Source organism: Pholis gunnellus (genome assembly GCF_910591455.1).
Source record: "Pholis gunnellus genome assembly, chromosome: 21".
Lineage (NCBI taxonomy): Eukaryota > Metazoa > Chordata > Actinopteri > Perciformes > Pholidae > Pholis > Pholis gunnellus.
Window position 1 is genome coordinate 17,365,406 of NC_136548.1, and position 126,883 is coordinate 17,492,288.

Sequence of the window (126,883 nt, forward strand, 5' to 3'; positions counted from 1 at the left end):
ATTACATTGATCACTTGCAGCAATAGGAGGGATCTATACTATTTGAATTAATTGGTATAAGCTATATGCTGATCCATTCCACTTACTGAGTCAGATCAATAGTGCTAATGAGCCTGAGGTACGGTCAGATAAACCACTCAGGCACACATTCATGAGAACATTACAGAGCTCATATCCGTGATATCATCTGATGTATGCTGAATGAAGGATTTAATATGCTGTCAAATATTTGTTTTTGCTTTCTGCAAACATCCATGGATAATCTAGAGGTATGAGATGCTTCACCAGTTATTTATTTTTCTGATTATTGATCTTTTCTGCTTCCAGCAGTGGCCATCAGGAGACGCAGACAGAGAGCTGAAATCCAGCAGAGACGGTTTGAGTCGAGGTGATCGTTATCCCCTCAGAGAGCCGTTCACAGGATCGTTTTTCTACCCAGGCCCTGCAGCGGCAGCCTGTAGCCCGGGACTCCCAGCTCCCAGAAGCACATAGAGGCTTTGAGACCCTCCGGATCTCCCCTGGCAGACCCTCTTCTGACCCAGTGCGGCTGAAGCCCCTGGACGCCTACCCACAGTCACCATGGGAACCGTGCTGTCTTTGTCACCCAGCTACCGAAAGGCGGCGCTCTTCGAGGATGGGCCGGCCACCGTGGGCCACTACACGGCCGTCCAGAACAGCAAGAACGCCAAAGACAAGAACCTGAAGCGCCACTCGCTCATCAACGTGCTCCCGTGGAAGCGGATCGTAGCGGTGTCGGCCAAGAAGAAAGGCTCCAAGAAGGTGCAGCCCAACGGCAACTACCAGAACAATGTCACCCAGCTGAACAATGAAAACCTGAAGAAGTCGCAGTCGTGCGCCAACCTGTCCACCTTCGCCCAGGATCAGAGCACCCCGGCTCTCACCAAGGCCTCCAACAACACAGTGTCGTCCATCAAGAAGGCCCCTCTGACCAACTCCAATGTGGCCCCCGGGACCCCCAAGAGAGTGATCGTCCAGGCCTCCACCAGCGAGCTGCTGCGCTGCCTCGGGGAGTTCCTGTGCCGGCGTTGTTACCGGCTGAAACACCTATCACCCACCGACCCGGTGCTGTGGCTGCGCAGCGTGGACCGCTCCCTGCTGCTCCAGGGCTGGCAGGACCAGGGATTCATCACCCCGGCGAACGTGGTCTTTGTCTACATGCTGTGCCGGGACGTGGTCTCCTCCGAGGTGGCCACGGAGCACGAGCTGCAGGCCGTGCTCCTCACCTGCCTCTACCTGTCTTACTCCTACATGGGCAACGAGATCTCTTACCCTCTCAAGCCCTTCCTGGTGGAGAGCTCCAAGGAGACCTTCTGGGACCGCTGCCTGTCCATCATCAACCTGATGAGCGCGAAGATGCTCCAGATCAACTCCGACCCTCACTACTTCACTCAGGTGTTTGCCGACCTGAAGAACGAGAGCCAGAAGGAGGAGGAGAGGAGCCGCCTGCTCATTGGCCTGGACCGGTGAGGGGATGCTGGGGAAGGGGTGGGGGGGTGGAGGGGTGGAGGGGGGGGCGAGGGGGCAGGGGAGGGGGGGGGCATACTCCAGTCTGGCATTTTGATAAGTTTGAAAGGTTATCTGTGATGCTATTGATTCATTATCATCCAAACTGAAGTGGGACGAGGCCAATTAGGACGTTCTTGACATTTATAACCAGAGGGGGCAGGCTCGGTGATGGTCATAGTTTTAAAATGTTTAAGTTTGGGGGATAACATTTGTAATCATCACCTAAATACGGGGCCGTAGGGTTTAAAAAGCAGCCTCTTAAAGACGTGTAATATCATCAAGGCCAAATTCTATTTTCAAACGAGCAAAGGACGGGTTTCTGTAAACCTGAGAATGAAAGCGTTTTTCTGACAATGATATATAAACAACAAATGCCAGACTTGGGTAAATCCTTTGCTAATGAACAGATATATATCTATATGAAATACTGAAAAACACACACAAACAAAAAAACAATTCAGACAAAAAGACAGACATTAGAAGAGGAAGAACATCTACAGCAATGAATGTGGAGAGGACTAAGGCTGCGGCAGCCTACCGGTGACCTTCTGACTGTCTGACCATGTGATGTGCACTGCCTATACTGCAGGAGGGTGAGGGCCATCGCCTGACTGGCTTTCTTCATGCATTACGGATGAACAGGCGCCCCCCCCCCACACACCTCCCGGCTGCAACAAACTCTGGCTCTTTGGAACGCCATGTCCTCTCCGTTAACACGGATACCGCTGGACGTTTATTTTTGCTGCAATGCATATCTGAAAGAACAGCAGGGGCCATCGATGCTGGATCCATATTTTCGTGGGTTTTCTGTTTGTGGCTCTACAACAGGACTTCTACTGGACGGACAAGAGGCAAACACTGCATTGTGGGACTACAACAGCCAGAGGACGTATGATGAGTGGTCATACTGTGTGTGTTCAGAGAGACCTACTTATTTTCATCTAGACGAAAAAATAAAACAACAAGTTAATGGATGTTTTACTCCACCAGAGGCTCACACCGATGGCGGCTTATTTATTGCTTTTCTGGAACAAGTTTTCTTTGATTTCTTTCTTCTATTTCTTTTTTTTTACTTAGAAATGTAATGTTTTGCACGTGTGCCATGCAATTTTACAGCGTTTTCCGGGAGGGAAGGAACAACTGTTACTTTTCTTCTTTTTACTTGATTTGTAAACCAACTGCATCTGCATTAGAGAATGCTGTGAACAAAGTGACACTAGTTTATTTAGCTCTGCTTGCTAAAATAGGCTATTTGTTTACCAGGGGAATTCTTTTTGTACTTTTGTCGATTTTTGGAATGACGTTTGATTTTGTGCTTATGATTCAGCATAGATAATGTTTAAAACAGTGCCATATCGTTGATGAAAAATCCCACAGGTCTGAGAACACTCTGTACTGTTTGTCCAGCTGTTGAATGATGGGATGGATTTTCATCTTCTACTAACTAACTTACTGACACTTAATTTATTGCCATTTATGTATTTATTTAGGCACATTTAATGTAAATGAAAGGAGAGACTTTGAAAAGGGAAGGACACGAGGAGATGTAGGTGTGCTTATCTTTGGTGGGAATGAAGATTGATCTGGTTTATGCAAATGAATGTTGCAGGGATTTATCGATGAATACCTAATTTAAAAAAAAACTATGTTAAATCTGACCGTCACCAAAGTCACGTCATCGAGGACACCTTAACAGAACACATCATTGAGCTTATACTTAAGAAAACGCCCTTAAAAGACATCACAAAAGGCACCGACCCGACCTGCCGTCCCACATATCAGACAGAGAAAGATTATTTCAATGTTCAGCATCGCTGCAGATGATCCGTCAGCATCACCTCTGTGTAAATCAAATGCGAGGCGACGTCACACTCATCTAGAGGCTGCAGGAGACGAGGCAACCTTCACAGGAACAATCACACGTTCAATCATAGAAAACCACCTGACTCAAATGAGCTGCTGCAGTGTTCAACGGCAACCAAAGCGGAACGCATGCAGAGCAATTGCAGTTGTTCATGTTTCATGAGGGGATGAGTTTCTATCTACAGTATTTCCATCCAGAAATGTATGAGACATGCTTCTACTGGTTTTCACATCTCATTTCAATTATAGAGTGCTGCAGGAATGAGTCCTAAAAACCCAGAAATGAGCATTTTGCACTTACGGTTCCCTCATCTTGAAGTCAATGGGTTTTTGAATGTGTTTTTGATTAGATGCCTGAAATAAGGTCTGTAGTTAACACAAGCTGAAAAGATTTTAACGTTTGGCTCTACGACATAAAAATACGTCGGTAAATATCCCTCCCCTGCAGTTGCTCACGATCAGGCTGTAAGAAGGGGACGTAGTGGTTCTGACGTCACCCATCGGTTTGTGGACTGACGTTTTGAAGCCTTTCGTTCGGCATTTTGTCCGTCGCCATCTTGGTTTTTTGCAACCAGTGAACGGATGTGACCATATTTGGACTGCGGAGGAGGGACGTAGAAACGTCGTATATGTCTTTGGTAGAGACCTGTCAATATCACAGTAAGCCCCGCCCTAAAGCATCCTCTGCTTTATGGTCTGTTTGACTCTAAATGGACCATCATTTACTAAATGAACATCATGCTGTATTGAAGAAGACTTGAAACTAGAGATTGAGACCATAAACTCATGTTTACAATGTTTACCGAGGTAATAAATCAAGAGAGAAGTAGAGTCATTTTCTCATAGACTTCTATACAACCAGAGGAGTCGCCCCCTGGTGGTCACTAGAGAGAATGCAGCTTTAAGACACTTCGGCATTGGCGTCACTTTTCAGAACCGGAAGTTGCCGCCCGTTGCTAACAAGTGGCTACTAAACTAGACAACTAAACGTCATCAATAGAACACTAGTCCGCCTTTAGCTCAGTGGGGAAGTCATGAGACCGTGCTAACGTGCGTAAGGTTAGATTTTTACTTCTACTGATTGCATTTATGCTTCAAAAATCATAAAGTGACGTTCATTTGTGGAGATTATCTTGATGAACATAAATTAATGATTTTAAACGTAGCTACAGAGCGAATTTTCTGCAATAATCCCAAAATTGAAAAATCCCATCGGCTTTTTGCTATGGGAACCCGTGCGATGCTAACTTCCTGGTTGGCCTACGACAATACGTCATCCCTGCAGCACTCTGTAGACAAATAATGCACGCTCTCTTCCTTTAGCAGTGTTCTGAAAATCTGTCTCACAAGCATAACGGACTGGTCGTGCTAACAAAAGGCTTCTGTCACGTTTGTTGCTTCTCCGCTGCAGAGTTAGAGTGAATCTGAGAAAACGTGCAGCTCTGACGGTCACAACCTGTGGCCTCCTCTGCTGAGGGACTGTGGCTGCCCATGTGGAGTCAGATCAGTGAGAGCAAGTTCATTTGGAGTGTTTGTGCTGGCACAATAGCGGGGGACACACGCACTTTGGATCGGGCTTCTGCTCTGGCAGAACACAAAGCAGGGCATTGGGGTAAAGGGCATCAAGAAGAGACCCCGAATCTTCTTTCTCTCTGTCCACTTTCCCCCCTCGATTCACTTGAAATGTGCCATTTGTTTTTCCCCCACTTTGCATCATTGAGTAGTTGTTTGAGAAAATACTTTCAAATGCTTATGAAATATGAAAAAAGACTCAAGTGATAGTTAAAAGATTTCTGTCAAATTCTTTTCTGTATCTTGTTGCGTACTTTGTAGATAAAAAAAAACGAAACAGTGGCAAAGAACTTAAAAAAAGGGAAGCATTCGATGGCTGCATGTGTGTGTGTGTGTGTGAGAGAGAGTGAGAGTGAATGAGCGCGTTTTATTTGTACAGAAGATTGTGTGACATGTTTTCTTATGGACGTGGAGCATACACCGACCACGCTGGTACTGAACTAGGACTCGGAGGGAGGAGTGTCGATGCTGTTCAATAAAAATGTTCTTTTTTTTGAAAAAGACAAAAAAGCTGTTACTGTAATTGAAACTTTTTTTCAGTTAGTTTCTGCCTATTTTAATTTATTTTTGTACTGTGATGGAAAAATAAAATGCACTGATCGTTCACCACTTGTCTTTTTGTGCCTCCAGATGTAGCTGCACTCTGAACACTCAGGAACATCAATAGGTTCACTTTAAAGGCCTTGCTCAAGGGCATCTCAATCCAACATAATCTTCGAGTTGGTGGTTCGATCCCTACCATCACATGATCACATGTCACATTTACCCTCTCTATCTGTAGAGATAGGGAACAACTATGAACCACAGAAAAACCTTGAGGAGGGACACTACAAACAACAGGTACATTTTGAGAGTTTTCTTTCAGACAAGTGGAAATAAAACATTCAAAATTCACCTTTACACTGGAAATAACAGCAAAAGTGAGAGAAGGGACATTTTGTTTGCATTCATACTACTAACAGCTGGTGAATGTACCAACATTTATCGCATTACTTATCTCCATTTTCTGCAATCTGACAAAAATAATCCTTTCCATCTGCTCTGCTCGCTGGCTATCTGGTATATTGCTAACTTCTCCATCACAGCAGCTTACTAATAGCTCGAGTTGGTGAGAGGCCGGTCCCTGTGCTGTAGTTTGATAATTGTGATAATAAACATATCATCAATCTGTAATCCTACACGTGTGTTTACGTTCATCCTAAACAAAGGTTGTGGATGATCTTTAAAGAGGTCTATTCACAGTCTTTCCTGCTGAAGCATCTCCTGGTTGGGAATCATCTCTGTATCGCTGTATCTCCAAACGCACACACAGACAGATTAGTTTGGGTCAGTTCACTCTTTGCAAATCACTCTGTCCATTAACTCCCATTTATTTCACCACTGGGTCAGTCAGTGCCGTCTTACTTAGCCACTGCCCCGTGGGGGAAAAAACCCCAGTCATCCCAGTCATCCCACTCATCCCACTCATCGCAGCAGATAGTCATCCATCAACCAGCGGGTTATAAACCCCTGCTGAGGTCACCGGTGACGGCTGGCGCAGTGGGAAGCGGCATTGTCATGCCGACTGCAGGGGTTTTTAGCCGTTTCGACGTCTACAGCTGTTAGTGGGTGGATTAACGATGAGCTCTACTCGGCTATCTCCACGTCACACACTACAGAGTACGGCCGGCCTCGGGGAAACATTTGAGTCAACACAACATCAGTCCTGGCACCAAATCCAGACTAATGATTTCACAGTTTTATCTGATCACACAAGCTCAGAAAAGGACTAAAAGCAGCAGTTATTGATGCAAATACATTTATTAATAGAATGATTAATGAAATACGTTTCATCACGGAACATCATGGAATGCATGAACTGCATTTATACAGAATACATTTGCACAAAAACAGGTGTTACAACTGTGAAGTTCCCTTTAGACCTGGCCTGGATATTACAGGGTATTTACGGTAGGTAATCACAAATATGCAAAATATAAACCAAATATAAAATTAGGCACATACTGAATTAATGGTGTATACGTATAGATTTTGCGCTAAGCCACAGAGTATGGAATAAATTATACAAAATAAAATGTGTTACCCTTTGGCTAACATGGACGGGCTTGATAAAAGAGTTGTTGTGAAGAATAGAGGAAAATAAAAAAAGGAAAGAACACAATGGCACAAGACTTTCTTTTATGCACATTTATAAAGCAGTAATTAGGGAAAAGATTGTGATTTTTACATTTGCTGTAAAGCTGATAATCAATAAAATGGAAAAGTAAACTTCGCTGATTGGGTTTGAGCACAAAAAACAAAACATTAAAAGATAAAACTAATGATATTCCATATTCCATACTTATTATTTCTCATAGGTATTGTGTGTATCAAAGCCTGATCTATGTTCTCCCTCAGTCTTTTTTAGGTCTTCAGGAGGAACCAGTGAGCTCGCTGCTGAGCGCCACAGGCGGGTCAGAGAAGCTAGAAAGTGTCTCAACTTCACATACTTCTGTACTTACGCCTGCTATGTTGAATGCATACGTGCGTTCACACTGACAAGTGTGGCAAAAAATGCATTGCACTGCGAGTATCCCGATTGTGTTCTCATGAAGGGTCAAACAGTTGAGTGTGGACCGCTGGACACTAATCCCCCTAAAGGGCGGCCATCTTGCCTTCGTAGTGGAAGGGAGGGTTGCAGCAGCGGTTGCAGTTGCGCTGGTGAACACCGCACAAAACAAATACTCTTTACTGTTGTCGGATAGAAGACATCAGTATTGTTCATTGGGTTAATTTATCTGTCGTGATTTGGTACTGAAAACGGCTGCTAATTAGCTAGCTAGCTAGCTAGCTAGCTAGTTTACTTGCCGTAAATCGGTTTAGTTTATGGAAGTTAGCCCGCTACAACAGTCGCAACAGAAAACATAAAAAAGGACTGAATTGTATTTCTATGGAGACAGCACTACCCTGTCAAAGTATTTAGTGTACACAGTGTACTACATAGAACTGTACTAACGTAAGTATCTGAATTGCGACACAGCGTAGCATTGGTTTTGGTCTTTTCATTGGAATTTGTTGACAATCATTAAGATGTAGAACCACAGTATTGAGGTGAACATCTTCTTCGTTTTTTGTTGCTACGTGATGCTCCTATTGTTGGACTTGCTGTTCTGTTGCTGGTGTAGTTTACAGTTGTATTTCCACGCCTCCTGGGCACAGGACGCAAAGCAGGAAAATAACAACAACAAAAAATGGAAAAAAAACCTTCACTGCCCCGCAGGACGGTGCAGTGAGACAAACAGGGCGAGGAGAGAAGTGATCCGACAGGAGGAAGGAAAGTGGAAAAGGAGGGAGGGAGGGAGAGAAAGCATGGGAGTAGAGAAGAGGAGGAGGCCAAGCGAGGCTTTGTTCACCAACCCCCCCCTTCTTGCCTCGAGAAAAAGGAAAGAGAGAAGCGCTGAAGTGAGAAGTGACACGGAGTCCATCCTAATGATGAGCGGTGAATAGCAGAGCAGAGAGGAGAGGAGAAGCCCTGTGGGAGATTACCACGCTGAAGGATATGGAGAGCTGCAGCGTTATAATCCACACACACTCACACACACATCTCTGGCTCTGAGCTCCATAGAAAACCATCTATTAACGCTGCCAATGTCACTTCCTTAACATACACACACACACACTGCATGCACCAGTTTCCCCCAAACAACTCTTTTCTGCTTCAAAGCGACGGGACAAGGTCAGCCACCAAAAAAGCTGCGAGGTAGAATGGAGATGTGCTTCCTCAAAAGACAAGAGGGACATGCAAACTAATTAAGATAAACGACTCCTTCAGACATACACACAATCAGAGAACGCCGTGCTACTGTGGCTAAAGTGATTGCTAACAAGTTGAAGTAAAGTCGACTGAGTCTGCTTCTTCAACTAGGCCAAACACCGAGGGAGCTCCGATTGGTAACGCTGGTCTGTAGTCCTCAGTCAAGTGCTCTTTAAATCGGTCTTTGCACAGAGACGATAGTGACATGTCTCCGTGGGAAGAGATACGATGCAGCTCTTCGTCTCCTCATTCTTAGAATTTGTGACACTTACTGTCACGCCATCACGACCCCATTATCAAGCAGGTTCCAGTAGGAGCAGCAGAGTTCATTTCAGCATTAAACAAACAGACGCATCCATCTACACATGCATTCCCTCCAAATTAAAGACGCGATAATTAATTTGCTGTTCTGGAGCTTTCGACCATGTCACATGATCTTTATTAATAGATAAAGTAATTATTTCATAGACCGTATATAAGAAGTTGATGTAGCCGTCGTGACTTCACCCATTGGTTTAAGAATAAACTTTTAACCTCAGAATAACTGGGTTGGTTATTTGTCTTTAAAAGACAAAAGAAACAAAATGTTCTCAATCTGTGGATGGATATTAATAACAAACACACGGTGTGAAGCCAGAAATCTCCATCTTATGAGCTTCTGTGCTGCCACACATTTTTCTTTTTGCAAACTGCTGGATAAAGAACATATTGTAACGTGCCAACACTTAACTAAAGTGTTGGCACAAAAAACAAGAGTGAAAACTCTCAAAACATCTGACAGCTTGTGAGAGCAGTACAAAGCACATCTGAGCGCTGATGGCTTGATTGGTGTGATTTGGCTCGAGAACAGCGAAGGGAGTTTAGCGAGAGCAGATGAAAAATGAGTCCAGAAAAAGTCGTTACCATCATTCAACAGGAGGTAAACTGGGACGGCGGTCTGATTCCAAACGTTTAGCAGAGCTAAAAAGAGCTAATCAACACTCCCACACTCCTGCTCAGACACGCCTTCTCTCTAATGAAGGGGATATTTGTCAAATGGAAGTCCGACTACGAAGGATCACTACAAGTCATTAGGCTATTCACTCAACACAAAGAGGGCAAAACTGAGACGAGCTGGAGTTCTAGTGGGATTATACAGTACTGGCCAGCAACACTTTGCTGATAAACTGATACTTTAGGGAGAATATGAGCTCAAAATACATTTCTAAAAAAGAAACGCTTTGGTTACCGTCTTCATATTTGCCTTCTGTTATTCAGTTTTAGTTCTCTTTCTATACTAAATGCAGTATAAGTGCCGTCACATGAATTAAATTCTACCCTTTAATATACAAGCAGTAGTGGAATATTATAAAAAGCACACATATTGCAGTAGAGAGTACACAAAGCAGGATTTAAATTAATGGATCTTTGCACGTAGCAGGTTGCGATGTTCAGGATATGCTCAACACATCCCGCTCAACATCAATGGATTTAGAGTTTTGTGCCTCAGACACCGACTGAACCACTGAATCACAATGTCGCTGTTCTCATATGTGACTGTAAACACTGAACAAACTCAAAAGTGTACGCTGCGTTTCCTTTCATTTACCACATTAGGCAGGCAAGTCTTCAATCAAGGTCAATAACATTATTATTGCTTAGATTATATATCAGTCATACATACATAAATATCATCTTACTTCATGCTTCAGGGCTTCACTTTAGATGGGGCTCCTACACAGGGAGCTGCACGCACAATAAATTCCTGCAAAGCCTTTGGATTTGTTTCCTATTACGCAACATCAGTGGTTCAGAGAACAGTTGCCGCATAATCTCCCGTCACCTTGACTACCACCATATTGCATCTACCATAAAGTAAATATTGCACAAAGCAAATCATTTGAAATTTGGATTTTAAAAAGAAAGAACTCCACTTTGGTGCATTTAAACCTCCCGTCCCCACCAAAAAAAACCCTGTTCAGCTAACACAGCTTTGCATGTAGGCGTATCGTACACTTCCTGTTTATAGTAGCGTTGCATATAAATCTACAAAACAGGTCAAATTTGGCATGGCTTTGCATTTTTGAGGATTTAATTACCACAATCCTCCTACAGAGCTGCTATCTAACTCATCACATCGTCAGAAGTGACTCATCATCATCATTATCCCGGCCTGGTTTTGAAATCAGCTGTCACTGTTTTTTTTTTTTTCTTTCTATTTGGCTTGTTTTAGTTGCCAGGAACAGCCAGGATGTAACCAGACCGGCTCTTGGTGAAGTCTGGCTGCGACTGGTTGATCTTGGGCTCCACGATGACCGTGCACTTCCTGCCGCTCATGCTGCACCGGATGGGACTCGATACGTTCACCTGCAGCTTCCTCTTCTCACTGCAGACACGGAGGTGAGAGAGAGAGGGGACGTTACTGGCAGGTGTGAGGCGGCACATCGTGAAAGGCAAACATCAGGAAATGAACATTAACGCGTATAATAATAATAATAAACAGTTTATTCATATTACTGCCGCCCTAATGAGTACGTGTAAGCGGCTCGCCTCGGTGGCTTCACATTACATTCAGTCATAGTTTAATGCACAGGAATAAAATATGCAGATCCATTAGTGACCTGTGTGTGAGAGAGAGAGAGAGCTAAAGTATGAGAGGCTATTTAGGACATAAATCATTTTTGCTCTCATACAGCATCATACCCCCCCACACACACACACACAACTGTAAACACTTTGATATGCACAGTCATACTCACACACACACACACACACACACACACACAATTGCTTGAGGCCATAAATCACGCTTGATCAAACAAAAACACACAACTGTACTTTTGAATAAACTCAATCCTCACGCATATCACACCCACACACACACACACACACACACACACACACACACACACACACACACACACACACACACACACACACACACACACACACACACACACCCTTTACAGTAGTATTGTCAGACTGAGACTCAGAGTGATATTACATATAAAGTTACTGTACTAATCATAAGACAGTTTATCAGAGGCAAGTCAGAGGACACAGGAGTGTGTGTGTGCAGGATTATACTGCTGTATGTCCTAAAATCCTCCGTGTGCATGTTTCAGCCATAGACTGTAAATAAGAAGTGGGACACTTTATGGTCTGTTTGACTCTAAATGGACCATCATTTACTAAATGAACATCATGCTGTATTGAAGAAGAGTTGAAACTAGAGATTGAGACCATAAACTCATGTTTACGATGTTTACTGAGGTAATAAATCAAGAGAGAAGTAGAGTCATTTTCTCATAGACTTCTATACAACCAGAGGAGTCGCCCCCTGGTGGACATTAGAGAGAATGCAGCTTTTAAGACTCTTCAGCATCAGCTTCAGAGGTTGCCGCCTGGTTTCAGCACAGAAAAAATGAAGATGAATAACGAATAAGAAATCAAGCAGGAGGGGCTGCTGAAGTAATGATCCATATGGCGTTGACGGACTGGATCGGCTTTTAGTGCCTGTCACATCTAGTTAGACCCTTTTCTAGGCCGACGGGTGCTTTGCCTCGTTTGCAGGATCAACAGGATCGATGACGGAATCAAAGAGTGAGGAGGAAGAGGCAGAAATGGCTGCTGTTGAGAGAGAGAGAGAGAGAGCGAGAGAGCGAGAGAGAGAGAGGAACATGTAATGTGGATGTGATAATTGCTTTCTGGTGGAGAGAGTAAATGTAAAGGAGAGGAGGGGTTGGACATCCACATGCATCTCTTTCTGTGCAGTCAAGAGCTCGTCGTGACACACTTTCTCACTGACACAGTTACCGATGGCGGTCGCCCTTTGTGACCCGCGAACAAATCCACTAACTGCATAAACGCCGGCGCCGATTCTAAAACGAGACACAGACTCGTTGCGCAACAACAACAAGTCCTAAACAGCCCGCTCCCGCTGCCCACGACGCACTCCTCTGCAGACGCCTCTCTGTATATCTCGGGCTTATGCAGAGTGGAGAGGCTCAGGGGTAGCGCTGATGCTGGTTTCCATAGCAACCCCCCCCCCCCCCCCCCCCCCGCCCCTCTTATCTGTGGACTGAACTTCCCCCATCTGTCATGGCTGCCGGCCAGCCAATGGTTCTGTGTGTGTGTTTGTGATGTGATGCGTCTCTTTCTCTGAGCGTCTCCATCTCACAGTAACACCAGAGGGGATGCTGCGCTGTGCTCCCCGTGAAGGCCCAACGGTGTGAGGCTCACATTCACAGAAAAACACACACACACACACACACACACACCAGATCTTTGACACGTTTCTGATGCGTCGGAGCCGAAGCTTGCCTCTGAATAAACACTCTGGCATCCCTTTTTAAAAACCAAACCTGCTTCATCTCTGAGTAAAAAATAAACATGATTCGTTGAGTCTGAAGGTCATCGGCTGGCCTTTCCCATCAGGAGCTGTTCAGAGCCCCGAGGGCAGACTTAGTCCTCCACTGGATGGCCTCTACGACTGGAAAATCAATTCTTTCCTCCTCCCTATGGGGGTCCCTTTGTGTGTCTTTGCCCTTCATGCCAGGCTCACTTGCTCCCAAAAGTATCTCCTCTTTACTCTTAGGGATTGAGGATAAGAAGGGAGAAAAAGAGGTGAAAATAAAAGTTGAGGACAAAATGATGGAGGCTCAAGGAAGAGTTAAAGGGTGGCAAAAAGGGGAATAAAGAGGGTCTGTAGAAAAAGATGTATAAGAGAGAGAATATTGAGAACAAGGTAAGAGGCGCTGAAAGGTACCAGAGTGAAGGAAAGTGCTGCGAAATGAGAGCGGCGAGGAGGAGACGAGCCGGAATATGTTCAGGTGGAGGAGCCAGGATTACCGCCGGTCTGTGATGCCATCCTGTCCCACTTCTGATCCATCCCTCTAATAGTGTACCTGGCTCTCCCCCAAGCTCTCTGCTGCTGAATAATAAATGACCGCTGAAGGGGGGGGTGAGCCATAAAGACTCAGGACTTTCAGGAGGTGATCAAAGTTGGATCTTTCCTCACTTTTAGCTCTGATGACGGAGCCATTTTTGAAGTTATACCTCTAGAAGTTATAGCACTCTTGCTCTCATTCCTGCACTTACAAAATCCCTGAGTTGTGACTAAAGCTTGAAGACATCTAAAAACAGACCTACAGTATAATCTGACTTATATTCACACGTTGTTACGCCCACTGACTTTCCTCTGGTCTGTTTCTGGAAGAGAGACATTTTCTCTGCTGATGTCGTGTCGCTTATTCCTGAAACTAGGGGTCATTTCCCGATTTTGTGCCTCCTCGATTCCTTTCCTCGCCTCGCGTCTCAGTCCCGCCCGTGGAGATGCAAGCGGAGGAGGCGAGGAAGAGAGGAGTCGAGGCCACAGGCATCAGGTATCCTCCTTTGTGCTTCAAATAAGCATCAGCAGCACCTCAGTGTCCAACTCTCTCCATCGTGCGCATAATCCTATTAAAATGGATTATCAAGGAGACGAATGAAAGAGGCAAATATTTGCATCAGTGGAAAACGACAGAGATGGATTGTGAAAATAAGAGACCAGTGAATATGGTCGGGGCAGATTCTGTGACAAGAACACGCCCCAAATATACCGTCCAGTCCGAAGGAATGGACTACGGTTTTACAAAAAGACATCCAGCATGTGCACATGAAACAGATGTGCACACTAACACACACGGCAGGTGAGCCCATGCTGTCGATCTGTCAGAGACACAACTACAGTCTCCTCACATCAATATTTCAGTTGGTGAGACCACACTGAGATGAAGAAAGGAAACGCAAGGAGTGAAGGGAAAACATGCACACTGTGTACTGTGTGTGTGTGTGTGTGTGTGTGTGTGTGTGAAGGCTGGGCACCATGGGGCAGGACTGAGGGAGCTCACAGAACCACGCTGCCTCTATGATTGATGGATAACCAGGCTTTTCTTCAGACTCCTCGCGCACATTAAAGCAGCAGCTCCACATTTCTCCAGCCACAGCAGGATCAAAGACACTCATTAACAATATGGAGGTGGTTTATATGGAGGTGGTTTATTTAAAAGGATGGGTGTGCTACAAGAGACTGAAAGCATTATTACATCTTTACATGTTGTTCAATATTTGAATTATGTTTTTTTTAAGCATCTACTCTGGTTAAGATTATTTCGCAACACGTGGCTATCTCATGGTTAGGAAAAGGATCTTTACCGGCGTTTCACCGGTTACACTCGTCGTCGTCGTCTTCTTGCTTCTAGACAGTACGTTCTGAGAATAATGAAACTAACAGCGCGTTGAGCATCAACGCCTCTGTGCGTGCTCGTGGCTCACGCTACGGTGCCACGCGTGAGTGTAAACAAAGCTTAAGAGTCGACAGCCATGCTAAATGCTAACGTCAGCAAGCTAACATGCTAACTAGCACTAAACGTATACTGAGGCTGATGGGAAGTGGATTAGTGCAGCAGGTATTTGGTCATAAACGACAAGTTTCAAACATAAAGTTATGAACAGAATTTCGTGGCAAATGATCAAATAGTTGCACAGAGACATTTGAATCTTAAATCAAAATTGTCAACAACATGGTGGCACGGAAGGAAGGAAGGAACCATGAATGTCTGTACAAAGAAATTGAGCCAATCAATACAGCCGATGCTGCTAGTGTGGCAAAAAATAACTCAGTCATGTTTCAATATTTTAGTAGAGATAATTAAGTCCACGTTCCTCTCTTCCTTTTCATCCACCCACTTAACCACATACATTTTTTATTGAACACCAGACCATCATCCCTCTTCTTCCTCTCACTGTCACGCCTTCTCTGCGTCTCACATGGCCGCCTCACACGTCTCACGCGCGCTCCCGAGTGCAACGTTCCCACCGGAGAGGAAACGGAAAGACGACGCGGAGCGCAGACCTGCATCACGCTGGAACTAAACCCAAACGGGCTTTTTAAATGGGAGGAAACGTTATCATCCTGGTCGATCGCCGCAGAGAGAGAATGTGATAGGAGGCGGCTCCACCAGCCTGGATGGAGGAAACTGTACTGGCCTCATGTGCCCCACTTTAAAGTGTGAAAACTGCGTTAGAGGCTTTCTGAGTGCAGTTCTGTAATTAGCACCACCGCTCCCAAGTTTTGCTCGTGCTGCAACTGCAGATGTGGTGTATGAGAAGTAGAGAGGCATTTAAGATGCTGTTATTGTGGTTCAGCTCAGTGCTAAAAGAAGACTGGAGGGATATCTCCTATCTGCAGACATTATATTAAGTCTTAGATCATTTCTGCACGAGGTCTCCTCTCAAGGTACAACTTTTCACTCTCTCCTTTTTACCTTTCTTATAAATACTTTACTCATATTTTGTTATCTTCACATGTCAAATTTCACATCTTGGTTGACGTTAGGGTTTCGGTGTTTGCAGAGCTCGTCGTGGCGGCTGCAAGCTGCAGAGAGCAAAATGTTTAGAGGCATGGAAAGAAAACCTCCAAAGACCAGATCAAATGCAGCACCGAGAACCTTCTGCAGCAACCGTCTCGGGTGATTTCAGCAGGTTTTGGTGCGTCAAATCCACCATAAGGCGGCCTTTGCATGCAGTATTGACTAAGCTGAAAACGTGCAGCTCTCTCGGTTGTTATCTTTTCTTCCCCGCTACGGAGAAGAAGAGCCGTACTCTCAACGGGAGGGATTACTAAGTAGGTCATTTAAAGAACGGGGGAGAGAATGCACTGACAGCAAAAAATGGAATTGATTCAAACGTTTGTCGAAGGGAAAAGAGAGGAAGGAAAAGAGAGCGAGGTCAATCTTTAGTGGAGGGTTCAGAGGTCAGAGGCGGCTGGAAGCTGCTTCGGGCCTCTGCACGAGACAAAGAGGAGGAAGGTGAAGAGGAGCTACGAAATATACTGTAAACCGACGTGTTCAGCTCTCTGAAACATGCGAGAGAGCGTCCCATTCCACTGCACAGGATTAGGAGTCTCCAAGACTCCCATGAGGCTCCATTTGAAGCTGGATCAGTAAACACAAGCTCCACTTGTTAATATGCTAAGCTAGTACTTCTGCTTCTTTATGCACAGTAAGCAAGATCTGCTGACTATCAAGGGCCCCAGTGGGCCTGAGACGTCTTGAAGAAAATGCCTTTTGTGATCCTCAAGTGTGAAGGCATAAATATTTTACACATTTATTTCCCAGTTCTCTGGTTTTTCGGTTGAAATCCATCAAACTGAAAACAAACATTTTGGTACAGCAGCTGCTGTGTTATCTGATGGAAACTCAGTTTGTCTCTGAGTTTCATCTGCTCTCCACCCAGCATGCAAAGATATTACAGACTCTGAACAGAAGACGACTGATGTGAACAGTTGGCTAAATGGTCCGATCAGGCAAAGAAGGATTTAAATCCCTGAGCTGTAGATGGATGTGTGGACGTGTGTTTGAGTTGTGCATTCAGGTGATTGTGTGCACTGCATTTACATAAAGTTGAGGGACTTGCAAGAGACGAACACAAAGAATTGGTCAAAAATGAAGCAGCAGAGGCCCACTAATATGTTCACTCGACGTCTCCAGTGAAGCTCCAGAAACACTGAATCACATCCCATAATAACGCAGCTCGATAGCATCTCAACTGTTTGATTAGATCCACTTCAGATAATTAGGAAATGAGATTGCTTTAAGCAACTGCTGCACATACATCATATTTTCCTAAATGTAGCTCTAAAAGACGCCTTAAAGGACAGAATTTAGTCTAAATTATGAATAAAGTGAATCAGTGCTTAAACACCTTGAGAGGTTATGCAATCATGCAATGAAAATATTGGAGAAAAGGCCCCAAAAAAAATCTCCACTCAGCCCGGCGCCGTTTGTGGTCAAGACAAACCTCCTGTGGACACATAACTCCTTTCAACAGCCTCCAGGACAGCAGAAGACGGAGTGACCGCTGGGTGGGATGTCCACACAGCATCTGGAGCTACACTCTCCCTGTTCCCACGGGACAGCGGGTGAGTGAGGGCTATCAATAACAGCGACTCGTGCAAGCTGCTCCGAGGAGGCCCCGAGCTCACAGATGCTCTGGTTAAACAAAAGGACACACTTCTCACCTCTACGCCTCTCTGTTCAAAAGGATCAGCGGGAGATGAACCGCTAACCCGGAAATGTACAAAAAGCACAGGCCTCCGTCTCTGGGGGGGGGAACTGTATTTGCTCCCACAGATGGTGGAGGCTATCTCTCTCTCTGCAGAGCCACAATAGCCACACAGCTGGAGTGTTAAACAAGCGAGTCCACTGTGTGCTCGGGTCATCCCATTGTTGTCGTCTCTGACCAGTGAGCTCAGTCTTCCTCGCTGATCGTCTGTGTGTTTGGCCTTTCAGAAGGGACTCTCTCCGCCTTCTTCAAGGCTGAATGGACTTAAAAACACATCAGGTGAATCAATAAGCACACCGAGACACAACAGAAAGAAAAAGACAGGCCGCCTCAATTAGTTGCCCGTTACTGAAGGGAGACCGCTCACTTCTCAAGCGGCTACGCCTCCAATTCTGTTTATTAAAGGCGATCAATACGTCAATCAAAAGCTCATCTATTTGTCTTCTCCTGACAGGCTGCTGTTTTCTTTTCACTGGTGGGAAGGTCTGGAGGTCCAGCAGGGACGTGCACGTGTCTCTAGATAAACACAGAATTCACTGTCAATTAGTTCTACTTCATCCTGGAATCATACAAATAATAAACTTCGACTTTTCTTTCTTTTTTTGGGGGTTATATTTGACTATTTTCCTGAACAGTGAAAACAAATTGTTGCCATTGAATATGCGATACAGGGTTCCCCGATTTAATGATGTTTGACTGAAGCAGTCTTCTGTGTAGCAGTCCATCCTATAATTAAATATGGATCCCAGATCAGACGTGCGTTGACGGGTCTTGAATACATAATCCGCGGTGATTCTAATGGTATGTTTAACGTATGTCTCCTTGTTTCTTGTCTTTAATTTGTTGTCTTTGTTGATGTTACAAATGAATCTGCTTTCTCACTCGATCTGACAATAAAGCACCATCGTCATCATTTAGAGACTCACTGAATTAAAAGTCCTCGGCGTGTAAAATACACAAACTGTCCCTTTTAAGTCGATCTATAACGGTTTCTGGACTCCTTTGTGCTTTATCTGATGTAAACGTTTTACTATTTGTTGGATCAAAGCCACAGTCAAAGCATCTCTTTGTGCAAGCAGCGCCGGGTCAGAGTTGATTCTGCTCAGGGCTAGGGCGTCACATAAGGTCGGATAAAAAGCACAAATGAAGAGATGAAATGGAAGGATGTGGGGGAGAAAGCAAGGTGAGGTGGAGAGAAGGAGATGTAATATAGGAGATTAAATTATGGGAGTGAAGGGAGGACGCATGATGAAAAGATGTGAGGTGGCAGATTAATGGCATTCAATGACAGAAGACCAGATCTAGGGAGAGAGCAAAGGAAGAGAGGAGGTGAAGGAGGCCGAGGAGAGGAGGGGAGGAGAGAGTGTGCCGAGGCTGATCATAATTGGTGTGACAGTGGGAGACGGAGCGGCGCTGTTGCTGGGTGGAACATGTGTGTTTCGGGGGGGTCGGATTGTGGGGTAAACGTGGAGGTCGATGCAGTAAGATATCAAGGCTCCTACTGTACCAGCACTCAACCGATGCCGTTATCCAAAGGGACAGAAAAGATGGTGGACGACAGTGAGCCCATACATTATATACAGTGTGAGGAGAACTCCTACGGGAATACACAGCCAGCTACTCAGAGCCCAGCAGCAGATTAAATATAGCTCACACCAGCAGATGCACATGCATACAGTACATACAGTACATACAGTACCAACTATATGTACATAGGTTGAATCGGAATAAATAAAGGTACCATTTATAACTATTCACGCAAAATAAAGTTGAAAAGAAATCCTGATTGTTGGGAAAACGACGAGGGCCCTAATCTATGACATGAAAGCTGGCGGCGAATCTGAGCCGAGCTTTTCATTCACTTTGCACTCGCAATCTGTTCTTAACGAGCGTCTGATTTACTAAGACGGAGACTAATTACGCAATCAACGACTGCGACTGTGTTTCAATGCGTTTAGCATTTTGAGCGGGAGGCTACGAGGAAAAGTTCACAGTTGGGATTTGTCTGAGATCAAGAAGCTCAGTAATGAAATCATGAAGATCCTGAAATAGAAACGCTCATTAACGGCATTCCAAATATTGATAATACAACCGAGGCTGCAGTTGAACTTCAGAGGGAGAGCATTCTCCGTGCAAAACTGATCCTCGTAAAGAGCGAGAACTTCAAATCCAGCGACACTCGTATCTCCTCCCATTTGAAACGAGGCTGAATGAATCTCTCCTCGAGTGCAGAATCTGTCAGACGGTCAGAGCTAATTACAAGAGGGCAATTCTGTTCACATGTATCGTGAGATTCCGTGCGTTGTTGCGATGCCGGAGGATGTAATGATCTTTAGAGCGGTCTGCTGAGGAAGACGATACAACAGATCGATCAGCAGCTTTCTGGTAACGTTTGGTCTGTGAAATGTTAGAGAATAGATGTCTTGACGTTGCCGAATCCAAATATGCATCTTAAATTTAGGCCAGACACTACAGGCAAAAGACGTTTTTTCATGCACTCGTCAATTTTGAGAGACTTCTTTCAGACTAGAGGAAATAAAACATCCAAAATACACATTTAGATGTTTATTTAACTATTTTGTCTTTTTGCTTCTGTAGATTCACCAAAGGTTACCATTAGATAAGGCCTAATTTGCATATTTAAACATAACATTTAAGAAACCTTGTAATACAAATAATCCTCTTACTGTGAGTGATGAGCTGGTGAAGCTTCATGGTGATCTCTATGAGTTCATGTTTGACCCTCTTCACCTGTAGAGTCTCTAAATGTCTGTAATGAACTAAACGTCTCTTTAAAAGACGTTTTCTCTGAATGAGTTTGTTCTCAGACTCTGATGATAAATCTCCACTTCAGCAGCTCTTACACACACCAAACTTTACACGTTCATTCCTCTCTATGTGCTGAAGGTTCACACAGAGGGGCTTGTTCATCCAATGTTCAGATTTGTGTTACAGAAATGTATGAAAATTAGCACATATTTAATAAGATAATGCTAAATTTCAGCAAACTTGTAATGCAAAAACGAATTGTCTTAATGCCAGTAATCAACTGTGGAGGTTTCGTGGTGATATCTGTTCGTTAAAATTAAGCCTTTTATTCCACCCAGTCGTGTGTCAGTGTCTCTGTGCTTACGCTTCATAATGAAAACACAACGCGGTGCGATCGGCAGGTCAACACACTCTGAGGGGAAGGCAGTAGTGATGATTCGGGGCTGCAGAGGAGAAGTAGGTCAGACTTAGTCGCACATTCATACACAACCTCTGACACACTCTCACACATTCAAGTATTATCTCTAATGTGTACTTGCACACACACACTGGCCCCTCGCTATCCACCACTCCCCCCCGCTGGCCCACATAACAATGACTCTGAGCACCAGTCGCTTTATTATATCTGTGTGTGAGAGAGAACCGGTGAACTCTCGTTCCAATTTGACTTTGCAAACTGGAAGTTATAAAACGACGATGCCGATAGTTTATCCTGCGAGACGCTTTGGTGACTGAACACAAGAAAGAGAATTTTGTCATTTATTTTGTCAACCTTGTTGATGCCAAACAATCCTTTGATGCCGTACTTTGAGACATTTTCTACAAAAGAAGTTCTTCAAAGTAACATCATGTTGTGGCGGAGATTACAGTCGTCTCGGTTCTCCACCGGTTTCCATATCGAATGCTGCAAACACAAGAATGTACCGAGGACTGACGACCTGTTCTGGTTGTCTTTAGAGTAAAGATGAAATATGATTTTCTCTGACACACATTTCATCTCTTGTTCATCATCTTCCTCTCTCTCTCTCTCTCTCTCCCTCTCGCAGGTTTCCTCTTCGACACCATACGCTCTGTGTCTGTAGTCTGGGACGACAAGCGCCGCTATTATCTGTAGCCAGCGGCGTTATTAATGGATCGCATACTACGCATCAGACAAAACACCGATCCAACCGTTGCCATGGGAACTGCATCCGCAGCGCCCCCGAAAAGGAGGGAGGGAGCAAGAGAGAGAGAGAGGGAGGGAAGGGGAGGAGGAGGAGAAGTGGAATGTGGAGTGAAAAACAAGAGGGGGAGGGAGAAGCAGTGGGGAGGGTGATTAATGGAGAAAGAGGAAATAGAGAAGGAGGGATGGAGGGAAGGAGGAGGAGAGAGGAGAGAGGAGCCCACTTCTATCACTCGGAAATATTTGATTCAGCAGAAAAGGTGACCTTGGTGAGGAAGACAAAGCCTCTCTCTCTCTCTCTCTCTCTCTCTCTCTCTCTCTCTCTCTCTCTCTCTCTCTCTCTCTCTCTCTCTCTCTCTCTCTCTCTCTCTCTCTCTCTCTCTCTCTCACTCTCAGCTTTTACAGGTAATCCATTTCACACATTTATTTAACAGTTTGTTGCTGTTAAATATTAATTTCTCTCTGCAGGGAAAACAGTCAAACAACATCGTTCTCTCAAAAAGAAAAAGCACAGAAACGGACGCTCTCATTATAATTAAAGGACCGTACTCGTGTGTGTGTTTTGTACTTCACATCACAGGGAACCATTTGCCTCTGTGTTTAGAGATGTTGATGTATTTTTAACACATTTCCAGGCGGATCTGTGACGATATTCTCCTTTTTCTCAGCGGAACGGGTATCGGCCATGATGGGACCAAACCACATTAAATACATTTTCTTTGTTGCATTTCCTCCATCAGTTCCAATACACATTCAAAACGTTAAGGGGTAAAAAGAGAGCAGTTATAGGATCAGTACTCGGTATAATTTGAGGTATCTGAGTTGGTATCACAAGAGAAAACGCAGCTTAAAGAGCAACATTTTGGCCTGAACATGTTGGAACTCTTCACATTTTTTTACAAACACATCCAAACCCGACCAGTTCAAGGCTGTGAAGTACGACTCATTTTAAATATAGAGCTACGCATCTCTTCCTTCCATCTCACCTCACTATTCCCGACACACTCTCACTTTCTGTGTTTCCTCGTCTGATCTCAATCCACTCCTTTTTTTTTAGACCTCAACCTTAAAGCAGTCCGGCTTAGCCGCCCCCCAAATCCCTTCTGCAGCGTCAGGAGGAGACGGGGGGGCTAAACGTTCAGGTCTTCAGGGAAAAGGGAGGCAGGAGGCAAGGGCAGAAACAGAACATGACCACATCACTCCGACAGATCAATGAAGGCCTGTGCACCGCATGCTACTGCTGACTCATACTGTAAGAGAGGGGAGGAGGGAGGTGAAGGAGAGGGAGAGCGAGTGGGAGGGAGACAGGGAAGGACAAAGGCTGGTGGTGGAGGTTAGAGGAGAGTAAGAACGGATGAACGGACACTTGAAGACAGATATGAGCGAGGTAAACCTATAAATATCTGTCACAGAGACAGATGTGGACGGTTCAGATGTGGGGGAGGACGTCCTCATGCTCAAGAATATGAATCACCAAGGGATGCAACTAACTTTGATTCATTTCACTGTTTCCTAATCCAGTGGTTGCCAGCCTGACATTATTACAGTGTGATTAAAAAAAGAAGCAAAATGCTGTAAAAAGATTTGGTTGTTTCTTTTTCTAACTCTTGGTGGTTTAATATATGGCAACATGCCTGTAAGTCAGTAAACAATGTTGGATTGGTGCATCCCTAATTCCAGGCAGCCGTTGGTTTCCACATGGTCGCCCCATCTCAGGATGACTTGTAATAACCTTCAGGCTCTCTTAAGGACGGCGTTTACATTCGTCCAGGACGTTGGTTTAGAAATAACTGCCTTCCCAGCAGCCTCGGCTGTACTTTGTGTTTACTGCCACTGAACAAATGTTAGCATGCTAATACGCTAAACTAAGATGGTAAACGATACACCTGATAAACATCAGCATGTTGTCATTGTCACGGTGCAAATGTTAGCATGCTGACGTTAGCATTTTGCAGCCTCACAGAGCTGCTGACACGGCTGAAAGACGCTCTCCTGTTTCCTCTGAAAGACTTCATAGTTTTACTACTTCAGTATTCAGAGTGCAAAATCACACTTTGATTGCTCCGGCTCACCGTTAATCTTTTGTTTCGTCCATAAAATGTAAGAAAACAGCGTCCCAAAGTCCAATTCCCTCTTATTACTATTACTTCAATGTTTTACTGCTATGTGTGCTCCGTCACTGTTTATCTGTGCTCTGCTGCACGCCGGACGTCCCTCAGCGGGACAATAAAGAACTGAACTGACATCTTCAACCATCTAGAAACACAAAGATATTTCATTTAAAATGATATTAATCACAGAAAAACAACAAATAATTTGAAAAGCTGTAAAAGCTGATAAGCTGAATATTGAACCTCGAAACATTTTAGTAACGAATAAAATGCCAAGTGCACAAACTGTCATGTCAGCATTTCATGTTTACTTTTCTACCGTAAAATTGTGTTTAAACTTTTTATTTCGGTTTTAATACAGTTGCTTGTGATTTGTCAACATTTTACATTCAACTATAATTTTTTATTTTTTATAGAAAATCTTCTCAAAGTCAATATTTCAGTCCGGTATCAAAAAAGACCTGATACTGAAAGTCAGGTGTTGCATTGTAACTTGTGAAATGATGAACAAATGAATTCATTCCATCAACATTTTCTGTCCATCAATCAGTCAACCAGTCTGCTCCAACATGCACAGAGTGGACAGCAAGGGTTAATCAAATCCTGTCAATGACTCCCGACACACACACACACACACACACACACACACACACACACACACACACACACACACACACACACACACGCACACACACACACACACACACACACACACACATACACGATCAATCCACTGCTCAGGGGTTTTTTCATTAGTCACCGTGGACACTGACAGCAGTCGGCGGAGCTGTTGCTACAGAAACAATCCTCGGTGCTTTTTCTCAGAAACCTATTCCAGCCGCTTACACAACGCAGGAACAACAACGGCGTGAAGACAGAGGAGGTTATGTGAACCGGGGATTTACAGGAGTCGGTTACAGGGAAACTCAGTAATCAGGTCACGACTGACACAGAGCAGGAGAGAGAAAATGTCCCGAACAACAAGAACACACTTCGCACAACGTTAACACGATCTAAACACATTTAACGTCACTTTGACCCGATAAAAACATCCCACTTTCCTTCAGTAACGAGAACATTTCTGCATCAGAATGATGTTTTGTTGCTTTTTGAAGGAGCGAAATCTTGTAAACTGCAGCGCAACACCTGCGTGAATGAATAATTCAACACGGAGCTATTTTTACATTCACATCTCAGAGGGAAAGGTGTGAAGCAGAGTGGAAGTGTGTGATGGACAAATAGAAACGTTGGTGAGCTGAATGAGTAAAAACGCATTCACAGACTCATACAGCCACAAGACATTTGAAGATATTGGGCATTGGTCATCGTAGTGGTGAAATGAGCTGGAAGTATCTACCCTGATGAGCGGTGGTGGACTCCTCTTCATGCAGAGGAAAGGTGCTTCAACGCTTCCTTCTTTAGTGTAAAGAAACACTGGACCATCGTTTACAAAGCCATGGAGATAATGCCGTCCTACAAGCGGTCAATCCGTCAATAACATCCGCACCACAGACACGGGGCCCTGGAAAGGTCCGGTTCACGGGGCCCTCCCCAAAACTGCTTTACAAATGAGCGAATAGTTCGTTTAGATCAGGACGTTTATCAGGTCACGTGGCCGGCCGACGAGGGGATGTTTGTTGATGTGGGACAAAAAGTTCAACTAGAACAAGTAACTTTTGTCTTTGCCGTGAACAGAAGAAAGAACCTGAACCCGTCTGACCTCCACAGGTCAACAAACAGGACCCTGAAGCTCTAATGCAGGACTTACAGTTCTCTACGATGCATCAGCCAGACCCACAGCTTCTATGTACCTCCTGAAGTTCAAGAACATTTAGTTTCCTTTTGTGTGTGTGTGTGTATAAGTCAATGTGAGCCGAGGTGACACAGTCGTCCTCCCCTGGGATTAAACCACAGGATGAAAGTCATGCATGAAATCACCTCGTTCACACACATGGTGTTGCTGGAGCTACCGTTTTAGATTATGTTTTTTGGAGGGTTGTGAGAAGAAATATGAATTCAAGGAGTCTCACGTTTCCTGCTGATGTGCAGCTATAAACCATTTGTAAGCTGCTTGTACTGGTACTCGTTAACACTGGCTAAATATTGTGATACGACACAATTAACAGCGTGTGACAGCATCTGAACTTGAGCTGGAGGATCATTTGAACCTTTTTAAAACATACAAAGAAAGAGTGAAATGAGGAAAGACGAGCAGATTTACTGCAGTGAGACCAACGTCGTGTGAACTGATCTCAAGTTAAATAAAATGAACACGAGGAAGAGATTCTTCATCGTATCTAAACACATTCTGACTCTCAACTTGTCAAACACAAGCGCTCGTTCAGACTCGTACCCTTTTCAGGAGAGGAGATGTTTCATCATGAAACATTTAACTCAAGCGACCGGGCGTTTGGTTATAAAGACAACACGCCGACATGTAGGAAGAGTGCAGTAACAAGCATCAACAAGCAAATTAGAACAGATGAATATACTCATGACATCTGGGTACATTGGGAATAAAAGCTCGTCTTTATAATCCTATTTAAAAACAGGCAAACATTTTTGGTAATCAAGAGGAGAGGATTTCTTGTTTTTTCGCGTGACAGACTGAAGAGTGTTGGCTCTGCTATTCTGGCAGCAGACGGAGGGAGTGCTGCAGTCAATGCTGCGTAACGCGCATGTCACACACACACACACACACACACACACACACACACACACACACACACACACACACACACACACACACACACACACACACACACACACACACACACACACACACACACACACACAGAGAGACAGGGAGGGAAGGGGGGGGGGGCTCTGTCTCTTCTAAATATAGGCCTCAACAGCAGCACGGCCTTAAATATTTCATTGCCTCCTCTCCAGAAATGAAGAAGGAGGGGATCCAGGGGAGGAAAAGGGGGGAAGATTGAGAGAGAGAGATGAGGAAGTGGAGGGGGGGGTTCATGAGAGTGAGATCAGTACAAAAGAGGTAACAGTCAAAAATAGGAAGCAGAAAATAACGGCACAAAGGAGGGGAGCATGAAGGATGGAGGGAGAGAGGGAGGGAGGGAGGCTGAAGGCATGGGAATCTAATCCCCGCCTCCCTTTTATGCAAAATAAGAATGAGGTATTTCTGAATCTCTCCAGACAACTGGTGCGTGGCCGATAAGAAGGTTATCTTCTTATGCACGGGACGCCGGAATCTCTGCGTCGCTTCAGTTCGAAGCGACTTGCTAACGTATTGATAAGTTTCTGCATTTTTTTTGTTCTAAAAAAAAGAGAAGCAGCCTTGACACTATCTCAAACATTAAAACCAGTCCAGTCCTTAGCAAAAAAAAAAGAATTAAAAAAAAAAAAGATTAACGCCAAACAGATTTGGAAACTGTCTTAAACCTCCAGCATCCAGTCGCAGCTACGAGGAGAGGAGGGTTTACTCCCGGCGGCGGTGTCACTCTGCTTTGGCCTCGCTGTCACTTAGACGAGGATAAAGTGTTGCTTTTGTTGCTGCTGTAAGCTGCCCCCCCCCCACCTCCACCCCCCTCCCGTCTCCCCCCCTCGCTCGCTGCTGTGCATGTTGTGCACTGTGCAGCATGTTGAAGGAGAGATAAAGGTTAAAGCCACATCTGCAGGGAGCTGCAGCGGTGGGGACGCTGCACGCGGAAGATCACGCAGCGCGGACACACAAACGCCAGCGCGGCCGCGTGCAGATTGCTTCTCAGGAATTCCCCCCCCCCCCCCATGCATTCACACACACACACACACACATTTCAGCACATGCCGGCATGCTCTTTGTTCTGTCAGGGTTGTTTCGGTGATGGATGAGTCGGCAGCATGCGACGCACATGGGACGGTCATTACACGAGGCCCGGGCCTTTCTCAGCCAGACACCTATACAGAGAAAATGGGCTCCACAATGGAACAAGATACCATCACAGGATGGCGAGGACGGAGCACACCTAGACTACACACACACACACGAGGCTACACACACACACCGAGATAAGCAGACACATCTGTCTGCATGCACAAACACTGTCTCACACACACACACACACACACACACACACACACACACACACACACACACACACACACACACACACACACACACACACACACACACACACACACACACACACACACACACACACACACACACACAAATCAGTTCATGAGCCAGACTATTGTGGAGCAGTGGGTTCACTAATCAGTCATCTTGAAAGATGTTGTGATCTAGAATCATGCGTCATGAAAACAGATAATCACGGCAGCAGAAGAGATCTGAAAACAAATGACTTCTTGTTTTTTTACTCGCTGATCTGAATTCCCCACAATGTTTTGGTGGAACTCTTCCACGGCTCCATTAGTGGGATTACTTTACTACAAGATTGTTTGTTTATTTTGGATTTACAGAGTTCTGGTGTTGACATGTTTCTTGTTGAATGTGTTGATGTGGATTTGGGTTTTATGTTTGCTGCTCTTGGAGCTAAGAAATCGATATGGCAACGACGGTCAGAGACTGAAACATCCCTAAATAACTATTGGATGGACTACAGTGAAATGTTGTTCATGCTCCCCAGAGGATGCATCCTAATCACGTTGTCGTGATCCCCTGACTTTGCTTCTAACGCCACCGGTGACATTTGTTATTTTAAATGAAATATCTACTATTGGACAGATTGGTACAGATATTCATGATCCCCTGAGGATAAATAATACAAAATCAGGTCATTTCAATTTGTCCAATACTTTTTTAATGACTTTTTATGAGCAAAGACATGCAAAACTAATTATATTTCTCAGCTTCACCTTTCTGTTTAGTACCAATTAGATGCTAAGCTAAGATGGTGAGCATGAAGCCTCACATCGCTGGAGACTCATCCACATTAGAATTAATAGAGATTAGAGATGACAACAATAACATCTCGTGGGGAACAAAAATCCCAAAAGAATTACATTTTAAGAGATGTTGAGAATTGACTCAGCTCTTAAGACACTTCTGCACGGCCTTTAGTATTTAACGATGGTGCTTTCTGCTTGGTGCCACAACAACACAAGACATGAATCACCCTGTTATTAGGCCTGAATGAAATAATCACAGGATGAAGCGGTGAATGAAGCAGGTAGGAGGGGAATCTAGTTATCTTTACAGCTGGATTTAATGACAAATCAGTTCCAATCAGTCAAATAAAGTAGAAAGGACAAAAAGTTCAGGACTTACAGTTCTCTACGGTGCATCAGCCAGACCCACAGCTTCTATGTACCTCCTGAAGTTCATTTAGTTTCCTTTTGTGTGTGTGTGTGTATAAGTCAATGTGAGCCGAGGTGACACAGCCGTCCTCCCCTGGGATTAATCCACAGGATGAAAGTCATGCATGAAATCACCTCGTTCACACACATGGTTTTGCTGGAGCTACCGTTTTAGATTATGTTTTTTGGTTGTGAGAAGAAATATGAATTCAAGGAGTCTCACGTTTCCTGCTGATGTGCAGCTATAAACCACGTGTAAGCTGCTTGTACTGGTACTCGTTAACACTGGCTAAATATTGTGATACGACACAATTAACAGCGTGTGACAGCATCTGAACGTGAGCTGGAGGATCATTTGAACCTTTTTAAAAACGTACAAAGAAAGAGTGAAGTGAGGACAACAAGGACAATATTAACCTGATGGTGAGAGGAAAGACGAGCAGATTTACTGCAGTGAGACCAACGTCGTGTGAACAAAAGGAAGAGATTCTTCATCGTATCTTAACACATTACATTACACGTACAGCTTCCGCTTGTTGCATGCATACAGAGCCTTTCAAAACACTTTTCCAGCGTAGGTTAACTTAGTTTTTTAGATTTACCTCCACAACAAAACTACTTGGTAAGGTTTATGAAAAGCGACTGATGGCTTCAGGGACTTAGTCTATTTATGTTTTCTCTGCTTAGGAACAAAATGAATTCCGGCCTTCACAGGATCCTGTCCTGGAGAAATCGGCTGAGCTCAGCTGAAATGAATATTCGGGTTCAAGTGAGGACAGCTGACCGTGCACTCTATCCGCCCCATGATCCTGCTGCAACAGGTCACATCAGTCTTTTTTCACTTGTAAAGAAATGTCCTCGTTATTTTAGACTACATCTGGTTCTGTAACACTGCTGGAAGTTAAACTAAATGAAGAGCACTGGGTTTAAGCGGGGACAACATGCTCTTGCAATAAATAGAAAATATGATGAGGCCTCTATCCTCTCCTTCCTGTCAACCACAGTGAATTTAATCAGCAAACTACAGTCCATGTTTTAAAGCATTTTCAGACATTCAACACCATTTCAACGGTTGAAAATATCAAGGTACCTCAGCTTCTACCTCCGCTTGTTGCCCATCACTTACCTCTTGAAGTGGCTAAGTAGGGTGCCGACCAGCTCCCCGATGCGGCTCTCGTTGGCGGGCACCATGGCCTGCAGGCACACCACGAGATCCCTGCTGTCCTTGGTGTGGAACACAACCAGCTGGTCCTTCCCAGGGGACACGCTCACGCCCGTCACCTGGGACAGTGTGGAAGAGAGGGGACACACAATTAAACACAGATACACATGTACATAGGGTAGATAAACACAAATACACCACATACATGGACACACAGAGGCACATGCACATCGGGGAGTTTGAACCCAAAGGACGTGAATTGACTGGGGTCGCTGCACCAGGCTACTTCTACACGTTTAACTTTCACTGGAAGTAAAAGAAGGAGACCTGCTGTATTTGGAGTGCAGACTGTTAATAAGAAGTGGACGTAGTCGTCGTGACGTCACCTATTGGTTTGTTAAGTACAGTCTTGAAGCCGGGAGTTTGGCATTTTGGCCGTTGCCATCTTGGATTTTGGCTGACGTCATGTTGGCTGTCGTCTCTGGTAGAGACCTGTCAATCACCGTGTAGCCCCGCCCTAAAGCATACTCTGCTTTATGGTCTGTTTGACTCTAAATGGACCATCATTTACTAAATGAACATCATGCTGTATTGAAGAAGACTTGAAACTAGAGATTGAGACCATAAACTCATGTTTACAATGTTTACTGAGGTAATAAATCAAGAGAGAAGTAGAATCATTTTCTCATAGACTTCTATACAACCAGAGGAGTCGCCCCCTGGTGGACATTAGAGAGGATGCAGCTTTAAGACACTTCAGCATTGGCTTCACTTTTCAGAATTGGAGGTTGCCGCCTAATTTTGAGTATCAAGCAGATCGTTTGAGTGGGAGACCAAAAACCTTTTGATGTAAACATGTTCGTCAACTCAAAGAACATAAAAATCATTTACAGTACAAGAGCTTTCAGAACATCCAATCCAATGATGTTGTGATTAACTTGAAGCATTATATAATAACCTACTTTAGAATGAAGTTGTTTTTATTTTACATGCTACATCAAGGTTACATTGTGTGTAAAGAGCTTTTCACATTGAAACTGAGCCAAAGCAAACACTGTTCTGGTGTGCTCAGTATCTCGTTTCTGGGGTTTCTCCCACTCAAGGCCTAAATCAGCACTTGCAGTAATGATTCATTGATTAGCGTCCCAAAGGTCCAATCGAATTTTTCCACTCAGAGCCCCCAAACGTCACAACAACAGAGAGCCGCCAGGCTGAAAGGGGAATCCCAGTTTTGCGGTCAAACTGTTTTGCTTAACAGGCCTTCAAAGGAGACAACAGGAAGAAACCAATATATCCTCAGGTAAACACATCTCAGGAGGAAAAGGAGCTCATTAAAACCCTATTCCTTTGTTTTTTACACCATTATCTCTCTTCCTTTTAGCTTTCCTCCGTCTCCTTTGTCATTCCCTGCCTTTCGGTATACCAGCCATTTATTTCTCTCTTAATTTGTCTTTCCGAGCTGAACTGTGGCGCTGCGTGTTGAGGAAACAGCCACAGGGCAGCCAGTCAGGGGCATTAACATCCACTCACCGGACCGCAACGCCCAGACAAACTCTCCATCTGGTGCAGGACGGGCAGAGACAGGTTGCATCCGCCGGCTAAACAACAGAGCTAGCTTATTTAGCTCCAACATGACGCCTGTGACTGCGAAAAAACAAACACTTCACCGTAATCACCGTGAATTAAAGCCTAAAGCCATGCCTCTCTGTCTGGCAACCCACCCGCAGTTAATTACATGGAGCCGATTACATTTACATTTATATTAAAGGCCTAATTGATTGGAACGACGGTCGGTGTTCTAATGAGTTGGGTAATGATACATTCGGATTCATTTCCGTGTCTAATTTTTTTTTGGTGTCTTGATTCCCCAAATCAGTTTTACCCCGAGTATGAAATGTGTCGGAGGCATTTATCTGCCCAGCCATCTGTTCAGGTGCTCGTCTGGCAAATCTGAGAAAACCTGAGGAGGATGTTTTTCATTACTGCAGTCCAACTCATTTGTGTTGAAACCTAAAAGGCTCCTACACACTGAGATGATGGGGATCTTCCAGGCTTATATACGACATCAAATTAGACATGTTAGATTGTGCAATATATATTTCAACCAGGTCTTTATTTGTCTTATGGGATAGTAAACTGAATATCTTTTGGTTCTCGACTGCTCGTCGGACAAAACATGCACTTTGAAAATGTAAATCACCTTTGACTTCACGATATTGTGATGGACATTTTCACTATTTTCTTATAGTTCATGGACAAAATGACTCATCGAGAAAATAATCAGCAGCTTAGTTGAAGTCTTAATTACGGAAAAAATGTGAAACAAATGGTAACGAACACGTGTCACCATGTTCTGTAAACGAGTTTGAATGTATGATTGTGATTGAGGGATTGCCTCCACACGGCTCTCAACATGGCGACGGCTGAGCCAGCTGCTAGAAGCTAAAGGTGCTAACAGCGCTAATGGTACAAACTACGGCAACAGTGCTGACAGAGCTAACAATATTAGCCTGGGAGGGAGCTGCAGGGTGGGTGATACATTATCAGCGTTATCCGCCGTATGAGAGCAGTGCAGAGAAGCTGAAACTTCAAACTGAGCGCCGGTGGACTCGTCTTGCAGATTGATCTTGCATCAAATATTTGGATTACCAAATTAAAAACAGATTTTCACGTTTCTCTCATGACTTTAGTCGACAGCAGACATTCACACGCTGTAAAAGGGCCACGTGTTCTTTTCTTTCTATTACACGACTAAATATATCAGAGAAATGTGGGATTCTGATGCATCTCACAGCCGTGCTATGTTGTCTTTGTAAATCACACTGAGTGGCTGAAGGAGGACATTGCTAATTTACATATTTGTTTGAGGAGGACTACACCAAGTGTTGCATTTAGAAAAGCCGTGTTCCTAAACAGTATACACACACACACACACACACACACACGTGGGTGTATTTTGGTGAAAGCACTTGCGAGAGAACTACTTAACAATATGACCACAATGGTTTCGGTCGAGTGCTCTCTGGTGTGATCCCCTCTGCTCCGCAGTCATCATAAGGTCATAACATGTACGGCAGGTTCTCTCGGTGTATTCTTACAGGAACAAATTATCGGTTATATAACACATCCCCACAGTCCTGTAAAGATAGAAGGGGGGAATAAGCAGCGGGAGCAAAGTGTGATTAAATGAATATGATATAATGAGCGAGGCTGGTGTGAGGCTGTGCCAGAGATCATCCGCCTCTGAGATGAATTTATTAACACAATTATGCTTCATCACCTTCTAATCCTGATCTCGCGTAAGGTGTTTCGCATAATTTGAGACATTTTTCTTCTTCTTCTTCTACCTGCTGGTTAAGAATAGGCTGCACATGTAAACCATTCATCTATATAAACAAATACGGCCTCACTGCCGCTGTGGGAGGTGTTGAAAAAAAAAACAGACTGAAGAGATCAACGGGTGAAAAAAGAGCCAGAGCCGCAGTGATCACACACTAAAAAAAGACAGGAAAAGAGTGCACATACAGGATAGCAATGTGTGCATGTGCCTGAACGACACCAGACATCAGCTGATCTGCCCTGCCTCCCGGTATCCATGACAACGCTGTCTCCTGGGAAGTTGGCATGACAACAACGGGAGGAGAGAAGCGGAGGGGGGGGGGGGGCGAGAGCGCGAGAGTCAGAGCGCGAGAGAGAGACAGAGAGAGAGAGGGGTGAGGTGGAAAAGAAAAGGAAAGTAAAGATGGTGAGAAACAGGGAGACGAGTCACTGGTGCAGAACGGTTATTTCACCGGGATACGTTTAATTCAAGAAGACAGAGAGTCTAATGATCTCACTGTTGCAGCGCAGGCGTTAACTGGCGTATAAATCCTTTCGGCGGACAGTAGTCGGCTCTTTACTGTAGAACTAACCATCTGTCAGCGCTCAGGCTGCCCTGCAGGAGCAGCGGTAAACACACAGTATCGGGCGGCCGAGGGGACGCTGTGGTGTTAGCCTATCAGTGCTAATCAACAGCGAGCTAACTGCTCTCCCCTCCGTTTGACCTCCTCCGATCGATAGCGCCGCGTCTCAGCCTCCAGCACATCTCCATCTCCTCCTCACCCCTCTTCCTCTCTCCACGTGCTCCTCACTTTTTCACCTTGACCAATTCCCGCCCACTCAGATTGACATTTAAAAAGGCCGCAGGTGTGATGGATACAGCAGGTCAGCGGTTATAACCAGCGTTGTGATTGTGACTAAAAGGATGAATAACTTCTTGGGTTTGGCAACCAAATGCTGTTAAATGATGCACATTTTCTATATTTCTCTTATTGTCGACAAAAACCCATGAAAAGACCAAAAACAACAATAAAAAAAAAAATGGAATCTTCAATAGAAACCAATGGGACTCCCAAATATAGTTCAGTAATTTCCTTTAAAACATTAGGTGTTCTCGTGAGTATTTGTGGCAGCACGACAGTGTGTGTGTGTGTGTGTGTGTGTGTGATTGAGTCACAATAAACTAGTGTGTGTGTTCATGGTGATGAAGGAACAACAGTGAGGCTCACTGATGTGTTTTTAATGGAGCTCTGTGGCTCAGAGGAAGAAGAGATATCAGGCTTTGGGCCGACAGACTTGTTAGTATTAAAAATATTGAATATCACAAGTTATCCTTTAAGAATGCAACAAATTATGAATTGTTTTAGGTAAAAAAAACAGACACAAAATATTTGTTTCACGGTTAAAAAAACATGGCCAACGCCTGTGGTAGCAACCTGTCAATCACTGTGTAGCCCCGCCCTAAAGCATCCCCTGCTTTATGGTCTGTTTGACTCTAAATGGACCATAATGTACTAAATGAACATCATGCTCTATTGAAGAAGACTTGAAACTAGAGATTGAGACCATAAACTCATGTTAGGCAATGTTTACTGAGGGAATAAATCAAGAGAGAAGTAGAGTCATTTTCTCATAGACTTCTATACAACCAGAGGAGTCGCCCCCTGGTGGACAGTAGAGAGAATGCAGGTTTAAGACACTTCTGCATCGACTTCACTTTTCAGACCCGGAGGTTGCTGTCTGGTTATCGTGTCTGTGTACTCTGCTACTTATGTTGTATCACTGTCAATGTGTGAAAGCTGCAAACCATACTATGTGTCCTTCTACAACCCTGACGGCTCTCCATATGCCTGGTGTATGGGACTCGGCTCAGTGTGTGTGAGTGTGTGACTCTCTGAATGAACAATAACTAAAAATCATGCTGCTCTCTCTCTCTCTCTCGCTCTCTCTCTCTGCCACCATCTGTCTCAACTCCATCTCCCCATTTCACTTCCAGATGCAGCGCTACAGGCTTTGGGTGTCCATCTCTAAGCTCTCCTCTAATTCCCTCTCGTCACTCTGTCATGTTGAACACCGGGGCGTCTCGTCACAGTTGTCGCCGCACACACCACCAGCCTCATATCTCACTCATTTCACCAGACGATGGGGGAGTATAACGCATTACTCTTTCACTTCCTGTCTCATTCCCGCCTCACCTCCAAGGTCAGCGGGGCAAATAAACTGCGTGAGTGTTGTAGTAGAGAACAATAAGAGCGCTGGTTAAATCAGAAATATCATCAGTGGTTTGTTGAGGCATTCATTGAAATGCTGCTGTTCTCTTCTTTCTTTGTTTTCTTGAAGAGGAGATTTGGTCCTTTTGCCTTCAGCAGCATGAATACCTTTGTGAGGCTCGATTAGATTTTTAGGACTTCAAGAGAGAGAACATAGCGGCGCTTTTTAAAGGGCCGCTTGAGACTTGGTTTAGTCCAAATGTTTTTTACCCTTTTTTATTTTCATGCGATTCATTTGCACGTTAATATATTTGTTTCACATGGAATGTGAATATGAGGCGGCAAAAAATCTGCGTACGTTTCCTGAGCTTTCGTACTGCAGATAAAGGCATCAATCAACCTTTCACAATAAAGTCCAGAGACTGAGATTTTCGCTGGCAAGTAGTCGAAAAAAAGTCCTAGTATAGTATGTTAAAAAAGTCATAGTGTAGTATGTTAAAAAGGTTATAAATACAAAAGTCTTTATATGAGAAGATCGATACTCACATATGCCAGTTAAATATAAAACTCCAGCCAGGACACGGTTAGCTTAGCTTAGCATAAAGACTGGAAACAGGTGGAAACAGCTAGCCTGGTAACAACATCTGCCAACTGGACTACTCACTAGTTAACATGTTATATCCCGTTTGTTTATTAAAAAACAACTGAAGTGTAAAGACGATAAGCTGTGTTTTGTGCCGGACTATTTCTCGGTCGGACGCGGTGACGTCCTGTCGTCTTTGCTGTTGCCCGGCATGAAAACAAACCCTAAAAACTAAATCACAACTGCAGCCTCTCATTAATAAATGAATTACATTTGAGCGAGAAAATTGAAGAAAACAAGAGAAAAATAAATACATTCCAGCTTAAACGCAACAAATTCTGTCAGCGATTGTGACAAAAACAAGTCGCATGATCTCAACAAACACACACACACACACACACACACACACACACACACACACACACACACACACACACACACACACACACACACACACACACACACACACACACACACACACACACACACACACACACACACACGACAGATGCCATGGAAACAGCCTCATGTGCTGTGTGCATGTAGCAGCTTTAATGGGGCGATCACAGTGTGAATATGAATTAAAAGCAGCCAATTGTGGAGCTGAATGTGATTTTTGCATATTGACATGTTGCCACAGGATAACGGGTGAGATGTGGAAACCAGAGATAATGCAGCTGCTCTCACGTAAACCTCAGCTAGGAGTGCAAGAATATCACATAGTTTATGTCTCACTGTTGCATAGAAGGAACATTTATGTTCGAAAGGCTCCTGCTGGGCTGCAACTCATGATTATTTCAAAATCAAATAATCGTTTGGTCGAGAAAATGTCATAAAAGGTCAAGTTGTCTTGTCTGACAAACAGTCCAAAATCTAAAGAAATCCAATTAAAGATGCCATGAGAAAGAAAACATGAGCAAATCCTCACTTTTAAGAAGCTTAAGAAACCAAATATTTACTATTTCTGCTCATTAAATCACCTTAACGGTCAATTGATTATCTAAGAAGTCAATACGTTTTTCTGTCAATCCGTTAATCGTCTTATTGTTTTCAGAAAGCTTTTATGTGGGACTTTTTCTTATTAATAATAATTCCTATATTGGATATCATTTGTTCAACCACTTCCCTGAAACCTCTAATCTGAAATATATATTTAAACATTTTATGAGTCCGTGATTTTAAAAACAACAAGCAGCACTCTACTGTACATTTATAGAAATCTAAGCAAAGTCATAAGCCGTCAAAAGCCAAGTTTATTCATCTCATTCATGAGTAAATATTTTGACGTAGAACTGACAGAACAAGACTCTTGTGCTTCTTCGCAGCATTAACTTGAGCTCATCGGATTCACGGTTTCATTTTAAAGTGTCTAACACGTCATTTAAATCAGAAGCTGTTCTGCATAAACCCTTTTCATTCTAACCTGCTACACATTAAACAGTGTTTAGAAGAGCTCTCCTTCTATAAAGCCAAAGTATGAAACCTCTGCACCACAACGCTGTTTGAAACTGTGTCTAATGAGCGGCCTGTGTTTGTTAAAGGAATGGAGTGCTCCATACGTTGTAGAGGGGGATGCTCTTCATGGGTTTGTACTGCTTCAGGGGGTCCATCTTGTAGAGGTGGCGGTCAGTGATGAGCACGGCCCGGTCCTCCGCCTTGTGGAAACGGTTGATCTGGAAAAACACAACGCTCCTCATTACTCACCCTCGCAGGACAAGAGCCACGTCTCAACAGCCTGCAGGGAGACGGCGAGAAGAATCGCGAGCAGTCGGGTTGTGTTGTGTTTGTGCAGACGGATGCGTGTTGTGACTGTGTGTGCGCGTGTGGTTGGGAGCGGATGAACGCTCTAGAAGCCTCCTCCCTACCTTGCGCACGTTGCCGGAGAACAAAATCCTCATGAATTTGTCTTTCCGCTGCAGCTCGCTGGAAACCAGTGAGAACGAGGAGGCCATATCAGGGCTGTCTTGCTTCTGTCGGACACAAAGAAAAACACAGAAAAGCTGTTAAAACAATCCACCAACCTAAAGGAATTCATCTCCTAAACTAGATAAATATGCGTTGTTAAATGCTTGAAACTCTCCCGTCTGTACAGTACATATGAAGCTGGTTAGCTTAGCTTAGCACAATGACTGGAAACAGGGGGAAACAGCTAGCCTGGCTCCGTCGAAGCTCTCTGCTTATTAACACAGATTTAGTTTAATCTGTACAAAGAGTAAAATGTTAAAATGTGCCGTTTCACTCGGGGGTGGTGTGACAGACTATTTCTTGGCCGGGACTTCCTGGTTGCCTGGTAACTGGTCACAAGAAAGCGGTGAGGTCGTTATTCCCAAAGTGTCCAACTATTCCTTCACAAACTCCCTCCAAACACAAGCAGAAGTACAAGCAATTAACGGAAAAATTGGCCAAATGTTCGCACCTGAAATGAGACACATTAAAGTAATATATATCTCTAGTTTCTGCGTTCTGGCGTCTGCTTGCTCGTCTGACTACATCACTTAATGTCAGCTGAGACAGCTAATCATCAAATAATCATATTGTGTCAGAAGGTGGCGGGATGTCTGTGAACCTGTTTGAATTTCAATGTACGTAAATATTCTTTAACATTTGGAAACGAGAGGCAAAACCAAAACGTATCAGCCGATGCCGACAGCAACACTGACACGACTGCTCACACTAAAAACACACAAAGTACATTTTTCTCCTTTAAAACATATAAAGACACATTCATTCTTTTTTTTGTCACGAACGGCAATTCAATTAAAAAACGCTCACATTTGTTTAAGTGTAAAGTGACTCCAGTATGTTTTAGTGCCATTTTAAGCACATTTTGAGACTATATTATGAGAATAATGTGGTGAATCACAGTTGTTTTGGCTTATGATAAAAGTGCCATGAACGTTTCGTATCGTCCCATGTCTATATTACTGCTCCCCATCAGTACGGCCGTCCCACCGACTCACCAGGTAGTTTCCTTCCCAGGCTCTCTGCAGCCCCAAGTCGGCCCTCTGGCCCTTCAGGGCCTCCAGGCTGGCTACCTTGGCCCTCACCTGCAGGGCCTCCTCTGGAGAGAGGCCTTTGATCAGTGTCCATGCCCACCACCTGGAGGTAAACACACAAACACAAAGAGAGAGCTGAGAGCGGAGGAGGATCGACTGTCTCCACCGAGACCCTGATAGTTGGGTCAGCGGGGGCGATACAGCGGGACTGCATTGGACCCCAGCTGTACTGTACTTATTGGCCCCTTAACTCACACATCTCGACAGCACAACCTCATTCTCTGAGAAGGCTATTTCTCGTACGGCGCCCGGCTTCAAATAGAGAGAAGCAAACAAACAAGACGTCGGGGATGAAAGGCGGTGATGAGTCTTTGATGGAGGAAGAAAAATCAATGAGCCCAGTGTGAGCCCGAGGCAGAAGGAAACATGTGTTCAAGTTGCTTCAAACGGACTCATCTGGATGTAAAATAACACTCGAGGACATGCGTTGTCTCCAGCTGTTGGGGTCAGACACACTTTCAGTTCAGCCAATACAGGAGAGGGCTTTTCTTCAACAGACAGCAATTTAAAAACAGTTCATTTCTTTTAAAAGCTCATTTTCTGCCTCTGTTTTGAATGAGAATGGATACCAGTTGTATTTTAGCATTTAAAAGGTAGTTTTACTTTATTTTGGAACAGTTTGAAATAAAAGAGACATGACCACAAATCCACTGTGTAAAAGCAGCTTGTTATTTGTATCCATCACATAGATATCACAGTGAAAAGAGAAAGTCATGTTACCTGTTGTAGATGCTCCTGAGGGCCTCCTCGAACTTGCGCAGGACTTTGGGGGGCGTCGGCCACTTCACATGCCGGCCGTAATCCTTCATGGATCGGACGTTTTTGAAGCGGCGGTTGACCTCGCGGACGTACGATCTCACCTTGTAGCGTCGGTAGGCCTGCAGGATGACGAGGGCCGCTCTCATCCGCCGGTATCGCATTCTGGCTAAGGTGCCCCTCCACACCTGCAGACGTAACGTATGGAACCACAATCAGTGACGTATTACAGGAACACAACTGCTGCACGGCTCCTTGAAGGGTTCTTGAGGAATAAGTATGACACTGCACTGCCATAAAGCGGGTAAATAAGCCCGTAGTGTCTCCTTTTAGGCTGTCAAGTTATAGAAATGCTGGTTTCCGACATTACCCATGATGCACTGCAATATAACGGGACCCTACTTTGGCCCCATCTCTGCCAGTAATCACTGTGAGGACTCATAGAGACCTCCGCATACGATGACTTACACCGACCTTTGTCTTAAGCGGAGTTCCACTTTTAGCACCGGAGGAAGGAATGAAGGGATATTTCCAGCTGCTGCATCTACATTTTAATAATTCATTTGGTAGAATATCCACCGCTAACCCGGCTATTTTAAGTTTTTATGCACCGGTGGTAAAAAGCGGACTATAAAGAGCTATGACTGCACTAAACTGAAAATAAAAGTACAGAATAGAGCTATAAATACGGGTGCGTATTGCTGTAAAAGTTACTATATAAGTGTGTATTTCAATGTGTCATACTGCCTTTGTCTTAATTTGCAAATATGGAGAGAAAATGTTTTTTCATTACTCATCATTAGAATTCATTAAACATTGTTTATTTGTGATACATCAGTGCTCGTAATGTTTGAATAATAAGGACTCGGACTAAAAAAAGACTGTAACCAAACATAGGTTGAGTGGCTATCAGACCCTCTCAAACATGAATAATAGATGTGAGTGGGACCCCAGGGAGCCATAACTCCTGATCCGCCCACACTAAAATCACCACCATATGCTCTCCCCTTTTACTCTTTGCTCCCCCTTTATTACACACAACTCTTAACTTATTAACACATTTGTTTGGCGCTACATTGTACCACACTAATGCTACATAATCAGCAATAAGAGTTCATTTAATGTCATAAACCAAAAGGCAATACTGCACTGGAGGCTCAATGCAAAGTAATGCTGGAGATCATGAATATTTAATCTTTCACAGTGTGGGGGTGGAGAAGGGTTTTTATTTTTAACATTTGCATATTAAAAACTGTGGAGGAGGCGATTTTCACCTGACGAGACTGGAGCAGATTAATTCACGTCCTTTCAAGATGATAACACAGCATCCATATCGGCAGCAGGTTTCTGTGTTTAAGTTGTTCTTCGGCATTATGCTATAATGTGAACTGTGATCTACTTCAGAGCACTGAATCATCCACAGCATTCATTCTGAACAGGAAACGGCTTTCTGAAAGAAGCTGCATCACACTGAGATCAATGAGAGAAATCCCATCAGCCGTCTAATCACCGAGGCAGCCCGGTCACACCGTCTTTCTCAGAAAGGGAAAGCTTTAAAGCCCGAACGTTTATGTAACCATGTGTTGTGTTCAGTAATCTGAGATCAGCCCTTTTAGGATAGAAAGTTGAGAAATCTGTCCCCGGGATGTCAACTGATACAGACCAGCCTGATAAAGCCTCCCGGCATGGTTTCTGTGCACGAAACCTCCGATTCTTCAACATTGTTTTGTTAATTATTACAAGCTTAGAAATAACAACAAAAGACAGAAATGAAAAGTCCTTCATATGGACTTGTCTTATAGTCTTTGTAATAGAAATCTGAAGGATTATCCATCTTGGTAATGCTTTATATGAATGTCCCTGTAATACATGTTAGTTAATAGGTAATAAGGCCCTAAAAAGTCCTTATAAGACGCTTATTAACAATATGTGTTACTGAGGTGTTAATAACAATAATTATAGCATTATAAACACGTTTATTGTTAGATTATAAGAACCGAAAATAAATTGTTAACAGTTTAGACTGCTGAAGGAAGTCACTAAAAGAGTTTCTTATAATAGTTTAGCACAACAACACATTTATCAAGTTTAACTAATTTACCTTAATAAACCTTTTTTGTTGCTTTATTAAGATTAAAAACATACTTATTATGCATTTTATTACCAGTTAACTGGTTAATAAATCCTTTATTATACACCAATCAACAGTTTTTTAAAGATTATTACTGTAGTGCTACTATCACTTTCATATACTTCACAACGTTCATAAGCATCCTATAAGCACTCATGAAGGCCTTATTACCTATTCATTAACGCTTATTACAAGAACTTTAAATATAAAGCACTACCAAACTATTGAAAAACACATTTCATGACCAGAAACACAGCTCGTCTTACAGCTGAAAAAGGGTCTTTTTTTAAGCTCATGCTCCATTAAACCACCTGTTATGTTTTGCGTTGGTTCCTCTATAGAGAGAAAGAACAGGCTGTATTTACATCTAAACATTTCTTCATGTTTATGCAAAGCAACCAACATCTATTCAGGTACAAGAATAGCTCCTCTAATCCGGTGTTATTTTCAGGCTGAAATAATGTTTCTCTGGCAAAACGGCCGTTGACGAGAGGAGCAGCTACTCGTCACTAATCGACCCCGGGGATGATGCTCCCACATGCTCGGGGTGACAGCGGTGGGAGGAATGAATGGGTTTTACTTAGTTGTCTCTGTGACCAAGGTTAAGAAGTACTTTAATTTAAATTCAGAGTGTTACGGTAAATCAGGCAGAGCTTTCAGAGGAGGCATCGGGTCGAACGTGACGTCGACTGATGTTAATGCTCGACTGTGAGTTTCGTTAAATTGGTATTTTAAACTTTTAAAGTTAGTAAATAGAAATGATGTGGCAATATCCATCACCATAACAGAGAGATGTGTCATACATTATCTGGCTGTACAAATACACAGTATAATCCACAGTAATTGTGTTTACGTTGTGAATGTGACACCGTCGCTGTGCGATCAACAGCTGAAGTCATCGTGTTTACTTTCATTCACTGGGACAGAACGCAGCGGTTGGATTTGCATTATTTTGTATGATTTGTTTTTCCTTCAAGGTTATCTGCATCTCATGCCTCCAGTTCAACTTCTCCTCATAACAACAGGATATTTCGTGTACAGATTTGCGTTCAAGGGCGGGACTTTAAGAAGAAGGGTCAATTGTCTAAAGTGTTAAAGATTTGTCTGTTGCAGCCTTTGTCTCTACTATACGTTTGGTACGTGACGTGAACGTGTTTTCAATACAGCGTTAAACATTTCTATCTGAACCAGTGGACACCTCTAGAATGCACTTGTGTCAGTCTCAGTATATTCTCCCCCACACAGACACAGCATCCCACATGTGCTCACATAACACACAAAGCAGAAAAGAGGCCAAATCCCATTTCCAGTGAGAGCTCAGTTAAGATGCTGCTGCGATAACATCCACACGGTGCACGGGGCCGTTGCCAGATCCACAACTGTGTTTATCTGAGCAACAAATCACTAATTACGTCGTATGCGGCTGGAGCACAAAGCATCCATGAATCAGATAACAGCGGACATGAAGTGTCTCCGCTGTCTGTGGAGCCTTGGGAAGGTGTGTGACAGGTGGAAAGTGGCGAGGGGTTAGAATTACGACGGGGGCCATCCGGGCGACCACACAGGGCACAAACACAGCATCGACACATTTCCGAGGGGTGTTGGGGGGGGGGGGGGGGGGGGGGGTTTGCGGATAAATCAAGCCAATAACAAGGCCCCCGACGGTCTGCCCCCTTACTCTCCTGGCCAATAAAGCCATCTGATCATCCTTTTTAGAGACTCGTGCCATCCCGGAGCCCCGGCCCTCACCGCGCTCCGGAGCCCCCCCTGGATTTATGAGATCATCAAAAGCCAGATTGGGGGATCTTTTCTTTGCAACAAAGCGGGACAGATTGAAGGGGTTTTACTTGAGAGAAGAGGGGGGGAGACACACACTTATCACACGAGCCAGGACAACTGGTGCGAGCTGGAAGGTTTCGGTTGGGATGTTGAGCAGAACACAGAGCGGAGAGGAGGGGAACCCCCGTTACTGCCAAATGAATGTCTTTAATCCAAAAGCATTGGGACTGGAGGTCTAACAAAAGGCCATTAACTAAACTGCAGTGTTCGCAATAAAAAAAACAACAACAACCCTTTACGTTGTTGTCAGCTAGATGTGGGAAAAAAACAAACCAAATCCCGACATGGAGAGACAGATCGGCCGCTCTGCACCATCGACACACTTGACTGCTGCTGAGCGCCGGAGTTTCCACATCCTCTGGGGATATCGAGCCGGTTTTTCCGGTGACACGCTCGATGCACACGGACCGGGGCGGGGGGGAGGCGCGATCGAGAGCAAGCGGCGCAATTCTGGAGAGGCTGCAACGTGCTCTGAACACGGGGAGGCAGCGGGGCCGAGGCACAGGCCGGCGGTTATTATCATGAATCAATGGAGGCAAACACCAACACCACTAAACATCCTCAGTGCTTTGATCAGAACTCGCAGTAATACGTCAGGTTAGAGTCTTAGCTCCGGGGATAATACTCCAACGATGCTCAAAGTGATCCCGAACTGAACATACTAACACGAAGAGACAGTATTGACGATTGAATTGAGCGGCTCATCCATCATTGAGATGGGACCGGACGAAGCAGATTGGAAGAATATTGCCGATGGTCAGCAGTACGAGCTTAAAGTCACACACACACACACACACACACTATTCAAACGTGTTCGAAGGACACACAATAAAATCAGCTTCATGAGGAAGTAAAGCATATTATCCACCATGTGAACCAATGACAGCAGCAGCACAGGCCTCCACAGAACATCATGTTTATACTGTACGTGCTTTATAAAGATCTGCACAGCTGGTTTGTAGATTATCGTCAGCGCTGCACAATGATGCACGCGATGTTAAACTACATGATTTCATAAGCACGCAAGATTACTTCAGTACTTCATGTACTCAATACTAAATGACAATCTGCTGGTACGTCATCTCTTTTATGTACACTTGTTTTTGCTGTTTTGTTGTTATTTGTGTTTTTATTTGGTGCTCGTGTGAAACTTGTTTGCGCCGCCATCTTGGCCAGGAGCTCCACAGGGCACCTTTAACTGCTTACAATTTAGATTATCAGTTCATAGTTCATTTAGTAACAAACAAACCAATAAAATGAAAATTATAAATAAACTAAATAAATAAAGATATTTTTGAAAAGAAGTAGGTCAAAGTTAACACTTATGTTTATCACATAAATAATCATCTTAATATATAATAAACATGAAAACATGTGTCAACATGTTTTTTGTATTTTATTTCTCCACTTATTCATTTAACTCTTTAAAACATTATTTTCTATTATTTTGTGTCTTCTTTTATCATCCAGTCACTTCCGGTAAATATTTATGTGAGTTTTGTCTTTTGTTGAAGAATATTTTTTTCTTATTTTAACGTATTTTTAGGGCTCATTTGTAGCTTTCTTTTCTCCAGGACACAGTGGTGAGTGATGGTCAACACGTCCCGGTGGCCTCAGACGCTTTCTACGGATAAATACGATTAAAATAAAATAGATTTTGTGAGGACGTGCAGACGATCGTTAAAAGCAGTTTAAAAACAACAACCTGTGCACTCTGGCTGTGAGCCACACATCCGTTGCCATGGAGAAAGACCCACGGCTACAGCCTCTCAGAGTTCTTATACTTGCCAAAGCCGTCGTGTACTGCAGGATATTTTTAGGATTTTTAGTTTCCACATGGAAGCTTTCTCTTGAGAACAGAGGAAGCACACTCTTTCCTCTTTTCCTAATCCAGCAGTAAAACGTGAAAGCGTCCTCCTTTGATTTGCTGCGGTGTTCTCACGCCGTGGAGTGTTTTTATGGCGGCGATAGATCTGGATGATAACTTAAACACTTTGCAGGTTCAGAGGGGGGATCAGAGGATTAGAGATCATGTTTCTGCTGAGGTCTAGCAGGAGACGGATCAGTTCTGGACCGTTTAGCAGAGAGCGAGGCGGCGCTGGCCTCGCTCTGAGGAGCCCGCTGTTCACAGATATCCACTGCATGTCAGCCAGGTTTGAGTTATTACCGCACTATTCATTGCATCGAGACAACGAGTTATCCACCGGAAATAATAACAATTAAAAAACACACACAAAGTGAGACACTTTATCGTTTTAGGACATTTTCTTTTAGCCCCGAGTGGCGGCGACTGCCCAAGAGAAAACACTCAGGACGTCTCATAAACCAACTGCTACACGGAGACTATGTAAAGCTTTGGAAAGCAATTAAGGTGGCTGCTCAGAATACACAAGGGGGGGGGGGGGGGGGGGGTAGTCTCTGTTCTCGTCTTCGCCGCTGCTCTGACAAGCGCCGACAGTTATTATGATGTGGATGGCTGAGCCTGAATTTATGAAATATTCATCTTTACACAGCGGGAAGGTGGAGGGGGGGGGGGGGGCTATGTTTAATTTATGACATCTGGATTTATGTTGGATTCTGCTTCCAGCATCCATTTCTTAGAGTGGTGATGATTTAGATGGGTCCATGCAGGGTGGACGTATCAGCGTTGTTGTTGCAGGATCACACACATGGAGCTGCTCATGCACTCGGGCCTGATTGGAGAAACATCTCAGGTCGGGGGGGATTGAGTGGCTGTAGCACAACAAGAGTGGAGAGACGAGGCGAGTACTGCTTTTGGTTTACGCCTGAACACGACGTCATCACGGCTTCACAGGCCCCGCAAGTTTGTGTCTCTGAATTTTTGGAACCGCTCGGAGCTTTTCTGATAAAAGCACTTTTAACAAAGATGGCCGAATCGTATTTAACTGCTTTGGATTTAAGTAAATTTGCAGCCAAATCAAATTCTTTATAGGATATTCAACCTGTATTTCTTTAAAATGCATTTAATACGTGACGTTTTTCTTTACAGGGCTTGTATACTGACGATAAAGTAGTCCAGGAATATTTACAGTTAATTACAATCCCTTCTCTGAGCTGTGGAGGTTGGTTTATCTCATTTTGCTGGTTACACTCGTTGCCGGTAGACAACGGCAGGATTAATAAGGAGCCTCCTCTCCTCCTCCAATCCTTTCCTCCCGCTACTCCACCGTCCCTCCTCACAGGACGAGAGGTTTTGGTCATTTAAAATCGGGTAAAATGAGACAGTAGAACACAATGATCTCCCAATTTGGACAGGCAGCGGCACCACAAGGAGTGTGCACATTCACAGGGTGTGTTTCTTAGTTGCCTGATGGGGCACACTAAGTGCCATTATTATAAATCCGTGAGGCGAACGGAGGGATGAGACGTGTGTCTGAGCCTCAGTCACCGGCTGACGGACCGTCCTGGCACCGCCGTCCTGCCGGCTGGCATAAGGCTGCGTGGTGTGCCAGGTGCTGATAAGGGGGATTGCTTGGCGCGGCGGGTCGGACTCAGGCCGGGATGTTTGTGTTGGAGTGACAGCGTGATAGATACAGGAGTCAATGCTGCCGTCACAGCGTGTCTAGAGAGTGCACGCGGCACGAGGGAGCGTGCATGTGAAGCACATGCTGCGCGCCGGGCCTCAACGCCGACAGAGGGCGAGATTAAACACGCCTGCTGCGACACCTCGTGATGTTTGTTTTTTGGTTGGCGATTCCTCCGAGGGTTTCCCTTCGCTATCGAAGGCCTGCTTACCCTGGTAGATACAAGATAGGGCTCTCCTCAGGGAGAGCTGGAAGGAACACTCCGTGGGAAGAGCCAACAGAAGGTCGTACGGATCAATACAAAAGGTCGACCAATCAATCTGCTACAGGGGCTGATTTGGCTGGAAAAACCCTTTGAAGTCTGGGAGCTTGGAGATACTCCTTGAGAAAGGTGGACATGAAAGCACAACGTGTGGAGGAATCTGCAAACATGATTCTCATATAATGACAGGTTATGTATAGGCGTAAATCACATGGTTCCCCGGTGGAGTATATAACGCTTCAAGACGTTGTAGAGCTTCCTGCCTGTCGGTTCAAGTGTTTGCTCGGTGCATCTGAGATTTGACAGGCAAGCTGAGAACCACGTCCACCAACCGACGCCTCAAAGTAACCGCTCCGCTCTGCCCGTCTACCCGACACAACGCGATCACGTCGGGGAAACTCGCCGGAAAGGTGTCGTCACGCCACAGTCAAGCTGCGATCAATACTCAGATCAGATTTAAAGACGTGTCCGGCTGAAGGACAAACTGAAACACGAGCATCAAACAAAACTGCAAATGAGACACATCATGTGGCCACACCCAAGCCAACACAGGAAAAAGTCCTGGGAGTTAAAATACCATTAGGCCTACTCTTTGTATTAATTGTGGACTTTCAAGTGTTTTTAAATCATCTTTAAATTGGTAACAAATTAAATCAAAAACATAACATAACAAACGTAGATACTTCCATGTTCCATACTTATAAATCATAAATAATAGCTGTGTGAGCGACAACTTTCACCTGAGAGATAAAAGATTCCTGCGCTCACAATACAAAATGATATCAGCGCTTGTATTAACATTTGACTTTCTCTCGTCTCCGAGTTTATTCATATGCATGAATTTCTATGAGAACACTGAAAAAGATGTTGTTGATTTGGTTCACTGGTTTAGATTCAAGGCAAAAATCACGATTAAAGAAAGAAAGAAGCGTAATGAATTCAGTATTTCCCATGAGGTCAGAGGTTTCCTGTCGTGTCAGTATCAGAGTTCATAAGCCACCGTGAGGTCGGTCCGGCTCTCACCTTCTGGAGGAAGAGGACGATCCTCTGGACCATTTCCACCCGCTGCTCCTCCAGGCTGAAGAGCGTGCGTGGCGTGCGGATGAAGACCTTGGTTTTGCCGTAGGCCACGTCGTGGTCGAATCCACAACCCTGCAGGAGCCTCTTCACCGCTTCTGTGTCCGATGGCAAGTCGTGGTTCGGCCACGTGAACTCTGAGATCATCTTGTATCTGGAGGAGGAGAAACAAAAGACCAAATAAATGGATATTTAAAATGTAGCTTGGTGCAGGAAGGAGCACAACCATGACCTGGATGATTGTACATAAAGTACTTTTGGGGATCCCTTAACTTTTTAATGCAGCGCCATCATCTGGTCAAACTTCTGTCTGTCCAGAGAACCAATTTCCAACATTTCCATCAGCCTCAGCTGTGCTTTGTGTTTAGCGCTAATTTGCAAATGTTAGCACACGCTTACATGCTAACTAAGATGGTAAACACACCTGCTAATTATCAGCATGTTAGCATGCCGACGTTAGCATTTACCTCACAGAGCTGCTAGCCTGACTGCATACTCTTAATGTCGCTATTTCATTTTTTATTAAAACAAAATGAGCAACACAACTATCATCAGAGAGGAAGAAATCATTAAAATTTAAAACCCAGACTTATTTCTCAGCCTCTTAATAAAATAATTATTTGTTTGTGTCCTGTTTTATTAAATCCTCTTTCCTCAGATCATATTATATCTGAAGGACTTTGCTCCCAACATGGAGATCTTTTACATCAAAAGGGTGATTCATTATTGTGAGGTGCACCTGCAGCCTGAACTCAGGGAGAAAGGTGTCAAATTACGCTCTTAAGAGTCTTTTTAGTGCCATAAGTGGATTGAAATACACGACCTTATATTCTTTCTCTCAACCATCAACCCTTTGGTTTTTGTTAAAACAAAAATCACAGCATTGAGACTAATTTAAATTCTAAAATTATGAATTATAGAAAGCTTAATGGAGCTGACTTCCTGCGTTAGTGTGCGTTTAACAAAAGAAAGGTTTTGTAATATGTGTGAGTTGTTTAAACACTAAAAAGAAGGACGACTTTAAAAAAAGAGACTGCTGCTGTATTTACAAAACTAGTGACGCGTTGGAAACTAGCGACCACAGAAATAACGCTCGTGTGAAAATGACCGAGATTAAGACAAATTCTAGGTCAGCACTAATCGTCAAGTCTTCCAAGATCCAAAGATCCCAGTTCTTCTCCAACAGACATCATCTCACAGCCGACCCACCGACACAGACGTCAGTCCAAATGCATCACGAGCGCGGTTGGAGCGACAAGAGTTGGACGACTTGTTCGCATGTTGTGCAAAAGACTCATAACCTGATCCTCCGTTCACCACGGAGCTGCTCTCTGTGACGGCAGTGGGCAGATGTGACAGCTGGGGAATAAGAGCAAGGCTACAACAAGTGTGTGTGTGTGTGTGTAATATTAGAGTGTTGGTAAGCTTAATGTGCGATTGTGTTATGGACTTATGATTATTAATATGCTATTTGGATCAATATCTGGAGATTTAAGGGCTTGTAAGTATTGTCAGTAAGATAAATCATAAACCACTCTGTCAGGCTTAAGATCTCATCTGTTACACAATGCACATCGCATGTGTGTTTGTGTGTGTGTGTGTGTGTGAGTGAAGCTTTCTGGGTCTTTATCTGATTTCATGCAGCGACACCAGTGTCGTTGCATCGCTCCCGCTCGTCCTCCGCGGGGTTAACGTGGCGTTTGAGACTCTAAGGATCCACGTCTGACCATCACTAGTCTAGTCCAGCCCTGACCCGACGGACATCAGCTCAGACTCTCGGCTAATAAGTTGATATTTCAGAGTTACGTTCATACAGGAGAACTAGCGGACATATGTTTTAAACAGCCATATAAAAGCCTACATTTCACACAACTGGAAAAAAAAGTGTTTAATCAACATGTTTATGGTATAAATGATTCATATCGGTCCGACATATCAGACTTCAGTAGCTCTGAAATGTAGATGTTGGTCATTAACGGCACGCTTGCCGGCAAATTAGTGCTGATTGTTTTGTAAACAGACTTGTAATATCAGGTGCTTGAGCTCCTTTATGAATAAAACATGAGTTCAGGTCATCGACTAGCCGTTGTTTGCTGCTTCAAATTAAAAACAGGATCATTTCTGCAGCACATCAGAATGTTTTACAACAACATCTCCTTCTAGTTATTATAATCCATCCTGATTTTAATCAAGTTCAGAGGACACAAATATTATCATTGTAGGGAAATTAACAAAATGAGTTATTTTGTGCCGGCTGCTGGAAATGTAACTGATTAGCTGCAAGATTAGATGCGAGCTAATTAGTGTTCTACATCACATGTTTGCACCCGACAGTGAGGAACCGTGGTGTAAAACCCTTCATGTTAGACCAGATATTAAAGCTCGTCCCATGAGCAAAATATTTCAACTTCAAATCATCACCCTAGCATCATTTGAGGATAAAATGAATTATGAAATATGTCTAGAATTTGGGTAATTGTCGGCTTTGACATATATGATATATTGTTCACAAGGAGGAGGCATTCCCAAGAAGGAATACAAATGAACAGCAATGAATCAATGAAGAAAACAACATGAAATAACTCAAAACACCGAAGGGGAGCGAGATAAAAACTCACAGAAACAAGGTGTATCACGAGGCCAAAGGCGTGTAAAGTGTTTATTGAAGGATACCTCTGGAGGAAGCGAGGGTAGGTCTGCCTGTAGGCGAAGCCGGCACGCCGCACTCTGACGTTCTCCAGCAGCCCGAGGTACTCCACCTGGTGGCGGCAGCGCTCGTGCTCGAACAGCAGAGGGGACTTGACGTCGTTGGGCTTGATGCAGCGAACGTAGTAGGGTTCCTATAGGCGTGGGAGAGGGGGGGGGGGGGGCGCGTTAACAGCCACGTTAAGCTGAATTCAACATGCAAAGACGAAACGGCCGCTCACCTTGCAGGCCAAGTTCTCCACTAACAAGATCATGGAGTTCCTGAAGAGCGTCGCAGCCGTTAGAGGTCGTTTGGTGACCTCCGTGATGCTCAGTTTGCCCTCAGGCCACATCGCCTTCAGCACTGGGTTAGAGCTGGAAACATGACGGCAGAGTTTACAACACAAACAATCACAGCACACGTCAGTGTTGTTGGCCGTTGTGCGTTTGTTCAAATGTAAAAAAGCTCGACGACACTATGTTTAGTTATCTAGTAAAGTGACGCTTCACAATTAAAAACATGGTGTGATTTTTGCGGGGATCTATACCAAACAAAGATGAGTGAATTATGATGTGTAGACGTCTCTGCAGCACGAATATTTAACCTAAAATAGTATTATGACAATTTTTCACCTGTAACAAAGATTGTGTCTCCTGCAAATTGAAAAGATCTAATTGTGCAGCCCTTATTTGAGTGACTCCTACCTTCAACAATATGCATTTTAATGTAGACTTTGAATAAGAATAATGTTTCCATTAGATCCTTAAAACCCACGTTGAAACATTTTTGGCTGCTTTCCAAACGTTGTGCTTTTGACCCGAGTAACGAGTATCATCAATATCACATTAGGCAGGTCAGGAATCACCAGACCTCACGTTCATATTCAGCGGAGGAAACACACCGGAGGACTGGAAGCAGAGGAGGAGGATAAAAGCCAGCTCAGGGGAGATTAGCTGTACTAGTCCTGTGCTGTTCTGTCTGGAGGGGTGTCATGTAAAGTGCTGCAAGGAACACAGTGTGTGGAGGTGATTGAAGTGGTGTGTAGTACTCTGTGTGTGTGTGTGTGTGTTACCTGTTGTACAGCAGCCTCTTGAAATCCTGGAACAGAGTGTCTTTGTTCTTATCAATGAAACCCACCACTGAGTACCTGAGGAGAGGAGACAAGGAGGCGGGTAAATGTAAATAAACCAGAATCCCTTCGACCTGAGGCCACTTTATTATGTGCACCTTTCTATTACTGACCCCAGAACACCCAGAATCATCCGAGGCATTGATCCTACAAGGTGCTGGAAACATTCCTGATAGATTCTGCAGCGTGTTTACGTGATAGCATCACACAGTTGCTGCAGATTTAGCGGCTGCACATTCGTGCTGCGAGCCTCCCGTTCCACCGCGTCCTAAAAGTGCTTTATTCAGATTGAGATCGAGCGACTGTGAAGTCGCTGTCATGTTGGGAGCCTGAGAGGATGTGTGCTTTGTGATATGGCACGTTATCCAATACTCTGCGTTTAAACCATGCTCAGTTGCCCAGCAGCCTGAACCGCCGACAAAAGGCAGGATCAATCCTCTCTTCTCATTTCTCAGTTTGTACATCCTCTGTTCCTTTCCTCGCCTCCTCTCCTCACATCTTAGTACTTCTGGTTGTACAGACATCTGTGAGAAAAGTCTCCTTCAACACAGCATGATGTTCATTTAGTAAATGATGGTCCATTTAGAGTCAAACAGACCATAAAGCAGCGGATGCTTTAGGGGCGGGGCTACTGTGATTGACAGGTTGCTACCTCGGCGTTGTCCCGTCTGAGAGTTGTCCGTGTTTTTGTCTACAAATTTCCCTCTTGACCAGGTCTGCAAACTTTTTACACATTGAGTTGCTGCCACATGATTGGCTGGTGAGAGAACAGCATGAGCAAGCAGGTGTACCTAATAAAGTGGCCACTGGGTGTGTTAATTGTAGTTTAATGTAAATGTTATCTCAGCCCTATGTTAATATACACTTTACGTTAATGTGTGCTGTTGAGTGATGAGCTGCTATAAATAGCGCCGTGCTGTGAGGGGGGCGCTGCCTCCTGGTCTAAGTGGTTCAGGGATCAATCAAGCCCGAGTCCTCCCGTGGGTGGCAGACACTTAGCCCTCACACATGGGCTCAACACGTTTCCCTGAGAGCACTTTTTGGGGGCTTAGCGTGTGTGATTTATTCATTTGAATGGCACCCAAGTACTTCGGGGATTGGGAAGTGGTGCAGTCAGTTCAGGGGGGGCGTCGTGCAACGAAGGTGTCGGTTGAACGTTCGAGTGTGTGCATGCAAGTGTCCTTAACTGCGTATTCAAACGAGGGTTATTTTGGATGCGATTCAGTTCTTATTGCACTGCTGCAGACTACAGTGTGGACTCTCTGCACACGTCTGTGCACACAGAATCAATCAGCACCCAGGCGGAGTAGAATTCTCTTCATGTGGGAACTTGTTGGAAATCTTTGATGAAGATTAATCCACATTCATTTTGGGTTATTTGATGTTCTGCCTCCTTTTTTACAGAAAATGTTCAAATCCAACATGAAAGTGTCAAATGGAGCCGTGAGATGACTTGTGTTCAGCCAATGACAGCTCCTTCATTTCAACCAATTATAAACTAAAAACTGGAGACAAGATGAATGTTGCAGAGCAGTTGGAGTATCGACGATGTAACGTAACCGTCTGAGAGGTGCACTGAAATGTGTTTGTTCTATTTTACATTAACTGATCCAAGGCATTGTCTAAAGTACTGCAATATATTCAAATACAGCGCGTTAAATAGACAACGGAAACCAGGCAATGAAAATAACATTTGGTCAAAAAACAACCATCGAGTGTAATTTAGGAACCCTAAACTTCTATCTGCTCTTGAAGCAGCCAAAAGTAAAAGACTGTTCGGCTCTGACGCATGAATACGTAAACATGTCCAAATGTGGGAAAAGGAGCATGAATCACCGGCTGAAAAGCTTCTCCTGAATAAATAAAAGTTGAAGACACTCACACCACATCTCCTGCGTAGTGTCTGATGCGAAAGTCTCTGTCAAACTCCAAACTCTTGTCCGTCGGCGAGAGCTGCAGAGAGACAATGAAGACAATCATCTCAGAACAAAGTATTAAAAGAGCAAAGAGCACAATACTGTGTGTTTAAAGGAATACTTTGACCACAAAAGGAGCATTAATGTGTTCAAACTAAACAGTATCACTCATGTTGCATCACTGATGATTTAAAGAGTGTCGTGGGAAAAACCTCTTGGGAATTTGGGGTTCGATTGCTTTTGGGAAATGGTGCCCACATTAAGTCTCAAGAACAAATGTGTGTGAAGTATGAAGTCTGCAGTTCTACCCATTACTTAAACAATGTCAGAATTCAATTCCAAACATCATCAGCCCTTTTGTGATTACTCTATAGAGGTTAAGAATGACTTGCAAAACTGCAGAAGCAACAGACCGGATGCAGTGATGTGGAAAAACACCCAACACTGTCAGGAGGGATAAAGTCTCACAGAGGAGAGGAAGAGAGAGAGGAGAGAGAGAGAGAGGAAGAGAAGTGGAAGACGTAGTGAATAAAAGTCAAGAATGGGGGCAACAGAGACGGTGAGACAAGGACCGAGGAAGAGGAAGAGAGACCAATGTGGTGTGATGGAGAGAGAAGAAAGTGTGATACTGATGCGTGTATGTAGGCCAGTGAGCAGGAGGACAGAAGCATGAATGGAAACACAGAAAGGTTCGACACGGACTGGCAACCGCTCCTGATGAGCGCGATAAGGCTTCCTGTTTCCTCCACATCTGCAAAGCTGCTGTTTAGGAAGCGTTGTGCAGGGTGAAGTTGTGTGTGTGTGTGAGTGTGAGTGACACATGGGAGAGTGGTATCCCACGCTCTCATCATCAACAATCCCCAAAAGAGAGAGAAGTGATTAGCATGTAAGAGCAGAGGGCCAGGATTAAACATGACGATGTGTTGGACCTCTTCTGAAACGTCTTCCCCTCAGGAGTGGAGGCGGTTACAGCATCATAATAACCACCGTGGTCTTTAGAATGAGATGCTGAACAGTAACATTGGGTTAAATGTGCGGGTGTACACATACTATCGGCCGTGTAAACGTCCTCAGAGTGAAGTCAAAACGACGGTGTAGACAGACGGGAGGTGAGAGTGAAAAGCAAATAAAACTTTTACAGCCTCATCGCCTTCCACCTGCAGGCCGAGCCAACACAGTACGTCCCATTAGTGTCTTTGTGAAAATATTGACTGACTCATCGGAGTGCTCTCAGACACACACACACACACACACACACACACACACACACACACACACACACTCCCATATGAGAGGAGAACACAATCTAAAGCTCACGGAGAAACAGAGAGATTTACATCAGAGAGCTGAATGAATCCGTCGGCGTTGATTCAAAGCACACGGCGCTCCACGGTGGATCTGCGACAGTGAAATCACTAAACTATTTACCTTCCTGCCACTTCACAAGTCTACTGACGCATAGAAGTGCCTCCAGCAACAGTCTCTCAAGTTCTTCTTTATTGCCAGGAAATGTTATTAAAAAGGATTATTTAAAGTAGCCAGTTAGCAACACTTTAAATCCTTTTAATAAGGTCTCAATACTCAAGACCTTAAACTTCAAGCCCGTACGGAGTTTGAACCGTCTCAAGATTAGGAGACAATCTATTCTGGAAATCAAGAACACACATTTTCGGGAGATAAATACTTCGAACAGAGGAAACAAATAACCGAGTGCACACAAACAAACAAACAAACAAACAAACAAACAAACAAACACACACAGAGGGCAGAGAGAGAAACAGATGCACCATCAGACCGACAGCCTGCATCTGCTGGAAGCCACACGGCCCCTCATCAGTTACACTCCAACACACACACACACACACACACACACACACGCTCACACACACACACACACACACACACACACACACACACACACACACACACACACACACACACACACACACACACACACACACACACACACACACACTTCTTGGCAGCTTTATTATTAGCACCTCCTCTGTGTTTGGGACTCAGCCTAGTGTTAAGACCGAGGGTGTGATGGAGAAGGCTGTGTGTGTGTGTGTGTGTGTGTGTGTGTGTGTGTGTGTGTGTGTGTGTGTGTGTGTGTGTGTGTGAAAGAGAGAGGGAGGAGGGCACACGAATAGACACAGAACAAGGTCAGAATGAATGAGGAAAGGAGGAATATTAGGATGTGGAAGAGTGGAAGAGACACATTCAGAATAAATATAACGGACAGTGAGAATAAACATGTTCTGATATTTATGAAACATAGAGATATTATAACGAGATGTATTGGGCATATTGTTTTAGATGGAAGTTGTTTATGCCAGTAATGTTGCCAGTAGTATGGGTTGTTATTAAAGTCTTACTTTAAATTCATCGTTATTATTGTTATTGTGTAGAAAATTCTAAGAAAAATGAGAACGAAACAAACAACGTATGACCTATGAAGTAGCAAATATAGCGGATTAGCAAAAATTAAGTTTTGGTATTCTAATGAGAAATCTGTTGTTTACTTTTAGATGCAGTCAACACAGATTAAATCTGAGCAGGAGATTCAACGACTCTCCCTTTAAGAATAACTGTAGAATAACACGTAACCTCCAGCTGCTGTGGAAACGCTAGTGTTGCTAATTCAGGCCGTTAAACAGAGCGACTCTGCTGAGCAGCTTCAGGCGGATACGACGCCATGAATGTAAAGCAGGGACGGTGCTGAAAAACTGCTGAATCAGCACGCGTTCCCAGGACCATCAATCCCTACAAAATAAGATACCACGAGCGTGATTAGTTTTTCAGATTAATGGTCTCTCCTATCAAAAAAATATTAGATTACAGTGAAAAACAGCTGGGTTTGACATGTTCTACAAGCCCTAAAAAGGTGATTGTGAGTCCAAAAACAACATCTTAACATTTAAAGAAAGCAGGAACCGTCATCTTTCTTTAAAAATGTCTCTTCTGTCAATCCACTAATCCATGAGCCTGCACATCCCCTCCTCTCTCAGTCAAGATGGACGGACTGTATCGTAGAAACGACTGACAGCCAGAGAGTCAAACCAACAGATTCATGAAGGAGACAGAGAGAAGGGGGCAAGGGGACACGTGGAGAGAAAAGGAATTAGCTTGAACAGGAGCGACGGGAAGTTAATTTTATTAAATATAATGAAGACAAAAGGCAGGACGGAGGAGACGGGAACATTTCAATTAGAGGAAACTGCAGGAAAAATAAATATATAAATAAAGGAGGTAAACTGTGTGAACAGAAGGAGGAAGTGAGGTGAGAAGGCGAGAGACAGAAACTAACACGAACACGGTGGAACCGACCGTCTCAGGGAAACACTGTGACAGGAAGTGATGAGAAGAGGCTTCACTTCACCTTAAACTCTCACGATGGTGACGGGTCTTTGAGGTTTTGTTTGCAGATAAAACACGCAGATCACCGCAGCCACGTTTATGAAGAGTATCAACTATGTATTAAGATATCAACTCATCTAATTAGAATTGAAGTTTCAACATTTGTACGTAACTGAAGTCTAAAATAACGACGACTCGCAGATGTTTGATCACCTTTTGTTGGCCGAGGAGCAGAAACACGACCTGACGGATTAATATAATTAACTGATCGGGCACATTGAACAGCCGCAGCCTTCTGTCCTTCACTAGTCACTGCACAGACTGGACGTTCTGAATGTAGACAGAGAGGAGTCACCACTGAGCTGGAGGAGTCACAGAGGGATGAGTCCTCAACACCGGCTGCAGCGAACAGACAGATGAAATAGTTTGTTGTGTTTGGTCACGATGCTGGTGGGTCTTATTGTTCTGAACTCCAACTATCCACTCCTCTCCATCCCGTTTTGCCACCTGTGCCACTCCTGCTCTCTAACCCCCGAGCCCAAACAGCCATCTACAGTATGGAGGGCCAGGCCTCCCGACGAGCAGCGTCTGACTGTCTCCGGACCGGTCAGGGACTCACAGCGGGTCCCGTGGAGCTAATCCAGGCAGCAGATGAGGAGATGGCTCGCTCCCAAAGCACAGACTGGCAGCTGTCGGGGTATTAAATCACTGAGCAGCATCCTCACTGTGGACCACAGACTGTAGCCATCGAGACGTCACACATTGCTTTGTGGACTGACGTTTTCAAGCCTCGTCGCCATTTTGTTTTGTTCGCAAGTTACCATATTTGTGACGTAGAGACGTCGTAAACGTCTCTGGTAGCAGCAGCGACCTGTCAATCACAGTAAGCCCCGCCCCTAAAGCATCCCCTGCTTTATGGTCTGTTTGACTCTAAATGGACCATCAGTTACTAAATGAACATCATGTTGTATTGAAGAAGACTTGAAACTAGAGATTGAGACCATAAACTCATGTTTACAATGTTTACTGAGGTAATAAATCAAGAGAGAAGTAGAGTCATTTTCTCATAGACTTCTATACGACCAGAGGAGTCGCCCCCTGGTGGTCAGTAGAGAGAATGCAGCTTTAATACACTTCCTTCTGCATCGGCTTCACTCGACAGAACCGGAGGTAGCCGTCTGCTCTAGACTCACATTTCTATGATTATACATTAGGTTACACTCATCAGACTGCCTCGGTGCTGAACATCCACTTCTCTCTGTGACCTTGCTGCTGCCGCTGACCTTGTGCCTCCCTGCAGCTAACGAACAGAGCATCTCTGAGATTAGCATCATCAACACATGGCCCCTTGAAAGCCCTCACCACTTAGCGCAGACCCCCTACATGCATTAAATACATGCGGCAGCAGGCCGAGGACACACACACACACACACACACACACACACACACTCACACACTAACACCACATCCCATTAGTATGCTGCACCTGAACACGCCGAGTGCTGTGAGACGCTTGTGAAAGGTAAATCTAAAAAAAGGTGATGAAGGAAGTAGAGGCAGCTTCCAGGACGGCTGCTCCAAAAAAAAAAAAAAATACTACTGTGTCAGCATATCATTATAAAATGAAAAAATAAAAGAACATCTGAGAGGATCAAAGCAGCGTACAGTGAGATGAAGATAGTGTTGGGATGAAGGAGGGCAGGAGGTGAGGAAATAAAAACACGAGCTAAGAGGAGAATGCAGGAGCAGAAATGAAAGATTTTACAGCGAGGGCACATGTTGATGCGTCAGCTAAGTTTTTGATTAAAGGAAGAAATGCTGATGTGGTAGCTTATAATAAACAAATCCCATAAATTGAGTTATTCCTTCTTTTAAAACGTTCTGACTTCTCTATCCCCTCTCTGACACTTTTTCCTCTGACCACTAGAGGTCAGCAGAAACAACACGGACATACTGTGTGCTCCTGATGAAAACTGTCAAAACAAAAAACAAACAAACAAAGAGATAAAAGACGCTCTGTGGAGCAGATGGGGAACAAATCAGATTATAATCAGCACAAATATCATCATAACGCTCTATCATAACGAGATTTAATGCAGTGGATTTAATTCGTGCAGTAACCTAGAGCGCTGAGATGTGTTCGAGTGAGAGAAGGTCCTGTGACTTGGTGCAGTTTGGGATCATTTTTAATGATTATTTAATAGAATATATTCTTCATTATAAACATACACACTTTAATTGTAATTTTCTGTGACAGAAAAGGGACAAAAATGTTAATCAGCAGGTAAAAAAAAAATGCAAATCGTTTATTTTTGTTCTTAATAATTTGAGATGCTAATTTAGTTTTTCCTCAATCAGTTTAAAGCTAACCAAGCTAGCCGCTGCATTAGCTCTCTGAGGCTAATACAACATCTTCAGATGTTACTTTGCTGTTGGGCTAACTGCTAACCTTTACTATCGTAGACTTGGAACTCATTTGCTAATACTTCAGCGCTCCGGCTCTGTTGTTGCTTTATTAATACATTTTTACTAATTCAACACTTTTGACTCTTGTTTATAGATTTCTTTCCCTTTGTAATCAATATTCAATTTATCCAACACTGCCAGTAAGATGCCTTCAACCATTTGTGTGTAGTTTGCTGTACAGCTGTGCACCTACACACACAGTGGGTGCAGACGAATGTGCTTCATCATTTTTGGAAAACACAAAACAAGTCAATAAGAAAGATAACCAGCCAGATTTGGTTGTGGTGCAATGACCTAAAAATAGAATTAAACACAGTATGACTCAGTAGACGAGAGTAAAGCATTCATGAAACTAGTTCACTGTCAGCGTGATGAAAGTGAAGAGACTCACAAACACAACCTGATGAAAATAAAAGGAAAGTCACGTAATATTTAGACATCTCAGTAAACAAGTCCGTGGCTCCGGTGCATCAAAACTGTCTGATTAATTCATAACAAGGCTGAGAAGCCTGGAGGCCAGTGAAACAGAATTCATCATCACCAGACTGCAAAGCAACAGGACATGTTGAGAAGCTGAAGCCACAACAGAGAGCATCTGTCAGCGATGGAAGCTTTCTACCTTTCCTCCTCTGCTTCTGATCTGTTAGCAGCACCTTTAGAGGTTCAAACATGTGTGTGTGTGTGTGTGTGTGTGTGTGTGCGCGCTGAGCCATCGTCATTAACCCTCTGAACCCCAAAACCTGCGGGCGGGATTGTAAACGAAACAAATATATATATATATATATATAGTTTTCTTCAAACAATCACCAAAACTTCCAGAAGCTGTAACAACTGTTAATATCATCAGATGTTCATCTTTCCGACGCTCTTTGAACACATCATGCCCAACGAACGCTTCTGTCAGAAATTGTAACCAAAACAAATCTTAAATTTGTGATATTTCAACAAAATCATATAAAATCTCGCCCTGAATAAACGCTTTAAGTCGCTTTAACTAGATTCTGTAAAAAAACATGAAATTCTGAGCTCCTCAGAGACAAACAGAGAGGAGAGGCTGTACGTGTACATATAAATAGTTCAATGTACAGAGCATGTAACACTTTTGGGCACTTGAAAAAATGTTGGATGTATAAATTCCTTTTTTATGATTTACAGCATCATAACTGTGTTATACTGCACACAATACATGTTGGGAGTTCTCTCTGCTTCTAGCCATGATTGTGCCGTTTCCACAGAGGACTTAAATACTGCAGTAAAAAGCGAGGCCGCAGGGAGTAAAATGTGACAGGAGCAGAATCAACACCCCAAAGACTGCTCGTGGTTCAGACGTGTGGTGCTGTGCAGTGATGAACGAACGAGGAGGGTTAACAGCCGGGGACAAGGAGCGCCGAGTAAAGACTCTAAGAGTCTGAACCGCAGCACAGATCGTGTTACAGGAACATCTCCGAGAATAGATCTCTGACTCAGTCTCTTCCGATGCAGGAAATTCAATCCGTACACTGTGTTTGTTTCTGCGGTGAGAGACGGGCGTTGGCAGCACTCAAGACTCATTCTATGACCACTAAGACGGCAACTTGGCACAAAGAAAATCTCAACTCAAGGTCCAGTTTATAGGACTTGTTTCTGAGGCTTTCAACTACTGTACACCTCACGTCCTGCCTCAGAATCTGAATCGGCTTTATTGGCCAAGTGCTCCTGCACTGAGAAGGAATATCACTCGGTTTCTCTTTTGCACTTACACAGAAATACAAATAATAGTTCGGGACGAGGACAACAAAGCTGGACAAATAAAAGATAAAGAACGGACTGTTGTGTGCACAGGTAGGTGTACATATTATGTACATATATGTCAAAACACTGAATGGATGTACATGGACGGGATGATTATGTACAATAAACGTCTTTATGCTGTAAATACAGCCTGTAGGATTTATATCGACCTTGCAGAAAAGAATGTGCATTAAAAACGGAGCAACATCAGCTGTTTGAAGAACTTTTGAGAAAACTATCCGTCTTCCTCTCTGCTGAAACGCTCCGCTGCGTTACGCCACCTGGTGCTGGGCGGGTGGAGCACAGCGGGGTTATTGGAGCTGTTCTCCACTCAAACACAGCTGCCTGCTGCTGCTGGTAATGAGACGGAACAATGAGCCTCAATCGAACCAAACCCATTTCTCAGGAGACATGCTCATTTGATCCATCGTTAGTATAACAAAACATTGACGAGCGGAGCCTCAGAAAATGCAGGAATCTACCACTGATACAGCTGCTCCATCAGTCCTCATTCACTGTACTTCTATCCCTGCTTTCCATCAGTCCCGTCCTCTCCATTGATGTGCATATCTCACTTCCTCTCACATTTAATTCCAAGTCTCTCCCTGTGCACCTCCCCTCTCTCTCTCTCTGTCTCTCTCTCTGTTTGTTTTCTCAACCTTCACTCTTTTTCATCCCGGCAGACACACATGAAAGCTGAGAGGTTGAGCTCCGAGGCTGGAGAGCCTCGGAGGGTGTTTTAAGTCTGCAGAGCCGGAGATCACTTTGAACCCTCACAGCCAGAGCTCATTTGCATCTCGAACGTTGGTTAGGATGTTAGGATGTGTGTTTTGGGTCACACTGATATACAGAGAGAGTATCTTCTTGCTCTTTTTTTTATATTTGGCTGAAAGTAATTCCCACATCTGAAAAAGACTGCAAATATGATTATGACCACTAAGTGGTGCCGACAACAAAATGCCTAATGAGACGTGCAACAGTCAGTCTGCGACACGTTCTCATGTCCATATGGGACAATTACTCAACCTCAAAATGAATAACTCTGATATCAATCAATGGCTGCGGTCCAAAAGTCCCCAAAATGACCTCCTAACGTCTATTCCGAACCACTTTTCCTCTTTTAAACTCACGTTTTAAGGCTCAATTTTGTTTCTTTGCAGTTTATTGGAACACTGATTTATACTGAGTGAGCGTTCTGTGTGGCACATGTAATGTAACGCGATGTAACGTAAACCTTTGATTCATTTGATGAACTCTATTGATTCAATAACACTAACTACTTAAAAGTCACAAGCCAAGAACAATTCTTTACTGCAGTTGAATTTCGGGGGTGAATATTTCCAAGTTTGATTATGAATATTAGTTGATTTTATTAAAAGTTCAACGGAGATACCATGTAACTTCAATTAGCCAGGAGGAAGAGTTGATGTGTGAGTCTCCTATTACTTTAGAAGAAGTTAAAAGACGCCATAAATCATCGAAATGATGAAATCACCTCAGATTTTTATCTAAGATTGTTTATGAGTTACTGGCACCTGAGATATCGCGTTCACGAGAATGGGATGGAGGTGAGGTCTCTCTCTCTCTCTCTCTCTCTCTCTCATGAATTAGTTTAACCTCCTGCCTCCTGCTCTCACCACCACCCTGTCACAAACACAGCAGAGCACCAGCTCCGTACATTCCCATTGGCTAGCAGTGACATCACTTGTGCAAAGTGTTGAGTCAGACTCCTGATCTCTCTCTCTCTCTCTCCCTCTCTCTCTCCCTCCATCCCTCTGCCCTCTCTCTCTCTCTATCTATCATCACTCTCTCTCTCTCTCTCTCTCTCTCAGCTGCTGCCCCCTTGTGTCTGAGCAGAGACTTGCAGTCATTTAAAAAAAGAAATAACACAAAACAACAGCTGTGTTTTTACTTATCAGCTGTTCCCAACACACTCTTTTCCATGTTCAACATCTGCAGAGGAACTGAAACAAACTGACCCCAGATCAGAGTGACTTTCACCTTCTCCGAGTCATCCGATCCCAAACGTGGCGTGTTGAGTCGGACTGTAAGCCTTCCTGATTATTAAAGCTAACAGGATCATGTTCAGACACTAATGGTTACTTACTGCAGGGTGTAATCTGTCCTCTGCTGCTCTCAGGTTACTACGGCTCCATCACCACAATCTCACGTACAGCGCGATGTTTCTATGAAGGTTTACGGCTCATTTTATTGTTTCACTTGTTTCATTAAGTTTGCAAATCACAGCCAGGAAAGAAAGAAAGAAACTAAAATATACACTTCAGCTGTGAAAGAGAGATCAAACATTTTATGACTAAAGCTGCAACAAATGATGTATTATTATATTATAGATTACCGGATCGGTCTATAAAATGTCAGAAAACAGTGGAAACAATAACCTCCCTGAACTTGTGTCATCAGATGTTTAGTTTTGTCCAAAAGAAACCAAAAAAAAACATTCACTTTAAAACGTTAAAGACAAACACGAGCACACAATTATCACATTTGAGACGCAAGAATCATAAAAGTATTGAAATGTCTTGTGCTTCATTGATTATTAAAATAGTTCCGATTCATGTTGTAAATGATATGTGTTCAGTGTTCAGCATTTTGATCTTTGACCTCAGCCGAAGAGGCAGAAACTGTCCTCTCTGTTCATGTCTGACTCATGTTTCCTACCTTGCGGCTGGTGTAGTGGGCGTGTTTGGACAGCTTCACGTTGAGTCCTTGGAGGAAAACCTCATCGGTGACTTTGCCCACATTCATGCAGGCTTCGTCCAGCACGGAGAAGATGCCCTTATGCTGCTGCTCCACCAGGTCCACGATGATCTGGTTGTTGAAGTAATCGATCTGACGACAGAGGAGAGGAAGACGAGACGAGATAGAAAACAGTAGAATAAGTATAAATAAATAAACAATAGTGTAAGAAATAGAATGTGTATAAACAGAAGGCTACATACTATACTAGTAAATAAAAGTAATCATTCATCTTTGTGAATCTAGAAAGTCAAAGCTGTTACATTTGGACAGATTGAGAGACATTCAGCATCCGTCAGAACAATCTCTCTCACAGGACACGTTAGAAATGAGCAGAGATACTCTGGCACATGAAACAGAGCCAGGACCTCGTCCTCCTTACATGTTTCCAGGGGATTCCTTCCCGCTGATACTCCTCCTGCTCCTGCTTCAGCACCAGCTGGATGAAGAGCTGCTGCAGCTTTTCGTTACAGTAGTTGATGCAGAACTGTTCAAAGCTGCAGAAAGAGAGACCGAATGTTATAGATGCAGCTGTGTGTTAATCATCGCTGTGTGTTACAACCAATAAAATCATTTGTTAAAGAAATTGTAAAATGTATGAATTGATGTTCTTATCTTCTAAGATTCACAACTTTCAAAAATCGATTTTTTTTAATATAAATAAAAACATTTTAAAGATCCACACCTGTTGTTCTGGAAGATCTCAAACCCATAGATGTCCAGCACCCCGATGACGGTGTTCTTCCCGTGGACTCTGGCGTCGTAGTTTTTCACCTCGATGATGTCATTGATTCGTCCCACAATCCAGCAGAACAGCCGCTCGTACATCGCCTGCAGACGACAAACAGTTAAGTGTGCGTTAAAGTGTGGCGGACGCTCAAGGGGCCCAGAGCAGTCCGGAGCAGAGACGGGCCTCTAAAAGAGCAAAATGTCACAATACCAGTGAGTCAGACTTTAGGTCACAGCCCACACACAGTGCAGCTTCCTCCGCTGTCTCCTCTGTCTGGAGTCACAACACTGTGACTCATGCTTGTGTGTGAATCAGTGTGAATCGCAGTAAAGAAAACCATGACCAAGCACTAAGTGAAAGGTCACAAACCCTCCAGGCAACAGCAGGCCAATGTTTTTGTTTCTTCCTTTTATTGTGTGCAGCCCACTACAAAGACAGAACCAGCATCATGTCGTTTAACGTCCTCCCAACAGTAACCTTAGCGAGGGCGTCCCGTCCGTAGCCGGCCTCCTGCGCCGTGTGCTGCTTCTCGATGACGTCCCGGCCCGTGGCCACGGTGCGGTACAGCAGCGCCTTCTCCATGTTCTCCTCTTTGACGGACAGCAGCTCCCGGATCACCGACACCAGCTTCGTGCTCTCTATCAACGTCACGTCGCCGTCCACGCCGAACGTCAGGTTACCCTGGAAGAGAAGCCGGAGGGGACGGATTATGAGATAGGACTTCATTAAAGGAAGTGTTTGTGCCAGTTTAATTACAACAGAAGAATAGCAAAAAACAATAGAATAAATATATTAACATGTGTGAACAATAAAATAACAATTAAGTGTAAAGAAATAATACTGACACCATTGCGTAATAGAACACAATAGCAATAAGACTAAGGTAAATAAATGACGTAAATTTAAAAAATCAAGTAAAATAGAACATTTTAAATGTCTTATTTAAGGTTTCTTAGATAAGTTATAGCCATAAACTGCACATCTTTTAAATCAGAACAAGCACATTTCTCCAAATAGGAAGGATTATGATACCAATTAGTTTTTAAATCGGTAAAATACTAATTAGTTACTTTAGATCTCTTGCTAACGTAACCAAGAGTGTCTTTTATATAGTTAACAGCAGTTGAGCTGCAAAAATGAACTTAACAGAACTAACTCGACTAAAATAACAGATTTAAAACGTTGTCTCTATTTTCCCGATAATGAATAACGCATTACATAACTCTTCTTCATGAAACTTCCTCAGTTATAGACCTTTAAAATAAACCGTTACTGACTGAGATTACTTGTGAGCGTCTTTCTGCATTGGACTCGTTCTCCAGCAGGAAAAAGAAACAAAGAAGCAAACAATCATTTTTAAATCCGCACACTTTGCTGTCTTGGCGAGGACACCGCTCCGCTCTGCCAAGCCGGCGCTCGTTTGTCTGAAACCTATACTCAGTGTCTCCCATATTGGGACACAGCCGGTGTGAGGGAGGAGCAGGGATTTGGGTGTTATCGGGTATTACCAGATGTAGGATGGTGGCCAGGATCTTGTAAACAGTCTGAATCTCGTCCCCGGTGAAGCCGATCACTTTCATGGCGTCGGCTACGGCTTTGAAATCAGCGCCATCGTTGATGGAAGACTGGAGAGAGAAAGCAGGAACCGGGTCATCATCATTGCAATGTTTTGTTAGATTTTTCCACAGTTTGTCTTTAAGGAAAAATTTAGATTTCTGCGTATTTAAATGTGGAAAAACTACATTTTACACGAGTGTTTTGACCCGGGGGGGGGGGGTCACAGCCTTTTCTCTTCTCTTCCAGTCGATCCAGCCGGGATATCAGATCCCCACAGTTAATTCAATTACAAACCGGTGCTGAACTGCGAGTCCCACAGCGTACAAACCGCCGCCTCAGCTGTTTGGTCGCATTGTGTTCCATGACGTCAGGCTGTTTGTTGCTGTCAAGTGTTTTTTTTTTGTTCCTGCTCGTTAAGGTCATGCAGCGGCGCACAGCAGAGCTCCAAATGAAAAACACTCGGCAGAGATGACGATCTCCACATGAGACACTTTACACTCGTGATTCGTGAGGTTCGCTTCAGAGACGCGTACACTGGCGGCGAGGAAACGCACATCTGTAAGTCGTGTGCTTGATTGTATTTATCCCTCTGCAAACACACTAGAAGTCGCTCTCCCAGATGTTTATTTTGGGGTTTTCTTCCTCGGCTGCTCCTATTTGTTTGTCTGGGAGTAGAATTGTAAGAAGCACCTTGATTTGGCCTCCAACTTTGATGTAGTTGTAAGCAGTCGGGTCCTTCTGGATGTGAAGCGAGCGTAACAGGGAGTCCGGAGCTCCTCTGAGCAGCTGGAATCAAAAACATCACACGTTACTCACAACACCAGTACATTTCTTGTGTTTTTCAATTTACTACCAACTGTAATTTCTGTTGGATTACTCTCACATAATGCACACAGCCTTGTTCATGTTTGAATTTAATACGTCTTCACTTCCTGTACAAACGGTGACCTCACTCTCAGCTCACTACACTCCTGCATGGAGGAACAAAAGGCCTCTTGATGTGAAATTCTGCACGGATTCGTATTTCCTGCTCCCGAGTTCAGTCTTTCACATGCTCGAACTAAAATAAATGACTGTGCACACACACACACACACACACACACACACACACACACACACACATTTACCTGGTAGTATGAATGAAAGCTCCGCTCTCCTTCCTGTTGGAAAATAACTCTGGACTGTTGGAGGAAAAGCAAAGACAGCGTAACATCAGCGTCGTCTTAAAGCAACAACAAAGTGGGGGAGACGTGTCACTCTGCTGTCTGAAAGCAAAAGCTCTGCTATTACCACGGTCAGTGGTTCCCAATGTTTGTGGCGTGTGACGCGTGTTTTTGTGTCTAATGGGAAAAACTCTTTTTGAAATCGGTCCAGTATTGAAGGAGAACGACTGCAACTCCTCACCGTCAATGTAGCTCCTATAAGAGTGCTTGTTTTTGCCTCCGACAGGCTCAGAGTGTTATTATAAGGGTCAGAAAACATTATGGAAAGTCAGTGGCAAAAGAAAAAAAGCACTTTAAGTGGACGTACATGGCCGGTGAGGAGTTTCCCGTTTGGCGGCGTCTGTCTGCAGCGTTCTCCTCAAAACTGGACCAATTTCAAAGAACGGTTGAAAAATGCAGAAGTTACCCTTTAAGACACAAACTCTAATATAAACGTGAGACAAACCACAGCAGATAAACTAGTATCTGCACTTGCAGTACAAACTTTACTGTACTGAATCACTGACGTCTCCGTCACCACGTACGACCGCCCTTGGCTTCCTCTGAGGCTAGCCGACGCTCCGTTACCTTCTCCAGCAGGTAGTTGCTGATGTGGCCTCCGATGGGATCCCCCTTGAAGTCAAAGTTGATGTCCATGTACTTGCCGAAGCGGCTGGAGTTGTCGTTGCGGTTGGTCTTGGCGTTCCCGAAGGCCTCCAGGACACAGTTGGATTTAAGCAGCATGTTTTTCACCCTGAGGGAAGGCGGGACCAGATCACAGGTGAAGAGGTGAACCAGAAAATTGCTATTAGCAGATTGAAAGCCTGCTATGATACAAGTTATACTGTAATGGCTCTTGAATGAGTGAGTGTACATCTTGTACACAGTAGAGTCTACATGTTCAACTGTACCTGCAGCAGTTTGGATTTAAAGTTCACCTAAAAGCTCTTCATCTCTGACCTACATTGTGTTTACTTCAAAGCAAAGCTTTTCTTGTGCTTCGCTCTTAATATCTATCGATGTCAACACACTTGAATAGGACCATTCAGTATTATTTCTCCTGTGGTGTGTGTGTGTGTGTGTGGGGGGGGGACAGTCCCCACCCACTCGGTCCTCAGTCATCTGCTCTACAGCCTGAGCTGGGACTGTATCTCACTCTGATCTCAGAGACTACCGGCAGTATTAATCCCTGAAATATGACAATGACTTACTTCTAACTACAACAGCTGCCATAAGAGAATAAAGCTGACCTAGAAAATAATACAGAATGAGCCACGCAGGCCTCAGGCACCAGCAAAGATGTTTCCTGTGTGTGGAATCTTCACACACAGGAAGGATTTTTCACCTTCAAAATATGCCGTGTATCTGGGCTCATTTGGAGAAACAAAACACATCTCTGTTAAAGGTATGACTGCATGCGGGACTCCACAGAAGAACTCCTCCTTCTCTGATAACATTCTGCAGTTTCGTCACCAAAGCAGAGTTTGAGCAGCAGCTCACCTTTCGACCTCGGCCCTCTGATTGGGATTGGTGATAGCAGCGATGTATTGCATTATGTACTTGCTGGCTTCTGTCTTTCCTGCTCCACTTTCCCCTGCAAATAAAAACACAGTGCAAAGAGCTTTAAAAAATATGATTTCATATGTTTGGGTTATTTTGAGGCAGTTTGCTTTGATATTTTCTGTCGTCACTGTGGAGCCTCTGAACTCCACAACCATTTGAAACGCTTGTTTTCTTTTATAAGTCGCCAAAAATACAACATTTATCATTGACAAAAAAAGGTTTTACAATTTCTGACAGGCCTTGAACTAATCATGTTTGACAAACGCTTCCTTTGATCTTAAAACGATGATATCTCATCAAAATCACGTTTTTTTTTTTAAACGTTTGCGGTAATGAGACGAGACCGACAGTCACGTCACAGAAACTCTTAATTCAACTGAACTGCAGGCGGCTGCTCACGGAGCAGAGGAAGTGGTAAGCAGAGGTTGGAAAATTGTAAATAGTTCAATATGTACTGAATGTGGAGCCCTCGGTTTTCAATATTAGGAACACATGTGGACATTTTGAAAAATGTTGGAGGGAAAGATTCCTTTTTTTTGCAATTTTGGTAAAATAAATAATCAAACAATTCAACTTGCGTATTTATCTTTTTCATGATTTAAGGTGTTATAACCGTGTTACTCTGCACAAAAGACATACGGGAGTTCTCTCTACTTTTAACCACGATTGTTCTGTTTCCATTGCGGTGCAGGATTTAAATATTGCAGTGAAAAACACCCTGAAACTGTTTGGGGTTCAGAGGGTGAAGCCTCATTTGGGGTCTTTTAAAGGGGGATCAGTTCCCCCTCTGACCACTAGGTGGTGCTTCGTCCTCTGCATGGTTTCTCCACGCTGCCACACAGCTTGTGACCACATAATATGAGTTTTAGGAAAAATAAGGTGGATTTCTTTCATCAACTTGGCAGATGTTGAATCAATTAAGAAGTCTCTCTTCCTGATCTGTCAGGAGAGGGAACACCTGAGCTTAACAGGAAATATAGGATTATTACAGCAGGACTTTATATTATAATATAAGGAAATAGGACGAAAAGTGGTCAGAAAAAAGTAGGATTCCAAACTATTCTTCTTTTGAACTGTACGAGGGAGTCGGACATCTCTGTAGGACATCTCTGTGCTGTCTGTGCGGCCCATGCAGGGGGCTTTCCCGTGTTACCTGAGATGACGATACACGTGTCTTTGTTCCTCCTCTTCATGGCTTTGTAGGCAGCGTCGGCGATGGCGAACAGGTGCGGCGGCCTCTCGTACAGCTCGCGGCCCTTGTACTGCTCCACCACGTCGCGGCCGTAGATGTTCATGGCGCGGTAAGGGTTGACGGACACGACCACCTCTCCGATGTACGTGTAGATCCTCCCCTTCTCGAACCTGAGGACACATTTAGGAATACAGTCAAATATCAGATGTACTTTTATTCGTGTTTGTGTCATTTGTTTCCACACTGACTGCAGAAATACCATCACGTTTAAGGCGTGTGACTGTTGTAGTTTCTGTGTTCAAGCAGGTAAAAAAAAAAGGAATTTTATTTATAAGCATTTATATATAATAAACAACCCTGTTCAGGTTCAGTTCAATATACATTTATACAATCATACGATCACCCAGTGACGGTCTATCTGAGAAATTGACCAAATTTCTAATAAATGAGTGAGAATAAATAGATCTCTTTATTAGACCTCTTTATTTATTCATTAAATAACTAATTGACAAAATTGAAATAATTAAAAAATTGCAATTTATGTAAAAATCATCTCCATACAAATCAATATATTAATGTTATATATGTATTGGGAAGCTCCTGCCAATGAAATTCCTACAACCGTGTCGCTGAATGCAGACCGTCACTCAGCGTCACTCAGGGACTAAATAATGACTTTTATTAACACGTGTCACTTTTTATTTAATTTCACACTGGACTTGATAACAAGCCAAACATCAGCCATCATAAATGAGATTATCAGATATTCACATTGCTGAAAATGCAAACAAGCCAATACAATGAGCAGTCCAAGGGCATCATGTTCCACACCGTCACCGCTCTCAATAAGGAAGCCACCGTGTTGGACACCAGTGATGATTCTCTCCCCGTCCGCAGCTTCCTACTGTGTGTGAACAGTTTGTTTCAACATAAAGTCAGCTCCATAGAGAAATGCTTTTCCCGGTTTGGTTGTAGAAGAAGCTCGACAGGTCTGCTCTGATCCAACACCGTCTGAACTGGACTGAGCCAGACCCGATCCCCCTGAACGGGAACTAATCCCTGCAGCAGGTTTAAACATCTGGTGGAGAGAATGAAACCAGAGTGGAGGATGTCGGAGGTGCAGATTAATAATGCTCATTGTTTGGGAATGAGATCATCAATCACACCTGTCTGCATGTGTGCAGGTTGGTTTACGTGCACAATGATTATGTAAAGTAGGGCTGTGGGCAATATATCAATATTATATGGTCTTAGATTCTGGATATGGTAATACGCCATAAATGTTGTCTCTTCCTGGTTGTAAAGGCTGCATTGAAGAGAGGAGGTGAGGTCTGGTCTCTGAGATGGATCGCAGGCTGAGGGGAACGATTCTGCAGCGACGGAACATAATCCTGAGTTTGTCGTGCTTGTTTCTGTGTTTCACTGCAGAGAGATGCAATTTAAACACATGCAGAGGAGTTCAGGTTTTGTTTTTGGTTTGTTTATGTACTGAGGTTTGAACATGTTTGTGTCTTTATTCACCTTGTCCTTTTAAATCACTCTGTAATCTCTAATAAACGTCATTAATACTATCCTCTCCCTCCCTCCCTCCCTCAGGCCGCCTGCCTGACTTCCTTCCTCTCCAGTGAGGACCAGGATCCCAGCGTCTCTCACAGAAGAATGGCCTCTTTCTTCACAGCTGCCAAACCTTCGGCCGCCGCCTCGCAAACAAGGCCAGAAGCGTATTATTCCTAAACGGTCCTCACGGGCCCACGGGAAGCATTTGTGATTGTGGGTTTGAAGCCACTGCCAGATGAAATAAATCAAGCTTGTGTTTGTTTAAAGACTTGCCACATATTGAGATGTCATATCTTTAAATAAAAATGCTGACTCGCTGGTAGAACTACAAATAAAGCACAGAAGAAGAGTGATGATGAGGGCCTCGAGCATCAACCAAAACACCGAGGTCGAGGCTGTTAACGGACGACCGTGACACTCTTCTTGTTTATCAGCGTTCTCTAAACCTTTACTTCATACTCCATCTTATCTTCTCTAAACCTTTCAATGCTTCTTGTTAAAACATCGGACTACATATTAAATAAAATGCAGATACAGAGAGCTGTTAGCTTCAGCACCTTTGGTTTGTCACTACTTACAAAATCAAAGTACTCAAACAACAGTGAGGCCCAACAAAGCAGACAAACTAAGGTAAGAGTCACACCCTTGTTCTACGGTGTACTCGTAGCTAGAAACAACAAGGCGTTACACACACACCACTTATCACAGCAGCACAGGCTCTGATTAGCTCATCTCGTGTGCCAGTGTTCATACTGTATGTCAGCTGTGGACACAAACTGTCTGACGATGACACGAGAGGTTCATGTGTGCTGAACACGGCGGGACGACCGGAGCATGAAGAGGGAGCACAATAGGCTTCAGTGTACAATGATGTCACAGCAATCATAGATTTAAGCCTTTTTAACACAAATGATGTGCTATTATGCAGCTGTGGAAATTTGGAAATTTGAAAATTTGAACTTTTCTTTCATACTATTTCAGGCAGTTGGTTTAAACAAATCAAAAAAATGTAATCTCTGTAGCATGCATACAAAGATTCTTTAAAAAAAAAAGGAAAAGTACGCAGAATTTGAGAGCTAAAACTTGCAAACAGTTACAGGTTTGCAAGTGCAAACATTGACCAAGAATGTACTGTAAAAAAGTGTATGAATGACTTTTTACATGAGGTTACAAGTTAAAAAAAAAGCAAACCCACTTTAAAGTACAGAAAAAAAGATACAAAAAACTACCATCTGTCAGTGTCACATACAATCTGCAGAGAAAGAGCAGGTCCAGTATGATCCCTATGACCAGCTAAGCTAACATGCTAGCGCTTCCTCCACTAGCGCTGCAGAAAAAGACCCATTGTGCCCCCCCCCCCCCCCCCCCCCATCAGTCAGGAGGCTGCTGTGTGCCCGCTCCATTGTTCAGATGTCAATCGGAGGTCTTTGTCTGAGACACACACACACACACACACACACACACACACACACACACAGCGAGCTGCCCACTTGGAGACACACGTGTAGAGAAGCTTCTGGGGGATTGAGAACAATGGTTTACATGATGTGAGGGTTTTATCTCAAGTGCCAGCCGGGTATGCATCCAGAGAAGGAGACGGGCTCTGCTATGCAGGTATTTTACATAAACACAAAGACGGTGTTTTATGGAACCAACATGTGCACCAACATGAACAAAACATGGGTCATAAACTCCTGATAATATTTGTTACAGTGGAATTTAAATATTCCACTCATACCGAGAGATGTGAGGAGACATTTATCATTTAGAGTATCACTGTTACACAACGTTTAACCACCACGAGCTCCAAACCCACTGAACCAGTCTGAAGATGAAGAAGATCACGAGGTCCATGTTTTTAACACCGACTCAAAACACTCTCCTCAACACCATGACGGGTACAAACTCATATCTAAGAATGATCAACCACAGAGATATCAGTTATTGAAAGATTCTCCATCTGTATGACATGGCGTTTCAGATAAAACAATTACCTCATTCAAGCTTACGTCAAGAGAATATTTGTATAAATATGACCATTGAGAGTGTCAGGCTGTCATTGTGGGTTTTTATTTTCCCACACTGGACAAACAAACCCCCCCCCCCCCCCACACACACACACACACTCACACTCACACACACACACACACACACACACACCTCTGGGTTTATAAATAGCATCTACGGATCATGTTTGTGTCTATCGGCCTTCCATGGGGAGAAGAGAGGAGAAAAAAATCAATCAGTCGTAGCGTGTCGACTGAGATGCTGATCCATCTGTTCCACTCTCATTTAGGAGGATTTAAATGGACACACAGGACAGAGATTAGAGAACCTCACGGGTCATGGCAGTCTCCCAAAAATACTATGGATAGTTATATGGAATCACATCTAAATTTGGTAACGCTGTCACCCGTCCGTTTATGAATTTTCAGACTGAATTGGGCCGTTTGAAGGCGCAACAACAGAGCGACTCCCTGTGCATCATCCGTCAGCCCAGCTGTGAGGGGAAGGGAGTCTGAACTGGTCTGACCTGCAGCCGAGTGATCTCTTCCCAAGAAGGACCCCTCCCAAGAGCTGCCAGGAAATGAGGGGGAGACAGACAGACAGACAGACAGACAGCGATAGATACAGACAGACACAGACACAGATAGAGGAGCCAGAGCGACGAGAGAAAGGGAGGAACCCTTTTGTAAAAGTCTGTTTCTTTCTTTATTTCCATTTCTGTATCTCCTGATTTAAATATATACTGTATATATGTTTTTCTTTCTTTTCTCCATCTAATTAATAATCTTTTTTCTGTGTGTGTATACTGTACATATAAGTATGTATGTGTAAATATATTTAGATATATACTTACTTTTTGCCAAATTCTTATTACAAATATCGTTGCTATTGTTTGTATCATAAGCCGTGTTTTTGGAGGTCTTATGTAACGGACGGCTCACTTCAAAGCTTTGTCTTACGTAAGAACAAAGGGGGCAATGTGGCCAATGTTTTTCACTCTACCAAGGAGCTGTGTCTGCTTTAAAAATACCAGAGGAACCCTAATGCCAAACACACACACACACATTGATGCATGGATGTACACACACACACACACACAACACACTCCCTTCAGATGTGAATTACAGAGCACAGCCAAGCACAACCACTGTCTCCAGTCTTGTTTGGGTGGGTCTTTTTTTACGGTTAGCTTTGGGAGGAGCGCGAGCGATTTATGACATTTTCTCACCAACAATCTGCCCCGACCGAAAGAAATAAACTTCTGAGAAGAATTAAGAGGTAAACGTGACTAACGTAACGACGTGAGAACGCCACCCTCAACATCTCGAACACCTCAGACACACTGCTGTAATTATGACATTGTATTTAATTGTCTGCCTCTTAACACACACACAAGTGCTGCATCCATGCTGCGTCTTAAAAACGTTATCAGCCTGTGAGCTTCTGCTCGTAAAGGTAAATTCAAAGCAGAATTTCGTTGCTGCAGAGAAAGTTCATCCAGACTTAAACACACTTTGTCTGAAGCCATAAAAGTTGTGCGAATCTGATTTCTGATTCGTGTCCTTTATCGGTTCAGTACGGAGCAATCTGTGGCCCACACTGAGGCAGCACGCGTCGTCATCGTGGTGCGTGCGAGACCTTCGGGGTCATTGCCGGCATTATGAAGGGTCGGGAGATAATCTGTGTCTGTTCCACTTTTATCTCCGAGTTTATTTACCATCGCTGCTCCTGGTCGGTCTCACAGCAGCTTGCTGTGGGGCTTATCCTCACTGCTGCTGGGTAACGGACTTCTTGTCTTTCAAAGACTGGCAGAAAATATATACTGTATATTATTTATTTTTTTTATCAGAACAATTGACATTTTCGTATTCTTATCTTAACTTTCTCAGATAAGTTCTTCTTTATACTTCTTTAGTTATCTTCTTCATATAACGATGACCAGCGCTAACATTTGCGTCCTGCACCGTTCGTCTTATATTGAAGTCCTACTATCGGAGATCCATAAAAGTGAAATGAACATCATGCTGAAGAAGACTTGAAACTAGAGATTGAGACCATAAACTCATGTTTACAATGTTTACTGAGGTAATAAATCAAGAGAGAAGTAGTCATTTTCTCATAGACTTCTATACAACCAGAGGAGTCGCCCCCTGGTGGACACTAGAGAGAATGCAGGTTTAAGACACTTCATCATGGCTGCACTCGGCAGAACTGAAGGTTGCGTTAGGGAATTTTGAATTACATTATAATTTGAATTGCAGAGTAAAACGGGGTAATTTAAACATAATTATGTTGTGTAATTTATTTAAAGGGTTTTCAAACTCAACATTGCTTCAAAGTACTAAAATATACATATATAAGTGCAAACCTGAGTCAAAGTGAAAACACTTTAAAAGCAACATTTCAAAGTGTGTGATGTCCTGCATAGAAGTGGCAGCTCTTTGCTCCTCAGCAAAAGCATCAACGTCACTCTGATTCTGAGCAGCCAAACTGACTACAGGTGGTGAAAGACGCACGCAGCTCAGGGAGGAAATTAAGACGAAGGTCTTGCTGATTATCGGGTAAACTCTGCTGGTCATTGCGCGTCATGTGACGCCCCATTCATCAGCTCTCTGTGACAGCGACTGCTCCTCAGTGGCTGATGAAGATCTGCTGTAGGAACCGACGTTGAGGTTTAACGTCGTCTCGCTGTAGTTTTCATGTCGGGGGCCCCAGCAGACGTGAGTCAAGTGTTGCTCTGCTCCACCTCTCTCATGTAGTGAACAGTGGGACAGCGGTCTCCTTCACGGTCCACGGCCGTCAGACATCTGGGCTCTGCATTAGGGGGGATTTTCCGCTGCTTTGTAAAGCCTGCTTAGTGCTAAACAGCAGCCCGTCAACACATAACACATCCACCCTCCCTCAGGCCCACATCATTATCCTGCCAAAAGCAGAAAAGGTAGTTTCCCTGCTATGCAACACAGCTGGAGACACATTAAGACTTCTGGACGTGCTCACACTGAAGGTATTTAAAATCCTAAATCAAGAGTTTCACTGCAGACATGTTTCCCAATCTAAAAATAGATAGAAGGGGATTGGATGCACCTCATGGGTCTGGTTTGAAGACAAAACTATGTCCCACTTTCCTGCCCTCTAATGACGCCATGTCTGACTGAGAGTAAATGATATAATGTTATCTAATTAGGAGAGAGAGAGAGAGAGGGACAGAGGGAGAGAGAGAGACAGAGGGAGAGAGAGAGACAGAGAGAGAGAGAGAGAGGGAGAGAGAGAGACAGGCATCCCATCTGTCATCACAAGTCAACAATAAGCCAACACATGAGGATGTGCACGATGTGATACAAACACGTTCATCGTCAATCACCGCAACAAGCAAAACTATCTCCGTGCATTCTTAAGCCATCTTTACCTTGAAGCAGTTAAACTGACATATTGTATTACCCAACACGACATCTTTAAATTGTTGTAGGCGGCTCCACTGTTACCACTGTATCTGATGCAACTAAAGACTTTGTTTATCTTGTGGATGGAGGAGGAGGAGACGCTGCTGCTGCTGCCGGGAGCTGAGCTCTCCTCCTCCCTCCGGAGCTCCGGGTGCAGGTGAAGCCGGATCTGGGTCTGTCCACGGTGGACCAGGTCTCTGCTGGAGGATCTGGGTCTGTCCACGGTGGACCGGTCTCTGCTGGAGTCTGAGCTGAAGGAGTTTCTGGTGAACCTGCATGATTTCATCTGGTTTCATCAGAATCCGACCCGGTGGCCCCGATGACGAGCATCAAGAATAGCTCTATAGAACCAGACCATCTCCTCTCTGATGGTCTGGTTTAAATCACTGTAGCTTTACTTGTACTGTCTTTTAAAATAAGCAGAATCTACTGTTTTCAGATTACGTGCAATATGTGCTCGTTTTCTGAATTTGAGCCGGTTGAGCATGCTTCGTTTGTGCCGACAACCAGCACACTCACAGACGAAGCCATCAGGCCACGCTTGAATAGTGCTTAGCATGATCTCCTCCCATTCACATCATGCTACAGGATGTTCCCATGAGGCCACCGGGTCCGGATACTTACGGGAAATGGGAGCCGTGTGTAAACAGCCTGGCTGCAGATCAGGTGACCGACCCTCCTTTCTTTGCTGACTGAGATCGCAGCCATCCACCACACCCCTTTACACACACACACACACACACACACACACACACACACACACACACACACACACACACACACACACCGCCACCAAGCTGTCACTGAACCACGTATTTGCAGAGATGATTTAAATCTGATTAAATTTCCAAAAATTGAATAAAAGAACTTTCTGGTGAAATGAAGGGGGGGGGGGGGTTAGACAAAGCCTGATTCAGAACCTGTTTACGCTTTAACACACAAGTGATGTGAAAGTCAGAGACCTCGGCTCTGAAAAGGGATGACTGGATGGATTTGGAGGAAAGGAGAAAGTAAACCTAGATCCACAAGAAGCAGACGTTACTCAACACGCTATATCAGAGAGGCACTACGGTCTCTATCTGGGGTGAAAGAAGAGAACAAAAACAGACGGATGGACAAAGAATAACAGAATAGACAGGAGGGAAAACGGACAGGGATAGAAACAATGGGATTATTTACTCTGCAGGGTAAAGACATGTTTACCTGCAGTAATTAAAAGTACCAATGCAACGATGCAAACATACTCCTTAACAAGTAAAAGTCCTGCGTTTAAAAGTCTACTCATCTAAAAGTATTATTACGTAAAGTTTTAAAAGTGACAGATAAATAATCACGTAGCAGACTTGGAGGTGGAGCTAGTTTGAACTACTTGATGTATAGTTTAGTCCAGTGGTTCTCAAGCTAGGGGTCTAAGTAGAAGTGTTAAGAAGCATTAAATGGATATACTCAAGTAAGGTACAAGTACCTCACATTTGTCAATGTACTTGGCTACTTTCCACTAATGTCTGAGGGTAGTAAAGGTAAAACGTGTGCTTTGGATAGTGTCAGTAAATACTCCAGCCCAGCGTGTGTGTGTGTGTGTGTGTCACTGTGAAGTGAGGCACTGGCTGTGAAAGTGAGAACACTGTTCCCCCCCCGCAGCTCAGGGCTCAGCTCCAACAGGTGGACAAGAGAACAATGCAACACTGAAAGAAGCAGAGGATGACATCACAGACTCCATGGACACACAAACACACACAAAGACAACACCCGTACGCTCACACACACACACACACACACACACACACCATCGGCCATCTGAGTCACAAGCATCGTTAGGGATTCTCACACATGACGACATGCGAGCCGATTCCTGAAAAACTCGGAGCGCTCACCGCTTCAGTGAACGATGCTTGGATAAGAGATAAGAGTGTCGCATGAATGCATCATGTGCATGTCTGTGTGTGTGTGTGTGTGTGTGTGTGTGTGTGTGTGTGTGTGTGTGTGTGTGTGTGCCAGAGAACAAGGCTTCTGGGGGTAATGTTGCAGACAGAGGATGCTTGTTAAATCATGAGCCAGACAGCGTTAATGTGACGCATTAAACCCTCTAGTGAGACAGCAGCTACAGCAACAGTGAAGATTACTCTTCCAAGAATCCAAGAATCCCATTTGAATGGGATATTAGGATACTTGGGTATTAGGTTAAAAAGTATCGTTAAAGTGAAACAATACCTGAGTTTTGGTAATGACACCAGAACATGTTTTTTCAGAAATGCTTTAGTTTGAGGAGTATAAACATTTTATTTATATAGCTCAATGGCGATCTGACCAAAACACACTTTCATGGACACATTTGGGTCAGAAATACGGAGGTTTGGTAACCAGTCTCCTAAAGCCCCACATTTCATTCTAAGTGTAACTTAAAATATATGTAATAAAACGTACTATGAACACGTCAGACACACACATTACAGACTATAAGAGGAATAAAGTTAGACGACACAAAGGTAAGAAACTGTGACACAGAGGCAGGAGAAGCAGAACTTCTGCTCCCGACCCCGCCTGCCAACTCGGGCAGCGAGTCCACAAATGCGACGTCTCTGTGAGCCGCTCAACTTGTTCTAGAGCGGCTGAAGCTTCCCGAGCACAGCCCCTGTTTATGTAAGGATGGTAATGTGTTTCACATTACAGACGGTCGTATGGAAATTCTTGTGGCGAGACTGGCCTGTTCACTGGCGGGTTGCAGGGCAGCAGGCCTACCAGGCCTTTTCTCTCCAGTCAGTTCAGGGGAGACTCTTTTTTTATTCTTCATGATCAGCAAGAAACCTCCGGGGAGAGTCTGGGGGAACTGAAGTAACACTTGCAGAAAGAATTTTGACGACTAAGACATAAAGCGGCGTACTTTAGCAGCCCAGCTGGCCTATCGTCTCCCTCAGATGCTGGTCCTCCCCTCTGAAGCACAAAACCCACCGGCGGGATTGAAAAAGCATGTTTTCTTTTAACAAGCAGCAAAACGGCCCCGTTGATCACAGCCAGAAGCCGTAAAAAACAACATTACCGTCAGATTGTCATCTTTCCGACGGTCCTTCAACACGTCATGTGTGACGTCAGAAAACACTTTATTCTACAAGTCTCATTTAACATGTCGTTAACAGAAATGGGTGAAACTTTGACTGAACTGCAGGCTGCTGATGACGGTGCATTGAGGAGAGACAGGAGAGTTTGTAAGTAGACGTAGTAGACGTAGTAAATAGTTCCATATATACAGCACGTGGGGCCTTAATGGTTTTTTCCTACATTGGTAACATGTGCAGGCACTTGGAAAAATGTTGGATTTCTGTAAAACCTTCGTTTTTTATGATTTATGGTATTATAACTGTGTTATACTGCACAAAAGACATGTTTGAGTTCTCTCTACTTTCAGCCATGATGGTGCTGTTTCCAGAGAGGTGCAGGATTTAGATATTGCAGCGAATAACGAGGCCACAGAGATTACAATGAGCCCCGACACTGCTTCAGAGGGTTCCAAAGAGGAGAACGCCGTCTATCTGAGCGTTCATCTCTAAATATTTCTCTTCCAGTCACCGACCACCGCTAAAAAGGGAAAAAGAACTTTAATAAGCGGGTTGGGATTAAATATTCTTAGAGGCATTTGCTGCACAGTATCACCCGTTTTCCATCCATGCTGCAGGGTGAGGACGTCAGCCAGAACTGTGTGTTCTGCACGTGGACTTTGGTTTTTACTGCTGAGGACGGAATGAACAAAAGAAAGAGAGCAAACATGTGAGATCAAGCTGAGGAGAGCGCCCGGCTTAACATGCTTTGAGGCTGAATTCCAATACGGGCATTGTTATTATTACTATTATTATTTTAAGCTGTTTATATCTCTATCTAGCTTCACAATGGGGTCGATTATATAATGCTTATGTTTTAGCTTCAACATGCTATTTGGCCCGAGCCCTTCTACAAACATACCGCCATGTGACGTAAGGTTCTGCACGATGACCTTTACATCCTTATAGTCAGTGTTTTATCTCCAGTTATATTATGTCTCTAGTTTGTTGAAGCAGGGAGGAGTACCGGTGGATCAGAAAGTCACAACAACACAAACTAACTAACCGATCGAGGCAGCCATAGAACAGAAACTCCTGTGTTCTGCCAGGAAAGCAATGTTGATTCTTTTACTAATTAATTGTCTTTTTTTCACACAATATAACCAAAAAGAGTTATTACACTAGAAGTACCTCACACAAGCTCACTTCACTCAGAAACAGCAGCTAACAGCGACTCAGCTAGTGCTAGCCTTCACACTAAATACAACATTATCGATTAGCTTACTTTAGGAAGCTACGACATAAAGAAACATTTCAGTATCACCTGAGCTATCGCTGACAAGAAAGGCGGGCTTATGATTACTGAGCCGTATCTCACAGCAGCGAGATCAAAGTCTGCTCTACCTGAGCCACGTGGGTACTTTGAGCCCTCTGATTATTCTTCAGGCGAGAGAGTCGGGTTGTCCCTCTCTGCACCGCACCTCTACTACTCTCTGCTCCACCAGTTGTAACAGGAGAACCATTGTTCCTTACAACAGCAGGCGAGAATACTTTGCATGTAATTTCATGGTCAAATCCAGGAAACACCAGGAGTTCACGCTTTGATTGTGAGTTAAGCAACCACTTAAGAGCGTGCATCAATGCTACCTCAGCATTTACTCTGCACACAGGATTCCCAGCTCAGCCATGAAGAGGAGCTGCAGGAAGCAATGAAACGTGAGGAGCGAAGGCGAAGGGGAAATGCCAGCTTGCTCGGTCGGCCTGCTCCGTATTATTGGAGACTTCCTGTTCAAAGTCCTCTTGAACTCCCCCCATAGATGGGTTCAGAGGTCAAATCACTCGGAGCGGTTCATACAGTCGAACAAACAGCAGCGCTCAGAATATATTTATGTATTCAGCCGTGATAATATCCTGAAAATGATTATCCTCCGGCCCCGATAATAAAAACAGGAGGAGGGTTCGGTCCTGAGCTGAAATCAGCTTCTGGTTGAACATATTTGCAGCAGACAGGGCTGCATACCACATCTGGGCATCTGTGTTGTGTGCTACGCTGGCTATCAAACAGTGCACATATTTGTGCTGCCATTGTGTTTTTTGCTGTGGGATATAAACCCCACCCGCCACGCACTCCAACATGATTAAAACAAACATCCCGTCCTGTGAAGCTCAAGACTTCTTCTCGACCAAGTTTCATTCATCTGGAATTTCAGACACTCATTTGGTGGAAGCATTGAAGAAATCCTTCTGTAATTATTTGGGGAAACACATGGCGGGAATGTTTTTTTTTTCCTGAATTCCAAAGGGACCGACAAAACAACGCCTTATAAAGACATTCAGCTGCCCGGCTCACTCCGGTGCCATCAGACAGCACACAGAGCCCTCGCTCACCACCGTCAGGTTGAAACAGCTTCCTGTAAACTCCACGTTGTCTATAGTTACATTTATTCAGATCTAGAGAAGCCCTCGTGCATCCATCCTCCCGGAGAGAGACACTGAATCGCTGTTATTTGCAGCTAATGATGGGACGATATATATTCATCGTGATATCGTGGATTGCAATGAAAACGCTCACAATAATAATAAATAGAGCATGATTTAAATAATCTTATTTATTCTTATTCATGCAGGAGGACCTAATGATTCATGATTACCTTCTTTAAGACTGTTGGTTTGTTTTTCACCCAAAAAGAACAGAATATGAGGGAAAGTTTCTTAAAATATGTCGGTGATTATCGGGATAATTATGCGTGAACCACATTTATTTTGTCCAGGATAATGGTGACATGAAGTGTTCATATCGTCTCATGCCTATTTGCAGCTTTGTCTGATTTGCAGCATCCCTGTGTGCATGCAAAACGTGTATTCTGATACCATAAATCTTATATGCCGACTGGTCGATTCGGGCAAATTCCCAAAGCCGCTACAGGAATTTAGCTTGAACTTTTATCCTTCCAGACATCTCTAGAACAGAGACTGGGCATCTGCTGGGCTCTATTTTGGGACTGGGAGGCTCTCTGGGACCGGACCACGCAGCTCCACCTCAGAGTCAAAACACAAGTTAATGTCGGGGGGGGGGCACTTCTACTGCCTACCACAACTCAACGTGGCGTGCTCCTAATGGCACAAGAAGAAATGCTCGTCAAACTCAGCAGCGGGAGAGTCGCTCCATGAGGCCTGCAGTGACGGAGCACACAGAGTGCTTCATCTGCTCTTCCACAACTTGTAAATAAAAGTCAAAAACATTCATTTTGTTAAGTATTTTTTAAAACCGAGCTTTTAGTGTGCAGCCATTTCCCACAATGCAAGTGTGGCATAAAATACACCCAGGAGAGGTGTGCAGACGTGCTCTTGGCCCTGCAGGCTTTGAGATAACTGTTCCAGGACAAATGGAGACCATTAGAGGCCTCTTGGCCTCTGGTTCCCTCCTTCAAGTGGTCCACTCCCACCCGGGCAACACACACGCCCTCGGACTAGACGGGAAAACAGCAAAAAAAGAAAAAAGGAAGCGCTCCTGAGCGGTCACACCCTCTACAAATAACAATCTGCACACGCCACCTCCGGGACCGTCTGGAGGGAAAACAAGCGGGGAGAGGAGGGCCGGTGCTGTCTGGCTGCTCTCTGGACTTCTCGTCGGGCTGCTGGAGCTTCTGTTCACATCACAGAAACTCATCTTATTCAAGAGGTTTGGATACAAAAACACAGCTGACCAGAACGTCTGAAACCTCCAGGAAACAACCTGACATGTTAAGCTTCACATTTCTACGGTTAAAGACCGTTTTCCTCAATTAATCGATTCATTGTTTGGTCTAGAAAACATCAGAAAACAGTGAAAAATGGCTTTTACTATTTATTTGTATCTTGTTTAGTCCAACAAACGATCTAACACCCAGAGATGTTAAAGTTACTGCTGTAAGAAAAGGTAAAGCAGCATATCATTGAAGAAGATGGAAACATTGGCATGTATGGACTCTTATCTATCATGAAAGACTCAACAAAGTTCTGCAAGAACTTCTCCTCCACAACCCTTCCTGCTGTGACGATACCTTATTAACTTTGTAAACAGAATGTGCACACAGGCTGCCCTCACCGAGATGTTCTACATTCACAAGCATGAATTAAACCTCAAACACACCACGATAAACGTGCTGAACCCAAATTAAAGTAAGAGAGATTTTGGAAATGCTGACACAAAGTGTCTAGAGGCAGGAGGAACCAAGGGCAAAGAAACTACCAGCATGCATCACACTCGCTGATAACAAGCAGACGAAAAAAACCCTGATGGTAGAAAAGGAAACAGAAACATTTTGGTGTGGAGGACATTCCCTCGTGTTCGTATAAAGGAGGTCCTAGCTCGCTCTTCTTGGCCATAGAAGGGAAAACATGCATCCTTCAAACCCTCCAAATATGTATCCCACAGGTCATGATGAAGGTTTGATTAACCGTTTCTTATACAACAGTGTGTGTGTGCAGCCTGCATGAGCCGACGAGACACTGAAAATGAATACGAACAAGAACTACGTGCACGATCACATCATCAGACCTTCATGTAGATTAATATAAGACTCTTTACTTCTGCACATAAACAGTCTATGTGCACCGTTTCATACATGATGCTTCGGTCTTATTATGTGTAGAGCCGTAACGATACATCAGTCTGGATCGACACATTGATTCAACGATCAACGATCCAATACCATCGGTGCAAAGAGACGACATCGATACGCATCATCATCTGCAAGATACACCTTTGTGTCACCATTAACACAAGCCCAGGAACAAATCCGTCAAATCATATTCAAGTTGCTTTTTGTGACTTTATATAAATATAAACGAGCAAAAGATATCGTCTCATATCGATCTCAGGCCCCGGAATAGAGTCGAAATCAGACTTTGTGACATCAGCAAACAATCAATGATGTACCTTTAAATGATGCTTATAGCTTTTCGTATTTTACTGGGTTATTTATAGCTCGTTATCGGTTTCCTATCACGGTTTATTGTTGTGTGGCAACTTGAGAATTTATCCCTCTAGGAATCAATAACTTCTTATCTTATAGATTATTAACAAAAGCATAATTGTAACCTAGAAAAATAAAAGGTAATGATTAATTCAATAGTAAATCTTCCAAGCCCTCTACTTCTCAAACTTGAAACAAATCTAAATTAAACAAACATTCCAGAATATTCAAACAATAAGTTCAACTCCCACAAAGCAACAGCAGCTCAGCTCCTGAGAAGTATTTGGCTTTTAGAAAACATAATTCAGGGACATATTTTCATTTTCTATGCACATATGTCCTCAAATGCTTTGATGGGACAATTTCAGACCATTTTCCTGTTAAACTTGGACAATATCTCACCTTTAACCGTGTTAATATTACAGCACAACTTGTTCTAAAGTCAGATACTGCTCTATCATCTGCTGTGCTGTCAAAGACCCACTAGGGTATGAAGGCAGAGGAGTTTCCTCCAGTAGAAACCCACACAACCCTCCACTGCACCATCACTGTCCACCACCACCTCACGCGCTCTCCATGACATCACGGATCAGACACTCTCACCACAGACGTCAGAGGTGAGGACGATCTGAACGTATGAACCACAACTGCTCGGTTCATTCACAAAAAAACAACATGCTGACACGAGCCACTAACAACACAGCTGATAGAAACCGGCCTGCACGAGAATCGGTCTGCAGGACAGTGTGTGTGTGTGTGTGTGTGTGTGTGTGTGTGTGTGTGTGTGCGTGCATGCGTGCAGGTAGGTGTTTGGTTGTAGGTGTAGGTGTGTGTGCAAGTTGGGTGGAGTCAGAATGTTTCCAAACTGAAATACCGGTTTGATCGAAAGCTGTGACCACATGAATGCGGTGGCATCGCTCCAGCAGCGGTACTACTGAGAGGCTGCAGGTGCGGACAATGACAACGTCCCGCTGGGGTTGTTCCGCAAGTTGTGCTCGTTCACGTATCGATGTCCAACAACGCACGTGAAAACACTCGTGTAGCACCTGTTACAACCGGACACACATCCAGATAAAGTGATGCTAGGAAATACACAAAGTTCACCCTCAGAACCGAGTGTGTGTGTGTGCGTGTGTGTGTGTGTGTGTGTGTGTTTTCTCTCGTTAATCTCCGGAGCATGCGTGGATTTACAAAAAGCTGAATGGCCGCTTACCTGAGTTTGAGGTTCGTCATGAACTCCTCCATAGACACGTTGTCCAAAAGCACAAAATCCGCTTTCCCATACTCCAGGCTCTCGTGCTCTGCCATGCTGATACCTGTTTGTTGTTGTTGTTGTTGTTGTTGTTGTTTTTAAGCTTGTGGAGTTGTGAAGTTTTAACAACAAGTTGCTTTGCAGTACCGACCAAAGGTGAGCATTGGCGGGCTCCTGTGCACGCCTCCTCTCCTCAGTGGACACGTTCTCATCCGTCAAACTGGAACTTCAGTTTGATTACGCTCGAAATGTTTTGTTGTTTTTATTCCGTGTGGCTTTAAATAGTGAATTTCCCCCCCTAACGAGTCCGGCTTTTCTATATTTGAAGTCGTGAAGTATCCCAGAATATCCTCATCTCCGTCCAAAGTTTCCTCTTTACGCAAAAAAGAAAAAAGTAACCTTCCCGTTACATCGTGCGCGAGAGCTCCGTCCGTTTTCCTGGAGTTTCTCTCTCTCCGTCGTCCCCCCGGGCCGACACCTCCACCAATCGGATTGAAGCCGCCTCTTCGTAGCCCCGCCCCCCGCCCCGCGGTGGTGAGCGGTGCTGGTCGGACTGGTCAAATACTTCTGGAGACCACAGCTCCATATTTCGGTGATGACGGGGCCTCCTCTAAGTTGTAAAACAGTCGCAGGGAGAACACGTACCGACTTGTGTGATGCCCTCTGCTACCATAAAAGGAAGAATTACAGCTCATCACAATTATTCTCAATGGGATATGAATGAGAGGAATATGGTTCATATTTGAGAGTGTGCAGCTTTTGTCGATTCAACCTGCTGACTGTGAACCGTTATCGACCGACCGATCAGGTCTGAGTCGGTTCCTCTGGTCTGTGGTGGCTCTGAATGAGGCCTCCTGTCTGAAAAAAGCTCCTGGGCGAGAAGCTGAACACCAAGAACTGACTGCTGCGTCCAGGTCTCCACCAGCATCAGTACACTGGTGCTAGTGCGCCACCTGGTGGTTAACACAGGGAGGTGCCTGTAGATAGATAGATGGATAGATAGATAGATAGATGGATGGATGGATAGATGGATAGATGGATAGATGATGGATGGATGGATGGATGGATCATGGACATACGACCATGCCAGTTTAAGAAAAGAAAGACCCACAATTCATCATCACATAACAGTAAATAGAGAAGAATCTCATCATTTGAAGCATGTGATTGAGTCCACAGAGGACAGAGTGCTGCAGCACATACAGAATATTCTATTATACGTAAAGATGGTTGTTTCTCCCTCTGGCCTATTTTCTGACGGTGTAACTGCATCTGTGATTGAATATAATTTGACATTCAAAGCTGATGTGCTGATGGAGACAGACTGGAGGACCTGAGTCAGAGCATTCTGCTGAAGTGTTGTTTGTTCACACCTGAGGCTCTCCATCTCCTGCAAAGCAGCAGAGTCAGCACTTTGTTTCTTTTAGCTTAGATTTGAAATGGTGCAAATTCTTGCAGATTTATAATATTTAAGGATTAATATACACATGTTGCAGCTCATGTTGAGTCCAGAGCAGACAGAGACAGGACTTTTGTATTTCTGGAAAGGCACAAGGAGGAGACCAAATGGACTGTTTTTAAGACAGAAAAGATTAAATTAATTTGGTACCTATAGTTTTAAAACAACATTAAGACCATTACGAAGGGAAAATATAATTTAAAGGTTGAAGGAACAAATTAAATGGAAAATTAGAATGTTTGGTCGGAGGTGATGTGTGTGAAGGCCGGATGTGCCTCATAAAAATAATAATAACACAATAATCCTTTTCATATCATCCGTAACTCAATTTTGCATGTATGGTTCAGTTATGGCAACTATTTATATCATCGATTAATCTGACAATTATTCTCTCTGTTAATCTATAATCTTTGGTCTATAAAACGTCAGAAAAACACAGATTTTAGTACAAAAGGCAATTTAATAAAGTCCAAATTGATGTCTTCAAATGGAACAGACCAAAAAATGGTTTCTGGACACAAAGACAAAGAAAAGCAACACATTTCAGAAGCTGGAGTCAGAGAAAGTTTGATATAATTCCTGAAATTTAACCAGAAACGATGGACTAAGATACGTTTTCTGCCTATTGAGTAATCACTTATTAAAGTGATGAATAAAGGTAGAGTATATCACATCACATTTAACGCAGTCAAACTGCACAAAAAGCTTGAGCTCAGCCTGAAAACACGTCTGTCACACGGCTTTGTAAGTAATTGCCTTTAATATAATGAATGTTCTATTCTCTTTATATGCTCAGTGTGACAAAAGCTCAGCACAGTTCTGTCAGTGCAGAGCAACATCTGGGGAAGGGAAAGAAACCCAAACTTTAGTTGCATAATGTATGAATCTTAAGCTCCGTCTGCCTTCAGGCTTCGTAACATCGGAGAGCAAAGCTCGTGTACGCACAGACTCGCCGCCAACTGCACAAGATGAAGAAGTCACAAACGCAGCCTCAGCTAAGACAACCATCTGGGGACAACAACGGCGGCTCAATGGTGATGTGAAAATGGTTTCTCACTTACTTATTGTATAATCACATTAGAGTGCTTCAGGAACAGCAGCATTTTATCTGAGGAACGTACAAATGGCTGATTTTACCGCACGAATTACAGCAGAAGAGTTCACATCGTCACTGTCATGAGAAAAACAAATGTAGATGTATTATTTAGAACATCATATGAGATAATGATAAAAAAAGACTAAAATTATTACTGTAATACAAAAAAAAAGAATTATAAAGGACTATAAGGTGCTAAATATGAAAGGAACACGTTGTATTTAATTCACATAAATAGTTATGTTTGCTGATTCTTTGGATTTAATGTCTAACATGACCGATGAATTGTGGTGTGAGTTAATGAATTGCACAGAAAAGGTGAAAAGCATTTAAGAGCAAAAAGCAGTTTTACTGCTTAACCCATGAAAAGTTGCTCTAATGTTGCCCGCGTCAAAAGAACTCCCATTTAATTATTTATAAGATTTATTTACACCTTCACTGAATGAAGTCTTTTAACCAACTTAAATCCTGATCATAACCACCAAATATTCATTCATTTTCACATTTTTAACCCTGTAAATGTCAGTCAGTTTACATCATGCCTATTACACAGTGTATTAAACAGTGCAGTGACCCATAATACAGCAGCGATGGACCCCAGTGGACCCCAGTGGACACCAGGAAAACAGCATGTTTTTTGTCCTGCAATCTGGTGGGAAAACTACAATATTGAAGCCAGGGTGTCCGTATTTTGACAACAGAGTTTATTATATACTTATTATAGGAGTGGAGGTTTAACTTCCAAAATAAAAAAACTCACACCTTTGCTAAAATATGTGCCAAATGCATTAACACAACAACCGAAAGTATTGAGAGATTTGAGTTATTAATTCTGGTTAATTCTTCTTTTCTTAGCAACAGGGTTTGTGTGTTTGTTAACTTATTGTCGGTGAAGTTTGATGTATTTGTGATTTCTGATCTTGGTTTTGTATTTATTATTAAAGGCTGCAACTCGTGCTGAACAGAATCTGCTCTCAACATGTAAAGTGCAGAGTAAATCACTTAAATATAACCTTACATAAGAGACACATTCATTAATTCATTGCTCCCCTCGTGTTTTACAGCAGTTCCACACCACGGTGCAGATACATGATGTTCCTGTCGCTGTACTGCAGCAGTCCCTGTTGCTATGGAGAGTCTATCAGCCTGTTGTTTGTATGAGATGAGCAGGAGGCCACTGTTGCATTCTTTCCACTGCTCCGTGTAGCTGCGGTGGCCTGGAGGTAAACATCCTGGTGCTCTGGCCGCATATAGATCAGCTGCTGCTGCTGCTGCTGTTGGCCGGTCGGCCTGTAAAATGAGCCGGATCGAACATTTCTCAACAACAAAGAGGGCATCCCATAAGATCTGTCAGACTGCTCAGTGAAAACTACTGGTAAATTGTTATGAATATAAATATTACAGCAAGACAATAACTTGCCACCTGCTTTTTCTCTCTTCTTTTAAAAACAAATGAGATTTATTTTCTACCCAATTTGCATTTTATTTTGTTTATTTCATTAAACTTACACTTTTATTTAGAACATTAACAAATATCTTGTTTTATTTTGGTTGACTTCTAACTTTTCTGTCTTCAAATAAAAAAAAATACTATATATGTATCTATATTATATTAACTTATATATTATATCATATACAGTCAAATTTAAAGACAGAAAGAGGTGATTTGCTTTAAAAGATAAAAATACATTTAAGTTCAAGCCAGACGCAGTATTTTGATCCTTTGAAGTTCAGGTTTATCAGTTTGCAGTGCGAGTGATGTCATTGCTCAGTGGAGGAAGAAGTATTCTGAAACTTTACTTAATTTAAAGTTTTAACAAAGCAAAACCACAAGGACAAACTGTACTCAAACGTTCCCTCAAAGTACGTGAAGTTTGCGTAAAACACACGCGCACACACACACGTTATTTTTCACTCCTGCCATGACTAACACATGACACACTAACCTCCATCTATTTTCATACAGTGTAAAGAAGCTTATTATCTATTAGTAGAACTCCCTTTAGGCTCACATTCCCAAACAACCAGAAGACCGTGACCCGTCCGTTTCCCCACCATGACCTCTGCCTCACTGGGCTCTGGGCTCTGGGTTTTAGAAGCGTGATCCAGCTCGTCACTCTTCGTTCTGGAAAACTTCTACCGACATAAATCTTTCCGTGGCGGTAAGATGTCTTTTTTTGTGCCTGAGGGTCTGGAGCTGGAATGGCTGCAGGGTCGAGTTGCCGAACTTGATCTCACCGCCCGATCCAGAACAGATCCAGTGACACGGAAAAAAACAAACCACGTTTAGTTTCCCTCTTTACGTCCCACACTGAAAAGACAACACCGCGGGGATCCTCCACCGATAGAATCAATCGCCTGTTCCCACTCACTCACACACACACCAGGATAAAATAGCACAAGAGAAGCATTTTGTACTTAAGTTGTTCTTTATTATGTGGACTGTATTCACACTATGTACAATCTTTTCAGTCACGTAGCTATAAAAATAACCTTTAAACTTATTGTATGACTTAAGATACATTTAATACAAAAGAAATCTGTGCATTTTCAACACATGTGGACCCGGGAACGTCTTTCTCCTCGTATGGCACAGTGTAAAAAGACATTCTGACAAACATGGCACACACTGCCTCCTGGGGTTTTAGTAACACTGGCCTCTATTGAACTCGGCTTAAACCTCACAAGCAGAAGTGTGGCAGATCCTCTGGTGGCTGGCTCTAAAAGCCTGTATATCACAGATCACATGGGTCCTATAGCTGCTCTATCAATCCACTCTCAGTCTCCGTAATGAATGCACAGAAGAAGAGTGGATTACATTCATCCCGGTCCAGAAAACAACTGACGCTAAGATAACGCCGTATCTTATCAGTCAACGCCAAATACTGTGATTTAAAGTCGGAGATATCAAAAGCACAACAACAGATCAATGTAAAAGTCGTACATTTGTTCACATCTACGGATCCAACAGTATTACAGTACTAGTATTATTTCAGATGCTTCAGTATTTCTATGAAATGAGCCTTTGGGTGAAGTTGCTACTATAAGGCTCGGGTGACCTTTCCTACAGGATGAGGTTCAATACCTCCATACGTGGCTGCTCAAACATCTTCAGCATGCGTCTTAAAACTGGAATATTTTAAACCTTCCTCTGCATCGGTCCTCTCATACTCACACTTTTTTTTTTTTAGCCTCAACACCAAACCTATAACCTGCTCCGTCTCTACCTGCACATGACGCAACACTGGAGCTGCATCTCTCAAAGTCCTATCGGTTAGCAGCTGTTTTCCTATTTTCCGATGACAACCGGGACTAAAAGCAACATGAAGATTGCTAAAACCTGACTAAAAAGATCTGGAGATGACCTCTCATTAGAAACAAAAGGTCCGGTGCACACATCTGCCCCTGACAGACGACGACGTGGGAATATGAAGACAGAAACTGTGACGACTTCGTGGTGTGTAGGCTCGAAGCACCGGCCACTTTCACTTGGGAACCTTATAGATGCTCAGATCTAGAGGCTCTTTGCTGGGAATGCACCAGTCGTCGGCCTCTTGGCTCACTTTGTAGTTCTTCAGAGCGGTTTTGTTGTACACCGGCAGCCTCTCGATGGAGTCTGTGGACAGCGCCTGGGGGGGGGGGACAGGAGGGACGACTTGTAATTACAAATATCCTGTCATACCTGGCTCCACAGGTCTGCAGAGTCGTTGCCACAAGGCAGTCCTTCTCTCTACCGTCAAACTCTTTTGACTGTCTCGTCACAGTTTCGTGCACGATCACCACGTCTGGCTCACCTTCAGGTAGATGACGGCGTCTGTGCCGTGGCCCTCCATGGAGTAGAGCTGCAGGTCCCCCTGGAAGTACTGAGCGTAGAGACGGGAGATGGGCAGACCGTAGCCGAAGCCAGCCTGTTCAGAGAGAGAGCGGGGGGGGAATTAAGGGTTTAAGGAGGCTTTGTTCTCAGTCACACTGCGAGCAGCAGCGCTCCTCCATCGAACAAGTATGCTTTGTGTGACGTGGATCCTCAACGATGAGGATTTCAACTTTTAAATAGTAAGAGAGTCTAAATAAAAGGCTGAATGAGCATTTTGGTGCTTGGAGGCTGTATTGAAATGACACAAAAATGCCATATGGTGCAAAATATGAGCTCTAAATATAGAAAATGTTTTTCAATAAATATAGGAGTGAGAACGAGTAGTTAACACCCCACCGCCTGCATCTCTACGTACCAGTGGAGGCCGTGTGCGCTCTCCTATCTGTGGAGCCGGAGCAGTGGAGAACATGTAGCTGAAGAGGTTCTCGATCCTCCGGAAGGGGACACCGCCGCCTTTGTCGCTCACCTGCAGATGGGGGGGGGGGGGGGGGGGGGGGGGGGGAGAATGACGTGAGGTCCTTGAACAGCGCTGAGCCATAAAGAGGTGGAGGCGCCTGTCCTGAACACATGGCCTCAACTCAACGGTGAAAGCTAAGTGGCCCTCTGACCGTTTAATGCACATATCGTCATGGTGAACGTGCAAATGGTCTACTGGTAGAGGAGGTACATAAAAAAAAAAAAAAAAAGAGGATTGCAAACAAAGTCAATGCCGGCTTTATCGCTGTCATTTTAATACTAGAAAACCAAAACCCTGAGCTGAAAGATAACAGAAAGGGCTGAGCTCAGAGGAAGTGGAAGAAGATTCTTCACTTTTCACATGAAATTGAATCTATTGTGGACATAAAAATGTTGTATTTTGATATAGTTCTTATTGTGTGGTTCATCACTGACTTTATGAATGAGTCATAACAAGCGGGAACACGTCCCGGTAACAACATGGGCATTAACACGAGCTAGGATCGCCCGTGCAGTTAATCTCATCAGAGCTCAGTAGCTCTGTTTTCCGATCAGCACCGTGATTAACGGAGGGTGAAGTCGTTACGTAACGGGTTTAGAGAAGCATTCTGGTGGCAACAACAAAAAGAGGTGACTCCCTTAGCTCTGAAAGCAAAGGCATTGTGTTCAATAGGGCCGGTAAAAGAATTCATTTAATACTAAACTGATTTGAACAGTGTAAAAGATTAACTTAGCGAGAGCTTTTTCGTCTTAAGGGCTTCGTTACACTCGTTAAAAACCTGCCGGTTCACACAGAGCTTACAAACATAAAAACACGCCCACAGACAGTTTAAAAACTCCAATTCACCGGCTATTAATAAGTGTGTGAACATTACAGGGGGAGGGGGGGGCTCCTGGGAGAACGGAGTCCCTCTTTGTTCTTCACGCTTTCACCAAAATATCCAAAAGTTTTATTTGTCTATTTCAAGAAGCTGTACTTTGAACTTGCAGCCCACCTTGATTGACATGTCCTCGTCTCCCAGAGACACCATGACCTGGATGGGTGGGAGGGTGTTGCTGTTGTCGTGAGTCTCAATTGTGGCCCTCATGGCGTTCTACAAAAAAAAAGGAACATATAGCATAATAACAGACATCTTAAAGTAGTTTTAACTGTATTGTTTTCATTGTAATATCATTCATTAGTCTGTAATTAAAATGAACAGGACGTGTCGCACCTTGAAGAGCTCAAACAGCATGTGGTAGAGGTGAGAGGGAACGTACACGATGCTCATGGGAAGGTTCTTCTTCTTCTCGCCTGCACAAAAAGACAAACGGCTTCTTAATTCATTCCGCTTTATTTAAAATGCATTATCGGTGGCAATTATTCTGCTAAGCTCTGCTTTTACTGTCTGAGAGGGTCTGCGCGTCAACATTGTCTGATGCAGTCAGCCGGGCTCATTTCGCCTTTTTACTTGAGCTTCAAAGCTATAATTAGAGGCCTCTCAGGTCCATCTGGCTGAACGCTAATTCACAAACAAACACTCATGCTGTGTGTACACACAGAGGACTCGGCTCCATTTGTCCTTTCTTTAAATCTCTTGAACGAACGACGAGGACTTTTGCCCTTTGGGGCGTCGGCATTAAGAGTGAAATCGGGTTTGTACTTAAACCCGACAGATTAAATGAATGTAAGCTTACTGCACATCTCCTGGAGAATCAGATCAGGGGAGCGGAGGTAGTACTGGTCACACAGCATCTTGGCACTGTGGAAAGCATCTGACCAAAAACAATAAAAAAAAGGGGATAAAAGTCAGAAATTATGATCACAATACCAAAAAAAAAACTGTTCAACGTCAATGTTTAAGTAGTAATCAATAGAATGAAAAGCTTAGAAAGACACATCATTGTAGCTCATCAAAGCTATTGTTCTTTAGAAGTCAGATTATATTCGACACAGCTCATCTCATAATTCATATTTACCCTGGACGACGTCTCCGATTTCACACTGGGGGTCAATGCTCCCAATGATGTTTGGATGGACCGGGTTGAGGGTTCCATCAAAAACAAGAGCTGAAGAGAACAAAAGAACCAAGTTAAGTACAGAAAGCACAAAGTGTGGCATCTGTAATTATCAACCGTAAACAACAACATCAGTAAAAATGTTCGATGCCAAGATCATACTTTTCTTTATGAGGAATAGACACTTTATTCTACAAAACAATTTTTCTATATGACAAAATAAGCCAATCTTGCGTTCCACCTTATGGTACTTTGGTACCCAGAAAGTATTGAAGTATGTTGATACCCAGACCAGTAACACGAATAACACAACAAGTACTTAACTAATATCAAAAGTGCAAAGAAAACATAGAAGCCAAAACACGCCGTAAACAAATATCATATATATTCGGCAGTTAAAGGGCCAGCGTGTCGGAAAAACACGAATGTCCCTCTCTAGAGCCAGTGTTTGGTTTGTCCTTTCTGGGCTACCGTAGAAACATGGCGGCCGTCTCTGTGAAGAGGACCTGCTCCGTATGCAGGTATCACAACGATTCAGGTAACTATACGCTAAAGAAAACATACTTATTAATATTACGGTCCATTTCTGCCAATAGATCCCTTTAAATGACACACACTGTACCTTTAAAATGTTGTAATACATTCATTTGGTGGATTAAATTTGAGATCTGGGGTTTAGTGTCTTACACAAGGACACTTTGACGGGACATCTATCTAAAGTGTTCACTAAAGAAAGAAGGAGAAACATAAATGTTGCATGTTTATCTATAAATATGATGAAGCCTGACTCGACCCAAACAAAAACAACCCTCGTGAAAATCTATAATGGATGTGACAATACATTAAAAAAAGATTATTTCAAAGTGGAGAGACGTGTTTTTCCCTCTGGGTGTCGAGAGAGTGACAGCGAGCAGAGGGAGTAAAATAATAATGTCACACAGCCTGGTGTGAAAATATTCACTACAGACAACGCAAGAAGAGTAAAAACTAACTTTTGACTAAATCAGATAGAGGCTTTACGTGTTTGGAACGTTTTTAGAGCTCATATTTGATCGCATACAGGCAATCAAAAGAAACGCAAATGATGGAATGTTCCTCACTGTGCTGGTTGATGAGCATGCGGATGGAGATGCGGCTCATGTAGAAGCGGTCCAGGAAGTACTGGATGTTCTGGTTGGTCACTAGGTCCTGAGGGAAGGTCTCTTTGTATTCGATGATACCTTCGGCCATAGTCGGCACGACATCGTTGTGCCGGTTTCTGATGGTCACTAAGGCGTCAACAAACCTGGGCAGTGCAGGAGGACAAATGAATAAGCATCAAAATTGTATTTTCCCAATAATGTGACATGGAAAAAAAGCAACTTCAACAACTTCAGGCTTCATTTAAAGCTACTTAGAGGAACTTTCATTTTGTGTTGATTTTGGCGGCCCCTGTGGACAGAAGTGGTAGTGTTTCCGAGCACCAGAGTCCCTTTAGAAAACCTCATTTTACTGCAGCAGGGTCCGACAGACTGCACCTCTCAGTCCTGGTCCTGGTTCTCCCGTGCCTTACTTTTGTAGGTCACATAGAGGCAGCAGTATTAAACTGAGACCGTTTCATAACCAGTTAAAAGTTCCTCACAGTAACTTCAAATATAAAAAGGTTGAGCCGTTTTGAGATTGTCGAACAAAATGAGGAACTCACTCTCCCAGGACTTTGAAGTCATCAGGATTCTTGTCTAGGAATTCAAGGATCTCCATTAAACTCTGGATGTACCTGACATATGAAAAAACACAAATAAAGATGTTCACACACAAACACATTTGTTGTAAAATGCAAGACAAACAGTTGAGTGAGTCCTGCAGGAGGTTTACTGGTGAAAGTTCCTGGTTTAAAACATGCGTTTTTCAAATATTTGCAGGGGTGTTTGTTGTAGTTCATTCGTCACCAAGCAAAGAAAAGCAGCTCCTGAAAACAAGATCACGTGACAGAAGAGGAGAAACTAGGGTAAAGTTCACAGCTGAGAGCCTTTCCCCTTCAGAGGGCGAGTTGGAAACCGTTCTACTACATGAACATAAAGAGAGTCAACAGCTGTAAGGGGGGGGGGGGGGGAATCTGGTTTCAAACACGTTTTAATGAGTTACTGAGAGAGACTCAGTCGGCTCTTTTGTTTTGGCACAATGTGCCACAGTGGAGACGTTACGCAACTTCACATCACAACAACACAGAAACCCACCGCCCCGGCTCACGTACCAGCTCTGCACTATCTGCACAGACGGGGTGGTGAGCAGCCTGCTGGGCAGCAGGTTGATTTCCTTCATGATGTTGGAGAGTCTCACTGGGAGCTCCTGTCTCAGGAAGACAAAGGACGTCTTCTCACAGGCGTTGATGGAACCTGAGTCAGCACAGAGAGAGAAACAATAAGTCAACATGTCTTAAATGTGAAGTTGTTCTGCTTTTTCTACAACTTAAATTATAGAAAATTTAACATATTTGGGTTTTTAGAAATACTTTTCAGAGTTTCCAACCAACTTGGAAACTCTAAAAAAGACATTTTATACACTAACGAAGAAAAATTGGGTATGAATCAACAGTGAATGTGATAATAAGTTGCAGCCCAACTTTATCAATATTAAAACATGGAGCACTCTTGATTTTGAACGGATGGTTTTGGCAAAACAAACAATTTGGGCACTGAAATATTATGCATTTTTATATTATCTGACATTTCGACCACACGACTATTTGATTAATTAAAAAAATAACTTCTAGATGGTGAAAATAACCCTACAAATTATTATTGTTATTAAATATTGGATATAAGCATTTTGCTCGGCAAATAATACTGGATTCCTCTGCACAATTTGCACGATATTTCATTTGCAATCTGCTGAGAGACTTTATTATACGAACGTATCAGTGTGTTGATTATTAGAAGGAGCAACTGTTTTTGTCACAGGGCCCAAACAGTGCAGAGATATGATGCAACACTCTGCACTGTGAGCACTATGCAGAGCAGACGGTGACTCCACTAACATGCACCGTGGGAGAATCCCGTCTGCACATCGCTCCCCGAGAATACTTCCGAGCCCATCCGATCGCGGATCAATACTCACCGAAATCGAGGAATTGCTTCATGGAGAGCGGTGAGGGGGAGAATTTGGAGAAATGCTCGATGTGTTTGGGCACGCTGGCCAAAGCGGCGTTTTTCATGATGAACCTAACGAACTTCATTTCTGCAGCTGTGGAGGAGTCCTGTGTCCTCAAAGGTCCGATGCTAAGCTAGGAATCCCCGGTACTGACGGCCGGGGACGAGAGGGGCGACCGAGGAAGAGCTTCAGCCAATAGGGAGGCCGGCATTTTTGTTATTTACGTTCCGGGCTGGCCAATGGGACGTCCCTGGAGGGCGGGGCTAGTGAAGTTTCGACGCTCACCAGAGGCAGCTTCTCCTTCGAAGACATAAATAGGTGATTAACTAATCAGTCGTCGAACAAAGAACCACGTGACTGAGCGGAATGGGGCTCACAGTCGTCGGTCCGGTTCATCACAGAGGTGTTGAGCTCATCAGAGCTCCGTGCAGGGCAGAGAAGAAGTTCTTTATTTCAGTACAATTCACAAATTGTCAATAAGAGACAGCAAAATGCATACATTCAAACTAACAGAGAGAATAAGGAAAGATAGACAGAAATAAAAGCATTAAAAAAAGATAGAAAGAAAGAGAAAGAGCTTTATGGTTTATTTAATTGGACCAATGGAAACCTGTATAAATGTATGTGACTACAGTGTCTACATACTTTGACCCATACACTATCCCACGATCAGGTTTTAAGTGGGTCAAACAGACTGCTTTACCTGTTTTATTGTTATTATTATTATATTATTGAATTCATGAAAGCACACACAAAGAGGCCAATTCAATAAAGTGGTGATCAGGAGTCACTTTTCACAAACGGAAGCTGAGGAGGTGCTGCAGCTTGAAGTTCGAGGGGATTTCCTTCCACCTCCATCGTCAATGTGACGACCACACAGTCGGATGCTCTCGGCTCCTTGTTTACGTCCTCCTCTCCTGCTGGGCAGACGTTCACCCTCCGGGGAAGCGATTGGCTGGAGGCTTGCCACCCATGGTTTTGAACAGGAATGCCTTTGTCAGGGAAAACAGTGTCCTGATCAAATCTCCCATTACATAAGCGACAGTCTGGATTGTCCTCTATAAAGCCAGTCTGTCCCGCCTCTCCATCTAAACACTCACCCCTTGTACTCGCATGTGGGAGGCAATAACAACCTGAAAGTAATATTATGGAATAACACGGATCACTTCAGCTTCGCCAGCTCACAGCAGATAATAACGCTGATCCCTGCTAGATAATATCCAAACAGGTATTAGTCATATTCTCTTTAAATGTCAGCTGTTTGGCTTTCTAGTAGTTGTTCTACTATATTAGCTACAACTGTTTGAGGGTTTTTTCATATATCAGCATCTTCTGCCTCCAGGTGTTTTTTATTCTTTATGTTTTGTTTGCAGTAATGTCCGGATTTAACCTCAGAGTTCGCAGCGGAACATGTCACTTGTCACGTAGCACTTTTGAATCTGCCAGTCACAGCAAAATATCGTCGTCCTTCAGGCAGACGTGTCCCTTGAAAGAGAGCACGGGAGGACAAAATGTGTCCGTCAACTAGAGAGAGCTGCTGCAGGTTGAAGGAAAAGGCCTGAGTCAGCAGTAGATATGTTACCTGTGGAGATTTATTTGAGTTCGAAAACAGGGAAATCGAGGGCAGTAATGTAAAAAAGAAACGTGGCTTATTTAGGAAAGTTCATTTCATATTTGCTAAGTAGGCCATGTTTGTCACTAATTAGAAGGAGTTGTACTGGCTGCATTTCAAACAATTATGTTTTTCAATATCCTTATTCATTTATTAAACTATTGGACAGCTATAGATACAAGTTACTTTGCAGATGAAAAACGTAAAACATACGACGAGCCCTTAATGACGCATCATTTTAGATTCAAAAGCTAGTTCCACCTCGACAAACAACATCAAAATACTCCTTCACTGACACACAAATGCACCAGTAACAGCAACAACAATCTGATAGAAACAGTATCAGTTAAGGTGACGGATCCACATTAAATCATTTCTTCAATATCAACACCAGTCACATCCATTAAATAACGCTGGGCTGCCGCTGATCCCAACAATCCCTGGCCTCATTTGACGTCTTTCAGCATTGAGGAATACAGATTTTAAATGTGGGGAAAAGAGAGCACTGTTAGAGTTTCAAGTACCGGGAGAGAAACGGGCTGATTGATACATTCAGATAAAAGTCCCAAGGGTCCGTTTTCAGGGTTCCATAATGAGCAATTTAGCTTTTAATACTTGAAGCACATTTTGCTGAAACCACTGGGTAGGTTTATTCCCGTCATTATGGCTTTAATTACCGCTAAGAGTGGCAGCACATACTTTTTTTTGATGAACCCTACGACAGATCTGAACTCTTTCCGGCCTATAAGTTTGATTTGATTCAGTTGGAGCCTGAAGCTGCCGGCTGCCCTTGTTCAAAACTGGCCCTGGAGACTCATCAAGAGGGGAGTGCTTAACTGGTCGGGGGTGGGGTGAGGTCGGTGGGGTGAGGTGGGGGGAGTTGTTAGGCTGCACCCGGTACTTTTCCGCTCTCCATCAGCCGACATTCCTGCCAGCAGTCAGCTGCTATTCCCCCTCTGTCAACAAACAGCCGGGCATATCCGGGGAGAATGTTTTGGGCATTCGGTCGGTGCCGTGCCGGTTGAAGAGTCTGCGACTGGACAACAACAACTCCAGTGGACAGTTCCCTGCACAGGGTGCAACTTCTTCATGACAAAAGATTTCCTCTGATTAAAGGTTGAATCACATCCAATCCTTAATTTGTCTGGTCGGCGTAATTACAACGTTCCCAGAGTGTTTAGTTCCTATTCATGAAACAACTGATAATAGCAGCGCTGCATCAATGTGAATCAGAGAAGACGTTCCTCTAATCAAGCATATGAATTGAGCTTTCAGAGGGTCATTGTTATCATTTTGAAAAGGAACTGCTGACTGAGAACGATGAAATAAAGGAAAGTAAAGCAAAGGCTGGGTTTTATCAATCTTTCAAAGGTCGCGGAGCAAAGAACTAAATGTTAACAAATGTGTTGTGCTGTTGGTTGGCAGACAATTTCACAAAACACAACATTTAATACAACCCAATAACATTTCAGAACACACGCTTCACAAAACATGAATGGACTGTTTTAAGTTGACGTTAAGGCTTAACTTAGTAAATGTTGAAAGATGGTCGTCTTGGTTAAATATTGATAAAAGTAAACGTGACAGAAGGTGCTGTACGTACTGTACGTTGGAGCAATCGTTCCCTAAACTGAACCAAAGAGCTTCTGCTGACAAAACCCAACGACACGCTGGACAAACGACGCATATTCAGCTCTTCCTTTTGCCAGAGATGCCCTCGGTGCACCTCCTTCAAAACAACATTTCTAAGAGAACGTCAAAAGAGAGTCATTGAGGTCGTCGCGGTGACGTGAACGATTTGACATCGGGATGAATAATGAATCAAAGGTGAAAGAACATCTGAAAGAACATCTGAAAGAACGCGTGTCAGTAGATGTGTGAAGCGTTTAACAGAGGGCATGCTTCTGATATTTATCTTTTAGATTTGATTTCCAGTGGAACTAAACGTCCACACTGTAACAAAACATTGAGGACCTGAAAATAAAACTATTGTTTATTTGAATTTAAGATGCTCCTGCAACTGTGGCATCGCACTGTAGCATGCAACCCACCATGTTTTAACAAGTCAGTGACATGAATAACAAATGACTTAATTATAACCTCTCGTGACCTTTGACCCAGAAACAACGAATGGAAATGTTGAAACTTAAATAGAATTTCTTTGTTTGGGAATTGAAGAGTTTTTCTTAAAGAGGACTTGTAGAATGATTATTATTCTTTTACTGATGGGCTGGTTCTTTGCTTAATTTCTTTTAAAGTAGACACACAAAATGTTCCATAGAGGATGAATGGCGACGTCTTCTCTCTGCCCGCTGGATTGGTTTCAATCCGCTGTGAGAGAGAATGAATAAACTGCAGGGAAAAAAAATGAATGAATCATTAGATTCATCACAACATAAAAATGAGGGTACGTTATATAAGAAACACCTACAAGCATGTTATTTATGTGATGATGTATGGCCCCCGGATACAAATGATGGAAGCAGATCACTAGAATACCCCTAATGTTGATCTGGAAGCTTCGCTCATCTTCTCTGTTTAACGCCGTGAGACGTCTCGGGAAGAAATAAAAGCCATTTAAACAATTCCATAGTTTAAAAAGCATTTCCTCATATAAGTGCAAATCCACGTCTTGATGCTCTGACAAACAAACATATTTCAGTACAGATAAATATCTATTTATTTATGTTTAATTTCATAAAATACGTCATTGGTAGTCGGTTAAAAACAGCACTGTTGCATCAATAACATTGAACTGTTTTTTCCCTTTTAGCCTCCAGCTGAACATAAAGAGGCCTTTCAGCAATCACTTTATTGACATGGGGACGAGGTGTTAACGTTGGTACAACCTTTTGCCCGGTTAACATAAGTGCATACACACATAAACATAATAAGGTAGAGTGTGGGCACATTTATCCCTGTCAGTTAATCGTATTGGTCACTATGTTGTTCTGAGATAAAGCTTTATTGATCTGCTGTTACAGCTGAGACAGACTGAAAGGTAAGAAAACAGAAAAGACTAAACTTAACTAAAAGAAGTGATTGAAGCTATATACATATCAGTGTTTGCTCTCCTGTCCTGTTGGAGTCACATACAGACCTGCAGAAGCATGAAACCTGATAACTGTGTCATCATCTGGCTCCCAGATGACGACGCAGCTATCAGTATAAGAGAAGAGTTGTGAAATGATGTGATGAGAACCATCTCCCAAAGGTCAAGCATGTGGTTATCCATCATCACGGAAACTTTTGTTCCTGATTTCAGTATAAACTGAGTTTCTTTCAGAGGCAGCTTTATGGAGCTGCACATTCCTGAAGAGCATCACGTGATTCACTTCATTCAGTAAAGTCCTGTGCACTTTATATCTCCTGTGAGATTATAGGAGCTGAGCAACACCGTGATGAGTTATAACATAACTCATATTATCCCCTTGTTCATCAGGCTCTGGTTTAGTTCATCTTGGTTGAAATAATCTTTCATGTCATCTAAGCAGTGAGAATAAAGGTCGTATGGGGACGTGGAATATGTGGAAGAAACGGCTCCGGGGTCACTGCGTTATGACGTAACATGTCCAGACTGCAGAGGACTGTAAACTGTAAGTGTACTTGTATGCTGTACGTGTGTATTCAGGGAAACTGCTCAGCTGGGTCACAAAGTACAACAATAACAGATATTTACACCATATGGCCAAAAGTATGTAGACACCCAATGCATGTGAGCTTTTAAAGTGAACAAATATAATTAAATCTATGCATGAACACAAACGTCAAATACAGTTTTGCTTCACTTTAAGCAAACAATGACCACTTAAAGTAACTCACAATGCATTATAATAGTGATTACATTATCAAAAGATTATAAAGTATTACAACTATAGGAATTACAATACACTATGATCCTTGCAAAAAAACTATTGTTATAAAGCATAATGCATATTTTGAGTGCCTTTTTATAATTATAAAGTGCTATAAGGTCATGTTGACGCATGCAAATTATGGTTATAATTCATTAGAGACAAATAATATAAAACAACAAAGAAATCATCCAGCTGGGACACACAGCATGTAACACATCATTTTCAATGTTCTAAAAAAAGATCAGTCATATCCCTCACAACGCTAGAAGTAAAGGTGAAAGTGTGAGCATCAAAAGCAAATCAAAGAGTTAGTTAATTAAATATCTAATGAAGGCATATCAGTGACACAGTATCTCATCAGTGGCTCTGGCTTTGTGCACCACAGAAGTGGGGCATTAACCCAAATTAGGGTCAAGGACAGAAGAGACACAGGAGTCCAGCACAGACCATTTTAAACGGTGTCTCCCTCACACTTCATGCGGTTTGCCAATTTCAGACACTACAGACACTTTTTTCCTCACAGTCTGTAAAACAGAAGGTGTGAAGTGTTCATGTATGGAGGATAGGGCCACTGGTGGAGCCATGCGGCTTTAAATGTAAGCTGTTGGACTGTTTGCGTTTTGCCTGTGCCATGCATCCTTGTTCCCTCTCCTGTTAGCCGTTTGAGGACTCTCTGGGGTTTGGCTCCTATAATTTGAATTTTCAGAGGGGGGGGGGGGGGGCACAGATATCTAATTCTGAATACCACATTCAGGAGTTTTTTTCCGTTGCCATTGGCTCTGCCTCTTCACATGCGGGGTGAGTCAAGCAGGAGACATAGATGTTCTCGTTAAAAAGGAGAGACTGACGCTCGTATTCCCGCGACATCATCATCCCACACTAGTGAGGGCTCCACGGTGTGCGGTGTGATGCTCAGTCCTGCACGGTAGCAGCTACGGAAGGCGCGCTTATCCCCGCCACAGGAGCGCAGGTAACCGGACCAGCAGCCTGCTTCTTCTTTTTTTTTTTTACCGAGCACCGGACACGCCGGGAAACAGAGCGCCTTTTCTTTTTGGAGGGGGGGAGGGGGGTGTTGCTCTTCCCCAGCCTCCTACACTCCCGAGCGATGGCATTTACGGATCGATCAACGGGAGCGCGTGAGTTATCCCTCTTTATACACAACCTCCCGTGCAGTGTCTTTCATGTGACGGACATGATGCGTGCTGGAGACAACAGAGCAGACTGGATGTCACAGCCAGGGTTTAGTCATCGCCACCCGGCAGCCTCGTTTTGACACGAGGAATGTAAAAGATGAAATAATGAAAAATCATCTTGCTGTGTTAATTTATCGCACGCACAATTTGTTTGCAGCGGCCACAGCTGATGCGTACATCTCCTTAAAGGAGCCGCGCGGCGCTTTGGCGCTTTGGCAACATCAGCATCACACGCACACACACACACGCACGCACGCACACACACAGAGCGATGCTGCCACGGCCGCGGGCAGCCTTCAACTTCAGCTCAGAGCTGGTGGAAGGCGGTCAGCGAGAAGTAGCCCACATCTGCTGGCTGGTTGTTCTCTGGCCTTGTTTTTCATCAATGCATGTTATCCATGAGAAAAGGAAGAAACTGGAGAGACATGCTTAATAAAATGTATCGCAGCCAAAAACAAATCAGGTTATGTCCACACTGTAATTATTTGTATGTATATATATATATATATATAGCCTATTTATTCTTCAGCCTATTTATTCTTCAGTGAAACTTGGTTGTTATCTCATTTCTCCTGTGAAACAATAGGTTAACAGAGGAAAAGGAAAGGAGGTGCTCACAGGGCTGGTGGAACATTTTGTCTTGGAAATACAAACACTGTTAACACGCTAAATATAGACTCGTACAACGCTCATCTTTTCTCCTTATGCTAAAAAAGCTTGCATGCACATGTAGATGTCCTGCATATCTGAATGATGATGTTTGAGATGATTGTGTACGGTAGAGTTGACAGCTCTCAGCCTTTATAACGACATCACAGCTGAACTAACTCCCTCGGATTATCATTTCAGACCCTGTGAGAATGTTTAGGAACGTTAAGGCCAGTGGTTGTTTTTTATTCTGCAACTGTATCTATATTTATCTAAAACAAAACAAAAAATGAAGGTAAAAGACCCTTCTGTCCTGGAAATACAAACACTATCTTCACAACAGGCTTTAGAGGAATGCATGAGGAGCAAGAGATGCAATGCTTGCTCCTATAATAAGAAACTTGGACTTAACTACTGGACATCTGCATGATAATGTTTTAAATTATTATTTATGGTAAAAGACTCTGTACAGGCATCGCAGCTTAATTTACGTAAATCATCCCCTCCAAATATCATATCAATGTGATGATACCAAAATGAGTATGAGGGGGCATGTGAAATCTCTACCAAATGTCATGGCAGTCTATCCAAAAGTTGTCGAGGCATTTAAAATCAAACATGTCAACCTCATGGTGGCGCTACAGGGACAGTTAAGGGATTCTATCTTCATACAACGGTTCGTATTATATCTTAATTAAAGATTTTGCTCATTTTTCGTGCGTTCTCCTACGAATGTCCAGCAACTCGTGTTGACAATGACAACGCTAGTTACAACTATACAGTCTTTTCATAATAAACCTCCATCTTCACAGGAAACTACGTGGTTAGGTTTAGGAAAAGATCGTGTTTTGAGTTCAAATAACTACGGCAGCAACAAAACTCAAGTACCAAAGTTTTAAGATAACATTTGGGTTAAAATAACTACTTAAGTACGGACGTTATGCTGCAAATAAGTAAAGTTGGACTTCTGGTTTAATGCGGGACACAATAACAGTATCCCTGGTGAAAGTTTGGTGTTTATTGGTATTTCTGTGCAGAATTTCATAGCAATCCATTAACGTGGCTAAAAGCCATAATAATAATAAAAAAAGTATTTCTGTCTTTGAACTGTATCAGATTATACTGTGACGAATCCTGCTTTTATCACAAACACAGGGTTTGTGGCATGCAGAGGCTTGAAGGAGGCCTGGTTTTGTCCTCTAAGGAAGCCTGGAGTGGATCACAAGCGGACAGCGACGTGGTGCTGAAATGCAGCCCGGTTTCTCCTCGCTGGTCTCTTAGAGAAACATGGAGGGCTGATAACTTCTGGCCATGAAAGAGGAGCACTGACTACTTACTCATGCTGTTGGCATTCAGATCCCTGAATCACACACTCATACAGGCCTGATGATAATCAGCTCCAAGCCAACGTCTGTCAGTCACTGCAGTGGCCTTAAAGAGGGTTCAGCCTACAATAAGAACTCAGAGCCTGATATTAACGCTCCTCACTTCACTTGATTCCCACCGCTTCATTTTAAGCATTCAGCCCCTCCCTTCTTGTCAGTTCCTATGGCATCGTGTCCAAAGGAGCTAATTTAAGGGAGTGAATCATGGCTTTACCTGCTAATCACCAATCGCACAGCCGATGTACGGCTCCACAGTCCCTCATGGGTCTGCGCTTGCTTTTCTGCATTTTCGCCCTCGTTAATCTTGTTTTTTATTCTTTCTCCCGCACTTTTAAATTGGATCCCAGCGAGCTCCTCCATGCTTGGAGCTGTTGTATAATGTGCTTTGTTATCTGCTGATGAGTGTTGCTGATGCAGTTTTTTTTGGAACATGATGCAGTGTGAAGTGAGGTTATGAGTATGTGAATTTATTCTCAGGAGGAAATGGCCTTTCGGTGGGATTTAGTTTGAAAAGGTATTAGATTACTACCGAGGACTCTGTCCAATACATCATACCTCATATTTGTGTCTGATGGTATCAGGACACTTTACAGGAGACCGCAGGTTGTGTTCGGCTTCGTTATCACGGATGCTTCATAATCGGAGACACAGCCGTCATTTAATTAGAGTGTTCTTTGGAGCTGCTTTGTTCCAGCTGACCTTGAGGAGCGATGTTCTGAAACAACTCCTGCAAAGTGTCCAAAGAGGGTGCGCTTGTGTGTACATACCTTCATGTTCAGGGTGGGGGGGTGTGTGTTGTGTATTGACGCAATCAGACTGAAGACATTGGCACCTTCGATTGAATAGACGACCTTTTTCTTTCTCTGTTGAATGAATGAACTCGCAGAAGCAAATGAATCACAGCTGAAACGGCTGCCGTTAGAGCGACTTGTTCGACGTTGTGGATAATGCTGCTGAATCTGGAAAATCAAACATGGATCTTATTTAACAGAACAACATTGCACAGTAGAGACTAGAGATAATTTGACCAAAAGCCTTTCAACCCTTATTCAAAAAGGAGGCATTTGCAAAGTGTTGCCTCAGCATCGCAAAGCAGCCGATTATTGGGCTCAGAAAGTGGAACACTTTGCATTTCTTTCTGCAAATTGCACATTCAATTCTGTCAAGCGTGTAAATATAAATCTGTTTTTCAGTTTTTACCATTCACTGTATTTCACCTAAAATCTGCCATCAACACAATGTCATCATAGCTTTAAATATAACAGTAAATGTCAATACCGGTGTATTGCGATGCTTCTAGTCTGGACGAGCACTCTGTTGATTCCCTCTGTTGACGAGCACTCTGTTGAATCTGAACGTCCTCTTTGACAGAATCAGAGCCGCCAACTTGTTGAGAGCGACATGATGTAACAACATCGCTGTATTCATCTGCTTTCATTAAAAAGGTCCTTTTAGAGGCAGCTCTGACATAATAATGCACTGAAACATCCCCAAAAAGATTGAAGCCAATCAACCGAACAAAGGACAGACCATAATACCAATCTATCAGATGTGTCGCTTTCTTTCAGAAAAAGGGTGAAAAGGATTCTGCCAAAGCAAAGAGGCTGGATTTTTAATGTATTTTGGTATTTGGTGAAAGCTCCGGCTTTTCAGCTCTATGAATGAAGAGCTGCTCGACTTAAGGGTTGTGTTTTTCAAACTGCCCTTCAAAGTAGGATTTGATTTGAAATACCACGAAAAACGTGTGTTTCCTGTCTCGGCTGAGTTTACTGCTCATCAGCTGCATTGTCTGCTTCCTTGCTCGATTGGTGGTAAAGGGATAGTTCGGATGTTTTGAAAGGGGCTGTATGAGGGACTCATCCATAGTCACAGTGTTACCGGCAGTTTGCCACCGATAAGAAAGACCTTAAAACAAATCGATATCTGTTTATGTGCACTCTATATTTAGAATATATTCACTACTTTATCTTGCTCTCACGCAGACCTTTCCGGCGGGAAACTGAACTGAAAGTGAAACTTGACACTGGTTCCCTCGACAAAAAGCCAACCGGATTATTGCAGAAAATAGTCTCTGTGGCAAACAAACATTTATGATAATTAGAGTGTTTGTTTGTCAAGATAATCTTCACAAATGAACCACTTTTTATGATTTCAGAACTCAACAGAGGGGTGTTTACTGACAACACGTTCAAATCTCTTCAGCTTGTGTTAACCACAGATCTTAACTCAGACATCTAACCAAAAACACATTGACTTCGAGATAAGGGAACAGGAAGTGCAAACATGCTGACTCATTTTCGGGTTTCAGGATTCCTGCAGGACTCGTATGACTAATGACTGTGAGGCTCCTCCTCGGGAAATGAAGTTCTGTGTGTTTGAACAAAGTTTGTGACGACTAACCCGCCGACAGGCTGCTTGTTAAGCTTGTTGTGATGCTACAGGCCATCTTTTATCCCTGGAAAAATGTAATAACTTTTACCCCGAAACAAGCTTAAGATCATTTAGAATACACTTTACAGTTAATATTGTGCTCTGAAGTTGCATTAATAACTCTGCGGCTACATGATGCTGTAGTTCCCACGGAGAGCACCAGAGAGCCGGGCTCAGACATGAGAATATGAGGTCATTTATCTCACTCTGCAGGCTCTTCACCGGTAGGCAGCATATATTACACCAGATACACACACACACACACACTGAGGAAGTGTCCTGCTTAGAAACAGTGCTGACATAATTCACATCGTGCTAATTTATGCAAAACCTATTCCATTTCCCTCTAATGTCTCTGCTACTTTTTCACACTAATTTTCAATGTTTCCTGCTCTGCTCTCTCTGGGACTCTACACGATTACGCTATGATTAGGTTCATGTCCATAAATATGGACTTTTATCTCAGCAACACACTTACGCTATGATTGCATTCATATACATAAATATGGACTTTTATGTAAGCCTCTTGCAGACCGAATCACTAAATGAAGAGGGCGAGCAGAGGCCCTGCCGGCTGATGGAATATTCATAGACGGCTTTCAAGGGTCGCTGGGGGTAAAAGATGGGGGACGGGGGGGACGGGGGGGACGGTAAGAACAAAGACCTGCTGTGATCCTGTTCTTATTGTTTATGAGATTGCAACTAATCAGATGTTTTGTTTCATAAGTCGATGCTGCAGGTTTCTGTGAAATTATAATTTTTAAATCATCATTCTGGGCGACAATAAGGAAGTAATGACCAATTCCAGAAGATGCTAACCAGGCACGACTGTCGACTGTGTTATTTAATTGCTAAACGGCAAGTGCTGAAATCCAATTAACCATCATTTGTCCTCCGGCTCGCCAGCATAAAAACAGAGACAAGAGTCTCCTTTTGAAGTGTGCTTGATAAAAGTGAGTTAATCTCACCTAATTTTTTCAATCCCCCAAATAACAGAAGCAAACAGCAGCCAAAGTCTAGCCAGTGACAGACAGCCAGCTGTTGGAGCACGGAGGTAAAGTCCATCCAGATGGACTAATCTGCTTCAGTGCAAAACGCTGCCCGGCCGGTTACACCTGAAGGACGTTTCTGTGCCAAATCAAAGCTTTAGATATTTCCAGGAAACAAATCCTTTTCCATCACCTACAGGAGGCAATGACAAGCATGTAGTGCAAAGTTAAAATTGCTGAGAACACGGCGGCAAGAAGAAGTCCGACGTAGCCCAAAAAAAAACACATGCAGTCAGAAAACCTGAGGTTAACATTATAACAAATATGCAGGTTAAACGAAGGGGAAATTATACCCAATTGTGTGCAGTTTTCCTGTAAAACTATTAATTATTATAACTTAAATTATAACTTTTACATGCACACTAATGGATTTATTGCCATTTAAGACATGTATGCTGATACAGGCTAAGTCCTGTCTACGGTCAGCTCTGTGTGTTGTACAGTAGAAACAAAACAACCGCCAACAGTTTGCAGAGATTCATGCCCAAAAAGGAAAGCATGCATTTCTGGTCGGAAGGAGAAACACTCTTACTTTTAAATATAATGAAAGCCTTGAATATAAACAGGTTTTTGGATATGCACAAATATCACAACGGCTGACCTCTACAAGGAGGAGGTGGAAGGAATGAGAGAGGGAGGCTGGAAGACCGGCACGCTGCGTTCATTGGAGAACGTTGATATTAGTGGAATATTTCGTGGGAATATCGTTGTTTTTAGGCAAAAAGCAGAATATTATGTGCACCTAAACTTAGTCATTGCTGACACTTTCAGTTTTACCTCCACCTGCATGTTTGCAAAGTACACGAGAGAGACTGACCTAAAACAAATTGTGATTTTTCAAAGGGTTACAGTTTTTACAATATTATCAGAACTAATGGAAATGATGACTAGAGCTACAGAAATAAGAACCAAGTTGATAAAGACCAGACTTTCCTCTAAAGCGGATCTTTGGGATAAATACAAATTCTAACCTGATCAAAATGATGCATTTGTGGGCATTGAAATAAATCACTTTACTTCGAAGTGCATTCAGAAAGAAAGCGCAGTGTCTGTATTGATTCAACCCAAACTGCCAATGCTCAAACTGCACAGGCGTTAGCTGTAAGCTAACTAGCAATAGACGTGATGTGGTGAATACTGTGTTCAAACTTTGGGGAAAAAAATCTTTAAAAGATAGAAAGTACTGCAACTTTAAATAACGAGTTATAAAAGGTTGACGCATTGCCTTCGTATGCAATCAGACCAGGCTTTCATTTCTGCCTGAACACACGGTGACATGCTCATTCTTCATCACCCGGCCTTGCCTCTACTCAGGTTGTCTTTTTTTTTTTTTTTTTACATAACCGTGTTGTAATATCTGTGGGCCAAGGCAGTGGCCACTGATTCTTTCTTTTCTCTTGCTTCTGAGAAAAGTCATGGGCGGCCCACCTGCACCAAGGCTCTCTTCTCTCCATCAGAGTTCTGGCTTCAGATGAGTCACTCTCTGTCTCTCTCTGTCTCTCTCTCTCTCTCTCTGTCTCTCTCTCTCTCTGTCTCTCTCTCTCTCTCTCTCTCTCTCTCTCTCTCTCTCTCTCTCTCTCTCTCTCTCTCTCTCTCAGGGAAGAAAGCCTCACCTCTTCCCAAACTCTGCTTTGTGGCTCTCAGAAGCAACAAACTCACACCTCCCACTGGCCTGTCCCGGCTTGTTTTTACCCCACCGACTGCACCAAACACCACCGCCGCCTTTTCGCACAGCAGGATCGCGATGACATGTTTTGGTTTTGTGTGTGAACATTGTGCGACAACTGCTCGGGGTGACATAACCCAGCTATATAGTTGCTTTTGTTGTTGGAGGGACACCTGGTTGCTTAGGAGACTGAAGGATTGTGATGTAACTGCAGTGTAATGTGACCACTCACTCTCTCGGCCCACGCGAGGCTCTGTGCCCGACCGTGGAGGCATAATGTGGAGTAAAAGGCATCGTACGTCTCTCTCTGTGTGTGTGTGTGTGTGTGTGTGTGTGTGTGTGTGTGTGTGTGTGTGTGTGTGTGTGTGTGTGTGTGTGTGTGTGTGTGTGTGTGTGTCTATGTGTGTGTCTATGTGTGAGAAACAAGGGCTCTAAAGTACCCACAGAGAGTTGTAGTAAAAAGAGAGGGAAATCGCCTCTAGAAAGGACCTCGTGTGTGTGAAACACTGGAGATATTCTGGTTCCAGAAAGAAGTAGAAAGTCCGTTTTGTCTTCATGCCCGCTGGGGATTCACACGATTCTTTTTGTGTCTCAGAAAAACCAGGTTACCCACTTGCTTGTCACTCGACTGCCTGAAACTCCCTCTGGTGCACCTAAAGATATCTACTCACAGTCTGAAATGCCCCGACGGTGTTTTTGTGAGAAAATGTTTGTTATTTTAATGCCTGAACATAAATCCTCAGCAGGTGGATATGGTAAAAAATTAAATAACAAATATCAGCATTGAACTTCCCCAGTTGATTATTGACATTAAGACAATTACATTTTCCGAAATGTTATGATTAAATATGCAAATGAGGCATTATGTAATGGTTACTTTTGGATGTTTGGATGTTTTCATTCCACTAGTCTGAAACAAGACATGATATGGATGCAAAATATACCAAAATCTCAGAATCCACACATGCACTAAAAACAATGTTTTTGCCTGTCGTCTCTCCTCATAAAGAAGATACATGCACAAAGAATGAGGCATATTAACAACACTGTTAAAGCTTTCCTGCCTGGAATCAGACCTTACAATTAAACTGCCGTCAAATTGACTCAAAGGCCACACAGAATCATTTCATGTGTGAGATAATCACAGTGTTTGCAGCAGGGCCTGGGCACAGCACATAGATTTCCAACAAATATGTAGCTGAACTACAGCTGGCGCCAGAGAGAGAGCAAGACTGAGAGGAGGCAGCGAGTAGTAGTTTGTATTCTGTGTGCTGTAGTTTGCAGAGCAGAGGAGAGGTGGACTTCCTTCAGTGACTAAAGAGGACCAGCTGCTTTGTATTCACAACCTCCTGGTCTTTAATGGTGTGTTTTTGTCGGACAAACACTGAGGACTCGCTTGTCGCTGGCAGACAAACAGGAAGAAAACTGCTTGTTAGTTTGCAAGTGCAGGTGAGGAGGACATATATCAAGGTTATCTTTGACTTCAGCAATGTTTAAAGGTGCCATGTGGGATTTGCGACCAAGTCCCTGTTTAGTTTGTATATTATCTTCTAATACTAGCCTGCCCAGGAGGACACATTTGTGCACACGTGTGTGACATGATACACATTTCAGCTAGCCCTGTCGCCAGGAAGAAATGACGGAATTGTACGTATCTGCAAACCACGGATGCGTTGAATGTGAAGGTTTTTACATACGCTACGTTAGGCTACGTTGTTAGGCTACGTTGTTGGGCTACGTTGTTGGGCTACGTTGTTACGCTACGTTGTTAGGCTACGTTGTTAGGCTACGTTGTTAGGCTACGTTGTTGCGCTACGTTGTTGCGCTACGTTGTTACGCTACGTTGTTGGGCTACGTTGTTACGCTATGTGTTATGCTACGTTGTTGGGCTACGTTGTTGGGCTACGTTGTCCAACGTTTAGCAAACTATGCCTTTTAACCAGTTTCACACTATTCCACTGACCGATCGTGGTAGCCACGCCAAGAAATGTAGCAACAGGTGCGGCTGGCCAGATGGAACATTCAAGATTAACAAAAACTTCCACGTTAATGTCATGAAAATGTGAAAATGTAGACTTGAAAAACTTGGTGAGTCCAGACTTGATAGACTTTTCTGTCTCAATAAAACAATATCACATCTATTCAGGTTCCAAGAATGTGTACAAGCACTTTGTGTGCCCTGCAGAAAAGCCTTTGTAGTGTTGCTGCTTGTGTGGGCTGCTGTCCGTGGTGCTGAAAGCCAATAACCAGATGAACTGCACACAAAGGAGGCAGACAATCATTCCCTGTGCAAATCAATACAATGATATCGATAAATCACCAGGATACATCTCCATACTCTCCTCATCATTGTGTCTCATGTAGCACTCCCCCGATCCGTTCACGTATCACCTTTTATTGTGTGGTTGATGTTACGTTCAAAGACCTCTTCTCAACACGTCCCCGTGCATCTTGTATTTCACGCCAGACGATTCAAAGATAGAGAGGTGTTACATGTGTGCAGACGCTTACTATGTTCTGACAAAGAACAAGCCGGGAGCCTTTTTCCTCTGTGTGGTGGATGAAAGGTGTTCCTCCCGTTAATGGTGAGGTCTATACGTGTGAAGTGTGCGGAGACAGGTGAACTGGAACATATGGGGCTCAATGCCCTGACAAGTCTGTTGTTGTGGCTTGCGTCTGTGTTGTAATAATTGGCTGTGGAACACATCCCTTCTACATGTTCCTATTAACAGAACGCCTGTGAAACCTCTCATTCATCCCTCCTTCTCTTTCCTCCCCTCATCCTCCCCTTCTCTCTCGCTCTTCTATCTTTGTTCGGCCTGTCAGCTGTGCTGTAATCTACTGTAGTTCTTTGCTTTATCCTCAACAAGTGTTGCATCTCTCTCTCTCTCTCTCTCTCTCTCTCTCTCTCTCTCTCTCTCTCTCTCTCTCTCTCTCTCTCTCTCTCTCTCTCTCTCTCTCTCTCTCTCTCTCTCTCTCTCTCTCTCTCTCTCTCTCTCTCCTAAAATATATAGCATCCATTTCAGAATAATATCCATTATATGATTGAATTATAGTTATTGATGCATATATACACCACTTTAATGTTGCAACTGCAACATTCCTTTTACTGTGTATACTGCCAGGTAGCTTGTGAGTTTCATTTCACTTTAACCATCATACTATATCACAATGTGTGTGTTGTGTTAATATTCTGAATCCACAAAGTAACTAAAGGTGTGTGTTTGTGTGTGTGTGAGGACAGGGTAAGAGGACAGCGGCCTTCAGTGGCTGAGCGGTAGTGTCCTTTGCCAAGGACACTGACTGCATTAAAGAGCGCGCACACACACACACACACACACACACACACACACACACACACACACACACACACACACACACACACACACACACACACACACACACACACACACACACACACACACACACACACAGAGGTCACACGTGTTGTTTATTTAACGACACCTGGATGAGCCGAGATACAGCCTTTGTGTACAGACGATGTCGCACATCGGAAAGCACACACGCTTTGCCCCCACAATGCAATGCTCACGTTGATCATATATTCCTTCTGATCCAAGCCAGTGCTCTCGTCCCCCCCCCCCCCCCCCCATTCACACATCATCTCGTCTCTGGACTCGTCCAACAAGAAGCAGCAGCAGCAGCATTAATTAATCAGCACACACAGATTGTCATATCAGCACTGGGAGCCAATTAAACACTTCTCTCTTAAGCAGGTTCTCATAGATCTTCATTCTTATAATAATAGAGGCCAGACTTGGAGTTACCCTCAGTTTATTGCAGCTTCATGCACAGTATATAAAATAATTCTTATTGGAGGAGATTTGAATTTGTTATATAAAGATTGAGATAAAGATGAATTGTTTGTAATGTGTTTTTTTAAATATTTTGACTGTGCGTGTTTCTACACACTCTATATTTATTAATTGTCATTTCATGCATCTTTGGTACCATTATTTTGGTCATTCATAGCCGTGTGTGTGTGTGTGTGCCAACCCTGTATGTCTGACTATCAGTCCTGTAGTCAGTGCATGACAGCAGAACAGACACTTTGGAGGAGGATGTGATGTTCTGTGAAGCACGCAGGCCTTTAGATGCCGGGGGAACAAGACAAGAGTGAGAGCCGAGTACGAGTCGGGGCCACTGGCGCTGGAATGATTCGAGCTGCTCCTGCTGTCAAGGTCTCCGGCTGGCATTAATGTATGAATTTACTGTGAGGCGGGGGGGCTCACCGAAGTGTGTGAGTGTGAGTGTGTGTGTGTGTGTGTGTGTGTGTGTGTGTGATGGGATCTGATTGATACCACTTTCCCCGTTAAGGTTGTGAAGTCATGGCACGCTGTAACGCTTTGCATTACATCTTCGTCCTCACCACCTGATCCTCCATCGCAGCAGGTTATGAAAACCTAGAACCACAGTGCCCTGAGATTAATAATCAGCAACCACTGATAAATAAACCATAAGACTCATCACGTCCCACAGAGGGTCGGAGCCTCCCCTTTGCTCAGAAGGCTACATATTGCATCACAAAGCTTCAGCTCTCCATTATGGCAGCAGTATTTTCATTATTGACGTGTTTTTCACATGAATCAATTCATTGTGTAGTCTTTGAAATGTCCGGAGCCCGAAAGAAGACGTCATTAAAGACCTTGTTCTGTTGAACCAACAATGAAAAAGTTATTCAGTTCTAAAGATTTAAAAAACATAAAAGCAAAGCAGGAAAAACTTCATATTTAAGAAGCTGCAACTCGACGTCTCTTTAACAAAGTAAGTCTTTGGTTCAAAAGTGTTTTTGGGGGTATTTAGCTCAACCTCTCTTTTCACTTGCAAAAAAACAAGATGGCGACGGCAAAAAAAATCGTAGTCCACAAAACAACAACACCGTGACCACGTCCACTTTTTATATACAGTCTATTGTCACTGCTAACTCCTGATACGGCTCTTTAGCTGCTAAATGATCCACTGCGTCCACCGGGTCTACAGTTGTACGGCTGAGTCAGGCCGGTCTCATTCAGCATTCCTAGCAACACAAAAATACAGATATGTAATTCAAATGTCTCTTGCATGTTATCCACGTAATCTTGTCCAACAAACATTGATCTTTCAGCCAGGAGACTAGAGTTCATTCCTCCTGTGAAACGAGATGTTTTTGTCATGTAACTTGTGTACTTCAGTAACGGCACTTCTGTGGTTATTTTAACCCAAACGATGATCTTTTCCTAAACCTCACTAAGTAGTTTTGTTGCCTAAACCTGACTGAGTTTCCTGTCAAAATGGAAGTTTATTTAAATAAGACTGCTCAAATGTAACGAGTAACTTTTTTGTAGGATATCACAGAAACCGTTGTTTGAGGATACGTTGAGCTGAGCGCTCTCACGATGTGCGTCTCTTGTGTCCTGAGCGGCCATCTTTCACGCCGTCCTGCTGGCGTACAAACTGTGCATTGTGAGAAAGCACCTCACTCTCTTTCGTGATGCCCTTTTGAACAGCTGAGACCAAATTACAGGCTTAGTTTCTCTGGGGAAACACAGTAGTGCTCGTGAGTCATCCAACTCCCTCACCCTGTCAGCATGTACGTGTGTGGTGCATGTACTCCGCGTGTGTTCGGGACCACTTATGTGGCCGCGGTTAATTATAGAGGCTAAGTGAGGCTGGTAGGAGGAGGGTGGGCTTCTTATCTGGTCCTCTCTGTCCTGTTCTCGCTGCTCTTTGCCTCTGGGCTGCAGCTTAGCTCGACTTTGACTCAGATGTCAGAGGGAGGGAATCCAAGTATAGTAGTTGTAGTAATAATGAGGAGAATAATGTCTTTTGTGGGGAAAGTTCTCATTCAAAGTCAAGATAGAGTTGTTTTTTGTCTCCCTCCGCTCAGCGGGGCTGTGATGAACTTTGCTGTAGAATACCAAGAAAGATGAACGACAGGGAGAAAGATGAAGGGAAGAGAGGGTGAGAAAAGGCAGGGAAGGGATTGACGGTTCGATACAGCTCTGGTGGAAAGAAACGTGAGGAAGGAAGACAGAAAACGGAGAAGGGGCGACAAAAAAAAATACAGCAACACAGCTCATTGTCTCCATTCTGCCCCTGCCATCAATCTCCTGAACGGAAGCTGCCTTACTGTCACACACACACACACACACACACACACACACACACACACACACACACACACACACACACACACACACACACACACACACACACAATGTCCGCCTGCCTACACGGCTGATTTCCCGATTGATGAATCATGCCGCGGTATGGCGCGGTGCAGCGAGGCATTTGTTAGAGGTGGTGTTTTTCTCCTGTACTGACAAGCATTGTATAGTGTGTGTGTGTGTGTGTGTGTGTGGTTATGGACAGCAGTGGCACGTGGCTGCTGGGCTGAGCTGTGTGTATAGTACAGTATGTGTTTTAAAAGAGTACACGGTGTCTTCTACCTAACCGAGTCTGAGCGCCTCACAGCAACAACAGCTTCATGAAGCTTGAGAGACGAAACAAATAGGATTAAAATAGGATTATTTATAACATGTTTTGGTAGCACTTCCATGTCTATAACTCATTATAAAACCAGTTATAATGAGTTATGATTAGGAGGCATTCACCGGTTCTGCCGAGTGAAGCCAATACTGGAGTGTCTCAAAACTTGCATTCTCTCTAATGTCCACCAGGGGGCGACTCCTCTGGTTGTATAGAAGTCTATGAGAAAATGACTCTACTTCTCTCTTGATTTATTCCCTCAGTAAACGTTGTAAACATGAGTTTATGGTCTCAATCTCTAGTTTCAAGTCTTCTTCAATACAGCATGATGTTCATTTAGTAAATGATGGTCCATTTAGAGTCAAACAGACCATAAAGCAGGGGATGCTTTAGGGCGGGGCTTACTGTGATTGACAGGTCTCTACGTCACTCCTCCGCAGTCCAAAAATGGTCACTTCTGTTCATTAGATGCGTAAAAACAACATGTAGCCAGCCATTTCATTTTGGCTTCATTTCTCAGCATTCAGAGGTTGTGGCTTCGTAGATATCTACGTGAGTATGTGTAGGATTTAATTATATTTGACCAGAAGTTTTTGACACTTATTTGTTATTCGTATTTTTTAATGAGTGTGGCTAAGAAACAGTATTTAATGCGGATCAGAGATGTCTGGCTAATAACTGATCCTTTTAATAAGGTCAGTGCACGTGATCGATACAGATCCAGTACATTTGATTAGTGCATCAATACCTCCCTACCTCTCTCTCTCTCACACACACACACACACACACACACACACACACACACACACACACACACACACACACACACACACACACACACACACACACACACACACACACACACACACACACACACACACACACACACTTTACTGTTCCTGCTTGCACTGCTGCAGCCATGTCCTTGTACTGACTGACACACACAAAACACACACTCTGTCGTTGCACTGGCTCATTTCCCACACACACTGATATGCATGTGCACACATGTCCGCATCGATACGCACACACACACACATGCACACACACTTGCACACAATCAAACGCTACCTGCCGGCATGTTAATAGGTTCTCAGTGTGTGTGTTGGACCGTCCAGCTCCGTGAGAACGAGGCTTTTGCAGAGTAAACCGGCGCAGCGGAGCAAAGCTCGGCATTATGGAAGCATTGGGGGGGGGGGGGGCACCTGCCCTGGACTCTCCATTCACAGACATACTGTCTGAGTCAGAGGTGCCAAACGTTTAGCCCGTGGGGATCACAGGGTGGCTTTGAGAAGAGCTGGACTGTTTTACAGTGCCAGACAGAGAGGAGGGAGGAAAGGAGGGGACAGAGGAAGGGTGGGACGAAAAGGGAGGAAAAAAGGTACCGAGAGGTTTGATGGTGAAAGAGAGACAAACATGTTGAGCCAGAGAGTGGTTGCATCACCTTATACAAGATCCAACATTAAAATCACACACTGTGCAGACTCTCTCCCCAGTTCCCTCTTTGGTCCTGGTTCTGTTATCACAGCAAAACCCAGCCCCGGCCCAGCTGCCAGGGTTTCTGCTGCGCTTATATATTTATGCTCCGGGATGCAAACGAGACACAGAAATAAATACGCTGTGTTCACACGAGAAGCCACAAAGCTACAAAACGGCCAAGCGTGGCGGATATATATTGCCTGCTCGTTTTTAATGGCACTGACTTCCATCGACGACGACTTGTAGCCTTTTGCTTTGTCGCTCGTCGAGTGAACTTTGCAATAGACTAGTGCTGCAGGAACGAGTCCTAAAACCCCAAAATATATCTGCATTTTTGCACTTCTGGTTCCTTCGTCTTGACTTCAATGTGTATTTTGAATGTGTGTTTGGTTATATGTCTAAAATAAGGTCTGTGTTTAACACGAGATTGAGAGATTTTAAAGTTTAGTTCTCTGATATAAAATAGGTCAGTAAACACCCCTCTGGTGAACTTAGAAGCTTCTAAATGTCTTTAAAAAAAGAGTGTAAATGAGCCGACTAAGCGTCCTCACTAGAACACTCGTCCTCCTTTAGCCTGGTGGAGGAGACGTGAAGTCACGTGACCGTGGTGGAGTTCCTTCAGAGCCCAACGTGAGCTCTTTACTGCTGCTGATTGTGTTCAAACATCATAAAAGAGGTGTTCATTTGTGAAGATTATCTCGATGAACAAAACGTGTAAGTATCATAAACGTTCATCTGCCACAGACTTTGTTTTCTTCAATAATCCAAAATCCAACGGAAACACGTCATCCCTGCATCTCTCCATTCACAGAACCTTGAATATACACAAGCTAAATAAATAATTTAGGATTATGTAGCTTGTAAGCAAAGAAAGGGTCGTTCCATAAAGCAGGAGCCAGAACAGAATGCATCAATATTAAGATCTGTAAGAAGAGATTATGGTCTACAGCTGGCCACCATTACTAACTGGCCCACACAGACAGAAGCTTCAGTCCTCAAAGGATTCAACTACTGTGACTTTGCATTATTTACAGAGAGCACCAGCTCTGGGATCTGATTGGGTTCTGAATGTTTTTAAATGGATGAGTCTTGTTCTGTTCAACTCTTCGTAGAATACCCCGCGTTTAATCGAGGGTACATCAGTGTTACAATCTCTCTTTTGAAGTTCAGTTCAAAGAATAATACTATTTCCAAATATTAATAATCCATCGCTAAATGTTTGGAGAACTGAACAGACTGTCAGGTAAACAAGTACGGATGTAAAAGAAAGTTTGAATTTCCATAGCAGGTGTAGGAGACATTTATAGGCTACAGTACCGAACTATTTATTTAATAATAGATATGTTGTTTAATTTGCTGAGGACAATAAAAACAGACATATTTAGTGAGACTGATCGTCTCGACTGAGTTGAGTCCCCGTCTACACTTCAGCAAAAAAAATAATACACGGGTAGAAAAATGAGCACATTTCACTTCTCCCTTTATCCAACCATGTGTTGCTGCAGCCTTAATAATAATAATAATAATCTTTATTTGTATAGCACATTTTATAAAGACTACGTAGCTTAAAGCGCTCAACATTTACAAATAAAGAAAACCTTACTTTTGCAGATAAAATAAATACAAGTGGAAAGAAGAAAGCTTGTATTTAAAGTGTAATTCTAACAGATGAATAGACCGTTTTACACACAGGAAAAAGGTTTTTAGACATAAAAGTGTTAAAATGCATAAAGGGTCATTTGAAAGAAACATAAGTGCCGTTAAGTGTTGGCGACAAAGATTTGTTTGAAGTGCTACTTGAAAATGTCAACAGCCTCGACGTTAATGTGACGACATTCGATTCAGATTTGAGAGAAAATGTCAGCAGGTCCGACCTCGTCAGACGTCGACTTATTCAAACAGGAGGCCTAAATGTAAAATTTGCCGCCACATGTAGGTAACGAACGCAGTCGCTCCTCAGAGTCACGCGCTCGGTTCCAGGTCCACTGGTGGTAGTCTAGGTGGGACAACGTATGCCATGTGGGTCTCAGGTAATGTACGACTTCTTGTGGTAATCGCTGTATTGAAGCAGGGAGCTGGCCCCCAAGAGCCTCAGCAAATGAGCCCAGAGGTCCAGGAGATGGAGTGGATGGTGTGTGATGGGGACGGAGGAGGAGCCGGATGAGGGATATATTGGGTAGAGGAGCAGAGAGCAAGAGAGGGATCGAGAAAGGGGAGCTTTGTCGGGTGTGTGTGTGTGTGTGTGTGGGTGTTTGTGTGTGCGTGCGTGTATGTGTGCGTGTGTGATAAATGCTTCATTTCTGTGCTGCCACTGAGAGGAGCTCAGACAAAATGGATGTTCCCGTGTCCCGGTCCTTCATTTCACCCAGTCAGAGGCCACATTTAGCCATCTATCAGGGACCAGTGCACCTTTTTTAACCGGAGTGTGTGAGCTGGTCGATGTAGGAGGAGATATCTTCTGTTCTGGGTCGTGACCAGGCGGCAACTCGGTTTCTGCCGAATGAAGCCGATGGCGGAAGTGTCTTAAAGCTGCATTCTCTCTAATGTCCACCAGGGGGCGACTCCTCTGGTTGTATAGAAGTCTATGAGAAAATGACTCTACTTCTCTCTTGATTTATTCCCTCAGTAAACATTGTAAACATGAGTTTATGGTCTCAATCTCTAGTTTCAAGTCTTCTTCAATACAGCATGATGTTCATTTAGGAACTTATGGTCCATTTAGAGTCACTTTTGAGCCAGATGATCTCGTATGAATGTTCGTATTGTTAATAATAATTGTAGCCTTTACTTATAATATTATATCTAATATGAAGGAGTGGATTCTATTTCTTTAACTGATGAGAGGACATGAAAAGATCACGATAGCTCCGCCTAAACGCAATTATTTGGACTCATTTGTTAAGTATTTAACGTGTTTACAATAACAAGCATAAAACGAGGTTTTGATTTAACCTATACATCTCTTCTGGTTTATCTGTTCATGATAATATATAAGGTGATGTGGAAAAACCTGTAAAAATGATAAAGTTAATTTACGCACAAATTTGCTTTTCTCTGGATTTATAAATCAGGCTTATTGTGAATTGATCCGACTTTTTCAGTCCAATAACTGACCTTTGACCATCAGCTACAGAGTATTGATCCCATATTTAATTAATAAGCCTCACTGTGTGGAAGTAACTGGGATCACTCTTATGTGTAGAGCAACATCAGGCTAAATGAATTGATATAAATGTACAGAATTGATATATATATGTATACATATTTTAACATAATGGTAGCTGATACCAGACCGGCCTGTTGATCCTGCTTTAGTCAGCATCAGGCCGATATTCAACATCAGTATCGGAGCGTTCACTTTGTGGGTCTGGATGGTTTGTCTTTTATAACAAGAAGTTTGGGAAACGCTGTTTTATGGAAATGAGTCTGTTGTTATCAAGCGGCCTGTGAAAAAGTGCTCCACACGCAATTGAATAATAACATCCACTTGGCGATTTCATCAGATTTTTGTTCTATGGATGATTATGTCCTCGAGCCTGAACGTAGGCGGATGGCGAACGCCGCGTCCGCAGGATTTTTTTTATGGAAATGTGGTCACTACAGAACAGAAAGGTGAAAGCTCAGCCTTTTAATATACATGTTCCATTACTGGGTTTTTTCCTTCTAGTGAGGGAAGTCAGCAGCATCTCAGTGTAAACACCTGTCTCCATGCAGCTGCAGGTGACCGGCACAGACCGGCTCACCATTTCTTTTGCTTCCATTTTGTCTTCGTGCGACTGTTCCTCAGTGCATTTTTTATTTTTGGGCAGCATGTGCACAGACGTGTGTTTGTGCGCCCGTGGGAGTGCTTTTGGATCATCCTGTTAGACCAGCAAGGAAAAGAGCCGTAGATTGGCTGAGGCTTTATCCCCCTCTCTCTTAAAACACAAGGAAAATAGCAACCGAGGAGGAAGGGAGCAGATGAAAATAGCTCAGTAGGCAATCGCTGACTCACATGGCAGTGCTGGGAGTCAGAATGGCATCCATTCCAGTATGCATCAAATCACTGTTGTGTAACTCCATCATCAGCACCCGTAAATCAAAAGCGCTCTCCGTGTTCCACAGCGAGGCTGCATCGTCTACTACGACTTTTGTGCAAATGTCCCCTTTTGTGGCTGCATAAAAAAAAAAGAGGGCGGTGACATCACAGGCACCATTCATCACTTTTGACAGCAGTCTTTAGGGAGGAGGGGGGGGGGGGGGGACCATGCTGCCATGCCGTAGCATGGTCAGCTATCTACCCAGTTCATTCATCACACCACTCACGGAGCGCAGGCACAGAGCACAAAGAGCACAAACCGGACTCTTATGTGAATCAGAATTTATCAGCTAACGTACGTGCACTGGTTACTCATGCACCTGTAGGACAGCTCTTACCAAAATAAATAAATAGACTAGTTAGTTACTAAGAAAACCAGTGATGAAAAAGAAGGATGATGTTATTGGACCAGAGAAAAGCAATACGTTTACATAGATCAGGCGGCAACCTCTGGTTCTGCTGAGTGAAGCCGATGTGGAAGTGTCTTAAAACTTGCATTCTCTCTGCTGACCAGCAGGGGGCGACTATTTAATCTTTAAATTGAACGTTATAAATGTGACCAGTGGTTCCCAAAATGGGTGGAGCAGCATCTGAAGTCGGGGCCACGGAGGCTGCTGAGCCAGCATTTACTTTAAAAACTCCGATAACAAATATTTTTATAATAAATAAAGCTTTTGTAACACTTTCCATGTCTATAATGCATTACAACCATACTGCTGCTTATAGCATCGTAACATTATAGTGTTAAGCAATCATACATATTCATAATGCTTTATAAATATATAAACACATGAATTATAAGATTAAGTATCATACTTGATAATTGTCACTCGCTGACTTTTGTTGTCTCAAGGATCATGGTGTTTTATAATTCCCATAGTTGTAAAACATTATAATCTCACCTACAGATAATTATCAGCTCGTACAGAGCTTCAGGTCTTTGTTCAGCTGTCCGCCTGCTCTTTTACTTCTTTTGTTCCATTTAAGTTGTTGTGGTTCGTTGGTCTTTCGTGGCCACTCACTCACTCACTCACTCACTCACTCACTCACTCACTCAGAGTTTTCTAGACCCACAACAGCAGGAGAGAGCAACCTGCGGCTGTAAATAGACTCAAAGAAGCGCTGATACATCTCAGTCCTCGAGAGACAAAGAAGTTTTTCTCTGAAAGCTGAGTGCTATTAAAAAAAGAAACTGCGTGGAGGGGTGCTGTGGTTTGAAAAATATTTGGGAACCACAGCGATAGACTGTTTGTGCAGTTTATTGACGACAATGTGATAACTTGACATTTGCTGTAGGTGGCAACGTGTGTGTGTGTGTGTGTGTGTGTGTGT

General features: G+C 43.5%; 3 protein-coding genes across 3 annotated transcripts; 1 reads left to right on the forward strand and 2 right to left on the reverse strand.

The window, feature by feature from the left end:
* Window positions 1-579: 579 nt before the first annotated feature.
* Window positions 580-2,138, forward strand: cdk5r1b (cyclin dependent kinase 5, regulatory subunit 1b (p35); the record flags this gene model as incomplete). Its single annotated transcript, XM_079182815.1, has 2 exons — window positions 580-1,484; window positions 2,117-2,138. 2 exons carry the CDS (start codon window positions 580-582, stop codon window positions 2,136-2,138), a joined length of 927 nt encoding a protein of 308 aa, XP_079038941.1.
* Window positions 2,139-6,749: 4,611 nt separating this feature from the next.
* On the reverse strand, window positions 6,750-88,080 carry myo1d (myosin 1D). Its single transcript, XM_079182361.1, has 22 exons — window positions 87,615-88,080; window positions 71,369-71,577; window positions 70,153-70,246; window positions 69,241-69,406; window positions 68,578-68,631; window positions 68,141-68,236; window positions 67,402-67,518; window positions 66,371-66,574; window positions 65,849-65,994; window positions 65,546-65,660; window positions 65,086-65,256; window positions 54,777-54,847; window positions 52,838-52,912; window positions 52,007-52,139; window positions 51,753-51,919; window positions 49,026-49,233; window positions 40,190-40,413; window positions 39,374-39,512; window positions 38,279-38,383; window positions 37,973-38,086; window positions 30,267-30,421; window positions 6,750-11,120 (listed from the first exon to the last, which is right to left on the reverse strand). Exons 1-22 carry the CDS (start codon window positions 87,707-87,709, stop codon window positions 10,964-10,966), a joined length of 3,015 nt encoding a protein of 1,004 aa, XP_079038487.1. The 5' UTR covers window positions 87,710-88,080; the 3' UTR covers window positions 6,750-10,963.
* Window positions 88,081-92,726: 4,646 nt separating this feature from the next.
* On the reverse strand, window positions 92,727-99,761 carry pdk2a (pyruvate dehydrogenase kinase 2a). The gene is made up of 11 exons (XM_079182229.1): window positions 99,633-99,761; window positions 98,770-98,911; window positions 98,221-98,292; window positions 97,637-97,821; window positions 96,498-96,587; window positions 96,216-96,293; window positions 95,753-95,832; window positions 95,534-95,632; window positions 94,438-94,548; window positions 94,003-94,116; window positions 92,727-93,837 (listed from the first exon to the last, which is right to left on the reverse strand). The coding sequence occupies exons 1-11, from the start codon at window positions 99,748-99,750 to the stop codon at window positions 93,694-93,696; spliced, it is 1,233 nt and encodes a 410-aa protein (XP_079038355.1). The 5' UTR covers window positions 99,751-99,761; the 3' UTR covers window positions 92,727-93,693.
* Between the last annotated feature and the right edge of the window lie 27,122 nt (window positions 99,762-126,883).

Excerpts from the sequence above, each read along its gene's own strand:
- myo1d (XM_079182361.1), bottom strand. The coding sequence starts at position 87,709 with ATGGCAGAGCACGAGAGCCTGGAGTATGGGAAAGCGGATTTTGTGCTT. Across the intron at positions 71,578-87,614 it reads ATGACGAACCTCAAACTCAG|GTTCGAGAAGGGGAGGATCT; the intron begins GTAAGCGGCCAT and ends ATGTGTCCTCAG. Across the intron at positions 65,661-65,848 it reads GAGATCTTCCAGAACAACAG|CTTTGAACAGTTCTGCATCA; the intron begins GTGTGGATCTTT and ends CTCTTTCTGCAG.
- pdk2a (XM_079182229.1), bottom strand. The coding sequence starts at position 99,750 with ATGAAGTTCGTTAGGTTCATCATGAAAAACGCCGCTTTGGCCAGCGTG. Across the intron at positions 94,549-95,533 it reads ACGAGGACATGTCAATCAAG|GTGAGCGACAAAGGCGGCGG; the intron begins GTGGGCTGCAAG and ends CCCCATCTGCAG. Across the intron at positions 93,838-94,002 it reads ACGCCGTCATCTACCTGAAG|GCGCTGTCCACAGACTCCAT; the intron begins GTGAGCCAGACG and ends CCCCCCCCCCAG.